At 36.2% G+C, this 133,477-nt stretch overlaps 8 protein-coding genes across 13 annotated transcripts; 2 read left to right on the forward strand and 6 right to left on the reverse strand.

The window, feature by feature from the left end:
* Positions 1-13,232: 13,232 nt before the first annotated feature.
* LOC116029028 (ELMO domain-containing protein A-like) lies at positions 13,233-20,951 on the reverse strand. 5 transcript variants are annotated; one of them, XM_031270902.1, is made up of 10 exons: positions 20,584-20,951; positions 18,746-18,959; positions 16,968-17,074; positions 16,051-16,119; positions 15,855-15,970; positions 15,689-15,743; positions 14,734-14,854; positions 14,242-14,289; positions 13,901-13,995; positions 13,233-13,572 (listed from the first exon to the last, which is right to left on the reverse strand). In XM_031270902.1, exons 2-10 carry the CDS (start codon positions 18,828-18,830, stop codon positions 13,471-13,473), a joined length of 798 nt encoding a protein of 265 aa, XP_031126762.1. In that variant the 5' UTR covers positions 18,831-18,959; positions 20,584-20,951; the 3' UTR covers positions 13,233-13,470. The 5 variants fall into 5 exon arrangements, with proteins under 5 accessions (XP_031126762.1, XP_031126760.1, XP_031126759.1 ...); XM_031270900.1 differs by lacking the exon at positions 20,584-20,951 and adding an exon at positions 17,896-18,056 and having other exon boundaries at positions 18,746-18,820; XM_031270899.1 differs by lacking the exons at positions 18,746-18,959; positions 20,584-20,951 and adding exons at positions 17,896-18,056; positions 18,530-18,739.
* Positions 20,952-21,157: 206 nt separating this feature from the next.
* LOC116029801 lies at positions 21,158-22,078 on the reverse strand. The gene has a single exon (XM_031271844.1). The coding sequence runs from the start codon at positions 22,076-22,078 to the stop codon at positions 21,158-21,160; it is 921 nt and encodes a 306-aa protein (XP_031127704.1).
* Positions 22,079-22,105: 27 nt separating this feature from the next.
* Positions 22,106-23,516, reverse strand: LOC116029803 (ATP-dependent DNA helicase PIF3-like). The gene is made up of 2 exons (XM_031271845.1): positions 23,030-23,516; positions 22,106-22,944 (listed from the first exon to the last, which is right to left on the reverse strand). The coding sequence occupies exons 1-2, from the start codon at positions 23,514-23,516 to the stop codon at positions 22,106-22,108; spliced, it is 1,326 nt and encodes a 441-aa protein (XP_031127705.1).
* Positions 23,517-34,587: 11,071 nt separating this feature from the next.
* Positions 34,588-35,902, reverse strand: LOC116029804. The gene is made up of 6 exons (XM_031271846.1): positions 35,756-35,902; positions 35,368-35,605; positions 35,117-35,213; positions 34,917-35,044; positions 34,772-34,829; positions 34,588-34,636 (listed from the first exon to the last, which is right to left on the reverse strand). The coding sequence occupies exons 1-6, from the start codon at positions 35,900-35,902 to the stop codon at positions 34,588-34,590; spliced, it is 717 nt and encodes a 238-aa protein (XP_031127706.1).
* Positions 35,903-42,629: 6,727 nt separating this feature from the next.
* On the reverse strand, positions 42,630-44,521 carry LOC116030320 (mavicyanin-like). Its single transcript, XM_031272540.1, has 2 exons — positions 44,279-44,521; positions 42,630-43,258 (listed from the first exon to the last, which is right to left on the reverse strand). The coding sequence occupies exons 1-2, from the start codon at positions 44,436-44,438 to the stop codon at positions 42,834-42,836; spliced, it is 585 nt and encodes a 194-aa protein (XP_031128400.1). The 5' UTR covers positions 44,439-44,521; the 3' UTR covers positions 42,630-42,833.
* Positions 44,522-60,565: 16,044 nt separating this feature from the next.
* Positions 60,566-63,630, reverse strand: LOC116030064 (RGG repeats nuclear RNA binding protein A-like). The gene is made up of 7 exons (XM_031272172.1): positions 63,212-63,630; positions 62,232-62,547; positions 62,048-62,113; positions 61,820-61,946; positions 61,394-61,558; positions 61,193-61,249; positions 60,566-61,001 (listed from the first exon to the last, which is right to left on the reverse strand). Exons 1-7 carry the CDS (start codon positions 63,387-63,389, stop codon positions 60,831-60,833), a joined length of 1,080 nt encoding a protein of 359 aa, XP_031128032.1. The 5' UTR covers positions 63,390-63,630; the 3' UTR covers positions 60,566-60,830.
* A 2,678-nt stretch (positions 63,631-66,308) lies between these two features.
* LOC116029805 (uncharacterized protein At2g29880-like) lies at positions 66,309-67,344 on the forward strand. The gene is made up of 3 exons (XM_031271847.1): positions 66,309-66,656; positions 66,748-66,767; positions 66,912-67,344. Exons 1-3 carry the CDS (start codon positions 66,309-66,311, stop codon positions 67,342-67,344), a joined length of 801 nt encoding a protein of 266 aa, XP_031127707.1.
* An 18,781-nt stretch (positions 67,345-86,125) lies between these two features.
* LOC116029390 (glycine--tRNA ligase, chloroplastic/mitochondrial 2) lies at positions 86,126-112,777 on the forward strand. Of its 2 annotated transcripts, XM_031271371.1 has the most exons (36): positions 86,126-86,423; positions 87,069-87,119; positions 87,664-87,731; positions 88,119-88,200; positions 88,331-88,394; positions 88,573-88,628; positions 88,904-88,981; positions 89,181-89,255; positions 89,336-89,406; positions 90,179-90,295; positions 90,649-90,750; positions 91,002-91,128; positions 101,667-101,750; positions 101,999-102,085; positions 102,500-102,601; positions 103,049-103,112; positions 103,669-103,724; positions 104,360-104,431; positions 104,774-104,856; positions 105,258-105,306; positions 105,675-105,737; positions 105,841-105,930; positions 106,014-106,100; positions 106,448-106,519; positions 106,619-106,677; positions 106,877-106,970; positions 107,706-107,924; positions 108,605-108,699; positions 109,445-109,535; positions 109,605-109,709; positions 110,473-110,511; positions 110,670-110,759; positions 110,882-110,983; positions 111,631-111,712; positions 111,900-111,985; positions 112,377-112,777. In XM_031271371.1, the coding sequence occupies exons 1-36, from the start codon at positions 86,181-86,183 to the stop codon at positions 112,473-112,475; spliced, it is 3,204 nt and encodes a 1,067-aa protein (XP_031127231.1). In that variant the 5' UTR covers positions 86,126-86,180; the 3' UTR covers positions 112,476-112,777. The 2 variants fall into 2 exon arrangements, with proteins under 2 accessions (XP_031127231.1, XP_031127232.1); XM_031271372.1 differs by lacking the exons at positions 86,126-86,423; positions 87,069-87,119; positions 87,664-87,731; positions 88,119-88,200; positions 88,331-88,394 and having other exon boundaries at positions 88,575-88,628; positions 88,901-88,981.
* The last annotated feature ends 20,700 nt before the right edge of the window (positions 112,778-133,477 follow it).

The following is a 133,477-nucleotide window of genomic DNA, read 5'->3' on the forward strand; positions in this document are numbered from 1 at the left end:
CAAGGATACTCCCCCCTTGACTTGTTGATCTTGAGAGCGAATGTGTAGCAACTCCCTCTGATATGCGTCGGAAGATGAGGTTGATGTAGAGGATTCGGACGCCATTGATGAAGGTTAGATGTTTTGGAGGGAATGAGTACTGCGTTTAGGATTTGGGATTTTGGGTATACGGTTTTAGTTTGAATCCGGGTAAAGAAGAAGGATTTGCTTTTATATTGGCGGATTCGGTTGGATATATGGGTAGGGTTGAGAGTTTGACCCGTGGAAGGATCCCGGTTTTTTAAAAGATGTAAAAGTCAGAAATACCCCTGATAACGGTCAGCTTATAAGGTATTTTGTAAGGGTTTTCGGTAAGTATGAACGGTTTAAGCTTTCACATGGATATTGTTTATCATGCTCCCACTTAATCAAGATAATGCCCTTAAGTGCGAAAAACCGTCAGTAACCGATGACCACGTGGCATTATGTCCAAAGTAGCCGTTCCACTATATATCCGTTGAACTTATCAAATTCACCTTTCGAAGGTGAATGATCTTCCTCATGAGTTTAAGATCTTCCCCTGAGTGATTGATCCCTAAACCTCCTTATTCTTCCGTCTTGATCTGGTTAAGGATCCCCCTGAGTGATTGATCCCTACCTATCCACTTGATCTGGTTAGGATCTCTGATCCCTAACCCCCTTATTCCTCCTTTCAGAGATATCAGTTTGTTATCTTTCGAAGTGACCTCTCGAACTACCCTTCTTCGAGACATAATGTATGTAGACAAACTGATCGGGTGACCTCTCGAACTACCTTTCGAACACAGATTGCGAGAGAAACAAGTTTGATTCATTTAAGATATCACTTGGAACATATCCTTAAGTTCATTTAGTGATTTCCAGATACATTACATATGAATCAATATCCTATTAAATTCCCTAGAAACTTTTGTTTGGCCTTGGTCAGCCTAATAGGAATCTATCGTTAAGGCGGGAAAGCCATCTAAAGTCCTATTTGTCTAATAACAGAACTGGGGGTGGCTATTCCCTTTTCTTGTTCTTCTCTCCGGAGCTGCTTATATAGTTGGGAGTGACCATCTTCATCGCTAATCCTCTTAAGTGTCTTTGGATTAGTATGATCACCCCTTTGTACTGCTGCTGACCTCAGAAAGTCCCATACTGGTCTTCCTCTCCATTTCCCTTGGTTCTCCATTTGGTTGAGGAAGGCCCTTTTCCAGAATGTGCAGCAGTAGGAGTCCCTTTGTGCAAGACTCTCTCCCGATTCCAGTATCCCATCGTTGTGGATCTCCTCGTATTTGGGGATCCATTCACCTTGGATGGGAATAGGATACTTGCTTGGATTATCAGGAAGCTCCGTAATCTGTTCACCCTTCGTTGATTCTGGATAGTTTTCTCCTTGAAAATTTGGACTTGACTGCCGGTTTCTTTCCTCTATAAAAGAATGGAACATCATCTTTTCCTTTCTTTTTCTCCATGGGAAGTTGATGGTATGAACTTCTGAAAGAAACCCTCTTATTTATAGCCCAATAGGTTACCACTGTTGAGTCACGGGATGCAATAGAATGACCATTCAATGCTTGTGTAACTCCAAAGCTGCCATAAAGTTGATGAAACCGCCCTCACATGCGAAACAGTTCATGGCACTAAATACAAGAAGATAAGATTTGACCATTCAACCCAACTCTATCATTCCCAATTCTAACCTTAGTTGAGAGAATCTATTTTCACATAACGCTTTTGTGAAAATATCTGCTAGTTGCTCCTCCGTTGCAACATATTCCAAAGTGATGTCCTTTTTCTCAACGTGGTCTCGGATGAAGTGATACTTAATATCAATATGCTTTGTTCTGGAGTGTAACACTGGATTGTGGGTGATGGCAATAGCACTTGTATTGTCACACATAATTTTAACCTCCTTACACTCAACACCATAATCCATTAATGTTGCTTCATCCATAAATCTGAGCACAGCAACTTCCAGCTGCTACATATTCTGCCTCAGCGGTGCTTGTAGCTATCGAATGTTGTTTCTTGCTAAACCATGAGACAAGTCTTCCACCTAGAAACTGACATGTCCCTGATGTGCTCTTTCGATCTATCTTACAACCGGCAAAGTCCGCATCTGAATAACCCATAAGTTCGAAAGATCCACCTTTCGAATACCAAGCCCAACACTCTGCGTACCCTTAGATATCTAAGAATCTTTTTGGATGCATTTAGGTGACTTTCCTTAGGACTTGCCTGAAATCTAGCACATACACCTACTGCAAAGGATATGTTGGTCTACTTGCAGTTAAATAAAGAAGAGATCCGATGATACTCGATAAGTGTTTGATCGACCTCTCGACCTTCGCTGTCGACATCGATACGTAGAGAGGTTCCCATAGGTACTTTGACTGAGGATTCCCTTCTATGTTGTATTTACAGAAATGGCTTCATCACCAACTCCCCTAATCCAAAAATGGAGGAAAAAGTCCTGAAGAAGTTTGAGAAAACAGGACTGATGAAATACATGACGCACGACTACGGGACCGTTCACCCCCTCGACTTTACAGAATGGTTCGCAAATGCCAAGGTCACGAAGGGTAAAATCGAAAGCCGCTTTAATGATTTTCCCATCACAACATCTGTAGGTGACCTCAGAGCGGCATTTGATTTCGCGTCATCGGAGGAAGCAGTCAAGCACCTATCGGATTACGACTTGGACAAGCAAGCTTTCTGGGAGAAAATCCGACTAGCGACTGCACCACCCAGAGCATCCTCTGCCCTCCGCAAGTACCATCTAAAGGAGAGGTTTGCTCTCGCTGCCGACCTAATCATGAAGTTTGTGCTCGGCAAGGTGTCCGGAACTGACGAGGTTAGTCTAGACCTCCTCAAAATCCTCCATGCCATTTGGAACAACAACAAGCTGGACTGGGCACATATTATCTTCAACTTCCTTCAACAGCAAGTGATGCGCTCAGTCTCCAACGCCAACCTGTCGATCAGTAAAAAGGTTGTCCCAAGTGAGTGAATCTGCTCTAGAAGACCAGGTAGCTTCGAGAGGTGAATCCGAGACCTCTGAAGCACATGAGGTGGCACCTAACTCTGTCTTACTACTGCCACCACCTGAGTCCACACCCTCGAATGCAACAGATGAAGCTCAGACAGTTCGAGAGGGTGAAATTTTGTTGCTCCAACTCCCAGGCTTTCCCATCGATATGGTTAATAGGGAAAGGTGGAGTGCACCAGTTGCTCCTGAGATAATAGATATTCCAGATTCACCAGAGCATACTGAAGTGCAAACAAGTGAGCAACAAGAACAGAATGAGGAGAACCCTGCTGGTTCGAGAGTTGAGGTTCAAGGAGGTGGAAACCGGGAAGCACCTGCCGATGAATCAACTCCTCCAGTAGATGATCACTTTCCCAGCACTGGTTCGAGAGGTAGTGTTGAGGGGGAACCTCAATCAGATGGAAACCGGGAAGCATCTGATGCAGAGACTCCCACCTTGGCCAATCCTAACTTACCAGCAGCTGAAGCTGAGGCTCCAGGTTCGAAAGGTGAAGAGCAAGAAGTGATCCATCCCTCAGGTGGAAACCGGGAAGCACCTGATATGGAGCTACCTTCGAGCTCTGATCCCAGTGTCCCTGCTGAACCTCAGGAAGTCAGTCGAGAGGTGGACTCGCAATTGCAAGTCATGGGTGGAAATCTGGAAGCACCCAAGTCCCCTCCAACGAAAGGTACATCTCGATCCTCAACTCCTACTTCTGACTATGATCAACAGGCCGAAGAAGTCTTCATTGGCGAAGTGCGTCAATTCATGGCTGATCAATCTCAGAAGATGGCTCAGCTCGAAAGAATACTCGCTGTGGTCCGCAATGCTGCAATGCCTGCTGATGGCACAAGTGAATCCCAAGGCCGTCATGCCGAACTTCTCGAACAGGCGATATGGGCTGAGGATGCAGCACGGAAAGCCACTGATGAAGCCGCTGTAGCTCGAGCAGAGGCTGCAAGTGCGAGGGCTGAATTAGCCGAGATGCGAGCAGAGCTGCGAGCCTTCCAATATTCCAGTGAACTTCGACAGGATGTGATGAAGGCCATACTCGATGACCTGTCGAACCAAGTCCCTGCCCAACTTCAAGCTATTTTCGAAGGTATGTCCACCCTCCTCTCCCGTACTGATGGATGCCAACAAGGGGGAAAATAAAGAGAAAAAGAAGGGGGATCCACGGGCAAGAAAAGGGCAGCAAGTGAACCAGCTGGACCACCTCCAAAAATACCAAGAATCATGAGCAAAGCAATGGAGGATGCTAAACAGGCAGAAAAACCTAAGGGTCCAGCGTACACTGGAAATGGAGAGAAGGAGAGAAGAGGACAGAGAAAGAAGAAGAAAAAGACAAGAACGACAGTCAGAAGAAGAAAGGAAGATAGATCTTCTCATGACAAACTTTAAGTTTGGGAACAGAGAAGACACTGAACAAATTCTGACTCTGGAGATATTCAAGCTTCTGAAAATCACTGGAATATCAACACACAGCAACATGTCTCCAGAAGAATGTATTGCTTGGTGGAAAGATGGAGTAATTGATGGTGAGTTCGTGGGGGAAGCCTACAGGAACTACAGGCATCTAGATGTCACAGATGAATACTTAAGCCTGGTAAATCCGAAAGACCCCATCAAGACACGAGAAGCCATTAACAAGAAAAGGAAAGGCAACAAGAAGTAAGCTCTCGTGGTCCAAACTCCATCTTATTTCAATGTATTGATACTTATGTTGTTCTTGGTCTTACTTCTTTGAATCTTTTCCACTAAACTCTGTTATGTAAACATTCCCTTAATCTTAATACATATATCTTCTGCTGGGGGTGTTGCGTGAGTTTACTTATTCATGTTTAGTAGAATTGTTGTCAAACTTACCATATGCGCTGAAAATAAAATCAATGCTTTTTCTTTTTCAAATCAGCCATATAAGTAAGTATAAGTGTTGGCATCATCAAAAAGGGGGAAATTGTTAGGAACATCATGTAATAGGTTTTGATGATACCAACTGTTAAGTAAGAATCCCCAAGTCTCGATACATAGGCAAAACAATGTAAGTTCGATAAGTAAACTAAGAGCGAAAATACAACCGGGTAATTTGAGCTCAACTCGGGAAATATTTAAGCTTAAGGTAAACTTGTTTGAACAACTTAGAAGTTTTCGTGTTGTAAGCAAACAGATAGATCAGAAGCAGGCACGAGACAACTCTGGAGGAATAAGGGTCTACGAGACATCAACTAAGTCTCGAGACACAAGCCAAGTTCGAGAGGTAAGGACCTCTCGATATACCTATCGAGTTCGAGACGTAAAGAATATTCGAGAGATAGACCTCTCGATACATGGGATTGAAACATCAAGTGGTCGAGACATCTTTTATGGTCTCGATAAACCGGCACTTCTCCAAGAGGCTGAATGTTAGTCAACATGTGCAGATAAAATACTCTAAGTTTGGAGAAGAAGAATATCATGGAGATAAAATATTGAAGAGGTGCTGAGCGGGAGGTTTCAAAATGGACGGAAGTGGATGACACGTCAGACCTCCACCACAAACGGTCAAGAAGTGCACCAATCCTGAAGTGGTCAGATTCCCCAAACAAGGAATGATGGGAACATAAAAAGAGTAACTTTATCCAAAAGAAGCAAGTGAAGCATGAACTCAAGAAAGTGGAATATGGAATATTCACTACAAAACAAAAGGCTCAAGTTACAAGACCACTACTCCATGAAAAATGCTGAAATTGTGCAAAGACCCATGTTCGGCGTGGGAGACCAATTTCAAACGGAATAGTTTTCCCTCCAACGGAACTATTCTTCTACTCTCATATATAAGGACGTAAAGACACAGAAGAAACAGGGGTTGTGAAAGAGGTCAAGAGGTTAACAAGAGGTGTCTGATAAAAACGTTCCAGTGCAAAGTGCTTAACTTGGAATATCATCCTGATATTCAATACAGCGAGAGAACACATCTTAGTGTTCGAAGAGAGTTACAAAGCTAAACTGTTATACATCCAGAAGGTGACCAAAGCTGCTCTACATCGAAGTTGATTCAACGATAGCTTGTGGTCAGATTGGAGTCTGTTACATTCAACTGTGACAACCAAAAACACCTTGCTTTGGATTAAGCAAGAGAGGTGGAGTAACCTGGCAGCTGTCCGAGTGAAAGAAACCTGAGGCTTGACGCGGGCTTGGTGATCAAAGGTCAAGTGCTCGAGAGGTGGAGTAGCTGGAAGCGGGGAGAAAGACCTTGGAGAGGTGGAGTAACCTGGGAGCTGTCTTGTGAAGATCCTGAGGCTTGACGCGGGCTTGGTGATCAAAGGTCAAGTGCTCGAGAGGTGGAGTAACAAGAAGCGGGGCGAAAAACCTGAGGCTTGAGGCGGGCTTCGTGATCAAAGCTCAAGCGCTCGATATTGTACTAAAAAGGGAAGTTTTTAGTGCAATCCTTCCAGGGAGTTTCTGGAAGAAGAGTGGACGTAGGCGGGTTGGCCGAACCACTTAAAAATCTCTCTTGCATTTACTTACTGTTTTTATCTCTCGCTAACCTCTCGATTGCACTGCATATAAACGCACCTCTCGAACTAACTCAAACTCGTGCTAACTAAAAGGGGATAACATTTCCGCTGCGCATAAAAATTTGTCTTCACCTCGTGAGGTATCGAACCTAAACATCCTAAGTTCAATACACACGAGAGGTCGAAAAAGATTTGCAAAATCTTATACAAGTCTATTCACCCCCCCCCTCTAGACTTGTACCCCATCCCCTTGGGACCAACAGTTTTGATGAGATCTTGTTTGGATTTGGCCAATCTAGATGAGAGATTGAGCTCTTGACTCTTTCATGTCTTCGATTAGAGTTAGGATTTGAAGCTTGACACAATCATAGTTCCTATGGACTTCTTAAGAATAGTAGGATAGTGTGTAGCTTAAGTGTTTGATAAAATTCCTCTTAGAGCTTTGGATGCTTGAAGGCACTCATAAGTCAAAGAAGCCTTAGTACACGAAGGTGGAAAAGAACTAAGACAACACACTCTTGAATAGCCAACATCCTTGCATTATCTATCAATTACCTTAGTCACACCACAATGCAACATACATGAACACTATCCAATCCCTACCTCTTTTTACATATTTACAAACTCTCTTACTTTATTACTTTCTTGCACTCAAACCAAACCTCATGAACTCCTTTCACTCACGATCCACCATTCACCACACTCGAATCCCTTGCATGACTCAATCAAGTAAACACCCGAACACTTGACACACCTCCACGTCCCTCCTTCGAGATCGACACTCGGGGAGTCACTGACTTTCCGTTTTAACATACAAATATCTTTTGACATTTCACCCTATGCACGCAAGTGTTGTCAAAGGGAAAAAAAGGTTTCTTAGATTTTACATGTGCTGGGAGGCATGTAAAGAAGGGTACAAACATTGTAGGCCAATAATTGGGGTGGAGGGGTGCCATTTGAAGGGACTGCATGGAGGCCAGATGTTGTTAGCCATTGGAGTTTATGCCAATGATAGCTTGTTTCCTTTAGCATATGCAATAGTAGAAGGAGAGACAAAGGAATCCTGGAAGTGGTTTTTAGAGCACCTGAAAAATGATCTTAAAATTACTCCAGTTGATGAGTTGCAGTTAACTTTCATTTCAGGTATGTGCTTACTTAATTGATCATCATGAACATTCAATTAAGTTACATACTCATAATTAGTAACTGTATCATAATTTTCATGTTGCAGATAAGCAAAAGGGTTTGTTCCCTGCTTTTGAGGGTGTTCTTCCAGCAGTGACTCACAGATTATGTGTGAGACATTTGCATGGCAACATGAAACAAGCTGGATTTATAGGAAAGGCTATAAAAGATGGCTTATGGGAAGCTGCTAGGGCCAGCACTGTGAATTCCTTCACAGCTGCTATGAAGAAATTGAAGAGCATTGATGGGAAGGCATATGACTGGCTATGTGACAAGCATCCATCTGAATAGTCCAGGTCACATTTTAGTACAACACCACACTGTGATATGTTAGTTAATAATATCTGTGAGTGTTATAATGCTGTGATTTTAGATGCTAGGGAGCATCCATCATTAGTTGCCTTGAAACAATAAGAAAGAAAATTATGCATAGGTTGTTTGACTGTAGGAAGCAAGCAATGAAATGGACTGGACCTTTATGCCCTAGGATTGTTCAAAAAATAGCTGTCAATGAGAAGTTAGCTAGGGTTTATACAGTCATACAAGCTGATGACAATCTGTTTGAGACACGCGGGGTTGTTAATACTTTGTTTGAACATCATGATGTGGATTTGGGTAGAATGACTTGCACTTGTAGGAGTTGGGATTTGACTGGTTTACCATGTAGATATGCCATAAGTGCAATATGGATGAAACATGGTAAGGGGTCAATAAATGACTATGTACACCCTGCATACTTTGTTGAGACCTACTTGAAGTCATATAGAGGTAACATAAAGCCCATGGCAGGCCCTAATGAGTGGCCTTTAACTGACAAAGAGCCCCCCCCTCTACCACCTTTATACACTGCCAAGCCAGGAAGACCCAAAAAATCAAGAAGAAAAGGAATTGATGAGGTATCCAAAGTTGGAACAAAGAAAGGAGTATCCAAGGATGGGATACATTTGAGTAGAAGCCTTGTTAAGATGCATTGCACCAAATGCAAGAAAGAAGGTCACAATAAGAGAAAATGCCCTGATGATCCGGCTGTTAAACACAGATTGGTAATACTCTTCATTTTGTCTATATTCATGTCACTATATTTCTTTATTGATTATATGTCAATTAGTAATGGTATGTTTTGTTGTTTGATATAGGCCAATCCTGTGAAGAGAGTGAGGGTAAAGAAGGCTAAAACTGTTCCAGTCCATCAAGTTCCAGTCCTTGAAGTTCCAACACCAAACCCACTGCCAGCAAGAGCTAATACACTGCCACATGAAGAAGAAGATGATGACAGTTGGTTGGTAAGTATTGATTTTGATGCAATGGTGTCTCAATTCATGCAAAACCCAACAGCATCATCACAAGTTACTGCTGCTGAGGAGATTCCAATTACAAGTCAGCCACCTCCACTTGGAGAAGATGAAGATAGCCAAGAACCAGTCAGCACCAAGGAGAGAAAGAAAGAAGGCAAGACAGTTGTTGGTAGAACGTATAGGACCGTAGCAAATCAAAACCAAGGTTCCAAAATACAAGTGATGATCCAATAGACATTAACTAAGTATTAGCAAGTGATCAAGATTTGTAATGTTCTGACATAGCCTTCTGTATATTTTGTAAACAATGTTGTGCTTAGTCTCTTTTGTTGGTGATACTATGGTAGTCCCATTTTGGTACACAGTAATGTATTTTGATGCAGTGGCTATATTTTAATGGAAGCCTATTTTTGGTACATTGTATTGTCAAAATCAGTTTAGTTTCTTACATTATGTTTCAATGCAGTGGCTATGTTTAAATAGAACTCAAAGTAAATGGCCAAAATTTGGTAACCATAAACTGCAACTTCAACTTCAATTTACATTACATTAAGTAGTCCACCTAATCTTAAAACATCAATTCCCTGGGATCATTCTAACAAATCCCACAGATTGAGTACTACAGTAAGTAAGCACATTAAATATGAATACAATTCCACAACACTTATTCTTAGACTTCAAATCTTTTTCCTTGCTAGCAACTTCTAACATAGCCTTTAATTTTTGGATCTCTTCTTTGTCTTTATTAATCCTCTTCAACAGCCCCGGTATTATACTTGTAGACCTTTCACACATTGGAGGATCTGCCCACTCAAAGAACCCACATCCGTTCCTTCCCTAAAACAAAAATCATTAATTAAATTGTGTACTCCCGCGCAAGAAAAATTTTTTAGAACATTGAAGTAGAAAATTCACTAACTGATTCATAACATGCCAAAACCTCCTACCGGGATTGCGATCCGTCCAAGAAGTTCGAATAACCAGTTGATTCCCACATTGACACTCTCGAATATCTAAGGAGTGTACAAAAGTATATCTCTTCCTTGTAGTACTTGAAGAAGATGACATTAAAATGAGATTTCTTGAACAAGAACAGGAATTTTGTTTATGAAGAAGGATTTAGGGTTTCGAATCACACAAGCTTTCATCGACTAGAGGAGAAGAATTGCTGAAAAAATGTATTTTCTAGCTTTATAAATTAATAAAGTCAGCGAAAGTACCATTTTGCCCATGGAATTCACGGTGCAAACGTCTGATAGTAATGGGGGGACCGCAGAAGGTAAAAAAATGTAATTCGAAGGACTTTAAAATTCGAAATCAAAGTTTAGGACTATAGCTGGCGAAACCACCAAACTCAAGGGACCATGGCTGGTATTAACTCTTTAAAATATTATTGGTCATAATTTATAACACCCACAACTATACAAAGAAATAACTTTCTTTGCATTCGAAGCCTTTGCCAAAATAAATTGTCAGTGTATGATGGACTATTATAGAAATAGTCATTATATAAACGTTGATATACTTCTTCACGATTTCTTTCAATGACCCGACTTCCCTTTTTTTCTATGTTGAGAGGATGAGAGTTCATTTCTATAACTTCTTATTGAGGTTCATAAGTTTGGATAGAGTATCATCTATGAACCATTTAATAATATTTTCCTTGGAAAAAAGATTAGCTAGGTCCGAGTCAGAGAATGAGACATTTTCAAAGTTTTGGATGGAAAAACAATGACTAATGGTATGTGAAAGAAAGAGTAATGGGATGTACATAAGCAACATGATGATATATACTAACATTTATAGGGAATATAATCTTTTTTACTAAGAAATTCACAAGAATTTGTGAATGAATATAATTATTTTGCATAAGAAATTATTGTACCAATTGTTATGGGGCAATTTTGTTTTCTAAAAATTCTAACATCGTACAACCTATCTCAACCCGATATAGTCAAGCTCAGCCACACAACCAAGCACCTGGTATTGTTTGCACCCTCGCACTTCACTGGGTAGTGTTTAGGGAAAATGTTGAGACACTCTTAGAAAAATAACGTGAGCTACACACAGTCTTACCGTTTGAAGACCAACCTTGTATTATTTCCAATACGAAAGACTCACTCAATAACCAGGCTACTAGGGAATATAATCATTTTATCTAAGAACCCCTTTGCTTATAAATAATGGATCTTTCATGCATATCACTTCATTCATTCTTCCCGCTTCATTCATCTCAATAGTTATAGCTTAAATCCCTCAGCTCGCGCCAACCACTCAATCCATTTTTTTAACTTCTCACAACTTTCGCATAATGATACTAATGAAGCCAATCAAAACCCACAACCCATGATCAATCTATCCAGCCTCCTTTCTTGCTTGGATGAGCAATGTCAATTATCAGTATTTACCTTGTATGTATCAAGGTGTTCCCTCAACCTATCATTCATCGTCATTATCCAATTTATACTCTCATTGGGATTACTACTCCTACTCCTGCAAGTGATATATCGTTGCCAGAATTTCCTAATAATTCTACTCAACAAATGCAACATAACCTCCAAGCATATTGAAAAGTTGATGGACAAACAAGGATGACTCGTCGTTATGTGGTGCATGGCTCAATATTAAATTATTAATTAGTAAAGATGTTGTAGTTGGAAATGATCAAAGATGGAACAACTTCTTCTGGAGTCGCATTGTTGAATAGTATAACTAGTATCATCAACAACTTGAGCAAACAAAAAGAAATAAACAATATGCATTGCAAAATCGTTGGGGAGGCTAACTCATACAGTTTCAAAATGTTCAGACTATTATGAACATATTTTATTATTTTATATTATAGGGAAAGTTGCTTAAAAACTTAGCTTGCAAGCCAAATAAATACATAGGCCATAGGGGTCAAGTACTTATCAATTAGGGCTTGGCATTAGTTATGACTTAAGGATTCAAACCCTCAACCTCTCATAAGGCAACATACGCTCCAGCCCACCAAGCCACTACCTATATTGTGTATGAAGGTGCGGTAGGTTTTATTTGTCCCAATTATAACACTGGCAGCATAGTAACAAGACCACGGCCGACTGGCGACGAAGCTCGCCGGTTTCCTCCGACCATGGCGTAGCTGGTGCACCCCCTGTTGTGGTAACATTGCCCCTCCAAAGGGCATGCATGCATGTACATGGCTAGGATGGTGGAAGCGTGCGGATGCAGACGAGGGGGCATGGCACGGGCATGTAGATGCATGGCATGGACATGTGGGTGTGGGTAGTAAGCATGAATAGCAAATGTAGTTCTGGCACTTTTCAAGGCATGAATGGTTCTTCTACAATATAAAAAGGAAGTGTCATACTACCTTTAGGACATCCCTTGGTTCACTAAATTCCGCTCGTCCAATAGCTTGTGATCCTAACCTTTAACCCAAACACAGGACTTCCTGTTATGTACTTTTATACCCAGTTAACGGTTTCCTAATCTCGACAAAACCATCATATTGCTATTTTGTATGCAATAATTATTCCTCTATTAATCATGGATTTTATGCAATCCGTCGTTGGCTTGTTTTTTGCTTTTTCCCTCTATGACGAATACGTGGGAAGTTTTTGTTTCCCTGGCCTAAATTCGAGAAGGAAGTTGATCTGGTAGTTCGATGTAGACTGGATTTCCTGATAAAATATTAAGACAGAAGACAATATTCTTTTTTTTTTTAAAAAAAATAACTAATTGATTTGTTTTTATTCGGGTTGGAGAAATTATTGTCAGGTTTGAGAAGAAATTAAAGGTATTATTACCTTCTCCAGTTTTAGTATGATCAATTAATTAATGGTGTGTGGTTCTTCCATGTAATGCACTAGCTAGGGAAATAGAATGGAATGCTTATCAACAATTTAAGTTCAAGCTTAGTATGTGAGATTCATAAAAGTTCTCGTTAGTGTTAGGTGGTTTATCAACGGATTATGCTTTGGTTGCTTCCCTAGGATAATGTTGTCTGGAATTCAATTGTTGAGTGGAAGTTCAATGCATATCCCTTGGGCAGATCGAATTGTATTTATCTTTAATTTTATGGTGCGGCATACCCTTGTAATCTCCTTATTGTTAGCTATCTTTGTGCATGAGTAGTGTATAGGCTTGAAGCTTAATTATGACAGTGGAGCTGAGTTTGCATGAGAAGGAGCCAGGGAGATCTTGTCTGCAAATTAAAGCCCTACTTTGAGTACATTGTGTTGCAATGGAGTTAAAATGGATTTGGTAATTGGTATAGATGTAGTGAACTTTCTCTCTGGTATACAAATTTCTTACTCCGTATTTGATTTAGTCCACAAGTCATTCTCGCTCGCATGCATGCATGCCATATGTCATATGTGGGAGATTTCACACTACTCTCCAAATTGCAATTGCATGAATTTAATCCAGTGCAGAGCGCAGAGAAGGAAACATTTCAACTTTCAGAACAGTACAAACCTATCGACTAAGAAGGTTATATGAGGGCAAATCTTCCAGCCGTGATACATCTTCTAGGAGAATCTCCCTTTCCAATTGCCGCCGTGTAGCCTTCATAACTGTCTGCATAACCCATAACGTACAAACACAACAAGGTCACAACAATAAACTTCACCTACCAGATGCAGACATCAACACTGCAAATTTAGGCAGGCATTATTAAGTACCAGGTTGGCTGTCCAGATTATGTATTTTATCTCAACTCATTGCATACTTGAACTAGAATAGAAATAAGCACCACAGAGGTTGGTGCGTATTCAATTTAATCAAAGCACTACACTATATTTCATCCAATTAACTCATTAAAATTAAACACACGCAAATGTTAGTTTCATGATGGTGAGTGACATGACAAAGCCATAAAAGAAAGGTTAAGAGGAAACACACATACATTGAAGTCCATATATGATGCACCCATGGCAAGCCACTGTTGATCCATCAGCTTGAACGCAATGCAATAAAGAAGATCAAATGCTGATTCATTTTCTGTACAACAAAGTGCAAAATAATTCACTTTGAAGTTGAGGAATTCTCTAATTACTAATCAATTCAATTTGCCTACACATTACATGTTCCAATCAATTCAAAATAAAAGTAAAAAATGAGAGATACATGGACATTAATTATAATAATCATTAAAATAATAATAATAATAATAATAATAATAATAATAATAATAATAATAATAATAATAAATACTGGCAGGGACCTTAACCAAATAAAAGTATTTACCTGCAAGAAACTTCAAGAAGGTAGCTCCTACCAAGTTTCGCGGTTTTACTGCAGAATTGAACCAGACTTAGCTAATTGAATATAGTGTATTTCCTAAGGAGCCATATATTGAAAATGCAGACAATAAAAATACATCTAGTCATTATCTGTCACCATGGATCAATATTTAATTTGTTTAGATGTATAGACATTAGACAGACATCATTTGACAATGGTCAAAGTGAGAATACCATGTAATCCTTTTCTTTTAAGTAAAATGAATTCCCTTTAAATTAATATTTATTTTGTTTAGATGTATAGACAGACATCATTTGACAATGGTCAAAGCGAGAAAACATTTAATCCTTTTCTTTTAAGTAAAATGAATTCTAAAACTCAAGAAACACAAGAGTTATACATATAAATATAAATTTCAAGGGGAGTACTAACAAGGTGCAACACAGTTGCTGTTTATCAAATTGCTCAAACAAGAAATGTGCAGAAAAAACCTACTTGCTTCAAGGTCAAGCATCTGGATAAGCATAAATGTTATGTTGACACCAGCAACAGCAAATGGGTATTCCCATATGGACCGATTACCTTCTAGCTTATGTAGAAGATCCTGGAAGGATTTCTGCAAATAGAATCAGGATGCAAAAAGTGGAAAGGTTATCTACAGTGTGGAGAAGGTCCATTAAAATAAAATGCCAAAATTAATTATAAGAAAAATAAAAATAAATTATGTATAGATATACATATGCTCCTTCCATCACATTCGGTTCATCACACTTTATTTTGGAATGTCTCATTAAGCTCATTACCTAGAAAAGTTACAAATAAAAGTGACGAGAAAAAAGTGGCCCAAGTTTAACAACCTAAAGGACATTTTAGGTATATTACTCCATATATGCTACAGGTGGAGAATGAATTTTACTGAAACTTTGTGCATAAAAGCAAGGTAACAAACTCCATCAGACTGAGGGAGTATGTATTATTATGCACATATATTATTCACATTGATATTTTCGTATAAATTGGAAACAAAAGTATGCGATTGATCTCATTAACAAGGAGTGCCTCAGTTGACAACTCTTGAGGTGGAGTAAGAAAAGAACAGTGCAATGTGCAAATGCTTAAACACTTTACTATTAAGATGATGAAATTGTTTGGTTCTAGAAGCAAATTGGATTCAAATAAAATACAATTTCAAATTTAGATTCTATTTAGCCACAGATAAGATACAATTATCATAATAATCCATTGACATATGAGCATTAATATCAAGGATGCATAACCAATAAAGTTGGGGAAAAAAAGATGCACCCCTAGGTCATGATTAAAAAAGTCAAGTTTAGTTGTGAATATGATAATCCATATAATAGAAAAACATTAGCTTTTCCCAGTAATCAAAATTGTTTAGATATCATCTACCCAGTGAAAACAACCATGGTTGGAGAGCAAAACTTACAGGAAAGATCCTAGCAAAATATAATAAGTTTTCCAGCGATAGTAATCCACCACCCCTGCAAAACAAAAAAAATTAAAATTAAAAAGAATTTAATCAATAATTAAAGAAAAGTAGGTAGATTATAAGAGACAAGGTAAAATCAGTCTTCAAGAAAGTAGTGATATACCTGAAGTCAGTGGATGGATCTTTGCCTTGCCAACCCATTTCCTTCCACTGTTCAGATATCAGGCCACACAGTTCCTCACCAGGAAAGGCAGCATTCCACAAATCCATTAAAGCTTCCTGTTGGAACCAGGAAAAGTTACCAATAACCATAAGAAAAACCTGCATAAAATTTTTTAATATTCTGTTGCATAGTGTACCTGATGTTCATGAATTGAACTATCATAAGCAATATCTATACGGTTATGAAGCCTCTGCAAGCATTCCTTCTGTAATGACCAGAGTAGAATGAAAAATCATCTCTTTGTAGTCATACCCTTCTAGAGAATCAAATAAAAAGAATTTGAAGAGGAAAAACAAACCATGGACAAGCTATTCAGTTCCCCTTGGAGACACATGCAAGAATGTGCTGTGATCATAGTATGCACTAATTGTCTTGCAGCATGCATTTTCTATTTAGTATTTACTATTACAAGGTATGATTTCTAACACATATTTACTAATGTACATTAATCAGTAATGTTAATTGATTTGCCTAAATACTTATTATGGAGTTCAAGTAACTAGTTTCATTGATAAATGTCGGTTTACTAGAAATGTCTCGAGAGGCTGCAAATGAACCATTTATGACTGATGCTGCTTATTAATATCATCCAACAATACAGCCATCCAACAAGACCAATAAAGATTATACAGTTTTCTTTCTTTAAAATCACAAAGTTTTTGTGAGAACATGTACTCCTGAGATGATATATAAGTAATAAAACAGGTGAAACTGGCAAATGAAATGCTATCCAAATATTAAAATTCAGATAGAGATGAATATGGCAGATTGGGGACAATGTAAATATTAACAAAATCACCATATAAACCTTAGCAGAGAGTGCGCAAAAGCACAACATTTCTGGAACCTCCAAATCAACACATTTGACAAATAAGAGACTAGCACATTCTGCTACCACACAATAAGGATGCCATTCTACACCTTGCAAACAAAATGCCTAACATGCAGGGGCAAACAAATACAGAGAGCAGAATTTTATAATGTATTCTATGACCATCCTTAATACCATTTACATAACAGAAAATTTAAGCGTCATTGACTTTATCAAAATACCTGGGTAGGTGTCAAATCAAATATAAGCCGAGCATCACCCACTCTTCTTTGAGCACAAACACATGAAAGCCCTCTGCCAAGCCATGCTGCTGATCCTGCTACAACCTCTGCCATAACAAAAGAAAATGCTTTTATCATCATTTACTTGATTTGTCGCCAGTCAATAAGCATTAGCTTTTTGAATAAAATGAAATGAAAAAGCCAAGGAATTGTAGGTAGAGTAGAAGAAAATGTATGCTGTCATTGCCTCATTGGACCAAGAACTATTATCATGAAAAATCTAAGCAATGGTTACTTTTGCAACTGTGACAATGATCAAGAGAAAACACAGGGAACCATCATAGTATGCAGTTATGCACAATATTCATGAAACATACATGAGTAAAACTATTTAACAGATAGTAGAATATCATTTAAGTTGTGCTAACTAGTGGATGTACCTGAAAATACATTATGTGGCAGAAGCACTTTAACCAGGCATATAGTTAATAGGGCATACCTCCACAGTATTATTTATTGCAAAACATCAAATAATAACTTTTGATAAGCATATTGTGGAAAGGCTAATAACTTTTGATAAGCATATTGTGGAAAGGCTAATAACTTTTGATAAGCATATTGTGGAAAGGCATATAAAAATAAACAAATACAAAAATAGAATCCATGTGAAAATGAAGTTCACAGAAAAAGAAAAACAAAAAACAAAAAACAAAAAACAAAAAAACAAAAACAAAAAAAAAACAAAAACAAAAAAAAAAAAACAAAAAACTATTAGTACCTCAATAACTCAACTATTCACTAAGCTACCACAAATACTTCAACACATTAATTCACATATATTAGTACTGCTTGTTTAAATGATCTAAAGTCTAAAGCTTATACTCATAACTCATCTACAATTTAGGATGGAGCTCCTCAAGACCAGTACCTGAAAATTGATATTTAGGGATCCTCCCTCTTATAGGAAAAGTAACACCAGTAAGTTCAAGAACAGCTGACAATTTACAATTCCTCCATCTTGAAGGCAAATGAACACCAATAACATCAAAAACAGAGTGGCGAATGCTAAGCGCCATGGCCAATAGAGTACTACGAAAGAAAGAGAAAAGAAAACCCTCTGTCAAACCACTAGTTTATCATTTCATACTTTCAAAACATGTAACATGATATGAAACCACTACTACTTTTCAAGACAAAAAAAAAAAAAAAAAAAAAAAAAGAACAGTTAACAAAATTCAGAATTCCAGTAAATCTTCAAAAGTCAGGATCAATTGCTTGCATACTTCTACCAACAGCTAGAGACTTAACAAAAGAGCTTCTCCCATTGCCAGAAAGAATGGCATAGACATGAATTTATATAAATAGGGTTAATGAAAGGCATGTGACTGGATATTATGCGCGCAGAATCGGGAGCATCTCTCCAACCAACTTGTCATTAATTAAAATCCTAAGAAAATCACGACAACAATGTACAGAAATCGAAAAGGGGAAGCAGAGGCATGGGAAATCATCATACTCTCCACAAATGTAAATGCAAACAGGCATGATAAACATAAATCAACCTTATCTTAAAATTTCAGTATTTCACTTATGAAATCATATAGCGAAATATCAATACGGCAATACGTAATAGTATAGTAGTGTCTACATCGGTACAATGATACGGATAGATTCAACACCAAATATGCAGATAGGTGCAGAGCGCAAAACGAGAGAGACGTAAGAGAATCAGTTTTTTATTATGTGAACAAAGGAGATGAGGAGGAGAGAAAGAGTACCAGAGGTTGAATGGAAGGTATTGCTTCGGTCTAGGCCTTGCGATATTCTTCTCACAGCCACAAACGATCCTCCTCTTTCGTCCATTAATCTCACTCAGAGTTGTGTCGAATTCCTCAGCACCATGAAAACCGAATCAAAATCCAACCAGTGCGAAAAAAACTGAAATGCGGCAAACGCGGATTCACGAACGGTTTCTGGACGATAAAATCCTCCCTCTACTCCTTGCTTCGCTTCCAAATATTCTCGAGATCTGCTAAGCGAACACAAAAGCCATATATGTTGCGTACCTGTGCGCATAAATGTATGTTTGTTTGAATGTATAGGAGCTGATGGATATATATATATATATACAGAGCTTTGTGTATGTATAGTTCGGCAAATTTCTCTCTCTAGATTTTCATTTTCCAGTGTTGCTTTAAACTTTTAGGACGAAATGACGATAGCGGAGAGTTATGGTATAGTGATAATGATTGCTAATGTTATGCTCTCTGATAAACTTTGTTGAGAAGCCGAGAAGGGTAGCCGTCTTCGCCGTTGTTGGAGAGACAGAGAAGGGTATATTCACTACTTTTTTTAAAAACATATATCCTATTTTTCGTTTATATACCTTCTAAGTATATATATATACTAGTATTATACCCGTGCGCTGCACGGCTGAGATTAAAGCGAATATTTAAGCAAAGTTAACTACTTTATTTAAAACAATAGAATATTTGAAATTACAAATTATTAAAAACTTCATGGTACACAACATTTGTAGTATAGTTAATACTCTTAGTACCTTCATTTGCTATCAACAATCGTAGACCTTTAGGGTTGCTAATCCTTGAAGCAGCCACGTATAGTTGACCATGAACAAAGACCGGTTTCCTTAATAGTAAGCCAACATGTGTCAATGTTTGCCCTTGACTTTTGTTGATAGTCATTGCGTATGATAGCATCAAAGGAAATTGTCTTCTTTGAAATTTAAAAGGTAATCTTGTATCAGTTGGGGTCATTGACATTCTTGGTATCAAGACAATTTGGCCTGCATTATTCCCTGAAACAATCTTTGCCTCCACAACATGATCAGATAATCTGGTGATGATAAGTCTTGTACCATTACATAGACCCATCGAGTGATCTATGTTTCTTAACAACATAACCAGAGATCTCACCTTTAAAATTAAAGCATGGTTAAGTATGTCAGATGCTTTCAAGCCATTTAGGAACTCAGGAGTGTGCATATCAGCGAGGATACCATTGCCAGAATCAGCTTTGCACACAGTATCGCAACTTAGATATGTCTTGCTTTCCGCAACNATATTATGCGCGCAGAATCGGGAGCATCTCTCCAACCAACTTGTCATTAATTAAAATCCTAAGAAAATCACGACAACAATGTACAGAAATCGAAAAGGGGAAGCAGAGGCATGGGAAATCATCATACTCTCCACAAATGTAAATGCAAACAGGCATGATAAACATAAATCAACCTTATCTTAAAATTTCAGTATTTCACTTATGAAATCATATAGCGAAATATCAATACGGCAATACGTAATAGTATAGTAGTGTCTACATCGGTACAATGATACGGATAGATTCAACACCAAATATGCAGATAGGTGCAGAGCGCAAAACGAGAGAGACGTAAGAGAATCAGTTTTTTATTATGTGAACAAAGGAGATGAGGAGGAGAGAAAGAGTACCAGAGGTTGAATGGAAGGTATTGCTTCGGTCTAGGCCTTGCGATATTCTTCTCACAGCCACAAACGATCCTCCTCTTTCGTCCATTAATCTCACTCAGAGTTGTGTCGAATTCCTCAGCACCATGAAAACCGAATCAAAATCCAACCAGTGCGAAAAAAACTGAAATGCGGCAAACGCGGATTCACGAACGGTTTCTGGACGATAAAATCCTCCCTCTACTCCTTGCTTCGCTTCCAAATATTCTCGAGATCTGCTAAGCGAACACAAAAGCCATATATGTTGCGTACCTGTGCGCATAAATGTATGTTTGTTTGAATGTATAGGAGCTGATGGATATATATATATATATACAGAGCTTTGTGTATGTATAGTTCGGCAAATTTCTCTCTCTAGATTTTCATTTTCCAGTGTTGCTTTAAACTTTTAGGACGAAATGACGATAGCGGAGAGTTATGGTATAGTGATAATGATTGCTAATGTTATGCTCTCTGATAAACTTTGTTGAGAAGCCGAGAAGGGTAGCCGTCTTCGCCGTTGTTGGAGAGACAGAGAAGGGTATATTCACTACTTTTTTTAAAAACATATATCCTATTTTTCGTTTATATACCTTCTAAGTATATATATATACTAGTATTATACCCGTGCGCTGCACGGCTGAGATTAAAGCGAATATTTAAGCAAAGTTAACTACTTTATTTAAAACAATAGAATATTTGAAATTACAAATTATTAAAAACTTCATGGTACACAACATTTGTAGTATAGTTAATACTCTTAGTACCTTCATTTGCTATCAACAATCGTAGACCTTTAGGGTTGCTAATCCTTGAAGCAGCCACGTATAGTTGACCATGAACAAAGACCGGTTTCCTTAATAGTAAGCCAACATGTGTCAATGTTTGCCCTTGACTTTTGTTGATAGTCATTGCGTATGATAGCATCAAAGGAAATTGTCTTCTTTGAAATTTAAAAGGTAATCTTGTATCAGTTGGGGTCATTGACATTCTTGGTATCAAGACAATTTGGCCTGCATTATTCCCTGAAACAATCTTTGCCTCCACAACATGATCAGATAATCTGGTGATGATAAGTCTTGTACCATTACATAGACCCATCGAGTGATCTATGTTTCTTAACAACATAACCAGAGATCTCACCTTTAAAATTAAAGCATGGTTAAGTATGTCAGATGCTTTCAAGCCATTTAGGAACTCAGGAGTGTGCATATCAGCGAGGATACCATTGCCAGAATCAGCTTTGCACACAGTATCGCAACTTAGATAATTGCCAGAATCAGCTTTGCACACAGTATCGCAACTTAGATATGTCTTGCTTTCCGCAACATGCAAATCAGTCATGTACTCATTGATCTTGCTTTCCGCAACATGCAAATCAGTCATGTACTCATTGATTGCATTGACAACGTCTAGTGTATCAGTCATGTACTCATTGATTGCATTGACAACGTCTAGTGTAGGTGCCAAAATTGCCCTATTTGATATGTATTGTTGCTGACAACCGCCTTCCTTGAACAATGGAAATATACTATCAACAATTGTGGCTATGTCATTACCATTAGCTGGTAACAACATTTCATTAGGGATGCGAACGTTCGAATAACCATCATTAGGTCCTCCCATTGTGCCATCTCCTATAGCAGCTAGCCACTATGCAAATTCTTGAACTGTTTTGAGATCAACTGTTGATTCTTTGTTTGAAAGTCTTAGATTCTTTGTTAACCTTAGCACTTGACATGAATCCCAAAGGTACGAAGAGTTGATTGAAGCTGAAACAATGTCTTGCCTTGAACCTTTAGGGATCACTGGCAGTATTTGTCTGAAATCACCACCGAGTACTACGGTCTTGCCTCCAAAAGTTCGGTTTCCAGCATTCTGATCAGTGAACCGAAGTAGATCCCGCAATGTCCTATCCAGTGCCTTGAAGCAATGCTTGTACATCATCGGTGCTTCATCCCATATTATTAGTTTGCACTGTATAATGAGTTCGGCCAAGTTACTACATTGGGTGATGTTGCAGGTTGAATCCTCCGTGACTGTAATAGGTATGGCAAACCTCGAGTGTGCTGTTCGGCCGCCAGGGAGCAGTAAAGATGCGATTCCACTCGATGCTACGTTTATGACAATATCCCCTCTCGAGCGAATTTTTGCAGACAACGCTCTCCAAACAAATGTTTTCCCAGTTCCACCATACCCGTAGACAAAGTACAACCCCCCCTTTTGGTGGTCTACATCATTTACTACAGTTTTGTACACAACTTTTTGCTCATCCGTCAATTGCCTCTCCATTGTTTGACTCTCCTTTAATAATGCGTCATGATCGTAATCAAGTTCATCCCACAACAGACGGTTATCACAACGGACAGCATCATCGAAGTTTGGAAGTGGCATATTCGGGTAATTTTTCAATGACTTGTTGTAGGACTGTAACAAACGCTCTATTTCAATCAAGGACAAATTCTTCTTCTCGTCATCGGACAAACACAAATCTATAAATTGTAAAGGACAATGTTAAACATATTATGATTAGATATTATAAGTCTGGAATATTATATAAAACGAATTATAATTTACCTTCTTGTTGCAACACTTTGCGCTTGTTAAATTGTACATCTTCTGCTAGATGTTGCCACACTACATTCCACACATTTTCCGGGCGATTCACCAAGTTCGAAGTAAGTAATATGACAAACAATTTCCTCATTGACTGAGTAGTAGACCACTGGCTTGCTTCGACAATGGCGTCAATGTATTCTTTATCATCATCTAACAAACCTCTAGCGTAACATGCATCTCGAAAAGTGGGGTATATGACACCCTTATATGACTTGATGTCCTCAAAATTAGTCGGCCCTCGAACTACATTTAGAAGACATCTCAAGTAGTATATTTCACCACTTCCTGGAGGTACATAAAAAATTCTTCCAATTGAGAACCCCCTCTGCCTGGGATGCCACTCTCTGATATCCTTCTTCCAAACAAACTTTGTTGGCATGTCAATGTATGGCAACTGCTTCGCTGAATCAAAATTCTTGTTAGCCTCAAACCAAGCAGTGAACATACTTTGATTGACCGTTGGTCGATTCAAGACATTATCTATACGATCATCATCCTCAAAAACAACAGATTGGCATTCAGGTAGATGGAAGCTTAATCTTTCAACTGGGGGGGTACCTAAATTGGACATCGTAGCTTAAAAGACGCCAAGTTGCTTCACAAGCAGAGACATACCTGCAATCGTAATACATTGCTATTTCATCAACCGTGTCATTCTGTTGGTCATCATTTGTGCTTTTATAGAATTGTGCAGTGACCCTGTCGTTGCCTTTGTTCACGTACTTAAAAAGATATTTGATCGCCCTAGATTGATTGCACCACTCCACATTGATGTGTGCCTTATACTTGAGAAGCAAGTATCTATTATGTGGTACCACATATCTGCTATCCAACTGCACACCATTCTTCTCCACAATTCTAGAACTTTCCCTTCGTTTGTACAATGGATACCCATCATCATCCCAAGTTGATACATTAACAAATTTCTTTGGGAAGTGCTTTGAACACTTATTGTTTACCATGCATGGAGATTTTGGTCTATGTAATCCACATGGTCCATGAATCATAAATTCTTCAACAGCTTTGTAGTATTCCATGTCAACATGTTTGTCAGGAATTTCAGCTGAAATGAATTTGTCCATTGATTCTGTCGTAAATGGTGTTGACAATCTTTCCAGAAAGACTATAATGTGAGCATGTGGTAAACCCCTCTTCTGGAATTCAATGGTATATACAACTGCAACGGGAAAATTGTAATAAATGTTAGGTTGCAAAATTTTCAAATATGATAAGTTACTCACCTTGATTTACAAAAACCCAAATTTAAAACACACATACCTGCAGTAACTGTACCGAACAGTTTACCCAACCGTATCTCTTTGACTAAGCAGTCCAACTTCATCTTAAACACCCTACATACAATGTCTGGCCTATCTTCAGCGTTGAGGTTGCATTTTTTCATGTATCTTTGAATCTCCGGCCACTTCGGGTTGCATGTAAATGTGATGAATAAATTTGGATAACCCTTATGTCGACAAATGGCCATAGCATCCTGATAGTTTTGGATCATATATCTAGCACCACAAGTGAAACTGGATGCAATATTATTCGTTTACCTTGTTTGCTAGTATCAACTTCTCCTCTGGTCAACGCATCTGACAGGCCTTTGTATGCTTCACATCTCAAGGACTTTTGATTATTTCTAATATACAGAAGCCTGGTGGGCTCAACCATAGTGTAAGCATCTACCAGGAATTGTTGGAAAAGTCTCCGTGCATATAAGATTGTGGACAAATCGTTAAACCTCTCATGTATCCTGTAAGCGAAGAACTCACGCTGCGACACACGACATCGACCACCACTTTGCTTGATTCGAACTTCATTGAATTGGATATCCTCTCTGTAGCCGTCTTCCCCATATGGGAAAAGAATGGGATATTGCAAAGGAAGGTAAGCAGGGTTAAGCTCGTTTATCCTCTTTAGACCACCTGAGTTAGTCTCAACCAAAATATCCCTGGAACCCATATTTGGATCAATGTCACCGACGATAAGAGCAACAACCTCTGACACCGTTGGTAGGTTGTATGTCCTTGCATCACAATTTCGCTTACCAATTAACCTCATCTTGAAATCTACCCCTGGATTTGAGTCAATATGTCCCTTGGCACAGCGAAATGATTTCACCAACACATTGTGTTCATCCAAGTCATGCTTTATATCTTTCACAATTTCCAAATGCACTGCTGGATTCTTTTCACCCATGCTAATACAAAATATTAAACAGGAGTTAGTGTTAGGTTAATTTGTTATGATTTTTAATTAAATACACTGATTAAGTACAAAGTAAATTGATAGAAATACAAAGTATTACCTGAATGAACTGATCCGATTGTCTACCTCATTATCCGTGTCGTGGATGTATAATTGAGCAAATTTGGGTCTATTACCTTCTTGAGGAATTAAACCTCCAATTAGGTGAAAATTCTGTCCATGAATCCTAAAAATAGGAGGGGCATTACCAATGTTTATGGATTTGTCCACCTTTGCTCCTAATGAGGTAAACGCAAACATGTTATTGTACCTCCTAATGTATCTTAAAAATTCTTTTTGTTTTTCTCCATGACTAAAAAATAAGTCAAACAACCTCTTAGGTGGTCGCATCATCTTAGGGAGCACAATTTTCCCATGGCCACAACAACCAGAATACTTTGGTGTCCCGTAACGTGCACCTTTATTCATTTTCTCTTCAAACCAAAAGATTGCATTGCAATTTTGACAAATGTTGCTCGGATCCCCAATATCGTGGTAAATCACTAATAAGAAGGAAACCATATATGATTATGAATTACATCAATTTAAAAGACATATAATTTTATGAATTGAATATACATTTGAATTAAAGATTAGTACTAATTTTCTTACCGGCGTCTTGCGGAACATTATCAATGTTGACCGTATCAACATTAGCAACCAATTCTTGTAAATGGCGAACAACAGGAGCTTCACATGTCGTTTTTTTTAGAACTTTGAATGGTGTAATTCGTCTCCAAGACAGTATTGTTCAAAAAAATACCTACACCCCAAAATTAGAATTTACAAAACTAACTGTCATGTTTTGTTTTCAAAATGACATACGTACAATATGTGTGTAATGCGTATTGTTTCAGAAGTGTAAAACATATTTTCATAAGAGAAAACATGGGTTAGTTGGGACTTTCCATACCGTTATTGTAGAAGGATGTATTTCTCTCCCCTGATCCCTGTACAGTTGCGTGTTCAGCTTCCAAATTGCGACTAAAATCAACCGCAATATTGGACCTTGTGCATTGACTACGTTGGTGGATTGTTGTGCCCAAAACTTATTACAACAATAAAATAAAAGTAAACAAAATCAGAACTTAGCTAAATTTAAATATTTTAGTTTAAAAAAACAACATTGTATTTAATTGTACTTATTGGTTCAAGGAATTGTTAATAAGAATAATTACATGAATTTTTTGGGTATAATTGCAAATATTGCTTTCAAAGTTTAGAGAACAGTTAATACGGGTATTACGTAATATAAACATTAATACCCCAAAAAATACAATACTAAATCTTGAAAAAGTATATNTTCTCCTCTGGTCAACGCATCTGACAGGCCTTTGTATGCTTCACATCTCAAGGACTTTTGATTATTTCTAATATACAGAAGCCTGGTGGGCTCAACCATAGTGTAAGCATCTACCAGGAATTGTTGGAAAAGTCTCCGTGCATATAAGATTGTGGACAAATCGTTAAACCTCTCATGTATCCTGTAAGCGAAGAACTCACGCTGCGACACACGACATCGACCACCACTTTGCTTGATTCGAACTTCATTGAATTGGATATCCTCTCTGTAGCCGTCTTCCCCATATGGGAAAAGAATGGGATATTGCAAAGGAAGGTAAGCAGGGTTAAGCTCGTTTATCCTCTTTAGACCACCTGAGTTAGTCTCAACCAAAATATCCCTGGAACCCATATTTGGATCAATGTCACCGACGATAAGAGCAACAACCTCTGACACCGTTGGTAGGTTGTATGTCCTTGCATCACAATTTCGCTTACCAATTAACCTCATCTTGAAATCTACCCCTGGATTTGAGTCAATATGTCCCTTGGCACAGCGAAATGATTTCACCAACACATTGTGTTCATCCAAGTCATGCTTTATATCTTTCACAATTTCCAAATGCACTGCTGGATTCTTTTCACCCATGCTAATACAAAATATTAAACAGGAGTTAGTGTTAGGTTAATTTGTTATGATTTTTAATTAAATACACTGATTAAGTACAAAGTAAATTGATAGAAATACAAAGTATTACCTGAATGAACTGATCCGATTGTCTACCTCATTATCCGTGTCGTGGATGTATAATTGAGCAAATTTGGGTCTATTACCTTCTTGAGGAATTAAACCTCCAATTAGGTGAAAATTCTGTCCATGAATCCTAAAAATAGGAGGGGCATTACCAATGTTTATGGATTTGTCCACCTTTGCTCCTAATGAGGTAAACGCAAACATGTTATTGTACCTCCTAATGTATCTTAAAAATTCTTTTTGTTTTTCTCCATGACTAAAAAATAAGTCAAACAACCTCTTAGGTGGTCGCATCATCTTAGGGAGCACAATTTTCCCATGGCCACAACAACCAGAATACTTTGGTGTCCCGTAACGTGCACCTTTATTCATTTTCTCTTCAAACCAAAAGATTGCATTGCAATTTTGACAAATGTTGCTCGGATCCCCAATATCGTGGTAAATCACTAATAAGAAGGAAACCATATATGATTATGAATTACATCAATTTAAAAGACATATAATTTTATGAATTGAATATACATTTGAATTAAAGATTAGTACTAATTTTCTTACCGGCGTCTTGCGGAACATTATCAATGTTGACCGTATCAACATTAGCAACCAATTCTTGTAAATGGCGAACAACAGGAGCTTCACATGTCGTTTTTTTTAGAACTTTGAATGGTGTAATTCGTCTCCAAGACAGTATTGTTCAAAAAAATACCTACACCCCAAAATTAGAATTTACAAAACTAACTGTCATGTTTTGTTTTCAAAATGACATACGTACAATATGTGTGTAATGCGTATTGTTTCAGAAGTGTAAAACATATTTTCATAAGAGAAAACATGGGTTAGTTGGGACTTTCCATACCGTTATTGTAGAAGGATGTATTTCTCTCCCCTGATCCCTGTACAGTTGCGTGTTCAGCTTCCAAATTGCGACTAAAATCAACCGCAATATTGGACCTTGTGCATTGACTACGTTGGTGGATTGTTGTGCCCAAAACTTATTACAACAATAAAATAAAAGTAAACAAAATCAGAACTTAGCTAAATTTAAATATTTTAGTTTAAAAAAACAACATTGTATTTAATTGTACTTATTGGTTCAAGGAATTGTTAATAAGAATAATTACATGAATTTTTTGGGTATAATTGCAAATATTGCTTTCAAAGTTTAGAGAACAGTTAATACGGGTATTACGTAATATAAACATTAATACCCCAAAAAATACAATACTAAATCTTGATATAAACATTAATACCCCAAAAAATACAATACTAAATCTTGAAAAAGTATATGAACACTGATCTAACGCATTTTAACTTACTATTAAAATAATCGTCCAAAAAATTGAATTCACAAAACTAACAGTTAAAATAATCGTCCAAAAAATTGAATTCACAAAACTAACAGTTAGTGTTTGTTGTACAAATGGCAAACGTAATACATGGGTTTAATGCGTTTTGTTTAAAAGATCGAACAGCTTACCATTAAATTTTCATAAGAGACAACATGGATTATTTAAAAATAGGCTTACCGTTATTGAAGAAGGATGTATTTGTCTCGGCTGATCCCTGTAGATTCGCGAATTCAGCTTCCAAATTGCGACTAAAATCAACGGATATACTGGACCTCGTGCATTGACTAACTTGATGGTTTGTCGTGCCCATAACTTATTAAAACCATAAAATAAATGTAAACAAAATTAGAACTTAGCTTTAGATCATATTATAGATTGATTTAAAAAAAAAACATTCTAGGGTGCCTTCGTAAGTGTTGGTTGTCCAAATGGCAAACGTAATATATGGGTTTAATGCATATTGTTTAAAAGACCTAACAACTTTTAAATTCCTTTCATAAGAGACAACATGGATTATTGAAGAATAGAAATACCGTTATTTAAGTTGGAAACACTTGTCTCCCATGATCCCTGTACAGTCGCGAATTCAGCTTCCAAATTCCGACTAAAATCAACGGCTATATTGGACCTCGTGCTTTGAGTAACTTGATGGTTTGTCGTGCCCATAACTTATTACAATAATAAAATCAATGTAAACAAAATTAGAACATATCTTTAGATCATATATTTGATTTTAAAAAAAATTATAGTGAATTTAACCAATCATTTCCAAAGTAAATGTTAATCAGAATTTTTTACGTGAATTGCATTATACAATTGCAAATTTTGCTTGCAAAATGCACTAAACATTAATACACAAAAAAAAAAAAAGCACGGGTAATTGGTATGAAGACCAAATTAAAGCATTTGAACTTAATATTAAAATAATCATATAATCTTTAATTTAAAAGCACTAACTTGTACTCAAATTAGTTAATGATTGGTTATTCGGCGTAGATGACGTTGCTCCAAAAGGTATTGCCTTTTGTAAATCATTGTAGCACATTACAGATTTCTTGTTCAATTTTTTTGTACATTGTGCTTTAGAGGGCCGAACTAATTAGAAAATTTCAAAAACCATTACATTTCTAATATAAAATACAGCAAATGTTAATTGAAAAAAAATATGGTTTATGTGACTTACCGTTAGTCACATCATTTAACGGTCCTCTAACTTTTGTACGTTGTACTGAAGTTGTAGCCGTTGAGGAAAAACAAATTCCAAGCATAAGATATACTCAAATCAGTATAATTTGTGTTAAGTTACCACATCTCAAATTGACATTATTCAAACAAAAAGCATTATACTATTTAATAGAAATTAGGTAAATGAATTATTTTAATTTAATGCAATTGGAAAATATTAAATTCGTTGTATACCTTCATTTGATATGAAACTTTGAGACTGGTTCTTGTTGCAACTAATACTATGAAACATTTAAAAATATGAAACATTTAAAAATAAGACGGGTATAATATGTTTATGCATCGACGTTTAAGAATACTTACTATGAGTTATAATGCTCAATGGTGAATTTATTGAATTCTCAAATACACCAAAAACGTAGGGATCAATCAATTGCGACCCATTTCCATGTTTGGGAGTATGTTTATTACTGAACTCTATGCATGACGCGTTTTCTTTATCTGTAAAGCACAAAAAAAAAGATTACAATTAAAAAAGAAAGTAGTAATAGTGAATTGCCGGCCTTATAATGAAGTTTTACTTGAATTAAAGTCTAAAATTTCTAGAAGCGCTATCTAACGGAATACAAATATCAATTGCCGCAACAGACAATTCAACATCGCAAATATATTTTTTCTGCATAAATATAAATATAGATATAAATAGCCACAAACTAAAACCAAAAAAAAAAAAAAAAACAGGGAATTCACCTGCTAAGTACACGTATTCTCTTTGCAAGAGAGATACGTGTACTAAGCAAATGAAAGTGAGATAGCGAAAAGGAAAGCCTGGTGTAGCCTTCATCCAGATTACCTCAGTTCTGTGCTCTNATAATCTTTAATTTAAATTGCATTATACAATTGCAAATATTGCTTGCAAAATGCACTAAACATTAATACACAAAAAAAAAAAAGCACGGGTAATTTGTATGAAGACCAAATTAAAGCATTTGAACTTAATATTAAAATAATCATATAATCTTTAATTTAAAAGCACTAACTTGTACTCAAATTAGTTAATGATTGGTTATTCGGCGTAGATGACGTTGCTCCAAAAGGTATTGCCTTTTGTAAATCATTGTAGCACATTACAGATTTCTTGTTCAATTTTTTTGTACATTGTGCTTTAGAGGGCCGAACTAATTAGAAAATTTCAAAAACCATTACATTTCTAATATAAAATACAGCAAATGTTAATTGAAAAAAAATATGGTTTATGTGACTTACCGTTAGTCACATCATTTAACGGTCCTCTAACTTTTGTACGTTGTACTGAAGTTGTAGCCGTTGAGGAAAAACAAATTCCAAGCATAAGATATACTCAAATCAGTATAATTTGTGTTAAGTTACCACATCTCAAATTGACATTATTCAAACAAAAAGCATTATACTATTTAATAGAAATTAGGTAAATGAATTATTTTAATTTAATGCAATTGGAAAATATTAAATTCGTTGTATACCTTCATTTGATATGAAACTTTGAGACTGGTTCTTGTTGCAACTAATACTATGAAACATTTAAAAATATGAAACATTTAAAAATAAGACGGGTATAATATGTTTATGCATCGACGTTTAAGAATACTTACTATGAGTTATAATGCTCAATGGTGAATTTATTGAATTCTCAAATACACCAAAAACGTAGGGATCAATCAATTGCGACCCATTTCCATGTTTGGGAGTATGTTTATTACTGAACTCTATGCATGACGCGTTTTCTTTATCTGTAAAGCACAAAAAAAAAGATTACAATTAAAAAAGAAAGTAGTAATAGTGAATTGCCGGCCTTATAATGAAGTTTTACTTGAATTAAAGTCTAAAATTTCTAGAAGCGCTATCTAACGGAATACAAATATCAATTGCCGCAACAGACAATTCAACATCGCAAATATATTTTTTCTGCATAAATATAAATATAGATATAAATAGCCACAAACTAAAACCAAAAAAAAAAAAAAAAACAGGGAATTCACCTGCTAAGTACACGTATTCTCTTTGCAAGAGAGATACGTGTACTAAGCAAATGAAAGTGAGATAGCGAAAAGGAAAGCCTGGTGTAGCCTTCATCCAGATTACCTCAGTTCTGTGCTCTAATCTGCAACTTTATTCTCATTCATTCTAACGGCAGATATATACACGGTATCTCACTCTCGCTATCTCACTCTCGATCTCCATCCTATGCTATTTCCTAATGCTCAGAGAATTACAACCCATCGTTTTTTTATCTACTTGGGTTTAACTGAATGATTTGGTAAGTGTTTGTTAAATACTATAGCCGCTTTAATCTGGATTAAGGTATTCTATTTGAGCGTCGATTTAGGTAAAAATTCGAAATCAATAGGGTTGTTATCTTAATTAATTTTAAGAAGTGTTAACCAACATCGCAAAAGGTTGGGTCTAGGGTTTTTGGTTTCAAGACTGTGCTGCATGTGTTGGTTTTGTAGATTAACTGAATCGACAGCAAGGATTTTGTTTATGTGCAGAGGGGGTTTAATTTTTAAATACATTCTCTATTTATTAGTCATACCTAGCAGATTGGATACGAATCTTCGTGAATCTACTATATTCGAATGTTTTTGGACACAGTAAAGATGAATATAAAGCTACTGTGTTATAACTAATGTGCTCACGCAAAGCACTGAGCAGAAAATGTTAATACTGAAGAATACTCAGTGCGTACCTGGTATTATAGGCTGAGGGTGTTTCCTTTTACTGCCAATGAGAGCTGACTTGGTAAGTTGCTTCATTATTTGCATTCATCAATTGTAGCTGTGTGTGTAAAATTTGCTTTCAAGGTTGAGGGTTTTTATATTGCTGGTTGATAATCCTGTGAAAATAATAATGAATGTTTTGGTAGCCTTTATGTAAGCACTGGTATCTATTAGACTGTTGGAATACTAAGAGTCTTTAAAGTAATTAATGTTGCTAGATCAATAGTAAAAATCATTTGCCAAAACTTCCTATATATGGTAAATCTGCCAATGTATATCATCTGTTTATTTTGAGTCAGTACTATCAGTTTGGCTTTATTTTTTTCTTTTTTGGATTTTTTTTTTAATTTTGGTGTATGATTATTATATCATTTTTCTTGTTGTGACTAATATGTATAATGTAGGTTTGGCAGATGATGAAATTATATTCTGATGCGTAATGATTAGCTTTTGCATGCTATGTTTTTTGTTTTAATGGTTGAGTACTAACTCAAGTGTTATCCAATGACAACACTAAGCAATTCTTGAGTATAAACTGCTGAGTTTGCTACTTGACCACTCTGTATTAGTGCTGGCAGTTTCCATTGGTCATCTATCACAAGCTAAGTGAGGTGTCCCTAGGTGTAGTTGTGCTTATACACTATTTGAACTATAAAATAACTGCTAAGCTATTATACTTCACTTAAGAAGAAACCACTTTTTACAGCATGTCAAGAATGGTTGTGAAAGATGCAAAAATGAGAAAAAGTCTACACTGGAGTTAATTAGCTAAGATAAGTGTCTGATTTTACCAAAATCTTTGTACATTTGGCAAATAGATGTTTGGTACTAATTTTTTGGGGTGCTTTGTTTGGTTGGTTCTGCCACTACCCCTCTTTGAGCGTCTAATTAGAGTTTTGGCAACACTATACTTAGAGTTTTGTCAATTGAGAGTTAAAGTGAACTTAGAGTTTAATGTTCTTTGGAGTCATATCTACTTTGTATTCTCCCTGTCTTCTTCAATATGATAACAGGGTGAGTTGCAACACTACAATTAGATATATGGAGGGCAAGATACGGAACTAATTCCACCAAGATAGGAGGATATCATTGGATACTTTTGGGCACATCCAATATGTGAAGCTAAACAGGTGCTGAAAAAGCTTGCTATGATAGTTGTTTTAATTTGCAAACTTATGTACGAAGGCACCAAGTAACATTAGTAAATATTTTTCAATTCATTAAGGAACTTGCAAGTCAGTATCATGGTCTAGGTATATCTGTAAAATATTGACTACTTAATGAACTGTTAGTGTAACCGTTAGTCAGTAAAATATTGTTTTAATCAACTTCAAGGTTCTCTTTAAAAGTATTTCTAAAAGAGAACAAAGTACTTCATTACTTAATCCTTTGTGCTCCCTAAGTGTAACAGGCAATTTAGTATCATGGGCCATTTCCTTAATCCCGCATTTTGAGTCTAAGTTGTTATTGCCTTTGATGTAGAAACTTCTTCCATAAGCTGGTTTAGCACATAAGCAGCGAAGTTCATATGAGCTCAAAGATAAGTCCATGATATCAATTTGTATGGGATTCCAGCAAAGTATTTTAAGGGATTATGAGTTTTGTTTTGACTGAGTCTAATTAGTATAAAATTATGACTGCATGACTAAATTTATAGGTCAGTTGTGGAAAAAAGAACACATGCTTGCTTACTGTTTATTGCATGACTGGACCAAAATGAACGCATAATTTCCTTCATTAGCATTGTGAAAATATCAATGGAAAAAAACAATGTCTACAGAGAATGAGCTTTTTATTACAGTTGTACAACCATCCTTGGGAGTTCACCCATAATTTGCTTGATTAGCATACTGATACAAACAGTAATAAAAACTCTCTAATGTATAATATCCTTGATAAAACTCTCTAATCTATAAAAACCTAATTCCTTGGATGCAATCTTTAAGATATCCATAGTGTTTTTCCTCCAGTCCTCTTGCTTGCTAGATACCTGCACACAGAACAACATAATACTATGCATAATATCTCTAATGTCAGAGTAAATGAAAATTACAATGTCACCAAGAGTTAAGAAGTGAATCTGAGACATGTTTTCCAAAGTGCAATACTATTAGGAATACAGTACCCATCAGCCAAAAGGACTTGAGTTACATCATAAGATGAGCAGATCTTGACCTCACCATCTAAAAGAAAATGCCAAAAAAATTAATCGAGGAATTAATTCCTTCAGAATGCTTATGTGCATAATTGTAAATGCAGATTTGACTAACCTCTGAGCCCTCTTTTTATCCTACAGAATTGTATAAGAACTATCACAGGATCTTTGGATGGAGCTTCATATAAATGCTGAATCTTGGAAACGTGGTCGTCCCAAAATGTGCAGGTTAACTTTTGACCACTGTTTGTTTAAACACACAAATAAGTTTGTTTGTAAATAATATAGCATTAGCATCAATAGTTTTATATTTACTGGGCATCCTCAAGCACAAAGTCTATGAGCCTAGCATTATTTCCACCAATCGTTTTTTCTTGAGGTCCATAGACTTCAACAACCCGACCAATGATATCTATTCAATAATTCAGAAAATTTGAAATAACTTAACTGAAAAAAAAAATATATAGACCTAACAGCCTGCCATGAGGAATGCGAATGAATTAAAAAGAGTATTGATAGGCTAGAAATCTTACCAATGAGCTCTTTCTCATTTAATTCTGAATTACCTTTCAAACTATCAAAAGGTCTCAATCTGTACATTAACCAAGGGAAATTCTCTGACCTCAACTCTTTGTAAATAGTTTCATGATTCAATTGCATCATATATTCGTTCATGCTAGTCTTGTAGGTATGCCAGTTTGAAACAACGTAAAAGTTCTTGATAGCATACACTTTGCCTTCTACAAAACCGTTGCTAAACTTTGGAACAATCTTTGCTGGTATAGTTGTATGAATGACATTTCCCTATCAATTATATGGTTATTAGCATTTGCAACAGAGAATGTATGTGATATTATTTCTGCAGTACATACGTATGACTAATATGCCTAATTCTATTTTATGCAGATTAAGACGCAAAAAAAAAAATACAGATTAAAAGGCAAAAACACATACCTCTGGGTCGTGTAAGACCAATTCTTGACTCTTTAGGTCAGCAGAACCTTTCTTTTCCCGTACCAGGTAGCTACGAATAACTCTAACCTTTATTGCACTCCTATTGTTGAAGGTAGACAATCCGGTAGCCAGAGAGTACATCCCCATATTGGACTGAACTTAAATGCGAATGGATCTCAGTTTTGGATGTTGAGATTGATTTAGCGCTTCTAATATATATTGTGATCCCAAATCCCAACTCTAAGTTTGAAACTGGCAGACTTCTACACGCTGAATAATTGTTTTTTTATTCCCGGTGCTATATAAATGAAGAATCCTCGTTTGCCGAATCGTTGTAAACGATTCGATTTCCCCATGAACTCTAATCATGGCGTCGTTACCTTTTTTAAAACACTTTTAAAACAAACGATTAATTAACGTTGTTACCTTTCATAGTTTGACAGCCAGCGCATTAACTGCCCTAAGTATGCTAATTCGAGCGGCATTTTTTGACCAGCAAAACGTCACCGTTTTTGATTGGGCGGGAATTGTGGCCTAAGTGCATTTACTGCTCTTCTTATGGCTATTTTATATTAGAGATATATAGTCAAAGAGAGTTAGACCTAAATTGAGTAGAAAAAATGGCAGTCAAATTATTTAATCAAATGGATGGTTCAGATGAATTATTTAATCAAATAGATGGTTAAGATAATTCAGATTAATATTATTAATAGAGATTACCTAATTTAACCTTACTTTTATGATTATCCGTTAAGTTTTCCGTTAAATATTCTCTTCTCCGTTAACTTTTAACTTACCCATTAATTTCTATAAGAAAGGTATTAGGTTCGAACCTCATCTCAATCAAATTTGACATAATTAAGTTTCTCACACTATTTTACTCTTATTAAATTAATAAAAATAAATAAATTAGTAGCTACAACAAAAAATGATATATATGTATTTCTTTAATTTAGAATTATGATTCATTATCAAAAAATTAAATTAAATAAGAGAAACAATTTCATTAGTTATATTGTCTTTATTTTCTCTCATTCAAAGATTCTTTACATTCAAATTTATCAACTGATATTCATTACATTGTCCATTATCTTATTTTTACAATATCTTGTAATTAAATATCAAAGTTATTATTATCAAAAAAAAATATCAAAGTTATAGTACAAAATAATGTTATATATTTATTTACCAAGTATTTTATTAATACTATAAAAAAATTAAAATAATTTGAAGCTGATTATATTAACTACTTGGGGATTGGTTGACAAAGAGAGTACTCAAATAATAACCCAACAAATTAAAGCGGAATCACTCTATTTTACTGTTATTGAATTAAATAAATTAGTAGTTACACCAAAAAATGATACATATGTATTTCTTTAATACCATGAAAAAAGTAAAAAAAGAATAGTTTGAAACCAATCATATTAACTATTTGGGGGATTGGTAGACAATGAAAGTACTCAAATAACCCATTACCCAGCAAATTGAAGCGAGAAACTATCTTTTAATATCTTTAGAATACATAATATTTTAAATTTTCAAATTTTTATTAATTTATTTAATCTTTTTTCTTAAATTAGGGATTTCTTTATCCACAATAACTCATTCAACAATAATGGTTGAACCAAATGAACCCCAAGCAGAACACCTAAAGGAAAGTCCATAGCTCATATAGGTAATTATGGTATGGGAAAGGGTTGTTTAGTCTTTTGCTATTTAATGTATTTATTACCATTTTAATTTAGGTGTTAATTTTATTTGTTTCCTTTATTTGTTTGGTTTTCCCTCTTCCCAGCCGTAATCTTATTTTTATTGTCTCTGTGTTAGTACAATGCACACTCTGATTACCTTAAAAGCACACACTACACTCTACATCCAGTGGAACGCACGTAGCTCAACTAGCGCCTGCACACGCTTAACATAGTTGGCAAGTAACTATGCAAACAAGTAAAATCGTGCAAAAAAACTTCCATCAAAATCTGTAACGGTTCATCCAAGATGATAACAATATTAAGACAAATGTTTAATTGAAAGAGACGAAGGTCACTATCTATGCATTATTAAAATTACACGTTCTTGGTCTGTGCACGGGTAACTCCCAATTCTCGTTTCTTTCTCTTTAGGCAGTTCTGACTATCATGTCCGTTTGCCAATCCACATGTCGCACACGTGCGGCCTTTTTTTTTTCAACCCTTAACCCATTAACGCACACTCCTAACCCATTAACACACAGACTAACCTACCAAATATCACAATCACCCATGATGAACTCCATGAGCCTACGCAAAATTACATTCAAAAATTCGCATATTTATACCATCCACAAACACACATTGCCCAGCGTTACGCACACGCTCGCGGCCAAGAAAGCACACACCGACTTAAACGAAAGCACACTTCTACAAAGCACCCCCATGCCCCACCCCCCTAACCCATCAACGCACACTCCTAACCCATTAACGCACAGACCAACCTACCAAATCTCACAATCACCCATGATGAACTCCATGAACCTATGCAAAATTGCATTCAGAAATTCGCATATTTATACCATCCACAAACACACATTGCCCAGCGTTACGCACACAATCGTGGCCAAGAACGCACACACCGATAGACCAAATACAAACCTTGAAAAGTGCATTTGAAATCATACGTATCGGTGTTGTCGTTTGCCATGGGGGACTCTTGGACATTTGAGACTAATTCTTCTCATTTTCTTACAGGTTGTGTGTTAAAATCAGACAAAAGATCCCAACATAACTTGAACTGGGTTACCTTGAATAGGATTCCTTAATATATAGAAATTATTATGTTCCATTAATTTCCTTTATTATGCATTCTAATCAAATTACAACTCTATCATTTTCTTTTAATTCTATCCTAATATTATTCATATTTTAGGATTAATCCTAACCATTAATTCCTATTTTATAGATGACTCAGATGGGATCTCATGATCTCATCTTATAAGGTGATCTCATTGGATCCAGCCCCTATATATATATATATATATATATATATATATATATATTATGTTTAATTTGACTTATGTTGTAGTACAGTTATGTATAATGCATGCTGTGAAATTGATCAAAACAAATGCATAAATTGATCTACGTACGTATTGGCATTTAACTTTCCTTATGATTATTGAATTATTATCTCCTACATACAAAGAGTAATCTTAAATTGGGGACTTTAAAATTAAACCTCTACAACTTCAATCTTCATCGGTCTCCCATCCCAGGCTAGATTCTGAAACTTTCTTAGAACTTTTATAGCATGTGAGGACTAAAAAAAAATCATTTCTGCAATTCCCTGCCACAATTACACATACACGTACGTATTCATCACATACCTATGACTCTATGAGCTTATATATATACATACATTAAGTTATATGATTCCTAGCATGCATGAAAACTCACCTAAATCTGAGAATCTCTATAAGAATACCTAGACATTTCTCTCCAGCATTGATAACTTGAAACAACAATCAATAAAGGCTAAAGCTTTTGACAGGTAAACCTTAGTTTCAGAATATAAAAGGCTCAACATACTCCATGTTCATTGTATTATAGTCCAAAGATAAGTCAGATCAATCTTTGAGATCAGTTGTCAGTTTAGAATAGTAAAAACAATAACTTGAATGCTAAGTCATTTCTCCACCATTTCATCAGAGTCCAAGTAACTGATTCAATGCTAGATCATTCACGTATATACAAAAATAAATCACATAAAAGGGACTTAAAAACAAAAAAAAACACCCATCTTTAAACATATGCATACATGTTCCTACACACGGAAGACGTGCTAATAAACAAGAAATACGAAGATGCACGCTCTCTCACTTATGCAGAGTTCTCCATAGGACGATTGTTCTATGTTCCGCCAGGATGTGGAGAATTATACTATCTAAGATGCCTTTTAAATCTAATACGTGGACCTTCTAACCACAAGGATATACGCACTGTTGTGGGTGTCATTCACAAATCATATAGGGATGCGTGTTATGAATATGGATTATTAGATGATGACAAGAAGTACATCGACTGCCTAACTGATTCGAGTTACTGGGCATCTGCGTCTGCTTTAAGACGATTATTTGCTACGCTGCTGACTTCAAGTACAATCAGTAGGCCAGAGGTCGTATGGGATGCTGTTTGGGAATTTCTTGCAGAGGATGCACATTTTCATCATCGACGTCTCATTCACAATCCAAGTATTTCGACATGCAAAAAAAATTATTCGACTTACTTATTTGCTTATCATTATTTATAAATAAAATTATTTGTTTATTTTTTTTGTTTTGTTTTTGGACTATGAACATCTGTTGTTATCATATTCCGATAAGAAACAATTTGCTCTTGTGGAGTTGGAGAAATTGTTATCTTTGTGGGGGAAGAGTTTGAGAGACTTTCCAGAAATGCCACTTCCAGACGAAACCAGCATGGGGTTGATGGAAAACATGTTGATAGCTGAAGAGTTGGCATATGGCATGGAATCGTTGAAGACAGAGCATGAAACGTTGGTAACACAGTTGACGGATGAGCAAAAGAATGTTTACGACTCTATGATAAATGATATTGATTGTAATGGAGGTGGACTCTTCTTTGAATATGGTTACGGAGAAACAGGCAAGACATTCGTGTGGATGACGTTATCCTTAAAGATAAGGAGCCGCCTGAGATATTGTTCTAAGCGTTGCTTCAAGTGGAATAGCATCTTTGCTCTTACCGGGAGGCAGAACGGCGTATTCCAGATTTGCTATACCACTCTCATTGAATGAATATTCCACATGCAATATATCGCAAGGCAGTGACCTTGCTGAGCTTATAATAAGGAGCAAATTGATAATATGGGATGAAGCACCGATAACGCACAAATACTGTTTTGAGGCTTTGAACAAAACCATGAGGGATCTATTGAGGTTTGTCATACTGGGTAGTGCTGAAAAGACATTTGGTAGAAAGACAGTAGTTTTGGGTTGTGATTTTAGACAGATTCTTCCAGTTATTCCCAAAGCAACGAGACCAATAATTGTCGAAGCAACTATTAATTCTTCATACCTTTGGACAAATTGCAAGGTAGTGAGGCTCACGAAGAACTTAAGACTACGGAACTTAACTTCAGAGGAAGATAGACAGACGGTTGATTGGTTTTCAAAATGGATTGCAGACATCGGATATGGGATAACAGGGGTTGTAAACAATAGGTTGTCTAAGATCGATATTCCGCCAAGGTTTCTCTTGAAGTGTGGACATGATCCCATAGCAACTATAGTAAAAAACATCTTCCCAAGCGCGAGATATGGCATGATTGATGAGTTGCACCTAGAAGGCCGAGCGATCCTGTCACCAACTTTAGATGTGGTTGATCAAATTAATCAGTACATGTGCGACATGAACACTACAGAAGGTCAAACTTATTTAAGTTGTGACTCTTTGTGAAAGGCAGAATCAGACGGTGAAAATCTATTACAAGTATGCACTCCTGAATTCTTAAATAGTCTGAGATTGTCTAGGCTTCCCAATCATTCATTGACATTAAAGGTTATTGGTCTTTGCAATGGTACGCGCCTCATTGTCACAAGATTGATAGATCATATTGTGGAAGCAAAAATAGTTAATGGGACACATCAAGGAACCAAAGTTCTTATTGCCGGAATGTCTCTCACCCCATCTGATACGAGATTGCCCTTTAAGTTCCAACGTAATCAATTTACGTTGATGCTTGCATATGCAATGACTATCAACAAAAGTCAAGGCCAAACACTAACTCACGTTGGATTATTGCTAAAAAACTGATCTTTAATCACGACCAGTTGTACGTGGCTTTTTCACATGTCACTCATCTTGATGGCCTGTTAGCTCTAGACGAGTAGGGACAAAATTCTTTTACTACTACCAATGTCGTCTACAAAGAAGTTTTCAATAATGTGTAATTCAAAAAAGTTATATTATGTTTTCTTTTTATAGAAAGATGACAAAATTGTTATATATCTATATAGAAAATATATCTTCCGTAGATATAATTTATATAATTGAGTTGCTACACAACGAGATAATTAGACCAATTAATACAAATCCTAAACATTGATGTATATTGTTTAAAGTATCAACACCGAATGTGTATATCTACATGTTTGTTATTAATTGGTAATTATTTGTTCATATTCAAGCAATAATAATATCACAAAACACAATCGATTCAACTTAATTCTCCAATTCCACTATATAATATTTGATGTTACGGTTTACACAATTGTATTTCGATATAAATATTATTAACATATTATAACAAATCCATTCCGTGCAACGCACGAGTGGAAATGCTAGTTTGAAATAAAATCAATAGTCAAGATACCAATTTTGATCAAATTAAAGGCCGATAATAAAAATTGATAAAAGTCAGTCAAAAAACCATTCATGGAATTAACTCTTATCCAAAATGTTCCATTAATATACATGTCCGTTCTTGTATAATACTCCATATAATTTATCAAAAGATATTTAAGTATATAACATAATAATACATGAAAATTATCAAATAGAAATTGTGGCCTAATTACTAATTAGTTGGTTACACCTATAATTGAATTTGAATCATTCTTAATATTTTTTAAAAGACAGTGTTATTGGTTCCTAATTGTACCACCCACAAATCAATCATTCCATGATATGATAAACTCATAAACATTAGTAAAATTAAAATTAAAATTAAAATTAAAAACTAATGCTAATGATTTTGCTACGTTATGAAATAGTTGGTTTGTGACTTGTAAAATTAAGCGTAATTAGCATTTTTCTTTTTCAAATTTAATTCATCTTACAGATTTTGATCTATGTGACCTAGTAATTTCACAAAATGCAGCACCAATGGTTTTTTTTTTCTTTTAATTTTTGGGAAATCAAAGTACGTCTTGGGGTAACATAAATTTACTGCTCATGAAAGTAAAAAAGAAATGAAAGTAAATAAGATAATAAAAACATACTAACAAAAACAAACGAACACACAAAATATTTGAAGCCAACAAAAATCAGGAAATTACAAATATAGCACTGCCTCCAGCCTAGCTCAGGAAAGCAAACAATGCCCCTACAACAATTGAAACCCCAACCACCACTTTGCTCATGCAACCAGACCCACCCATGGCGGCATTAGGCGGCGATGACGTGGCCGTCGGCGTTGTTCTGCCAGATGGCGTTGAAGTTGACGGCGGAGAGTCAGAGCCGGATGACGGCGGAGACGGGGTGGCGGTGGCCGGCGGCGAGCCGGCAGGGGCGGCGGAGCTTCCGGAATCAACATTGATTGCCAATTTCATCCCTGTTTGGCAGTGGCCAATGGTTGGGCAGATGAAGTACATTGGGCCAGATTTGGATAGCTTGATGGTGGTTGCGCCGTCGGTGTAGGACTGGATGGCGTTTCCGGCGTTGCAGTTGTCGTAATCGTCTTTGCTCACCACGTCCACGCCGTGGCTTCCTCCGTAGTTGAAAACTGATCGCCGTCATCCATGATTAGTTTTCATAATTAGTTTTAAAAAAATATATGTAATTCGAGGAAATTAAATTTTGAATATGCCAATTTTATTTTTCAATTCATTTTAATATAGTCTATTTTTTTTTGGTGTAACCCAGGGTGTCGGATACAATGGTTAACCCCTCGCTGGATTGTAGGCACCTCTATTGGGTGGGATAGCTGGCCTGGAGATTTAAGACTGCTCCAAACCCAAAGTCAAGAATTGAACCCTTGACCTTTGGTTAAGAATGAATGAGTCTATTGGTTATTGAGTTACGTTGTTCTAAAGTAGTCCTAAGAAAATAAGGAATGCTACCTGTACGGATTTAATTCATTGGTTCAATAAGGAGTATTTAGAGAAAGAAAATAAGGAATGTAATGGGTAAAAATATTTTGATGACGGGTAGCTAAATGTCCAAACATACATTTATTATTTTATATTTATTACTTTTTTCGTTTTGAAAAACTACTCTATTGATTAAGTAATATATTTTCAGTTAGGGATTGGTTTGGAAACTTGAAAAATATTTTTCATAAAATGATTTTTAGAAAATAACACATGTTTTTAGAAAAATATTTTAAATTTTTAGTGCTTGGCTGAATGTTAAAAAACTATATTTTTTATTTGGCTGAAAGTAAAGAAATTATATTTTTTTCTATTTAGTTTATTCTTGAAAATGATCATATTATTTGTTATAATAATAATAATAATAATAATAATAATAATAATAATAATCCAGAAAATTAAATGGTTTGAAGAGATATGAGAGACAGGAAAATAAAAAATCCCTTTAGGAAGACATTTTCTTGGGTCTTTTTTCTGTTAACCATAATGAATATTTTGCTTTTGATTTTATTTTCTTGGAGTTCTTGGAATGCTCAAACACGGAAAAAAACTAAATCCAAGAAATATCGAAAGTCATTCTGAATTTTCAAACGGTACCAAAATGTACTACATCAGTTCCTAAAAAGGTTATTATTTTTAAAAACGTAACTCACCAAGATTGTCACCCATGGCGAATGTCTTGCTTGATGCCCAAGTGGTATAATCTCCGGACTGAGTCCACCCGCTGCTATCTCCGACGGTATGATCGGCGGCGAAAGCTACCGGAACTGCCAATAAAACAAAAAGAAGAGCAAAATTAACTGCCACAGCCATCTATCTCAAGCAGGGTTTTAACTGGCCGACCTATATGTTAATTTTGGGAAGTGAAGTGAAGGGGAGAAGAAGGTGTAGTTTGAATTGGCATTATGGTGCAGAGAAACTTTATATATATAGACATCACAATGCTGTTGGTAGTTACGTGTAATGTGTAATGATTTAAGTGAGGGTAAACTATTGAATTGCAAACTTTGAATCGGACTTATTCTAGATTTAATCACCTACCATCATAACTAATCACTAGCCAATATATTTGACATTACACAAGTTTAAATTATAAAATTATTTTATTTCTTGCTTGACTAGCTATACATAAATTGACTGAACCTAACACACATATATATAATAAACTAATATCATAGGAAGTATAATAAGATTGATCTCATATCTACTGGACTCCATAATATATGGACAAAAGATTGTGGTGTGATACTTAAATTGAGATTAAACATATATACATTTTTGAGCTAATTTTTGTGGTAGAATTAAGGTTATTTGATGCTCTCATTGAAAAGTACGTGCATGATCGAAAATAGCGTGTTTAAATGCTTAATAAGGTTCAATGTGAGCTGTCTAAGGTAAGCTTCTACAAATATCAACTTCTCAACGGGTGGACAATGATATTATCCTACAATATAATATCAAAGTAACTTTAATTTAGAAAGGAAATGTATCAAGACTACTTCCAAATTGCGCACCTAGCACCAAAAGGTCTATTCATAATCGCTAGCTATGTCTTATTTTACTTGTTTTATTTATCATCTATTAATAAAATTAATTATTCTTTCTTCACTTATTTTCTTTAAGGGAAAATCACACTTTTGGTCTCTCAATTAGTAGCACATTTGCAATGTTCTCCCTATCTTCCAAATTGGACACTTTCTATCCCTCAGTTATTGAGACATTAGTCAATTTAGTCCTTTTGTTAGTTAATCACAATAAACTCTGTTTAGACCATGGGTATAATTGGAATTTCACATAAGAAAATGCACTTTTGGTCACTCATCATCAATTTCTTCCCCGTGTTGAACACAATCGACACCAATCTGGATGCCAAGAACATTGCCACCATTCTCCGGCACTGTGAGGCCGGCGAAGGTGTTCTTCGTGGACTACGAGTATGTGAAGAAGGCCAGGAAAGCGGTGGAGTTGTTGATGGCGGAGAATACTACGCAAATGTCCATGGTGGTTATGATCGACGATGTGGATTCTCCCAACGGAATCCGCCTGGGCGAGCTGGAGTACAAGCAGCTAGTTGTGGCGGTGAGAGCCCCTGCGCATTTGTAGTCGAAAAGTCGGCCGGGAAATTGAATGAAGCCAAAATCGTGGCGCATTGCCAGAAAATACTGTTGGGATTTGTGGTGCCCAAGAAAATCCAATTCCAGAAATTGAATCCAGCCATTCCACGCGTTCATGCTCGTCGATTACCAATTTCTTCTTTCTTTGAGCTTTATCTTCTACGTCTCTGTTGTAAAGGGAAAGTAGCCCAACTGACCATGTTCTTCTACCCAGAACATTCTTGTAATGCTCTGCATAATCTGGTTCCAACTCATAGAAGCTGTTGAATATTACACCATAGCTTGTATCCTCTGATTCACTAACGCGTTTAAAGATTTTTGTGAAGGGAGTTTCAAGTTCGCTGCGTTCAAAAGGAGAAACTTGCAATCTGGTGAGTTTGAGTTGGTGAGGAAGATTGGGAATCGTAAAAAGTTCAAAATCAGATGAACCTGGGGAGTGCATCGCCGGAGGGGATTTTTTCGGCACTCTAGCAATCTTCCGACAAGTCAACCTATCTTCAAGTAGCAATAAATTGCTGATGAGGGACCAAAAGTGCATTTTCCTATGTGAAATTCCAATTATACATATGGTCTAAACGGAGTTTATTGTGATTAACTAACAGAAGGACTAAATTGACTAACGTCTCAATAGTTGAGGGATCGAAAGTGTCCAAATTGAAAAATAGGGAGAACATTGCAAATATGTTACTAATTAATTGAGGGACCAAAAGTGCGATTTCCCCTTTCTTTAAATTACTTATAATTTATAATTCATTTTTGTTTTTAATAAGATTTTTTATTATAATTTTTAAATATATAAATTTGTAAACTAATATCAAATTAAATATTACAAAAATTACTTTATAAATTAGGAATTATTTGAATCAAGTCTTATTATTAATGGGATTATAGTGAAATTGAATTTAAATCATTTAAAGTAAAGTGAGTCATGTACTAACGAAATCAACATTATTACGTGGACCATGGTTCACACAGCTATATGAAAAATATTATCAAATAATATATATTCAGTATACAAATAATGTACTTTAAGTATATTAAAAATGTTCATTATATTCCGGTAAAGTACATTATTTGAGTACTAAAAATACATTATTTTGTATAATGTACATTTCATAATATACTTTTAATATATTAAAATGTATTTTTTGTTATGGTCCACACAATACTCTAATTTGCCAACTTAATCAAATAATCAATCCCTTCTTATATTATTATTATAGTACTAACTAAAACGCGCTTAATTTACAAAAAGAAAAGTCTGGTGTAACCCAATTTCAAAGAGCAATTTTTTAAGGGGCAGTTTGTTTTCCATTTTCCTGGTACACCAAATACTATAAGACTTTGTTTGAACATTCTAACGCAAGTGCCACCTAATGGATGTTTGGGTGAAGATTAAGATAATTTGGGTAGGTTGACATGATGATGATATTTTGGCATTATATTATGTGAATGAGTGAATCAATACCAATGCTGATAGTACACGATTATATATATAAGGGTTAGTTCAGCTGAGAACATACTCTTATATAAAAAGTGATTATTAATATGATCTTCTCCCAAAAAGGTTGAATTCCTAACCCGAAGGGCCCCACGCCCCGCCCTTACAAAACATTTAGGAGGATGTAAATCATGGTAACTCAACCGAACTACAGAGACTAGACATTTGCTCACTGCGCACAATAAGCTCCCCAATCATTTTGAGAGGTTGCTCACTGGTATTACTAATATGATCTATCCATATGGGTAGATCACCACTTGAGATTTGCTTTAAAATAAAGGGAACAACGTAGGGTTCTACTCATTATAAATATTGAAAATTTAAAAGTTTTCAATAATTAAAAAACTGGCTCCGTGTTTTTATTATTAAAACCTTCAACCATTAATGAACCCTGATGGACGACTGAGATCAATCCTTACTTTGTACAGGACGACCATTTTCTCTTTGTACATTTATCTAGGGAGATCTAACAGTAAAAAAATAAAGATACAAATGTTTTGATATTTTTGTAATTATTTCAAATGTTGACCATGTACTTAAAAAAACTTGATAGTGTATCTATGGATAATTTATTGATTTTGAGTGCATTATTAATTGTCCGTATATGCACTATTAAAATTTTTCAAGTATACCATTAAAGTTTGTAATAATTACAAAATCGTCATGTTTTTTTTTTCCTTTTCACAAAAAGTCATGTTCTCATGGCTAACATTTGTCCACACTTCTCACAGGAATCCTTCTCATAAGAGTCAGAGCCTATACAGAATCAGGTTCAAATAAGAAGACTAGTCAATAAGCTGGTCAAGTTGGTTAAGTTGTTGGTTCGGTAACCACAAGCTAGATTCCAATTTTTAAGTTCGACTTCCAATGGGAGTAGCCTATTATCTTTCTTGGTTTGAGTCGATTAACGGTTTACCTAATGCATATCGTCAAGTAGTGGTTGCGATATCCCTTGTCATATATATATATATATATATATATATATATATATATATATATATATATATATATATATATATATATATATTGATATTAATGGTAATGGTTGATAATTCCATTGAAAATGATTGTCACATTTTGACTTGGTATTGATTTCTGCTGGGGTTTGGTTGAGTTGTTAGAGCATGCATATCTTATTTCATAACAGGTAATACAATCAATTGACAAATTCCGAATTTTGAATTAAAAACTGATTCCATTATTGAATATATGACAACGAAGCATTTGTTTATAACTTTATATCTGCACGAATAATAAGTAGGCCTAGTCAAAGTTATTGAACGCGGACGTACTGGAGCAGCTAGATAATTGACTCAACGCTTTTCTGTTTTTGTTTTTATTTTTGAAGAGAAAAATTTAATTCATTAATCACCAACAAGACAGTCAACAAGAAAAGGAGGAGGGGCATCAAACCACTCTCCGCAACCTGACTCAGAAATGACCTCTTGAACAACAATATGGGTGGCACAATTCGCAAATCGCCTAACAAACCCGAATTTGACATCACTTATCAACAATGCCAATTCTTTGCCAGATGGTTTGCAGTTTGCTTAATGGTTCATTACCTGATTTTACATTGGCTGGGTGTATTATTCGTGATTGCCGATCTCTTCGTAGACACTTTGAAGTGGTGTCCTTTAAGTTCATCTCTAGAATAGCGAATTAGGCTGCACATGCTTTGGCTAGAGCAGCTCGTTCTCAATCTGTTCCCGCCTTTTGGCTTAATATCTTACCTTCTTGTATTGAACGATTTATTTAATGAAATTTCGATTTGGTTTAAAAAAAAAAAAACAACAAACCAAAAGCAAAATGAAAAGAAAAACAACATAAAGCATTAAATAAAAGATGTGAGTCAGTTTCCACATCCGCATCTCCCATGCCGGTGTCCTTCAACCAGCTTAGCGCCTCACGCATGCTCATTGCTTCAGCTTGCTTAACATCAAACGCGCCCGTAAAATGAATACCCTTTGCCGCAAGGAAATTACCACCATCATCTCATAGCACCCAACCAAGGCCCATAACGTTACGCCCCTGATTAATTGCGACATCCGTATTAAGTTTGAGTCTACCTTGCGCCGGACGACACCATCTTTCCTCTCGCAATTCTCTGCTGGCAGGATGTGTTTTCTCTCTTTCGTTCGCTGCTCTCCAATTTTGTAGGTACATGGTCGAACGCTGCACAACTATATTAGCATCAAAAGAAGAATTATTCCATAGGCAGTCATTCCTATTTGTCCACAAACCCTAGCACGTCAACACAGATGAGTCCAACTTATCACCATTCAATCCACAAACACAATTAAAAAATCATGCAGTAACATCACGTACCATAGCATCACTAAAGCTCAGCCCCAAAGCCCTCCAAAATTTCTTCACTTCACTGCAGTTAGCGAATAGATAACTAGAACTCTCCTCCATCACCCTACACATGTGACACATCACAGAACATTGAACATGCCTACTCAATAAAGCATCACGAGAGGGAAGAAAACTAGATGCTAACTGCCAACAAAAAATTTTAACCTTGGGTGGTACATGCAGAGCCCATAACTTGTTCCATGGCCTATCATCCCGACCCTGTTCCTTGAGAAACTGGTAGCAGGATTTAACTGTGTAAGCACCTTTACTATCCCATTGCCAAGTCCACTTGTCAGGGAGTCTACGTCTGCTAATTGGAATTTTCAATATTAGACTAGCATCACGGTCGTCAAAAATATCACGAATACAATCCACGTCCCACATACCTTGTTCATTCACCAAGGAAGCAACTGGAGCATAAAAGATTGACTCATGCAGTATCGTTTGGACATACGGGATATCACCAACAGGTAACCAAGCATCGCTACCAATAATGGTATCCAGCCCGTCCCCAACATAGCGACGACACCCTTTCTGAATTGTTTCCTGCACCGCCAACATCCATTTCCAAATGTATGAGGGGTTACCCCCCTCCTTTGCATCTAAGTAAGAGGAATTTGGATAGTACCGAGCCTTATACACCTGAGACACCAAAGAAGTAGGATTTGTTATCAACCTCCATGCTTGTTTACCCAACAACACCAAGTTCATCTCATGAAGCATTCTGAAACCCAAACCACCGTTAGCCTTTGGTGCACACAACCCATTCCACGCTCTCCAACGAACCCCTTTTCCAGTCCCCACCGATCCCGTCCACCAATACTCATTCATCAAGGTTGTAATCTCTGTGCACAACCCCATAGGTAGGAGAAAGATCATCATAGTATATGCAGGCATGGCCTGAATAACATTCTTTAGTAAAACCTCTCGGCCTGCACGTGAAAGAAACCATGCACTCCAACTCCGAATCTGGGCAAGGATTCGGTTTTTAAGAAAACCCAAAATTTCCTTCTTCCTTCTACTAATGCCCCAAATATTTCCCAGAAGTGTTCCCTTCAACAACTCCTAGTGTCTGAATCACAATTGCTCTTACAGTGTGAGGAACATTTGTACTAAAACAGGTAATTGACTTCTCATAATTTATCCTCTGTCCTGATGCTGCAGAATATGTATCAAGCAAAGCCTTCATAACAATACTTTCTTGACAACTAGCACGAAAGAAAAGGAAGCAGCCATCCGCAAAAAGCAAATGAGATATAGGAGGTGCACCTCGAGAGACAGATACACCATGCAAGCTTCCTGCAGCCATCTGTTTGTTTATAAAAGCACTCAACCCCTCAGCCACAATTAAGAACAAATAGGGAGATAAGGGATCTCCCTGTCGAATACCCCTGCTTGGAACAATAGGACCTAGCTGACTCTGTTCATGCAAGACATAGTAATTAAGTAGTGATGGTTTCCAACAAGATATCAACCCATTTACGTGCAAAACCCAATTTGATCAACATTGCCTCTACAAATCTCCATTCCACACGATCATAGGCCTTGCTCATATCGACTTTCAACACCACCAACCCCTCTTTGCCTTGAGTCTTACGCTTCAAGTAGTGATGAGCTTCGTATGCAAGCATAATGTTGTCACTAATTAACCGTCCCAACACAAATGCACTTTGAGCATCCGAGATAATCCCATCTAGTAAGGTTTTTAATCTATTAGCACACACCTTCGCTGCAATTTTGTATAGGACATTACAAAGCGTATCGGGCGGAACTCCATCATATTTTATGGTTTAGGCTTCTTCGGGATCAACACAATGTACGTATCGTTCGCCTTTAGAGGTAGCTTGGTTGATTCCATGAATAACTTGCAAAATTCAACAACCTCCCCTCCAACGACATTCAGAAGTGCTGATAAAAGCCCGGATTCATCCCATCCGGCCGTGGAGACTTATCAAGATGCATTTGGAACAAAGCTTTAAGTACCTCTTCAGAGCTTATAGGACTTAAAAGGGTTGCATTATCCTGAGCAGAGACCTTAGGCGAGATACAATCCAGAACTTCACTCATATCTCCTTGTTCAGACGTAAACAGGCTCTCAAAATAATTGACCATAACTTCTCCCATCCCTGCCTCATCATCGACCCACCTTCCATCCGCACTCTTTAACCGGTGCATTCTATTTATGCGTTTCCTGGCTTTCAATGAGTTGTGGAAATATTTACTATTCACATCCCCACCCTTGTACCAGTGTTCTTTAGCGAGTTGTTTCCAGAAGAGATGTTGATGTTCCAACAGAAAAAAAAAACTTCTTTTCAGCCGCACCATAATCCCGAACCCCCACATCATCACGTCTGGCCCGTAAGGTATACATACGACGTTTACAGTCTTCAATCTTCCCAAGGTAATCCTTATTATAAGAGTGCCCCCATTTCCACAGATCATGCCCATAGTAGTCCACCCTCGCAAAAATGTCGAGCCCACGAGAATGCTCCCAACTCTGAGTTACAATCTCACGGCACCTCTCCTCTCTGAGCCACATATTGTCGAAACAAAAACGACGTCTACTATTCCTCCGTACAATGGTTTCTGGTGTCAATAACAACGGGAGATGATCACTGTATGGACATAGCACAAAAGTTGCATGTGCGCCTTCGAACAATGCTAACCATGAATCACTAGTAAAGATTCGATCCAACTTCTCCTCAACCATGTTCGACATGCCTCTCGATCATTCCCAAGTGAACTGATGACCACCGAAATGGAACTCAATGAGACCACAATCCAATACTGTTTCCTTGAACCCCTGTATTAAATAGTCTGGGTGAGGTAATCTACCTCGCTTATCCGTCTGATGCAACAGGTCATTATAATTGCCCGTGATTACCCAAGGCACAATACTCTGTCCAGCAAGTGTGCGAAGCAACTGCTGAGCCTCCCGCCTTCTACGTCGTTCAGGAAACCCGTAATAACCTGTAAATCGCCACCGTGGTTTCCCAGAATCTAAAGACAACATGGAATTAATATGATTTGCAGAAAATCCCGTTATCTCCAGGTCAATAGAATTCATCCAAAGGAGTGCTAATCCTCCCCGATGACCTACAGCATCCACAACAAACACATTATCAAAACCAATTTGCACCCGCACTCCCTGCATCCTCCTAGCATCAACAAACGTTTCCATAAGAAATATCACGCTCGGCCTCTTATCACGGACTAGGTCCGCTAATACTCGAACTGCCGTCGGGTTGTCAAGCCCCCGGTAATTCCATGATAAAAGACTGATAAACCTAGGCGGGATTGCATAGCAATACCCGCCTCCACCCCATTTTTTGACATGTCAACATCGTACTCCAATCACTAGCTTCACCACTCAAATCTGAAGCCCCTTCTGTACGTTTACGTTTCTGATCTCCAACCAAAACTGCAGGTATGCTCACTGAGAGCCGACTCAAGAAGTCAATTAGACACTTAAACTTTTAAAAGTTGCAATTAAACACACAGACATGTTATTTTGGAGCAATGAAATCCATAAATATGTTAATTGGTGACCTATAATTGCAAGTCAACTAGGGTTCCGACCAAATCCGACGAACATCCGACCAAATTCCGGCAAGCCATGTCAAATACCAATAACCGGCGACCATTTGACAGTCACCGGTCGCTGGTATTTGACATAGGAACGGTCGCCGGTTGCTGATACTTGACATGGCTTGTCAAAATTTGGTCGGGCATTTGCCGAGGTCCATCGGAGGTCTCTAGAATCCTAGTTGAGCTGCAATTATAGGTCACCAACAGGTTTGTGGATTTCGTTGCTCCAAAATAACATGTTTATGAGTTTAATTGTAACTTTTAAAAGTTTAAGGGTCTAACTGACTTCTTAGGTAAAATTTAGATACTTATTTGACCATTTTCCCAAAAACTAAAAGAGTCTATGCAATCACTTAATTATTTTTTAGGTAAAAGTGGAGTGGGTGAGACCAACTTCCTAGGAGCTGAGTCATGAATTACTTCCAAATCTATAATTAAATCTTTGATGGGGTATTCATTTTTCTAAGGCGAAGCTCGAGAAGTTGCAAAAGAGTTAAGAGTGTAAAAAGCCTTGCAATTTGTGTGAAATGAGAGGCTTGTGTCACAATCTTGTTCAAAATAAATAAAAAATAAAAAATAAAAAAGGACTTTCGGAATTGAGAAAGTATGACTGGATGGACTTCCCATTATTTGTGTCTCTTCCTTGTTGGGCATTTGCCTAATTGCAATATCTTAACTCACTTTATGCTTAATTTTCCTTGAAAAAGAATACATATATGAGGTTTATTTGTACTATTTGTGTTATTAGGCTCGTTCAACGTCTTTGACAAGGGAATGGAAGAAAAAGAAGCAATTCTAGCTAATTTTAAGGTTCAAAGAGACCATTTGAGAGACCGAGAGTAGCATGGAATGATTGGAATAGAGAAGTACTTTGGAAGAAGCCAGAGCAAGGAGTTCTCTAAGGAAGCAGGTAGCGCACAAGCAATAGAGATTAACATGCCATTGGAGAGTTCCTCTCGCAACGAAAGTTGGGAAATGCACTCAAGCCTCCTCCTTCGCAACCCAATTTCTCTTTGCTAAAGTAAAAGAAGATTAGGGATTTTCAATGCTTTTTGTGCTTATTGAAAGATTGAGGATTCTTGTGTGCATTGTTGTGAACCCTTGGCTGAAGATTCCTCCCCAATTTCTTAGAATTGAACTAGCATTTAGAAGGTAATAGCCCTAATTGACCCCTTTGCCTTTATCATTCCTTTTAATCTTTTGTTTTGAATTAAAGTTTGTTTACATTGTGTCTTTTGGATGATTATCTATATTGATTGCGATGTTGCTTGGATTCTTAAGAATTCATATCTTAGTGCCTAGTGGAGAAATAACTACACAAGTACGCGCAAGTCCATCCCTAGTCCTCACCAAAACAACATATTTAACATGTATTTTTACAACAATCAGTAACCTCTCTCAGCATGTATGATATAAGTTCTCATTCATCTTATAGAGTATTACTCATTTTCTATCTGTTAATCAATCAAACATTTGAATACCATTTTTTTAAAAAAAAAAATATAATTCCATAATTTAAAAAGGGGAAAAGGGTCAAATAGGCCCTCAAACCTTATACAAGAAGTCAATTAGATCCCTGAACTTTTAAAAAATGCAATTAAACACTTCAACTTATTAAAATTGATCAAATAAATCCATTTTACCTGTAAGCAAGTCGTCGTTGACCAACATTGCTGATTACAAAATCACTGTCTTTCTCAATCAGAAACATGACCATATGCTTTTGGTCTTTCTTTCATGCCACCGTCGTCGACGGCGTTGTTGGTCTTGATAACTTTTGCTTCAACCCACCCCTCCTCTTCTATCGTAGCAACACATAATCATCCCGCAGTTTCATCAAATTCCGTCACAACAGAAGAACTATCACAATTTTTTGGCAACCAATAATCCTCAGTAGTCAATAGGTTTCTCTCTGAATCTCGTGCCTAAACTTGAGAAACTGATTCTTGAAATCGATCACTTTATCTGTTTATATTCATAATCCATATTCTTGATTTTTTTTCTCTGGTATTTTCGGAGTTCAAATATGATATTGGGTTTATCTGTTTGTTTCGAGGCATAATGAGAGAGATTGAGATTGGGTTTACAAGTGCATAGGAAACAACAACTGGCATTGATATTGCGAAAAATACGAATCAAAGAAGCAATTCTTATTGAAATTAAAGGAAGAAGAAATATCCAAGGCTCTGAACAAGGTGATCGAGCTGGAAAACATGTTGAGAAGGATTGAAATGGAGAAGCAGGAGTTTCATAGCGTGGCGAAGGAGAAGGAAGCCATTATCATGTCTCTGAACAACACAATCGAACAACTGAAAAAATTAATAAAAAAGAGCGTCGATCTAGATTTTTCTCCGGAGGTGGCTGGACTATTGCCTGAATCTTAAAGACATGTTATTATATGTTATTGACCTACTTTTGGGCTTGAATGCATTAAAATGACATGTTGATATGTTTAATTGTACCTTTTAAAAGTTCGAGGGTCTAATTGACTTTTCATATACAGTTCAGGGGTGTATTTGATCATTTTCTCTTAGTTCTTTTAGAATTGTCTCTTTCACATCCTTATAAACCCACAATTGCCTCTTTCATAATAGGGATAAATTAAAGTAAACTTCACAATCTCTCCTTTTGCCTTATGTCACACTTGTTCACTTTGGAGTCCCAACCATACAAACCAACAATACCAAGGGCTTGTGCATATAGATAGATATGTTATGATATGGATCTGAATTATGATAATAGATAGATATGTTATGATATGGATTTGAATTGTGTTATGTGACATCAATTCGTTACAAAATGCTCAGGGATCCTTGTCCACGATGCCAATCACAAACCCTAACTATGTCGCCAAAGACCTTATGGTCTAGTGGCACCCGGTGTCCCGGTTTACACTCCCACATGGATGATGGGAGTGGGTTTGAGCCTCAGTGGAGGCAACTGTTGACTCTTTGTGCTTCAGTAGGTTGAGAAAGTAGCTATGAACATATACTACATTGTAACAGAGTCAGTAGTACTCAAAAAAAAATAACCCTAACTATGTCCAATATTCCAATAAATAGAGCAATTAAAGCACCAAATCAAAGAATAAGAGAATAGAAGAGAAATATTTACCTTGTAAGTTCAAATTCAAGCAAAACTTGAAGAGTAAAAGCAAAAATTCTAGGCTATTACGAAGCACATGTTACGTGAGGAAAAATAGAGACTAAACGACGGGGGTGCCACCGGTAATGCGAGGGGAAAATTGACGAGGCAAAGGGGAAACTAGCGAGCAAACAGAGAGGGGAAGGTTGCGCAAGACAGGAGACGGAGATAACAGAGTGATGAGGAAAATTTTGTTGAGAAATAGGGAAAAGAACAAAGAAAGATGAAAATAAAGCATCAGAAATGTGCACGGGCGAGTCAATGTCTGTGCACAAATTATAATGGTTGGCACACAAATGAAGGGGTCCCCACGGGCAAGATAACGGGCGCAAAGCAACCGATTGGGAAAACAGAAAGGATAAGCTTATTGAGAGGGGAAGCTCACGGGCGTGAGGACATCTGTGCGCAAAACCTAAAGGTTTAGAAAAAAGGAGAGGGCATACCCACAGGCAAGCTAACGGACGTGAAGCAACCTATTGGAAAAACAGAAAGGATAAAACAAATAAGATGGAATAAGCATGGGCACAAATTATACTATGGACCATGGTCTACAATGCATTATGGACCATGGCCATGGCTGATACTGCAGTTGTGTTGAAAGGGAACTGCAGTTGCGCAGAACAGAGGCCGTTCATTCATTCAACACAACTGTATTATCCGTTCAACACAACTGCAGTCCAGGCGGATGAAACGTCCTTTGTTCCGCGCAACTGTTGTTCCCTTTCAACACAACTGCAGTATCAGTTCAACACAACTGCAGTATCAGCCATGACCATGGTCCACAATGCATTGTGGACCATGGTCCACTGTATAACGACTAAAGCATGGGCGTTATGTCACTCGTGCGTAAAATAGAAAGAATACGCCACTATACATTTTTATGAACATATAGAAAAAACATTATGGACCTACTATAAAGTGAATGGAATACATATGGTGTACATTCAGTTTAGTGTTTATAGACATTAAAGTTAAGGTTTATGGACATATAGTATAAGATGAATGCTATTAAACATGATCCATCTATAGTATAATGTTTATGTACAATAGCTTTTTTTTTATGAACATATAGAATGAACATTATGAACCTACTATAAAGTGAATGGAAATGCACATGATTTACATTTAGTTTAATGTTTATGGACATAGAACAAATATTATGAACATAGTACAAGATTGATGTTATTAAGCATTATGCATTTGTAATATAATGTTTATGTACATTAAACTTTGTTTATGAATACATAGAAGGAACATTAAGAACCTATTATAGAGAGCGAATGGAAATACATATGATGTACATTTAGGGTGTGTTTGGTTGGGACTTTTGCACCCTACTATACCCATTACCATGTTTGTTTGTCTATTTTTGTTATCCTACTATTGGAATCAAATCCTTTAGTAATTACAAAACTCATTACATTTTTACTCTTCTACTTTTAAACAATAGAATAAAAAATAAGGGAGAAAAAATGAAAAAAAAAACAAAATAAAAAGCTCATTATCCATGTATTAAATATGGAATTTATATATATATATATATGTGTGTGTGTGTGTGTGTGTGTGTGTGTGTGTGTGTGTGTTTTTAGGTGCGGGTATAGCTTTCCATGCGGTTAGATCTGAGCAGTTGATCAAATCTAGATCAACGGTTCAAATCAATGCAAATAAAAAAAACAAAAACAAAAAACAAAAAAACGCGTGTCTGGAAGAAAGAAGCATAAGCTAAAAAATGGTGCGTTAAAACAATGCACCTTTAAGTGTTAAAATGGTGCACCTTCAGTTTATAAGAATGACGCACCTTAAGTGATACAAAGACGCGCCCCAAGTGTTAGAACAACGGACCTTAAGTGTTAAAATGGCACACCTTAAGTGTTAAAATGATGCACCTAAGTTTTGTTCTTGAGGGCCTCAGTGAGGGATCTGGCAAACCCCTTAGTTCAAAAGAGAAAAGGGTGGCGGGCAAGGAGTGTCCATTACCCTCTACCGCCTTTTTCTTGAGGTATTGGGTGACGGGCCACTCTAGCCCGCTAGTTATGTGGATAGGTTTGTTCCAGTTTTGAAAAAGAAACACGAGGCACCTTAAGCACAAGACCTACTCACCAAGTACAAGACCTACGCACCTTAAGCACAAATCCTGCGCACATTAAGTTTGACCCATATGGAAATTTACTAAATTGGCACCGCATTTTTTTAAGCATTGTTAATCTTGGACGTTGATTTTGGCAAGATTAATGGCTCTCCTCTCACTGCGCAACTGCACCTAAGAAGACCTATCGCACGCGAACTGAATTATACACACACACACACACACACACACGCACGCATGCACGTGTCTGAGCACACACAACACGTATATGTGTGTGTGTGCGCGCGCACACACACATATACGTGTTGTGTGTGCTCAGACGCGTGCATGCGTGCGTGTGTGTGTGTGTGTGTGTGTGTGTGTATATATATATTTTTATATTTTTATTTATTTTGATTCTCATTCCTGTTTACTACCAAACAAAGTAACTCCTTACACTTAAACACATTACTATTACCAAGTATTTGATTCCCATTGTCATTCCAATTTCAATGTTTGAACTAAACACACCCCTAGTTTAGTGTTTATAGATATTAAGGTCTAAGTTTATAGTAGACATATAGAACAAATATTATAAACATACAGTATTTACCAAAAAAAAAATTATAAACATAATACAGAATGGTGTTATTAAATATGATGCACTAGTTGACACTTGACACTTCATATAAAATGACGTTGTGTTGGACCATGATCCACCATGCAAGGTGGACCCTGGTAAACGATATAATTTGCCATCAAACAGACATGTTTTTTCATCTCTTTGACAAAAACCCTGATTTAAAAGAAATTTTCCTTCATTCTCTCCCTCCGCATGGGCATGTTATCTTTCTTTCAAGTCAACCAAAACCCACCAAAAAAGAAAAAACAAAACAAAACAAAACAAAAACAAAAAAAAAAACAAAAAAAACAAAAAAACAAAAAAACAAAACAAAAACAAAATACAGAAACAAAAGTTTGTGTGAGACCATCTCACAAATTCTTGTCCATGAGGGTCAGGTCGAGATGAAAATGCATTACTTATATTAAAAAGTGTAATACTAATCATGAATAAAGTGTTTGTTACTTGTAAGGGAAAGTGCAATTACAGGGAAGTCACTTAAAAAACACAACCCTTCATTGGAGGTGCTCTTAGCCAACTCAATTCAGATATATTGATTGTCTCAGTTCTATATAAAATGCAATCTGTATCACTTGTCCTTTTTGCCTGCTAATGCTTGATGAGTTTTTCCATAGTTTTTTGCTCAACATCTTTCTAATACAACAAATTTAAAGCACTCCTACCAAATTGAAAGACTGAAATGAGAAATGCCAAAATTAGCAGTCTGCATGTTGGTCTCCCCAACTTGATTCATTTTTTGTCTGAAATTGCCATTTCAAATCTAAGAACAGGCAACTTGGTTTGGCAGCTATTATTTGACAGTTTTTTGCTGTTCAAATCCCTGTCTCTGCACACACCCAAAGTTCTTTGCTGAAGGTTCTCCAGCCTGTGACTCTAAGCTGGAGCTAAGCAATGATTACTCTTCGAGAAAATTTTTCAAATCTCTAAATTATTAGATAATTGTAAAAAAAGAAGTGTCAATTAAACTTAAAAACAGGAAATGACAGGAAATGAGTACAAGCGACCAATAAACATGAATAAATCCTACAATTACTTTATATGCTAAAGCTCAAAGTTTTGTTGTTCTAAACTGCAAGATGGCATGTCAACCAACTTAGGGGTCAAAAACTTCAATGGAAATAAAATTAAATTTGTTGACAAATATAAAAAGATTTTGTAACTTAAACTAGAATGAAAAAAGAGCATACATGCGTTTCATGTCACAAACGCATGTTGGCAGACATTATACATATGAGACTCACTTGAATCTCATGTAAAAAAAAAAAAAAAAAAAAAAAAAAACCTCCAGCAACCAACTTTTTTTACGCAAATCTCACTTGCATCTATGGTCAACATGAAAAAGAAAATTACAAATATACATTTTTGACATGAAAAGCATGTCCCAAAGTAAGTTTCAAAACCTTCCCTTTTCTTTTTAACAAATTTAATTTATTCCCACTTCAATCTTTTGCCCCCGACTAAGAAGGAACATAGCAGTAACAAAAGCAAATATTAGAGCATGTCCAATTCTATCTCAAAACAAAAGCAAGGAGGAACATGAGACCATCAAGTGTTATAAGTTAAAACTGTTTCATATGCCCCAATTCAGAATGGTAACAAGAGGTAGCATCACATTACACGAAAAGCTACATGGAGATCACATGAAATGGCACAAGAAATTTACATTTAAAACAAACTTCAGGGAGCTTTTGTTACTTCCACTCCATTATTCCAAGTCAACAAATATTCAGAGAAGAGCGGGAAGCCCAAACACGAACACACTATAGATCGGTCATCAACTGCAAGGGCCATCTCACTTGCCACCTAACGTTGGGAATTGTCCGGGATCTTCTATGGAAGGGGCATCCATGTTGTTCATTGCATCACCTCCTCTATATCCTCTACCACGCCCACGACCCCTACCACGACCACCATAGTACCTCTCACCCTCAGCAGGCTTCAAAAACTCATTAATGCTGACAGACTAAATCCAAAACCAAAACGAAAATTGGTAGAAAAATGATTAAATTGTTTTGCTTAAAACAGATAATACGCATAACAATCAACGTCACTGCTAGATACTGAAATAAGAGAAGGATATTACAATATAGAACTGGATAATCATACACACTATGTGTGCCTACCTATATAAATATACGGGAGAAAAATAATTACCTTTTTGGCCTTCTCTTCCTTCTCCAAAGACTCTTTTCTCTTATCCTTCTCAGAACCCTAAAGCAAAAAAGCATGTGATTAGTGCAGTTCATGGCACCAAGGTATGCTTAACAGAATTGTAAAAATGGCCGGACAATAGGGAAGAAATGACAGGGTAAGAACAGAGATGCAAAGAACAAACTGGGGTCCAACAAATCTTACCAATTTTATGAAGATATCATCAGTGTTTTTCTTCTTGGAAATCTGTTGCATAGAATCAAACTCACTAGCATCGACCTTCCTTTCGGATCTTTCCTCAGGTTTGAGTGCCTGCAGTGCCTTCCTCTTTTCCTCCAACACCTTCTGATATTCTTCTAGAGTCATCTCCTGCAGATTAAAAGGATTATAAAATAATTATTTGGCCAAAGATCTCGTGGTAAAGTGGTATAACTGTATAAGTCTGTGAACCAACAATTTCAATCCCCATCCCTATAGATGTACCAAGAAACAACAAAGAGAATTATTTGAGAAGTTACCTATAACAGGACAGCCAAATCTCGACACAAATTTCAATAAGAAAATAACCTTACAAGAACGTGGGTGCACAAAGCACATGCATGCATGATGCATCTATATAAGTATATTCACCTTATCTTCAGGTTCCTTCTCCTCAGCTTCAGTACTAGGAGGTTCCTTGTTTGCTTCCGTTTCTTCCTCTTCTCTGGAAGGCTTCTCCACATTTTGAGTTTTCTCAACTTCATTAACTTCTGTCATGCTGCATAAAAAATGTGGGAGGGGACAAATTAAGACGGGAATCACAGTTACATAACTATTCTCAGAAACCAGAAACAAAGCGTAGCATAATGTATTACTCACACAGCAAGCTCATCTGTTTCAGTCCCCCAATTTGCCCGTCCAGATCCTTCCCGTTTTAATTCAGAGCTGTGTATAGAAAGGTATTAAACAGCAGAAACATATTCTGAATTAATGTTTTATTAAATACTAAACAGTAGAAACAAATTCTGAATTAATGTATCATTAAGTACAAAACAAAAAATACCCGCGACCAGTTCCGCTTCTGCGATCAAAGACTCTGCGAGGCCGTTCACCATCAGCTGTATCACCATCACCAAACCCACCTCGGCGACCACCACGGAAAGCTCCACGAGGTCCACCATAGCCGCCACCACGTCTTTCTGAAGGTTTTCCAGAATCTGCCTCTTCAGGTGGAGCACTGCCTCCAGAAAATTCCCTGCTACCAAATGTACTCCAATTGTTGGTATTTTCCTTGTCAAACCCTGCACCACCACCCCGACCACGGCCACGTCCTCGCCCACCACGACCTCCACGACCAGGTTCAGTCTTTCCCTCTCTTACTACTCAAGGGAAAAAAAAATAATAAACATAATTTAGACTGAGGTTTATAAAATGCCATATGAAAAACATTTTGCATTGAATGCAAGTGTACTGTTTACTGAGGAAAGCATAATTTTTTTTTACTTTTTATATCCATATATTTTGCATACTTGAGATTCCCGGATGGTAAGAATCAGAGAGACTTTGTTTATATTATGTAAAAGCAGTGTTAATGTGTTAACCATAAACACAGAATATACCTCAATTACAGCTACAAAGAAATAACATTTCCCTTCCTGGTTGAATAGCCATAGCAGCAAGTATGTAATGATGCTTTAAAAATCAATAAGTCACTCTGGTTATATTATGTAAAAATAGGTCCTTTACAGCAACAAAGAAAAAGCATTTTCCTTCCTAATTCAATGGTCAAAAATCTAGTGTGTATTTTCTTTACTTTAAAGATAAAATATATAGAGATCAGAACAAAGATTTGTCCTTTTTTTTATGTCTTCTTTTTCACTTGTTACCTTGGATTAATCTGAAAACGCAAACAAACGAACTTGCATTACTTCAGATAAAGATAAATTCACATGTAAAAATGAAGAAAGTGTAAAAAAAAAAAAAAAACAAAACAAAAACAAAAACAAAAAAAGGGGAATTTATGAGACATGAAAAAGAGCTAACCAGCTTCAGCCGGGGGAAGAGGCTTGGAGGGGAGCTTAGCCGGCGGCTTAGCCTGTTGCTGCGGCTTCTGAGCGGTGGAAACTTGCGCTTTCTTCGCCGGCGCGACCTTAGCGACCAGCTGCGTCGGGTCCTCGGCATCATCATCGCCCAACAAATCAAAAGGGTTCAAATCCGCCATTTCTAAACGACAGACCGCTTTCAGGCTTTCAGATAATTAAATGAAGCCCTAACACCCCCAGTGGAAAACCTTAGAACCACAGTATACCCATAATCGGATCTATGTACTCCACACTAGGATAAAAAGTCTAGAAAGGTTTGGCGAGAGAGAATAAAGGGTCTGGTGAAACCCTAGCCGCAACGCAGGGAAGGAGATATAGAACTAGATAACTGTGTACTGCGTAGAGTGAACAGAGAAGGAACCTAATCTGAATAATCCCGAATTTATAGTTGTTATGGAACTAGTATTCACCGTGCGTCATTTTGTTAAGAGTATAATTTTTTTTGGAAACATGTTACATGGCGTTTGGTTTGATCGGAGGGAATTTAAATTTCATTCTCACTTAATTCTGTTTCTTCGCTTGGTTATAGAGAATTGTAATTTCGCATTACAATTTTCTCATTTTCATGTAATTAGAATCACATGCTCCCAAGATTTTAATTTCATGGATTTTAGGAATAAAAAAGAATACCGTGTATTATCTTCGACAATTATCAACAAAATTACACCTCTCTTTTTTAACCTAAAATAAAATTGATGTCTGACCTTCTTTTTTAACTAATACCGTGTATTATCTTCGACAACTATCAACAAGAAAGTCGTTCCTGAGCAAGATATAATCATTCCAGGTCAACCTTAATCAAGTATATTTTCTCAAAACTCTCAAATATTTAAATTTGATATGTATATATAACGTATTTGTCTAAATTTTGAAAAGAAAAACTTTTTGTTTGCGCGTCGATTTGTTCAAAATATATATCCAAAATTGTTCAAAATAGTGATCGAATGGCATGAGTTGTGTAAATCTTCATATGCAAAAATTTTGAAAGCAAAATTTGAGTTGCCTAAACTTTGAATATGCATAAATTTTTGACAGCAAATTTGGAGTTACCTAAACTTTAAATATGCAGACAATATTGAAAATAAATTTGGAGTTGCCTAAACTTTGAATATGCTGACAATATTGAAAGCAAATTTTAAGTTGCCTATTTTTTGAAAAGCAAATTATGTACATCTTTATATTCTATAAGCAAATTATGTAATTACGGCAGAAGCAAAATTTTTTGAAAAGAACATTTTGTAAGTCTTTATATTGCAGAACCTATTAAAATTAGAATTCTTTATATGCATTGTTTATATACAACATCTTTCGTAAATGTTTCTTCAATCCTTTGAATTCTTTATATGCGGAAGGTGCAAACCTTTATTTGCAGCAACTCTTCAAGATTACGCAAGTAGTTGTTATTATCTCATAATTATGTTAAAAAGCTAAAAGCATTTTTATGATATATGATATATGATATTTTATTGCAGTTATGTCTCGTTTAAGTTTGACTAGAATGGGTGAAAGAAGAAAACGAATTGCAGCTGCTTTGACTTTATTCTTAAAAATATATACTACTATTAGTAGTTTTTTACTTTTGATGGCATCAGTGACATCTTTTCATAGTTATAGACCAAAAATTAGACAATATTCTATTGACTTTTATGCCAAACGAGATTATGTGAGATAAATTGTGTATGATAATGATGAGGCATGTGTTTCACTACTTAGGATGAGTAGGGAAACATTTTTCAAACTATGTTGAATGTTAGAAAGTTTAGGTAGGAGGATTGAAACCAACAAAGAACATGCTTATTGACGAACAAGTTGCAATCTTTTGGCATATTCTTGTTCATGATGTTAAAAATCGAGTTATTCAACAAAAATTTAGAAGATCAGGCGAGAGTATTAGCCGAACTTTTCATAAAGTTTTAAATGCGCTTATGCATTTGCAAAGTCATTTGTTTTCGAAACCCGAGCCCATCCTAACTAACTCTACAGACAATCGGTGGAAGTGGTTTAACGTATATTAATCATTTTACAATTTGTAATTAAATATTATATATAGTCATGAGTGTTTTTTTTAATGAAGTCTTGTTTCTTTGAATTATAGAATTGTTTAAGTGCATTAGATGGGACCTTTATCAAGGTTCAGGTGTCAAATATTGATAAGCCTAGATATCGGACTCGTAAGGGTCGGGCGACATTGCAACAAATGTTTTAGGTGTGTGCACACCTAATATGCAATTTGTATATGTTCTTTCTGGTTGGGAAGGATCAGTATCTGATAATCGAGTTATTCATGATGCAATTAGTATGACACATGCATTGAAAGTGCCTCACGGTAAGTTGTATATATTGTATAGAATTAAGTTACGAAATTTTCTTGTAAGATATTTTCAAATGATAAAGTCACTTATTTAGTGCTTTTTATATAGGTTGTTATTATCTAGTTGATGCGGGTTATACAAATTCTGAGGGATTTTTAGCGTCGTTTAGGGACCAAAGGTATCACCTAAATGAATGGCGTCAAGGTTATCAACCAACAAGTCCAGAAGAATATTTTAATATGAAACATGCAGCTGCCCACAAAATGAGATGGGCTATTCTTAGAAGTTCATCATATTACCCAATAAGAACACATAATCGCATTATTATAGCATGTTGTTTATTACTTCATAACTTTATTAGACAAGTTATTAGTGTTGATCCATTGGAGAATGATTCTAGTGAGTTTATAGGAGTAAACGAACATAGCCAAGACAATGTAATAAATACAGTTGCGCCATCGGATGCTTGGACAAATTGGCGCATGGAATTAGCAACACAAATGTTCAATGAATGGCAAGCATCTAGGCAACCTTAGAGTTATGGTTGTTGTTTCATTGTGTTTGAACTATGTTATTATGTAATGAGTGGCATTATTAGATTTGATGTTTGTTATATGTAAAGCTCCATCTATATTCTCAATACATTAAAGTTTTTCAAATGTTAAGTTTTGAATGTATTTCAATTATTTACTTTGTGCTATTAACTTTTGAATTTACAAAGGAATTATGGCAACCACCGACGTAGGAAGTTCAAAAGGAAAGGCAAGGAGGTGGACACATGAAGAGGATACTGTTTTAGTTTCTTGTTTGGTTGATCTCCATAATTTAGAAACGAAAAATGCTGACACTAGATTTAAAGGTGGATATTTGTATGAGTTGGAGAAAATGTTACAAGCTAAATTACCTACTTTAGGTATAAAAGTTAAGCCTCATATTGAATCTAGAGTAAAGACATTGAAAAAGGAATGGACTGTAGTGCATGATCTATTCACAAATAACAATAGTGGATTTGGATGGGACGATGAAAAAAAGATGGTCACGGCTGAAGATGATGTTTGGGATTCTTATATAAGTGTAAGTATTATGTACTTTCATTCTAATTACATGAAAACTTTAATTTTTTCATAGTTCTTAATTATATGTAATATAATTTTCATTTTTTCAGAGTCATAAGGAAGCTGTTCAGTTCAAAAGGAAAAGTTCATTTTTATAATGAGTTTAGTTCTATATATGGGAAAGATCGTGCAATGGGAAAAGATGCACAAACTAGAGTAGATATTATTCAAGAAATGACTAATGAGGAACACACTACTGGGTGAATCTATGTAGTAATGGTGAAGATGCTGATGACGTTGAAATCCCGAACATGAATTTCACATTTACCGAAAATCAATCACCATCTGGTATTAGGGCACGAAATGAAACAAATTCTGAATCTAGTAGTGCAAAGAAGAAGAGGAAGAACCATGATGAAGGTGAACCAATTACTTCACAGACATTTCATACTACTGCACAGAAGTTAAGTGATACGTTGGTATTGGTTGGAGATAAAATAGGTAAGAGCATTATAATAGAATTAACTCTTCAAGAAAAAGTGCAGCAATTAGACACCGAGTTAAGTCAAGTTGATGGGTTGTCCAATGAAGAGTACTTGATAGTTTTGATCAAACTTCCAGATTGCCCAAATCAAATGCTTGTGTTTTTTAGTCTTCCACCACATCGAAGATTACAATGGGTAAAAGCATTTCTTGCCACAAATTGAAGGTTAGGGATGTGCGTGTTGAATTGTAAGGGATGAACCCTTTCTATTATAATTGTTTTTGGATGTAAGCTTTTAGAAAGCTTAACATTTTATTATGTTTAATTAGGTTGTGTACTTCTATTTTTATGTTTTTTTTTATGTGACCTTATGAAGCTTAACATTTGATGAAGTATTTGCATGAAAATTAATTACAATATGTCTAGTTCAAGAGATACGGTAGATGAGTGGTATTTGAATTTAATATGTTATATTTCGTGTGTACTTGTCATTTAATAATAATAATAATAATAATAATAATAATAATAATAATAATAATAATCTCTTATTATAATAAAGAGAGGGGATTTGGCCTCTAAAATGGCTCCATTCTCTCGCTTAACTATTTTCCTTTTAGTTTTCCATTTGTTTTTTTTTTTTTTTTGCTATACTTTTGGCTGAAAGTTCTCTTCTACAAATTGGACTCTCAAAAAGTATACTGGAGATTTAGGTTTCCAAAGATTTTGTATGGGGAGCCGTTTCTGTTTTGTTTAAAGAAATTACACTTCCATATCATCATTGTTTTTTTTTTTTTTGAAATCTGTATTTGTAATTGGACGAAAAACAATTTTAGAATTAATTCATGATTTTGAATTGTTCAGTTTTAATAGGACTCTACATTTTATTTTCTCTATGTTGAATCTAATTGGCCTATTAGTCCTGAACTTATTTAATGGTGTTCTCGAAAGCCCAAGAGTTTTCTTTAGGTTAGCTGCGCTATGTAGTGCATATATGATGATTACTTTCATCTTATCTAGGCTATTTTTTAGCTATATATATCCGTAAACAATCACATTTACACACCACATCACACCCCTGATACAACAAAGCTCCTTTATAAGCTCCAATTATCTGTCAACCATGATTGGCCAATTCATTCTTGGTTCTCAACTGAAGGCCGGTTTTACCACCAAGGCTGTTAGAGTACATCTAGTCCACTGCTATAATGTACCCGAAAATCACGAATCAAAGTCTATTAAGACTATTGAATGCCTATTTCATGATCAAGAGGTTAGTGGTTGTTAAAGTAGGGTAGTTTTGTTAATAGTTATATCTTTACTGTTTTTTCTTTGTTATTAATGTAGGAAAATTTTATCCATGCTACCATCGAAAGGAAACAAGTTGACAAGTATTCTAGTAAGTTTAAAGAGGGGAAGATTTATGGAGTAAAAAATTTCTTATGTGTTACAAACTACTTGCATTATAAAACCAACATGCTACCCTTCGTGATCAAATTTAAAAACGACACATTGGTCAAGGAATATAAGAAACTCGATTTTTCTAATCATACATTCCGGTTGAAGTCATTTCCCTCACTCCTAATGAAACATGAGGTTGATGACAAGGTGTTGATAGGTATATGATTTAATTTGTATGTTTTACATTCTAAAGTTATGTTTCTATTCTTCTAACCTAAGTTTTTATTTGCTCAGATATCATTGGGAGAGTAGTTGAAATCTACTCTCCCGTTGAGAGGAATTTCGGTGGTAGGATGTCGAGGCTAATAGATTTTGTATTGGAAGATGGAAAGTAAGTTTGATTACTTATATATGATGTCTTTGATTCCTATTAACCATGAAATGGTATGTGAATTTTTTTTTTCCGTGAAAATCAAATCTACTGTATAATATGGGATGATCATGTAGATCAATTGCTCCCTTATTTTAATTCGACTTCAATTGAACTTGTGATTTTGCTGCTGCAGTTATGCGGGGTCAGGCTCCTTAATAGTAAGTCATTATATCAAATAACGTTTATCTTCTTAGATTATCCTACTCATATGTTTATTATCTTTCAGTTACATTTTTCTATACACAATATAAATGAGACCATGAGTTTGGTAAGATTAACAGCACTGTTAGCTGTTAAGAGCCAATTTTCTGCTCATTGTTGACCCCCATAGACCCTGATCTCAACCCTCCATTCTGCTATTTCACCTTTTTGTATCTTTATCTCTGTTCTTTTACCTGCAAAAGAGATAAGGCAAAAGTTAGTGATTGTGATCAGTTTTTAGTGTTTTAAGGTGGACAAATTAGCAGCATTATTACCTGTTTAGATCAATTTCTGTGCTCATATTTGTAAATACTTTTTTTTTATCAGCATTCATGTTTTTTTTACCTGTAACAAAGATAAGCCAAAATAATATTAGATTCTTATTATTTATTACTGTCTTAAGATGGTGAGGTTTGGATATCAAGCTCTTTTAATGCAACAAAGCTTTGGTTTAATCATAAATGCGCACAATTTTCTGCATTTGTTGAGAGGTAAGCCATATGGTCCTATTTGTATTTCTTTAGCCCTTTATTTGCACATATTCTAACTTACTTTCTATGTTCTTTTATTCTCAGTTTACCATCTCTATGCACTCCTATAAGGAGGATTGACTCAAGTTCAATGTTGTTTATTGTAAAGAAGGAGGGGGGGCTCTTCAAGTAGTCAATTTGAGGTTACTACTCTTCAGTGTGTTTATGCAACAAAAGAGGTAAACATTAATTCTTGTAATTTAAATTCTAAAGTGCAAGTAGTGCAGTAACCTACTGATCAACACCTTCATATTTCAGCTGGCAGATTTTTGGATTGCTGGAAAAATACTTGGTGTTGAGTCATTGGGAGACTAGTACTATATTTCGTGTAAGCGTAGCGGTTGTAACAAGAAACTGGTACCCCAAAATGGGTTGTTGTACTGTAACAAATGTTTGAGGAGTTGGTTGGAGGGGTCAATTAGATACAAGGTTGTTCTACGTGTTAGGGATAATTCAATGGATGCTCCATTGTTATGTGGGATAGGGAGTGTTCAGATTTAGTCGGTGTTTCTGCTCTTAGTTTAGTGAAGAAGTATGGTGTGGTGAGTAGTGTTGTTCATTTATTGTTATTTTTCTCAAAATAACAATATGATATTCCTAACATATGTTGTTACAAGAATATGAAGGTATTTCGCTAGAGTTGGGAGCTCTCACTAACAGGAAGATGCTCTTTAAAATTACAATGAAGAATGATCAAGTGTGCAACATGCAATCTCCTATTGTTGTCCTAGCAATTGATAGGGATAGTGATTCTGTAGCTAAGCACTGTGTTGATTTAGATGGTGGTGACTTCTTTGTTGGTTCACCAATTTTGCATGATGAAGGCAGTTTGAATTTGGCTAATAATGTATGCTACTTAATTTTTTTTCCCTTTACCTACATGTGTAATCCTAATTCTGTGTTCTTACTTTACAATGTGTTTTTTCCCTAGGATTTTTTTGTTGGGCATGATGTTGTCAATCTGGGTGATGATTCTGATGATTTGGTGGAACTGAATGGTGATGGTAGTTTGAATATCAATGTTGAAAATGAGTTTGAAATTGTTGATTTAGGGGTAGATTCTCAGAATGGGTCGCAGCCGGTGGTGGTGCAAGTGTTGCGAAGAGGTGTTTGCTGGAGGAGTTTTTCAAAGTGAAAGTCTCTAAAAGGCGCTGAATTATGGCTATTAAGGAAGAAGAAGAAGCTTAGTTTTGTTATCTTGACGGTGGTTTGTTTACCTGTGGTATTTGTTGGGTCTTATGTTGTTTTTTCTGCTTTTTATTTCACGGTCAAATGTGCCTAATTTATGTGAACTTTGAGCTATCTACTTGGGCTATTTTGGTATTTCTTAAAAAATGTTATGTAATGCAGCTATGTTCTACCTAAGATGCGTTTGACTGGTGCATTCTATTATGAAGTGCAAAATATGATCATTCGTAGTAATATAATAGTAAAGTTGGAGTTTACCTTTGCTCTTTTTAGTTTTTACTGTCTGTTGTTTGTTCGTATTATGCAGCTCATTGAATTAGCAATCCTTATTTGTATGTAGTCTTCCCCAATTTGTGAAGTATATAAGTTTTCTGCCCACATGAAAACAACAGATGTTAGGAAAAACAGTACCATAGATATACCTCTTTACAATATAAAAAAAAATGGTATTAAAGAGGTGTTTCATGAATGAATAAAGCATATAAGGGGAAATTTACCTCTCAGTTTAGATAATTTGGTAAGCTGCTCCAAATTGGCTCCTAATTGTAGGCTTTAATCCTCTGCAACCAAGATTTCTTCAAGTGGATAAGTTGTTGAGGTTACCTACAGTCACCAAAAAATTTAGTTTACAACCTGGAAGAACATGCCATGTTAAGGTTAAGAGAAAAAAAATACAAACTACAGATGCAGAAATATTACAAATATCTACAACTTCATCCAACTACGCTTAATTCATCATCTGCTCTCTTTCAAATTTTCCACCCTTTCAGTGCAGTTTTATATTATTTCAAGAAATACTAAGTAGTACAATTAAGAGCAGAGTGTACGCATCAAAGATTCAACAAAGTAAGTGCTATCTACACAAATGTAAGGCCATGTTGTTTATTACAATATTAAATTATAGGGCAGAATTGACCTCAAACTTTAATGCATAACAAGGCATTAAGGAATAAGTCTTTTTTTCCCTAGAAGAGCAAGGGGAGAAAGCCAGTGTAGAAAGGTACAGAAACAAAAAAAAAACATAATTAGGAGATAATCGCCAAAAAAAGTTAATACTCCAGTATGAATTATTGGTTTTCTCACACACAAATAGAACATATTGTTAAGGTGCAAGACCTGGATCTTGAGAGTGAAGGGGGTGCTAGATATGACATGTTGAGAAACCCATGGTTGAATGAGAGATCTAAGCTTTTCAGCCACTTTAAGAATTGAAGATATCACAACCCATGAAGGAAGCTATTCCTCCCAAAAACACACCTTGCCACCCAGGTATGCTCTTTGGTCTTTTCATAGCGTATTTGTCCAATCATGACCAAAATTAGTCGAATTTTTATTATAATAAATATTTATATGGTAATACACATTCAAAACCATAACATATACTAAAATACATATTTGCATAATTTGTATTATTTAGATAAGCAAATATAAGTAAAAAAACTTTTAAAGTTGGTAATAATTAAAAAAAAATTAATGAGGGTACATCAAACAACCTTTTTTTGGTCCTATTTAAAATTTTAAGAATTCAAATTCACATAAACACGGTGTTATACACTTCAAACGCATTTTAAGAAGCATATATATATATAACTTGATCAAAAAAATTGTACAAGAATTCTAAGATGATACTAGCAATGTAACCAAGTCTTAGAATTTGACGAGCAGTTAGCACCCAATCCATCCTGAAACACCAAATTAGCTTGAGGACCCGGAGCCACTAAATGATGCCGAAAAAATTTGACTGCCATGTAACCAAAACCATAACAAATGTGACACTGATCTTCAAAGCATTGAAAATAATTGGCTCCCGTGTGACCGAAACCATTACAAATTTGGCGCTAATCATTAAAGTGTCGAAAATAATTAGTTGCCATGTGACCAAAACTATAACAAATGTGACACTGATCTTCAAATCGTCGAAAACAATTAGCTCCCGTGTGCCCAAACTATTACAAATTTGACACCGAACACAAAAGTCGCGTCTGCCACAACTCCAACTACCATGCTGATGATGTTGATGGTGGTGCTGGGACATTATTTTGAATTGATGTTATACTTAATGATGAATCAATGAGAGAAACTGGCTTCGTGATATGTAGTACGTACAGAATCCTATGTGTGTGTGTGTTGCGTTTATCTACAGAACAATACAAATAATGTCAATTCAATTTGTTTATCACCAATTCACCATTACGCATACCATAACAACATTTGTCAATATGATCTTATGGTGGTGGTTCCAGATTGGAAATTCTCGTGATATTCATGGAAATTATGACAATAATAATAATAATAATAATAATAATAATAATAATAATAATAATAATAATAATAATAATCGTGAACTCTAGCTAATTGATACCTATAAACACGAAAAACTTGAATTATATATATTCAAAATTCAATGTATCGGTTACAATGAAGTATATATCAAACAAGAAAGGGTACAATCTCTATGTAGAAGCCCTCTGATTCTCTACTAGAAGTATGCTAATCGAAAGTATGCCGAATTCGGAGTATGCCGAATTGAAAGTATGCCAAGTTCAAGGTATGCTGAACTAGAAGTACGTCGAGCTATGCTGAGTTCGGAGTGCGCCGAACTGGAAGTATGCCAAGTTTAGAGTATGCTGAACTGAAAGTATGTCGAGCTATACCGAGATCGAAGTATGCCAAACTGGAAGTATGCAATTATGCCGAGTTCGGAGTATGCTGAACTGGAAGTATGCTAGGTTGTGCCGAGTTCGGAGTATGTCGAACTGGAAGTATGCCGGGTTGTGCCGAGTTCGAAGTATGCCGACCTAGAAGTATGTCGAGTTGGAAGTATGTCGAGTTTAGAGTGTGCTGAACTGGAAGTATGCCGAGTTCGGAATATGCCGAACTGGACGTATGCCATGTTCGGTACTCGAATGACATATTCCTCAGTGTAGATGTACTGCGAGCAAATTCCTCGGCGTAGATATACTACGGGTGTGTTTCTCGGTGCAGATATAGTGTGGGTGTGTTCCTTAGCGCAGATATACTGCGGGCGTATTTCTCGGCGTAGATATACTACGAGCGTGTTCCTCGGCGCAGATATACTGCGAGAGCGAGATGTAGATATTTAGAGCTTCAAAGTCTTCAAGGGGTCATTCAGGATGTCAAATGGGGGCTCTATTTATAGTGGAAAATGTAACCACTATCCATCAACAAACTCCCTAATCATTTATCTAACTTAATTAATTAATTAATTAAGACAATGAACCCTGCAAAAATCAAGTCCATGTTCAAGATTAAATCATCTAATTCAAATTTGAATTAAATTATAATTATCAAATTTAAATAAATTATATTTAAATTATAATTATAATTAAATTCAAATATGAATTGAGATTGGACCAATTAATTAATTAATTCAATAACCCAAAATCAAGTTTAATTAAGCTAATTAAATCAATTTAATTATAATGGTCCAATAATGAATTCAATAATCAATCCCGAAATTTCGCCCAATGATGATTTAGCCGACCCATTTTTCGGCCTCGAATTTTCTGTGTCTACAAATTGCCCCCTCGAGGCTTGCTTGGACACGCTACTTGAATGCATATATTGCTTGAAAGTATGTAGTGCAAGGAAGTCTCGACATCATATAAAGTAGTTTATCCTCGTACTAAGGAAGTTGAAATGATATGAAGCATTTTATCCTCGTACTAAGGATATTGCAGTGATATGCAGTAATTTTGACTCATGCTGAGGAGTTTTGAAACATATGAGGCAGTTTTGACTCATGCCGGGTGATGCTGTGGGTATGTGGTGAGGTGAATGAAGGTGTTAAAACGAAGAGTCAAGACTCCCCGAGTGTCGTGTCTCTCAAGGATGACAAATTGGAGCGAATATGTGTTGGCATTTAGGAGGTTGAAAGGTAAGAGTTGCAAGAATCGTAGGGAGATGTTTTGGTCATGGATGGTTGTGTGAATGGTTTCGAAGGTAAGATTGAAATAGAAAATACAAAAGGAAAAAGAAGGGAATGCATGCCGATGCTAAGCCAAATGATTGATTATCGTAGGTAGCTTGTAAATGGGTTTCGGGATTGAACTAGGGAGTCACGGTATTGGTACCGAGTGGCGTCACACTCAGACTCTCAATCCTCATTCGGTTGAGGCATTTTATCGAACACCTAGCCTACCACTCCTCTCAGATCTCGTCCTTTTGGACTAAGAGCAGAGATATAGATGAGTTGGGCTCATAAGAGGCCGCTATCGCGCACTCTCTCACTTCCACTCGGTTCACTCACTATTCCGGCCGGAAATAGAAGCAAAGTTTGAACAACATCATCCATACAAACTTCAATACTACTACCACAATTCCCAATAGCATAGACAAGATTCAAGCATCAATCAATTGTTTAACAAGGGGCACACACACCCAAACTACTCTACTCGATCATGATGAACATTCAAACAACAAAGCAAAATACACAATGTAATAAATCTAAAGAAGCAATCTAAATGAAAAGAGTATGTTACCAAAGGAATGGTGAGTTTGACATCTTCAATCCATCTTCATTTATCTACTCTAATCTAATGGGAATAAGTGTTTTTCCTCCCCAAAGGGGAAGGAATAGAAAGAGAAATCAAATCTAGAAGTTATTGGGTGCCTCCTCTCAAGGTCTTGGAATAATGAGCTTTATATAGTGGGAACAAAATAGGGGCAAGATAGATAATTTCCCGCAGCAGAATTTTAGGGCCTTCAAGGAATTTTCATAAAAATGCTATGGCACATTCTCGACGCGTCGAGACTAGGGCTTGACGCGTCGAGACTAGGGCTTGACGCGTCGAGCCTTGAAGCTTCGATGGCTATCGCCACGCGTGGTGGAGGGCGTGGTGAGCTACTGGAATTATTCCACGTCTATCCACACGCGTGTGGGGCTGCGTGGGAGGCTCCTGCTTCGTGGCTTCTTCACTTTCTGCTCAGTTTTGGCCTTAAGTCCTCCTTTTGGCTGTAGAATAGCTTAAAAACATCTTCCATGATCATGTTAGAGGTTTTTGGTTACATCCGAGTCTTAATGCATGAAATCCTTATGAAATGGGTAATAAACTATACAATTCTAGCCCATAAATGACCCTTAAAATAGACTATTCTTGGTGCTTATCACCGGGGAGCCTTGAAGAATATGAGGTAGCAATTTAGTATAAATAGATAGTTTAAGCTCGTATATAGGAACATCATTAACTCAAAGGGAGCTTTAAAAACATCCATTGGGAGGGCTAGCTCCTAGACCATTTAATGGGTCTTCATCATATGTAGTAGTATAATACGACGAGACACATTCATTTCCACCGTATGACTTTATATGAGGAATCTTCATCCTCATCCCTTGGTTAGTTGGAGTGTAGAATTGCTTTGGCATGTAATCCGCCAATATAATTGGCATATGTGCCTTGCCATGATAGTTGCAAGCCTTCCCATCAATAAAGCTTTTTAGCGCATTTCTCTTGACCCACATTTTCATAACTTGCTTAGGTGGTCGTGTTGTATGACAAACTCTTTGTTTAGCATGCTTAACATCAATACAAGTACCGTGTTTAGATTTGGCATCATAAGACTTGATGTTAAGAGAGAATGAAGACTTATGTCGTTTCCTATGTCCTTTCCCCTTGTTCGTGAAGTAGATTTGTTACACGAGATGGAAACTTGATTGGAACTTGTTGTGGCATCTGCAAGTTCAATTCTCCCGTCCCGAGCTAACTCTATCACTTTATCCTGAAAGACAAAGCAGTTTTCAATTGGATGTCCGACAAGTCTATGGTACTTGCAGTAACTTGGATCATCCACCATTGATGCCTTGTGTGGTCGCCTAATTTCTGGCAAATCAATGAGATTGTGCTTTAACAGCTCATCAAACATATGTGAGACATTAGAATCCAAGAATGGATATTGCTTGTTTTGTCTTTCCCTTAGAGAAAGTCTTCTACTACTTCGCAATGATCTAGAAACATCGCTAAACCCACCAGCAGCTTCATTGAATATTCTGGTTGGTTGGGTATTCACATGCATAGCATCCATGTTTTCATATTTTTAAAGGCTTTGCCCCCATTTTCAACATCATGATTCTTGCCCCCATTGTAGAAGCTTTGGATGGGTATGTTCTGTCTACCATTAGCTACTATGCTTAACTCCATATCATGGGCACGACTAGATAACTCCTCGAAGGTCTTAGGCTTGAGTCCTTGGAGGATGTAAGAGAGCTCAAAGTGCATGCCTTGGATGCACATTTTAATCGCGAAGCTGATTTGTGATATCTTTTCCTTGCAATTTAAGCACAACACCCTCCATCTTTCAATGTAGGCAACCACATGCTCACCCTTCTTTTGGTGAGTGGTGGTGAGTTCTAAGAAGTTGACGGTTCTCCTTGTGCTGTAGAAGTAGGTCAAGAACTCGCGCTCCATATCATGTCAGCTATCAATGCAGTTGGGCTCCAAGTCGGTGTACCAATTGAATGTAGTGCCCTTCAAAGAGCAGACGAATTGCTTGACAAGAAGATCTCCATATGTCCAGTGTCCTTGCATGTTTCCACGAAATGGGAAATGTGTTATCTTGGATTGCTTTTCCCATCGAACTGTTTAAATGTGAGAGGTTGATAGCCAACAAGCATTTTCAAATCCTCTATCCTTTGGGTGTAAGGCTTGGCGTAAGTGTATGAGGGTTGTCCTCCCTCGAGCTTGCCTTTGATAACTCCCATGATGAACTGCTTAAGCTGATCTATTGGTATTATGCCCCCGGTGACTGGAATGCTCATGTCCGAAGCTGGTATGTGCGAAGTTGATTCCTCGTGTACCATGGTTCGCCCAATGCAAGTTGGTGAGTGTGAGGCGTCTTCTCCTCAAACCTTGGGTTGTTTCCCAAGAGCCCGGCTAGTTTCGCCATTCCTTGTGCTCTCGACCTTTTCAGCTAAGTCATTGATTTTCTTTTCTTGATTTTGAAGGAGGGTGGTCATCCCTTCAAGAGCCTTAGTAATGCTCGCAAGCTGGTCCTCTACATATGTCGCGCTTGTTTTCATAGCTGGCATGACAGTATAGACATGCGTCAATTCAGGCGCGGCCTTCCATAATGGATTTGGCGGAGATACGGGGGAATTACTCCCACTACTAGCATTCCCCTGCATAGAGGTTGGACTACCACCATCGGTAGCTCCCTGCAGAAGTTAGGCTTCCAGCATGAGTAGTTGCTTTTGAGGCAACTGGGGCATTATCAAGCTTTTGAACCACTCTTCGTGCCATGGCATGAGGTTTAGGCAGTTGGACCCCCAAGCTCTTTGCGCGGTTCCTTGTCAATGGGCCTTGCGTTTTCTTAGTAGCGTCGGAGCTAGCTAGAGGCACAGACTTAGAATTGGTAGCTTGGGCATAGGTCCTCCTGAACATGGGGTTGTTCGATGCCATTGAAAGCGCTGGTAGAAGTAGTTTAGTTGTAGAGGGATGAGAGGTAGAGTTGTCCCACTGGGCGTGCCAAAATATGTAAACGTGAAAAACTTGAATTATATATATTCAAAATTCAAAGTATCTGATAAGATCCCAAGATAACTAGGAAATAAGGTCTATATCAGGGTGAATTGATAGCAATTAGTGTCTTTTGTGATTAACCTATGACATTTTGTGCTCTAATGTGTAGACCGCGTGCAAAGCTATCTCTTGTGTGTTTTAGAATGTTTACAGGTCCCATGAGCCACTCGGCAAGGTATAAGGACATAACGTGCATTTGGAGCAAATAAGAAGTCTCGGGACAGGCCGGATGACACATCCACGTGTGGAGCCAACATGGAACAAATCCAGTGTGTGTCCACGCGGCACTCCACACATGGATGAGCATGTGGACAGGAAGTGCGGAAAGAAAATTAAAGAGGGCAATTTTGGGAAGGCTATTTAAGGAAGTTAGTCAGGAATTTTCAGGAGGTTGGATCATTTTTAGAGTTTTACATTTTTAGATTTACAATTCCAAGTAGAGAGCAATTTAGAGAGAGAAACACTTAGAGTTCCAATTTGGTGAAGGATTGAAGATCAAAGTTGAGTTGAAGCTTGTAATTCATATTTCCTAGGTGAATTCTACTTTTAATCTCATTTTAATTTCCATTCCTATTGAAATTTACATTCTTCTAGATTGAATTAGGTTTTATGCGTTTGAATCTATGAATATGAGTAGCTAATTCTTTCTAGGGATTAAATTGTGTGAAGTTATGCTTGCCTAGTGTGATTTCTCATTTCTAATTGTGGAATTTGCTTCATTTTATGTTGGAGATCTATTCTTGTCTTTGATTGTTGAATTGATTTTATCCTAAGTTGATTTGGCCATTTCCTTAGGAGTTTGAGATCTTGATTCAATCATGATTGTTGATTTGAGTTAAGAACTAGCTTTTGCAACCTTAGATCCTATGGAATTCCATGTTTGGTATAGTAGGAATGTGTGAAGCTTAGGTATTTGATAAAAGGTCTCTTAGGGCTTTTGGTTACTAACAAGTACTCCTAAGCCTAAGAAGCCTTAGTACACTAATGTGGAAGAGGATTGTGAAATCGCACTCTTGAATAGCCAACATAATTGAATCACTATTTCATTGCTTAAGACACACCGTGAGGCAACATAACTAGCACAATTCACTCCCTTGTTTATTACAATTTGTCATTTTATATTTGTTTACTTCACTTGATTACACTCTACTTGAAAATGTTACTCTACGCACCCCAACAACCTCATAGTTCTTTTATGCATTTATTTGAATAAAAACTAAGCAATCTTCCGCATTACCTCCTTCGAGATCGACATTGGGGAGTCTTTAACTCTTCGTTTTACCTTTCATCCACCTCACCGTAGACTACACTTTTAGTATCGGTTACAATGAAGTATATATCAAACTAGAAAGGGTAAAATCTCAGTGTAGAAGTCCTCTGATTCTCTACTAGAAGTATGCTTATCGGAAGTGTGCCAAGTTCAAGGTATGCTGAACTAGAAGTACGCCGAGCTATGCCGAGTTTGGAGTGTGCCGAACTGGAAGTATGCCAAGTTCAGAGTATGTTGAATTGAAAGTATGCCGAGCTATACCGAGTTCGGAGTATGCCAAACTAGAAGTAAGCAATTGTGCCGAGTTCGGAATATGCCGAGCTATGCTGAGTTTGGAGTATGCCGAACTGGAAGTATGCCGAGCTATGCCGAGTTTGGAGTATGCCGAGTTGTGCCAAGTTCGGAGTATGCCGAACTGGAAGTATGCTGGGTTGTGCCAAGTTCGGAGTATGTCGAACTGGAAATATGACGGGTTGTGCTGATTTCGGAGTATACCGAACTGGAAGCATGCTGGGTTGTGCCGAGTTTGGAGTATGCCGAACTGGAAGTATGCCGAGTTGGAAGTATGTCGAGTTCAGAGTGTGCTAAACTAGAAGTATGCCGAGTTCGGAGTATGCCAAACTGGACGTATGCCGAGTTCAGTACTCAAATGGCGTGTTCCTCAGTGCAGATGTACTACGAGCGTATTCCTCGGCGCAGATATACTGCGGGTGTGTTTCTCGGCACAGATATATTACGGGTGTATCCCTTGACACAGATATACTACGGGTGTGTTCCTTGGCACAGATATACTGCGGGCGTATTTCTCGGCGCAGATATACTGCGTGCGTATTTCTCGGCGCAGATATAATGCGAGCGTGTTCCTCAGCGTAGATATACTGCGAGAGTGAGATGCCGATCTTCAAAGCTTCAAAGTCTTCAAGGGGTCATTCAGTATTTATAGTGGAAAATGTAACCACTATCCCTCAACAAACTCCCTAATCATTTATCTAACTTAATTAATTAAGAAAATGAATCTTGCCAAAATCAAGTCCAGGTTCAAGATTAAATCATCTAATTCAAATTCGAATTAAATTATAATTATCAAATTTAAATAAATTAATTAATTGGTCCAATCTCAATTCCAATTTCAATTAATTACTTGAAATTAATTAATCAAGTTTAATTGGGCTAATTAAATCAATTTAATTATAATGGTCCAATAATGAATTCAATAATCAATCCCGAAATTAGTCCCAATGATGATTTAGGCCTCGAATTTTCGGTGTCTACAATACCGAATGAGAACTGTATGAATTGTATTGAGTGAAATTATTTCAAAGATACAGATTACATGATATATATAATGATAAAATCACCGAGAGATTATAATAGGGAAATCTCATTAAGACTAAAATATGGAGTCATAATTTGACTGAAATACATAGAGTCCTAATAAAGATGAGCATTAGGCTTCTTTTTTAAAAGCCACAGCCTCACTGATAACAAAATTATTATTATTATTATTATTATTATAGAGGGCGTTTTGGGGAAGGATAATCCTTCTCCAAAATCGCGAACCGCAAACGCTGGGATCTCAACGGTTTAGAACAAACCGCTGAGTTAACAAAACATTTGTTTTGGCGTTTTGACTCCGGTCAAAACGTCAAAATGACTGATTCGTAAAATTTTGACGGATCCACCATTAACAAAACATAGGCATTGATGTGTATGATTGGGTGTGTAAAAAGAGGGTGTAAAATGTCGTTCCGCTGAGGATTGGGACTATGACACGTAATTGTGTGAATTAAGGAAAACTAGGCACCAGAGTATGTGAATTAACTAGAATCCAAGCAACTAATAACTGAATGAAGAAATTAAAAGAAATAATATGGCTAATGAATAAATCGAATGATAAAGGAATGGATCAGATTAGGGGAATTGCAATCTTGATGTTCTGACAACTCAAAATTAGGGAAGGAAGGATTTATCTAAGGATTTATGGGCAATGCACACAAGAATTCAATTCAGCTACTTTCATAATCAATAAACAGAATTAGGCTAAGATTGCCCGACTTTCGTGATGCTTCAATCATAGTCTTAAGCACCTAAGCATTGTAAGCCCTCAAATTACCCCTATTCTCATAGTAGGAAAAATTATGTTGAAATTGGTAAGACTCGAGGTCTCCATCCAACTTTCATTGTGATGAATCCCTCTCCTAAACTAACAATTAATTGTGGCCATCAATCAATAACAAGTAGAAGACAATCCCAATTCAACATAAACCCTAGGTAAATGATTCAATCCCTTTATGCAATAATCACAACTTGAACATCAAGATTAACAATAAATCCCTAATCTAAACCCATTAGCGAACTACTCACGCATGATTGAAGTAAACAAAACAAAGCAAGAAGTAAATATTGAAATCATAACAGCGAATCTGAAGAATAAAAGAGATAACTTTACTAACAATCTTTGAGAGTAATTCCAATACAATCAATGATTCCAAGCTCGTGAACGAATTCAAGGTCTTTAGCTCCCCCTCAATTATCACTCCCCCTTTTTGTATTACTAGGATCAATCATCATGATTAATATTCATATCCAATCCACCAAATAATCTGTCTTTAGCATTATGATCAATAAAAGCTTTAATAATTCTTCCAAGCAAACCATAATCCAGACATATCCATATCTCATCCAAAAATAATACCCAGAACAACTCAAGATATCCATACGAATAAACATATTTTTGTAGATTATCCAAGAATTCCAAATATCCAAAGAGAGAAACCGATTGTCAAAAAAGTAGAGACTACTCAAATAATATGATGATTCAAATATGATAATCCGAATAAGATAACCAATTAGTAAGATAATCAGAAAACCATGCTCCCCCTCAATATGTACATCGTGACTGGTTTATCATAATATCACCATAATATCTTAGCGCTAGTTTCCTTGAAGTTGTAACAGGAACCTGCATAAGTGAGATGGAAACGAGAAACCCAGAACTAGAAGACAATTCAGCAATTAATATAAAAAGCACTTATAGCCACAGTTGCAAAAAAATGTCAAAAGGGTCAAACAAAGCGCATAAACCAGCAAGACCCACGATTGAAATCGTAATCGTGGGTCTTGAATGTACGAAAACTTAAAGTTCTACTTGATTTTAAAAGCAGATTATCTTATCCTTTAATTAATTTGATTTAAACATAAAAAGATAAAAGATAAAAAGAATAAAAACATGACACATCAAATGATTACGCAGTTCGAAGCCAAATCTCCTACGTCTGCGGGGCACCCACGACAGCCCAATCCACTAGATGTTTGCCAAGATTACAGGGAGATGAAATGCTAAACATACACAAGGTCCAAAACCTACTACATCAACATTCATCAAACAATCTTCAAATCATCTTCAAGTGATTGGATTCGTGCAACCTCCACACGCTGAATCAGCACCAGGCCATGAACAAGGAACCAAGAAGAAAGAACGCAGATTCTGCTGGAACAGTGTCAGGAAACTCTTTAGAACAATATATCTCGAAATTCTCACTTGTAAAAGTTGTCAAATGAAGCTTCATAATCCTTCCTTTATATAGTAAGCCACGTAACCAACTTTCCCAACCATTTAGCTTAAAACTCTCCCTTGAAAGATAATGTCCACTCATTTTAAAACAAACCCATAAAACATGATAAGACAAAACAAACTCTGTTAGGATCCATGAGCATAATGAGCATTGAAAACTTCAACCTAACTTATTATAAAAATAAAATAAACTATCTTAAGGTTTGTCAAATAATTAAGCCAATACTAATGTGCATTATTTTTGCACTTACACCCCTGCATTTCGTCATGTAAACTTTAATAACAAAATATTCCGTTAACTATTATTATTCTTAACTTACTCATTGATTTTCATAAGGAGGGTCAAAGGTTCGAACCTCACCGAATCAAAATTGACATAATTGTTAAACATATACTATGAATATGCTAGAGTGTATTAAAATTGCAATATAAATTTTGCATTAGGCATTTGATGAAACAGTACACCTAATTTACAGTATATATTCAACACATATGATAAACTATGCCTATTATCATTATTTTTTGGGAAGGAGGATTTGGTTCTGTTTTTTTTTTTTTGAAGGTGCACTGTGCCAAGATACTAGAATTGCAGGGAAGCACACTATGGTTCTAGATTAAATCAAGAATTCATTTATGTCAGAAGTGACAATATATAAGAGGAAGGATGGATCACGCCAATTAATAGGGGTTTGATGCGAACTTGGTTGACCCGATCTTCTCTTCACACTCTAATTTAAAAAGGATTTTTTTAGAATGATTATTAGGCTTGGTGTGATCAATTTGTAGGTTTAATTTAGGTTGGGTAAATGGTTGTTTTGGATTTTGATGTATAGTGGTTTGCCACGTCCGGTTGTAGAATGATAAAAATCGGAGATGACGCCACAAGACTGGTAATTTCCTTAATAAGTCAAGTTTGCCATGATCAACTTAAGGCCGAACTCATACTGAGTTTCAGAAAATACTCAGTTTTCTATCTCAAAAATTCTCTAATTCTATATATTTCATTTGGCTGCAATGACTTTAAATAGCCATTAACAAGCTGATTACAACCGAGATAATTATTAAATATAGGATAAACTAATCCTAACCAACAAACTAAGATATATATGAAAATTAATATAATCCTAACAAATTAAATATAAAATAATATTAAAATAATCATCATAATTAATTGACAAAACTAATTCTAAAATATCCTAAGAGGCAATTCTTGATTCTCGTGCCCACAACAAGGTTTGTGTTGCAAAAATTATGCTGGGATACTACCCAATGAGGGTGTTTCCCTAAACTGATATTGCACTAGTTAATTTTATGAAAAATTATTCCTCAGATCATAGTTATGTATCAGGGCCGGCCCTGGGCAAGTCTGCCCAGGGCCTATGCACAGGGCCCCCAATTTATGGGGGCCCCTTAATAAAAAAAAACATTATAGGTATTATGTATACTGTATATAAGGGCGAATCAATTAAACGTCATTAGCAAATAACCTTTAACTCCTTAAGCAAAACCCTTTTTTCCTTGGCTTTTCATTCGGCGGAAAATCGGCGCAATTCAGCATGTGCTTGAGTTCATACATTACAAAAATTTCACAATTCACAAAAATTAGCGACAAATAGACGCCAATCGCCTAATCTCGACAGGCAGTAGTATGCGAATACATAATTGATGCAAACAGCAGACGATAGACGCAGCTGGACAAAATTTTTCAATTCTTCTTGATCATACAAAGTCAAAAATTCTCAAGTTCTTCAATTCTCGGTAATTAAAATTACTAAATATTTCACAATTTTTTTGTTTTATTTACATGACTTAATAATTCCGATTTCAAAAAATATATATTCAAAAAAATTTGTTTCTTGATTAATTATTTATTCATAGAGTTTCTAAATAAATTCTTATTTTTTCTTTAGGATTTTATAATTATGTCTTCTAGAAACTATTCATCTGGGTTTGAGAAGCGTAAAAAGGAAACAAGAATTGAGCAACTAATTCATTCTCAAAAGAGAGCGTTTGAAAAATTCATTATAAAAGAAACTCGATCAAATAGATGTGCAAAAAGATGATGTCAAGGAAAAATTGTTAGATGCTAATCCTCATATAGAATATCAAGATTATTGTGAGATTGAAAAAAAAAAATTAAATGATAGTATGCACAACGATGATAGATATTATTATGACAATGAAAATAATAAGAATGTTGATAGTTGTTTAGATGATATTGGTCACAATAATAAACAAAATGATTCGCTTTTATTGACTCAATGATTAGCTTTAATCTCTATTGAAAATGAGATTTTGAAAGAAGTGGATATCAAAAGTTTGTTAGATAATTTTGTGTCTAAATATATGTGCACGGCGCATGTCACTATTTAAATGAAATTTAGATCTATTTTTATACAATATTTATATTTTAAATTTTTGACACAATTTGTTGAACAACTATTATTTATATATACTAATTACTTGAAAAAGGGGCCCAATTTAAGATTTGCACAGACCCCAATTTTTATTGGAACGGCCCTGTTATGTATTATTGAAATATTTACTTTTATTAAAAATTTGATAATCTTGTATTGATATACGCCATGATACCGAATGATATTTTGATAAATTTTGAAACACTAAAGATTATTCCCGTAATGTGCGTGTGGCTACTAGCATATAGTAATAAATGTAAATTAATTGTTTTCAAAAAAATGTAAATTAATTAATTAATATGTAAATAGTAAATGTAATACCCTATTGCAAATTGTTATTTCCTTACACAAAAAAAAAGTTTACTGTATTCGGTCTCGGTGACTCGGTGTATTAGTTGCAATTGAGGATTAAAATTTGAGCCTTTTCTTTCCTATCGCCGGGAACGAAAAAAGATAAAACCCCCTAACACAGTTTAAGCTAACGTTTTTCTTGGCTTGCTTCATCTCATCTCCATGGCGGGTCTTGCATTTCCCTTGGTGACTTCAATTCTCAAGTCTCATAATACTCGTTTCTCTTTCCTCCTCACGGCCAGGCCTCCCGCCCCTGTCCTCCTTCGCCGGCGTTTTTTATCCCGGACCGCCATCTCCGCCGTGAACACTCATTCAGTCTCCCACAACTGCTCCGCGGGCCACGATTCTGAGAATCAAAAGAAGTCCTCAGCTCCCACTTTCCAACAAGCCATCCAGCGCCTCCAGGTTCAAAATGCCGCTCTTATTCTCCTCTATTTATTTTTTAATTGGATTTTTAATGATGGTGTGGTTGGGGGAAGGGAAGGGGGAGGTAATTATTTGCTTTTCTAGCAAATTTATATGTCCGTTTGGAATTGAAATGGGAACGGAAATCAAGAAAGCAAAGTGTGGGAAGATTATACTGTAATAATAATATACGGAAAAACAATGTCTACCAAGATGTTATGAGCTTCATTTGTTATAATTGAAAATTGTGGTTGTAAATTTTAGTAACTGCATGCAAAGGTGAAAGATTTTTCTGGAGAGGGCTAATAAAGAAGTAATTCAAGTGGTTGTGATGTATATAATTACTGTTGGACCAGTATACTGTATTATTACGACATTAAAAGCTTCAAATGATATCTAAAATATGTAGTTCTTTAGTTGAATTGATATATTAAGGCTTCACATTATGCAAGATTGAACCTTTATTTTTCATTAGGTTCATGACTGAAATAAGTTAAGTAAAAGGACAACTGGTACTGTCATTGTGTTCTACTATTTGTAATCCTTTCAGGAAACTGCTTTTTCATTTTTGTTTCGTGATATCTTAGAGTTCAGGTATCTATTATCTTTCCTAACAGTTTTATATATATGCATTTCTATTTCTAGGAGTATTGGGCTTCTGTAGGATGCGCTGTGATGCAGTGCAGCAATACTGAGGTAATCACAGGTTTACAATAGTTGCTTCCTTTATTCCCTATGAGTTTATTCTTCTCTGTGCAACCATTGTTAAGGATAAAGCTAGAATCATTACATGCACAAGCATCATTTTCTGTCTGAAGCACTTCTTATGAGGATGGTATAATGGGATCCTTAACGTTCAGGCTTCACATTTTCACTTAGATTCTCAAATAGCACTTTTATCTTTCATTCTCTTCCACCTCTCTTGATTGAACATCATCACCCACAGAATCTTAATTAGTACTTGTAGAGTCATTAAATCATCATTCACCCTGTTTAAAAAAAAATCATCATTTACCCAATTATTCATTCATTCAGGGTTTATTTATTTATTTATATTTTTTATTTTTACATAAATCAGTAAATTAGTATCTGTACTGTAAAGTTCACTGTTATTCTGATATTTCCCCTTTCCCACTTATATCTAACTTAGAATTGTAAAAGATGTGCTTTTCAAGGTCAAAATGGTTAGCTTCTTACTGATAACTGTTCTGACTTGTGAGGATTCTAATTGGTTAAATAGGTTGGAGCAGGGACAATGAATCCACTGACATTTTTAAGAGTACTAGGTCCAGAGCCATGGAATGTTGCGTAAGTTTACAGGAATATGTCTAAACTCATTCTTAAAGTTGCTGATGATATTATTGTGCTAGTCATGACTTGCAGAAAGATGGAAGATACAATTGTGTTGTTCATGTCAAAAGACTTGACAAGCAGTGTATTTTGAACTGCCACCCAATCTTAAAATCCTCGAAATTTAAATGATAGTTTCTTTTTCTTAGGAAAGAGTCATTTTTTATACATTATTGATTATTCAACTAAGTTTATATTTCCACTACTAGGCCAATCAGACAATATGATACAAAACCTTTTGGACTGTGTTATGAGGGGTTTGAATCTATATCAAATTAACAACCATGGTTGCTTCTAGTCCTTTGGCACAATATGAGGTAGTAATCCAGTTGTTTCTGATGACAGCTATGTGGAACCTAGTATTCGACCAGATGATAGCCGTTATGGTGAAAATCCTAATAGGCTTCAACGGCATACTCAATTTCAGGTTATTACGAGAGTTTATTGAGTATATATGTTGTAACTGTCACCGGTTGGTTGCAGCATCTAAGCTCATTAAGGATTTCAGTGTATTATTTCTAACCCTTTGTTTTATACCTCGTTTGAATTCCAACTAGGTTATATTGAAGCCTGACCCTGGGAATTCACAGGATCTTTTCATCCGGAGTTTGTCAGCCCTAGGTTATGATGCCACCTATTACCATGTTGATGTTATTGGTTTTTAAAGTTTTAATTTTTTGTTTTTTTTGGAGTTTTTGTTGGAAGTCATATGTTTAACATTTGAAATTTAACCTTTGTTTTTGACATTGTATTCTACTCACCGGCATAGCTTTAATTTCTTGCAATGTTCTATTACCAGGAATTGATGTTAATGAGCATGACATTCGCTTTGTTGAGGACAACTGGGAAAGCCCAGTAAGATAATATTTTCCTTCATCCATGTGTGGTGACATATGCGTGCATGAATGGGAATGTATAAGTAAATTTCATCATTTTTTTTATGGAAGTAAAAGTGCATCCAGGTTTTGTTTTTGTATATGCTTTACAACCTGCAGCCTTGTTCTTACTTCAGATTCATCAATTTTTGTTGGTGATGTATGAATTGTTAGAATGCTATTGGTTTGTCTGTATAGCACAGCCTGTTAACTATAATGCATGGTTGTCTCCTATGTGACTTGGTCTACTAGTAGGTGCTTGGTGCTTGGGGTTTGGGTTGGGAAGTCTGGATGGACGGGATGGAAATTACTCAATTCACTTACTTCCAACAGGTACGTCTATTTGTTCTACTTTGAATAGATGGCTGGGTATTATATTCACTAGTTAGGAGTTTTTGATCAACACTTTGCTTTGCAAGATAGTTCCTACATGTTTTCAGATAACTTGTTTCCTATGTTTTCAGAAGTCTCTTGCAGCATAAGGGTTAAATATAGCTAATTAATTTTCTGATTATTTACCTATAAATTCCAGGCTGGAAGTATCCAGTTGATGCCAATATCTGTTGAGATCACTTATGGCCTTGAGCGTATCCTTATGTCACTTCAGGTTTGCTAATTGTTTCTATTCTTTCCTCAGTTTGGGTTCTCTTAATGGCATTTTACCTAAATTGTCCGGATCTATTGCAGGGAGTTGATCATTTCAAAAATATTCAATATGCCAATGGGATAACATATGGAGAACTTTTCCTGGAAAATGAGTAAATAGTCTGCTTGCTTTGCTTATTTTATGGTGTCTACTGTGCCCAAATTGAAAACTAATTTCTGTTGGTGATACAGATTGACACATTATTTTCCCTATTGTGTCTTAATTGTTTCAAAAGTGGATTGCACTTTATCACATTGCTGTCTAGACTCTGTGTTTCTTCAAGAGCACTGTATGTGCTCATTCTGAAGCCAAATAATTATCATGGAGATAAATCTACTATTGTTTTGCTTCTATGTGAAATAAAATGTTCTACTCTTGTGGCGTAGTCTAGCTCATAAAGATGGTAGATAATATCTTTAATCCCTCCATCTCCCACTGACCCTTATTGGCTAATATTAACAACACCATTGGATTCCATCAGACTAATTCATCTGTTCCATAACATGATTTTCATTTTTGTTTGATTTATAGTAGATGTATGAAGTATTCCTATTTCCTAGCTTGGTTTTGAACAGCCCCCTAAAGTGTCAGAAACATATTTTATAGCAAATTGAGGACAAATAAGTATTTGTAGTTTGCTATATAACAGAACATTGAATCATTAAATATTTCCCATTTATTATATTATAATTATAATTGAAAATAAAATGGAGGTGGTTAGTGGAAGCTTATGCTCCTCTTTCCATGCACCATGCATAAGTTTGCAACTCCCAAAGAAAAAATTGATTACTTATTTGTTCTAATAGCTTTATATCTTGAATAGCTTGTTTATGTGATACATTCTAAGATAACTGTTTCTTGCGCTTCTCTTTCTTTGAATTCAGGAAGGAAATGAGTGCATATTATCTGGAACATGCTACTGTCGATCATATTCAAAAGCATTTTGATTTGTTTGAAGCAGAAGCTCGACGTTTGCTTGATTTAGGCCTTCCGATACCTGCGTATGTGTTTACACTGTTAATGTTTTTTTTTTTTTTTTTGATAACGAGGGAAATCTCACAACCCTTTTGAGTGTGAGTAAACCCCTCCTTGTGACCCTAGCCGGCAAAGGACCACACGGAAGTAAACCAGCCTAGGTTATGGGTTACCCAAAGCTGACCGGCTCAAACCAAGGGGGCAAGGATTCAAACTCGTGACCTTGTGGTTACAAGCGTGGATCTCTTGCCATCTTGGTTGGGTTACCCCCTGTTAATGTTTTTCTTCTTTTAAGGGGTGAGGGCATACAGTACTGCGGACCACAAAATATTTATAAAATATCTATTTGGATAACATTTATCTCTACTGTCTTTGCTAGGTATGATCAGGTTTTGAAGACATCCCATGCTTTTAATGTATTAGACTCTAGAGGGTTTGTTGGGGTAACAGAACGTGCTCGCTATTTTGGTCGGATGCGCAGGTAAGAATATTGGTGGAGCTTTTCTGATACTTAAAATGAATTTGCTTGTAGAAATTTTATATTCTACTATTCTCATATTGTCCTTGTATTTCTTGATGTAAATAATAAATATTCTCATAATCTTTATGGTGAGCTACTGAGCTGGAGGGGAAGGGGGTGGGGGGGATAAAAAGGATCATAAGTTGAAAATCATCATAATAATTTATTTACAACTTTTTACCTTTATGTGCACATTGTCTTTTCCTCTCCAGTTTAGCTCGTAACTGTGCACAACTTTGGTTAAAGACAAGGGAGACTCTTGACTACCCACTTGGGGTGATATCTCAGCCAGACCGTCTTGTTATTCCAAGGGAAGACCTGAAAGCCGCAGCAGGACAGGTTTGCTTTCGACTTCTTTGTGTTGTCTTTTCTTTTTATGCTATTTTCCTGGCTAACCTGGTGTTTCCCAATAAGGATGATCTGTCATATTTCATAGATCTATATTTATTGCAGTCTTAACAAATTTAAGATACATAATCTTTTAAGTGATGGCAGCCCACCAAAAATAGTGACAGAAAATGAAAAATAAGAAAACCATTTGTCCATGAGAGTAAAGGAACAGTTGCAGTGAGATGAGAACAGTCATGTTTTCTTTAGTTAAAATAGAAGGAAGCTCATCTGCTTTGTTACCTCTCACTTGTTAGATTGTTGCCACTTATAAAAAAGGCTAGTCAAATGATGTGCATTGCGTGATTAAAAAAACATCCCAATGAAAATAAGGATAGTAAAATTACATGATCAAATAAATATTGGACTAGTATATATTAATGGCTTCATAGAGATTCATTATATTTTATTCCAACAAAATATTATAGTATATATTAAGTAGTTGAAGTCCTCATTAGGCACACCCAACATTCAATAATTTACATTATCAAGCAATTACATGTAGCCACGGAATAAATTACTCCATTTTGTTAACACCCAAAGGAATAAAAGAAAAACATGAAATTGACGTTAACCTTTGTAAGATTTGAGATAAGAAGTTTTATATATGCCAACACAATCCAAAATTATACACTTAGAAAAAATAAATTATTAAAGAATTATTTTTATCAAAGAAGCAACTACAACAAGGAAATGGGAATAATAAAATGAATAAAATGCGAATAAGCAAAGAATTTATATATGGAAAAAAGACATGAAAGAAAAGGCTTGTAACAAACCCTTAGGATTGAACTATGTGCCACACGTTTGGTTAGTTTAACAGCATGGAGGCAAAACTGAAAATAGTACAGTAAAATTGAAAAGTATTTGTAAGATTACAAGAAAGAAAACACAAGGTATAAGTCATCAATTCAACCTATTACACCAACACAATTTTTATTCCCTTTATTACAACAATTAGATTTAACAGTTTGAAGGAAAAACCATAAGGAGTAAGGTAAAATTGTAAAGTATTTATAAGACTATAATAAAGATGTTGAATTTTGAAAGATCCAAAGGCCTGGCGGGTGGAGAATAACAACCACCCTCCAGTTAGGCAGAATCAAAGATGAAGAATCAAGGAATGAGAAAATGTATATAATAATACTGAAAGGTTACAATATATTTCTATAATTATATGTTTCTAATGAAGAAACATAGTACATATATATATACAGACACATAACTGCTAATTTAAGCACCTATTCATAAACAAACAAAACCCCATAGACTGACATAACCCTTTGTTTTTTAACAAAAGAAAGCACAAGGTATAAGCCATGAATGAAACCTATTACATGAACACAATTTTTATTCTATTTATGACTTAATGATATTGACTCTTATTAGATTTTGTTAAACCCTAAAGCCCGTTTATAGATAAGCCCATTAGGGTTTCCTCTATTTTGTATAAGTAGTGGTAGTCTGTACAGTTCTACATTATTGATATACGAATACACATTATTCTCTCAAGTTATACATGGTATCAGAGCCTAAACCCTAAAACCCTATTCCCTTTTCCCGCTACTGCCACCGGAGTTCTGCCGTGCGACTGCCTTTGTTCCCACGATTGCCCTGTGGTTTTTCGTCCAAACTAACACCACAGGCCATCTTGGAACCTCGTCGCGAGCCAAGGGCTGCAGTCCGGTCGCCATCCGCCGCCGTACGCGCCGCCGGGAAGGTCAAGGGTTTTTTGGCCAGATTTCCTTCCTCCAGTGTCCGATCGAGTCGCCGTCGCCACCATCGGACTCGCCTTGAAGAGACGAACCTGCCAGTACCGGTCGTTTCCGCTGCAGTCGCCGGTCGCCGCCGTCCGCCGTCGAATTTTCCGGCAAACTGACCAGTACTTCAAAACAGTGTATTCCCTTGTTTGTTTTACCTATTATGGCATCATCTACACATTCCTTTACTTCCTACCCTATTATTACGGTTGATAAGTTAGTTGGGGGGTGAGAACTATGCATCGTGGGCTGCATCTGTTAAATTGTGGTTCAAAGGGCAAGGAGTGTCTGCACATTTAGATATGAAGGGTGTAGATGTTAAAGAAAAGAAGGATAAGTGGGAGAAGGTCGATGCCTTATTAATAAACATGTTATGGCAGTCAATTGACCCTAAGCTTCATAACATTTATAAGACTTATGAGACATGTTATGAGGTGTGGAATAAAGCGAAGAGTTTATACACCAACGATGTTCAGGGTCTCTATTCACTAGTCACGAAATTCGCAAATGTCCTTAATCATCGTGGAACTGCTGATTCGAATATGTCTGAATACTTAGGCATGATTGAAGCTATACAACAGGAGTTCCATAATCTCATGTCACATAAGACGGGTGCTGATGAGCACATTAAGCAGTATGACAAGTTCTTTATGGTGTTTGCTCTGGTTGGCTTTAGTCCTGACCTTGCACATGTTCGTGATCAGATTTTGGCTAGCCCTACTGTACCCACATTGAATGAGACTGCTGCTAGACTACTCCGAGTTGCATCTGCTCCTCCTGTTGAGCCCATTGGAGATTCTTCTGTTTTAGTCTCTCGAACAGCAGAGGAGCTGTCTGGACATACCAGTAACAATGGTGGTCGTCGTGGTGTCCGTAGATGCGAGTACTGTAACAAGGTGGGGCACACCAAGGATCGCTGCTGGAAGCTGCATGGCAAGCCCTCACGTTCTGTCAATATGGTGCAGACCACTGGTTCAGAGACTCAGGCTCACAGTAGTTCTGCCCCAAATGACTATGAAGAGTACCTCCGATTTAAAGCCTCTCGAGAAGCCACTACCACATCTTCCTCTTGAGAGAATAATGTGTATTCGTATATATCTCAATAATGTAGAACTGTACAGACTACCACTACTTATACAAAATAGAGGAAACCCTAATGGGCTTATCTATAAACGGGCTTTAGGGTTTAACACTCCCCCTCAAGCTGGAGAGTATAGATCATATGCTCCAAGCTTGTTACAAATATGCCCAACTCTAGGAGCCCTAAGAGACTTTGTTAAGATATCAGCCAACTGATCTGCAGAGTTGACAAAGCTAGTCTTGATACTCCCAGACACAATTTTCTCCCTGATAAAGTGGCAGTCAACTTCAATATGTTTGGTCCTCTCATGAAAGACAGGATTTAAGGCAATATGAAGAGCTGCTTGGTTGTCACCTATTAATGTCATTTGAGCTACTTGACCACACTGTAACTCTTGAAGTAAATGCTTCAGCCATATCAACTCACACGTGACAAGAGCCATAGCACGGTATTCAGCTTCAGCACTGGATCTAGCAACAACATCTTGTTTCTTACTCTTCCAAGATATAAGATTACCACCAATGAGTACACAGTAACCTGAGGTAGATCGTCTGTCAAAAGGACAACCAACCCAATTTGCATCAGAATATCCCACAACTTGAGCATGTCCTCTATCTTCATACAGTAAACCTTGTCCTGGGGCTCTTTTGATGTACCTCAGAACCCGAACAGCAGCATCCCAATGAGTATCACAAGGACTTTCAAGGAACTGGCTTAATACACTGACTGCAAAGGAAATATCTGGTCGAGTGATTGTGAGATAATTCAATTTCCCGATTAGTCTCCTGTATCTCTCTCGGTTAGACAATGGCTCCCCCTGTCCTGGTAGAAGTTTAACATTTGGATCCATTGGATTATCCACAGGTCTACAATCCAATAAACCAGTTTCTTCTAGAATATCCAAAGCATACTTCCTTTGAGAGATAACTATATCACTGTGAGACTGAGCTACTTCAATACCAAGAAAATATTTCAGCTTGCCCAAATCCTTAGTTTGGAATCGACTGAAGAGATACTCTTTCAGCTTGGATATGCCTTCTTGATTGTTCAAAGGTTTTTAGGAGAATACCTTGACTGGCAGCTCTATGTCTCACACAGTTTTGAGGAGAGTACACCATCCTATATATATGACTTTGGAGGACATTCTGTATGGTAACCTCAAAACCCTAGTTTCCAACTTTCCTAATATATAGGATACCATATGTGATGAACATACCTTATAACACTCCCCCTCAAGTTGGAGCAAAGATATTAATCATGCCCAACTTGTTACACAGATAACTAACTCGTGTCCCAGTTAGGGCCTTCGTGAATAAATCCCCGAGTTGTTCTCCAGTCTTTACAAATCCAGTGGAAATTAACCCTTGTTGTATCTTCTCACGAACAAAATGACAGTCAATCTCTATATGCTTCGTTCGTTCATGAAACACTGGGTTTGATGCAATATGCAGAGCAGCTTGGTTATCACACCATACTTTTGTAGGGATTGGAGCTTTAAAACCAGCCTCACTCAGAAGGTTGTTTATCCACATCACTTCACATGTTGATTGTGCCATTGCCCTATATTCAGACTCTGCACTCGAACGAGAAACCACATTTTGTTTCTTACTTTTCCACGAAACCAAATTACCTCCAAAGAAATCACAATATCCAGTTGTTGATCTACGATCCTCTTTGGATCCTGCCTAATCAGCATCAGTAAAACACTCGATCTTAGTGTGCCCATGATTTTTATACAAAATTCCATGTCCTGGAGCTCCCTTCAAATAACTCAAGATGTGTTCTACAGCTGCCCAATGCTCAACAGTTGGAGATGCCATATATTGGCTCAAAACACTCACTGGATATGCAATATCTGGACGAGTTACTGTCAAGTAGTTCAACTTCCCAACTAATCTCCTATACCTCTCAGGATCTTCAAACAACTCCCCCTCCTTTGACAATTGCATGTTTGGTATCATAGGAGTATTGCATGGTTTAGACCCTAGTTTTCCTGTTTCAGACAGTAAGTCAAGTACATATTTTCGTTGAGACAGTAATATACCTGTTTTATTCCTCATGACTTCAATACCCAGGAAGTACTTTAGTGGTCCCAAATCCTTTGTCTGAAATTGACTATGAAGGAATGACTTAAGAGATGAAATTCCTTCAGTGTCACTCCCTGTAATGACAATGTCATCCACATAGACCACTAACCAAATTATGCCTGTATTGGACCACTTGTAGAACATTGAGTGATCCGATTTACTTTTCATCATCCCAAAGCTCTCCACTGCTTGACTAAACTTTCCAAACCATGCTCGCGGGCTTTGTTTCAGTCCATACAATGATCTTCGAAGTCGGCATACTTTCCCAGACTCCCCCTGAGCAACAAACCCAGGAGGTTGCTCCATGTACACTTCTTCATGAAGATCCCCATGCAAAAAGGCATTCTTGATATCAAGCTGATGTAGTGGCCAATCTTTAATGGCTGCCATTGAAATGAGTAACCTGACAGAAGTAAAAGCTTAGCCACAGGAGAAAAAGTGTCAGAATAATCAACCCCATAGGTTTGGGCATATCCTTTAGCCACAAGACGGGCTTTCAATCTAGCAACAGACCCATCAGAATTTACCTTGACAGTAAACACCCACTTACAACCAATAGGCCTCTTACCTGCAGGCATGGCAACCAACTCTCAAGTATCATTGTGATCCAAAGCATTCATCTCTTCAATCATAGCAGTTCGCCACCCAGGATGAGACAAGGCTTCCTTAATAGTTTTAGGAATGGACACGGAATCAAGGGAAGCAACAAAAGAACAGGAGACAGAGGACAGCTGAGCATATGATGCAAAAGAGGATATAGGATAAGTGGACAGCTGAGCATATGATGCAAAAGAGGATATAGGATAAGTGCAACTGCGAGCATATGATGCAAAAGAGGATATAGGATAAGTGCAACTGCGTTTACCTTTTCGAACAGAGGATATAGGATAAGTGCAACTGCGTTTACCTTTTCGAACAGCAATAGGAAGGGTATCATTCAACACTGGATCAACTGACTTAGAGGTGGTAAGGGTATCATTCAACACTGGATCAACTGACTTAGAGGTGGTTTCAGGGATCGGAGTAGGTAGATCAACTGACTTAGAGGTGGTTTCAGGGATCGGAGTAGGTATCGAGGCAGGAAGAGGAGCTTGAGGCAAAGCAGGAACGGGAGCAGCAGGCCGAGGCCGACGAGAATAGACTTGTAAAACTGGAGGAGTAGGAACAGGCATAGGGACAGATGTCGTGACTGTATACATCAAGATGTCATCCCCCTCATCCTCCCTCGTGACTGTATACATCAAGATGTCATCCCCCTCATCCTCCCCCGTGACTGTATACATCAAGATGTCATCCCCCTCATCCTCCCCCTGACCAATGGCATCCGGAATGTCATCCCCCTCATCCTCCCCCTGACCAATGGCATCCGGAAAAGAAGGAAAGAAAGGAACATCCTCGTGAAAAGTGACATCAATAGAAACAAGGTACCTGCCAAGCTCTGGAGAGTAACACCTGTACCCCTTTTGCACACGAGAATAACCAAGAAACACACACTTCAAAGGCTTTGGATCAAGCTTGGTGAGGTTAGGACGGACATCTCGAACAAAACATACACAACCATATATACGGGGGTCAAGATGAAACAAAGGTTGTGATGGACATAGAATATTATACGGAGTTTTCCCATCCAAAACCACAGAGGGCATGCGATTGATTAAGAAACAGGCAGTGGAAACGGCATCAGCCCAAAACTGCTTAGGAACCCCCCTTTGAAACAATAAGGCCCTTGCAGTTTCAAGCAAATGCCGATTCTTGCGCTCAGCTACCCCATTTTGGGAAGGTGTGTCAACACAAGAAGATTGATGCAACATACCCATGCCATGCATATAAGAGGAAAAGGGGTACGAGAAATACTCTTTAGCATTGTCACTGCGTAATATTTTGACATGAACACCAAATTGAGTTTTAATTTCAGCACAGAATCCACGAAACACATCAAACAATTCAGAACGAGATTTCATTAAATATAACCATGTCATTCGAGAGAAATCATCAACAAAGGTAACAAAATACTTATAGCCAAGTTTAGAAGTCACAGAACACGGACCCCAAACATCTGAATGTACTAACTCAAACAAAGTAGACACACGTATGCTAACTCTAGGACTCAAATGCACACGACGGTGCTTAGAAAACTCACACGACTCACAATGTAAAAACGGTAAACTATGAAACTGTGGACACAATTTCTTCAACAACGGGAGGGAAGGATGCCCCAAACGACAATGAGCATCTACCGGAGTGACAGCACCCGAACAAGCAACCAACTTTGACTTCTTGGTGTCAAGAATGTAAAGACCCCCAGACTCACGCCCCTCACCAATAACCCTCTTCGTCATAAGATCCTGAAACAGACAATGATCAGGGAAGAACGTAACAGAACAGTTTAAAGCACGGGTAAGCTGGCTGACCGAAATCAAATTGTTCAAAGGTTTTTAGGAGAATACCTTGACTGGCAGCACTATGTCTCACACAGTTTTGAGGAGAGTACACCATCCTATATATATGACTTTGGAGGACATTCTGTATGGTAACCTCAAAACCCTAGTTTCCAACTTTCCTAATATATAGGATACCATATGTGATGAACATACCTTATAACATTGATCACTTTCTGTAATAACAATGTCATCTACATACACAACAAGATATATGCATTTCCCACTAGAATGGCGATAGAACACAGAATGATCAACTTCACTTCGAACCATACCAAACTCACACACCACTGAGCTAAATCTCCCAAACCAAGCTCGTGGAGATTACAAAGAGCGACGAAGCTTACAAACCAAGCCAGAAGACTCCCCCTGAGCAACAAACCCAGGTGGTTGCTCCATATAAACTTCCTCTTTAAGATCGCTATGGAGGAAAGCATTCTTGATATCCAACTGGTGTAGGTCCCAATGATTAATGGCAGCCAAAGACAATAACAAGCGGACTGATGCAATCTTAGCTACAGGAGAAAAAGTATCAGTATAATCCAAACCAAAGATCTGGGTGTAGCCTTTAGCCACCAGCCTTGCTTTAAGGCGATCAATCTTACCATCAGGGCCCACCTTCACAGTATAAATCCATCGACATCCAACAACAGTCTTACCATCAGGGAGAGGTACCAACTCCCAAGTGCCACTGGATTGAAGAGCCTCCATTTCTGTCAACATGGCTTGGCACCAACCTGGATCTGAGAGAGCCTCACTAGTAGTCTTGGGTATAGGCACAGAAGACAGATGAGACAGGAAGGCATAGTATGGGGAAGACACACGATGATAGCTCAAGAAGGTATATATGGTATGGGGATTACGAGTAGAATGTGTACCTCTACGAAGATCAGTAGGTGCCTCAGTGGGATCAGTGACAGATTCCAGTGGAATTGGTAGAACCGCAGCAGGAGGATCAGATTGTTTGGGTGAGTCAACAGGAGTCTCAGCAGGTGTATTGCGAGGACGGCGATGATAAACCTGAAGTGGGGGGGTTAGGAGCAGCTGGAGGATCAGGTGGAGGACATTGGGCAGCTGGAGAATCAGGTGGAGGACCAAGGTAAGGAATATGAAGGACTTCTCGACCGGTGTCTTTTGGAGAAGGCTGGAAGAAAGGGGATGACTCAATGAAGGTGACATCAGCAGACACAAAGTGCTTGTTGAGTGACGGAGAATAACACCTATAACCCTTTTGTAGCCTGGAATAGCCCAAAAACACACACTTAACGGCTTTAGGATCCATCTTTGACCGCCCTGGTGTAATGTTATGGACAAAACAAACACACCCAAAAACCCGAGGAGGAAGAGGGAAAAGATTAACAGAAGGATATACAATAGAGTATGGGGTAAGGTTGTTTAAAACAGAGGATGGCATGCGATTGATCAAATAACATGCAGTAAGGATAGCATCAGCCCAAAAATGAGAGGGAACATGATAATGCAATATCATAGTTCGAGCAATTTCTACCAGATGCCTATTTTTTCTCTCAGCAACCCCGTTTTGCTGAGGTGTGTAAGCACAGGACTTTTGGTGTAACATACCCCGAGATTGCATAAAGGTTTGGAAAGGAGCAGATAAATACTCTTTGGCATTGTCACTACGTAAAACACGGATGGGAGTACCAAATTGGGTTTGTATTTCATTGCAGAAATTCTGAAAGATTTTAAACAACTCAGAACGATTTTTCATTAGAAAAACCCAAGTACAACATGAATAATCATCAATAAAGGTTACAAAATAATGGAAACCTAAGGTAGAATTGACTCGATAAGGACCCCAAATATCTGTATGCACTAAATCAAAGATGGACACAGCCCGATTATTGACTCTTCTTGGAAAAGACTTACGGGATTGCTTTCCAAGATGACACGACTCGCAATCTAAAGACTCAACAGAGATACCCGGAACCATCCGTTGAAGTTTGGATGGGCTAGGATGACCAAGACGACTATGGATAAGCAAAGGTGGATCTGTGGATGCACTGGCAGCAACACCCCCTCTCATGTAGTAAAGACCCTGTGACTCGAGCCCTGTGCCAATCACCTTCCCCGTACTGCGATCCTGCACAATAACCGAATCAGCACAAAAGGTTATAGAGCAGTTATGGGTACGGGTGATTTTACTCACAGAAATAAGGTTGAAAGGACTATTGGGCACATATAACACAGACTCTAAAGGGAAAGAGGGAATGGGTGAAGCCTGGCCAACACCAATAGCTGGAGTTTGGTGACCATTTGCTAAAGTAATCATGGGTAAAGTTTTAGAATGAGAAAAATTAGACATAAGCGAGACATTACCAGAAATATGATCTGAGGCACCTGAATCCAGTATCCAAGTATTAGGAGTACTGGAATGAGAGAGACAAACGAGAGAGGAGGTACCAGTTTGTTAGAAAAGAAGTGAATTTCTTAAAAAAGGAAAATAATACAAGAAGGATTTCTTCATTATTTGGGACCTTGATAAGATATGTAAGAATCATGAAGTCTTATCTAAAATATAATACAATGAATTATACACTGAGGAGATCTCATCAGGTACATGGAATAGAATAAAGTTAGAGCCAAAGCTCATCATTTTTTAGGGATATTAGCATGAACTATTGCCTGTAAAAAGACTTATTCCTTTAAAACAAATTTGAATTTGAAATGCAAGTCTATCCTTTGAGTGATCTATGGCTGTATATTTTGTTGATATACCATACAATACTTTCAACTAAAAAATAACATAAGATTGCTAAAGGAGTACATCTTCAACCCTTTTATCTTCTTTTATATGACAATCTTTGACTTTTAGTGATTAAGAACTCATTTAAGTCGGGATATATACATGGTTCACCATGATAACAAAACTGGCTCCTGGGAAAAATATAATGCTCACAAAAACTGTGTAAAAAATAGTGATATGGTAGTTATTCCTTTTTATGCACATATTGGCTCACTTTATAAAATGTCTTTGTTATCCAGTCTACTTGTAGGAACTAGGTAGTTGATGTAGATCAACTTATTTTACTTGTGTGGCTTATGGATTTCATCTAAACTGGACTTTCAACTTCTGTTATGTTTTTGTTCTTTTGGTGTCATGTAGGTGCCTGAAGAGAAACGTCTCTTTGTTCTTGAGATTGGGACGGAAGAGTTGCCTCCTATTGATGTAGTGAATGCATGCAAGCAAGTATATATCATTCCTTTTGTAGTGGATTCTTTCCATATGCAAGCATAATTTCTCTAGCCTGTTCCCTTTCTATATCTTTTCTTGCTGTTTCTTCAACTTTCTTTTGTGTCAGAGGCATCAGACTATGGATTACTGTATTATATGAACTTTTGTTTTCTAACATTTCATTTCATTTCTTATTTCTCTCTTCTTTTGTCTGTATGGCTACTTTTTAAGATTATACTTATGCTATGTGGTTGTCATTGCAGCTCAAAGATCTAATTTTTCAGTTACTAGACAAACATAGATTGGCTCATGGAGAAGTCCAAACATATGGCACACCACGTAGACTTGTGGTATATCCCCCTTGGTGGTTATACAGTATTCTCACTTTCTTTATCTATACTCGGGAAAAAAAAATATTTTATTTAAAAAAAAAACAAAAAGGAATATTCTCAAATTCATGCCAAAATTGGGACAATTGGCATTCACATAAAGTTGAAATGTGTGTTTTGTTGTTATCTATCCTAAATTTCAACTTAGAGACTTGTGGGGCTAAAAAGTTGCCCCAACATCAAGAGTACAAACACTTCATGAACAATACTTTTCAGACTTGTAAGTATAAAATGAAAGATATTAAAGAATGACAATTATGTATCACTCTTAGGATTCCACACCTGTTCATCCACTCTAAAATGAGTGTTTTTCTTTTCATGTACTATGCTCATGGAGACTGTTTTAGATTGAAATTGATGTGTTGCCCTTTATAGGTTCATGTTCAAAACTTAAGTTCTAAGCAGGAGGAGGTTGAGATTGAGGTCCGAGGGCCTCCAGTTTCCAAAGCATTTGATAACCAGGGAAATCCTACAAAGGTGAAGCCGCTCTAAAGTTTGTTACCTAGTTTTTATGCTTGGTTTCTCTTGGTGAAACTGGGATGGTTTACTTGCTGTCCACTTTAATTTATTTGCCTATGGGATGTGGGAATTTGACATCCATAATATGAACGGTGGGTTTATTTTACTGAGCATGATTGTAAAGGCTGCCTCTCCTAGACTATCATATCTCTGTGTTTTGCATTTAGCCAATTCCCATTATTACACGGCTAACTGGTTTCTGTTGATGCATGTACTTACGATGAAGTGTATTTACCGATTTTAACACCAATATATATTTGTTCCCTGCTTTTTACTGTCAATGTACTGTGCTTTTCAAGTTGCAAAGGATTTAATTTTGGTCTCTAAATGGATTTGTTAAATGAATGAATTTGGCTCAGTACTTATCTTAATTGTAATGTTTGTTAACGTTAAGGTTCTTGATAGGCTGCAGAAGGTTTTTGCCGCAAGAATAATGTCCCCATACACTCTATGTACAAACGAGCTGAAGGTATATTTAGCAGATTCATACATTTTTTCCCTGTCTCCCTTCTTTTAAATTTAATTTTCTTTTCATCTTTTAGTGATAAAAAAATTACCATGTAGATGTTACATGAATACGAAATGCAAGTCATTTATGATGTCTAGGATGTGTTTCTGTGGCTGTATTGGGGATATGCAAAGTAGGGACTGAAAAAGCTAAGAACATGATTTTCTCCCTGTCAACAAATTTCTCCCTTGTTGTTTTATAGGAGGAAAGAGAGTGTTTGTGCTCCTCTATTATCTTCCTCTCAATCATGCACACCCCTAGTTTGTACTAGGAAATCAAGATGCATAGAATGTTTATTATTCATTTACATTTATCTGCTGTATCTGACATATTTGCTAATATTGGCATATCATTAAATTATCTTACTATTGGAGTTATAAATGTTACAATGGATTTTCCATTTCCATGTCCATTTCTCTAAGTTGGTAGGTCTTCTGCAGTGTTTACTCTGTCCTCAGTACTTATTTTTACTCCACCTTGATGAGGTGGCTTAATTCATTTTTTCCCATCATTGCAGGTAAAACAGAGTATGTCTATGTTCGTATAGTGGAGCCTGCACGGCTTGCTCTAGAGGTACATTCTACTATTAGTTCCTTTTGTGAATGTTATAGTGGAGAAAAGGATCCCTCTTAATGACAATCCTGGGCCCAAGGCCCCAAGCATGTGTTAAATTGTGCACATCAAAGTTTTTGCTAAGGTTCATTAATTCATTTAAAAATATGTTGTATGAATGTCTATTTTCCACTGTCTCCTAATACCTTAAATTGATCATAACACTTTAAATAGTTCTACAGACGTGTGGGATTGTACAACTGATCTTCACTTGTAATCTTTGTAGCAAAACATGTTCTTTCTACTGATCCAACTGTAGTATGCTTTTTATTTCAAGTTTCTCATTTTAATTTTGACACTACAACTGTGAAGTATACTGGAAAATTTTGCTTAAACACGTCAATATTTTTGCAACTGAAACCAATATATATCCTCTACATAATATAATGCTAATTATTTAAGGTTGAGTGGGACAGATTACTATACTAGTATAATTTGTGGGGTACAAAAATTTTTCAACAACAAAATTTAATTTTTCAATGTTGAGTGGGGACACTAAGAATCAAATAGATCTACCCTTATATATGTGTAAATATTTATTTTTATTTCTTCTTGTCTCCAATTGACACTTTAATGCTTTATGTTATTTTGAACAGGTTTTATCTGAAGAGCTACCTGGGGCAATAGCCAAGATATCATTTCCCAAATCGATGCGTTGGAACTCTGATGTACGAACCACCATGCTTGCATAGACTTCTTGTACTCAGTTTTCTGTTTCTCAGAATTGTCTTTGTACTGAAACTTTTCTTTTAAAATAGTGGTGGGGTTGGGTGAACCTCCAAACAATATCAAGAGATTTTACTTTGGCTTTCTTTTTTCTTTTTAAATAAATTTTCATGCCTGACACTAACAGTTTTTATTTTTTTATTTTATTTTATTTTTTATTTTTTTTATTTATCTATTAGTTGGTCTTTTTCACAGCCACTTTTAAATTGTTGACTTGAATCAGTTTGGCCCATTTCTTACACAAAACTTCACTTTCTGAATTTTTCCAAATTTCTGTTCTATAGGTTCTCTTCAGCAGACCTGTTCGTTGGATTTTGGCCCTTCATGGAGGTGTTCTAGTTCCCTTTACGTTTGCTGGCGTTGTGAGGCAAGTAAAACGAATACTCTTCTACATTTTTGGTGAATGCTGGCTATAGGTATTCATGCATGCTTCATCTAGGTTGAATATGATTTCATTATTGTGCCGTGCTTCGTTTGGATCTTAATAACGCCATAATTCTAATTGATTTTAAAACATAGGAAATTGATTCAGAAGAATTTTCAGTGAAAGAGACTGATGGGAATTTTGTTAATCTATCTATTTCACAAGAGCTAATTTGCTTCATATCTCTAGTTATCATACAAAGCTACACTCCTAGTTTTCTATGTTGGCAAAAGCTGTAGGAAACCTTGTTGGTGTTCTACTACATGCAAATTAAGACAGCACTGTGGTTCTGGTGCTTTTTTACTGTGTGTTAATTTCTTTACCTTTTCTTTTATTTGTCATAGTGGAAATGTGTCTCATGGTCTGCGTAATACTGCATCAGCTACTGTAGAGGTATGGTAAAAAATTACAGATATTATCATTTATACCATTAAAGTTTTTCATAGATATTATTTTTCACCATCTTATCATCTTCTAGTTAGACATAGATACAATACATGCATAAACTGCCTTAATATGAGGACTTATCGTTGTGAGAATTATTTTCTTCTCTTCTCTCTCGCACATGCACAAGTACATTTTTGGCTTCCTGAATACACTAAATGTAGTTATCTCTTCTGTTATTAAAAAAACATGTAATTTCTATGTTTATGGTGCTATCTAGAATTATTTGTTATACTAAGGTTGCAATTTGTTTTATTTTTTATTTTTAATTTCCCCAAAATAATACATAGGATTTATGTTTTTAAAACATATTACAGGTAGTAGATGCAGAATCTTATGGTGGTGTGATGCAATCTGCTGGAATATTTGTTGATGTTGAGGTAATATAAATTTGTAATGGACTTTTTACCAAGTAATTTTGCATCATGTGGACGAAAAACTGGAACAATGTGGAAATGTGGTACTCACTGTACCATTTTGCAGCATCGCAAGAAGACAATACTGGAGCAGTCTAATGCTCTTGCAAGGAGTGTAAGTGGTTGTACTATTATGCAGAATGATTTGCTTGAAGAGGTAATTTATGTGTCCTTCAATCTTCATTTCATTTGTTTCAATCTTCAGTCAGGATTATAAAAAGCATCTTCCTCTCTGATTAGGTTGTAAATCTTGTTGAGGCACCTGTGCCAGTACTTGGCAAATTTAAGGACTCCTTCTTAGAGCTACCTAAAGAACTATTGATAATGGTAAATTTTCATTCAATCCAAGAACTTATTTCTTCATTTTGTCTTGTAAGGTGACCAACTTTTACAAAAAAATGAATTTGCTTTATGATGATTTGTTTGGTGTTGTAAAAGAAACCATTCATCTTTTCTCATCACAGTGTTTGCATTTATAACTTGAAACTTTTCTTTGCATTCTGAGTGGATTTTTCAGTCTATTGGTTGCCATGGAATTGCATAGAACTTGCTAATTTGAAAGTGTACATCTCACTTCATCTCTTTCCATGGAACTAAGCAATTATTGTCTAACTCTCTTTACTGTATGACATCTTTGGTGTATAGTAATGACTGAACATCCATCACTAATACAGGTCATGCAGAAGCACCAGAAATACTTTGCAGTGACTAATGAGAATGGGGATCTGTTGCCTTACTTCATTTCTGTAAGACATTATTTCTGTCCACTCTTGATTCTGACCAATTAATCTTGAAGGATACTGGTTGTGATTTTAGGTAGCCATTATTGTTGTTATTATTTTAAGGTTGCAAATGGAGGAATTAATGAAACGGTGGTGAGGAAAGGAAATGAAGCTGTACTAAGGTTATTCCTTTTCTTTCTTACCCTTTTGCTTTGAGTTATCTTGCAAAGGCTTTGCATCTACATGCATATTTGCTATATTCGACTTGGAAAATAATTATTGGAAAATATGAACTGTATTTTGCACTATGACTGTTTAGTTTGAAATTTCGTACTCTTTATGATTCCTTTTTTTGGTCTAAATTTTTTTGCATATGTCCAGAGCTCGATTTGAAGATGCAAAGTTTTTCTATGAATTGGACAGAAGTAAAAGGTTTTCTGAATTTCGAACTCAACTGAAAGGGATTCTTTTCCATGTAAGTATTGTGTTTTTGACTTTTCATGCGTTTAAGAACTATATAAATAAAGTTTTATGGTAAAAGCATTTACCTATAGAGGTATGTAAATATGATGTTATTGCCTTTTAACTCCAGGAACTAAATTCCATTCTCTAATTTCCATTTTCCACAAATTTTCTAGTTTTCATTTTCCAATAGAAAATAAAAAAACATGTTCATCTGCATTTTTTTTTGGTTTTTTGTTTTTTTTGTTTTTGTTTTTGTTTTCTTTTTGTTTTTGTTTTTTTTTTTTTTTGTTTTTTTTTTTTTTTTTTTTTTTTTTTTTTTTTTTTTTTTTTTTTTTTTTTTTTTTTTTTGTTTTTTTTTTTTTTTGTTTTTTTTTTTTTTAAATTTTAAGCAAAACAGTAAAAAGAACTGTAGAGTTATGTTTTCCGTTTGGAAAACAAGGAAAAAGAGTTTTCCATCTTGGAGTGTAAAGGTGGAAAACTGGGAAAGGTGTTTTCCTTTTTCTAATTTTGAAATAATCACATTTGAGCACAATGTTCTGTTTTCCATTTTCCCAGGAAATTGGAAAATTCTGCAACTACTAAACATAATCATCTTGCTGGGAACTTGTCACGTAACATGTGCATTTCCAATTGAAATGTATTTAACTTGTTTTTGTCATATTGACAATGAATTATTAATATATGTTCAATTTTTCCACCCTCTAATATCATGAGCTTGGATAACATTTTGATTTTGTGAAAACAGGAGAAGCTGGGAACAATGCTGGATAAGATGACTCGGGTCCAACACATGGTTAGTGAAGTTAGCTCGTCTCTGGGTGTAATTGAAGAAACACTCAAAATTATCCAAGAGGCAGCATCACTGGCCATGTCAGATCTTGCTACAGCAGTTGTTACTGAGTTTACTTCCCTCTCTGGGATAATGGCACGCCACTATGCTCTGAAAGATGGCTATTCAGAGCAGGTAAGTGGATTTTTTTTATTTTTTTTTAAAGTTTCTAATTAGTGTTGTGATTTTGTTTGTTTGTTTGTTTGTTTGTTTGTTTGTTTGTTTGTTTTTGTTTTGTTATTTTTCTCTGTTTTGGAACCAACTTCTGTTGCTACTGTCGTGTTTATTCTCAGAGTTTTTATATTTCCTTACCTGATGAAGGGTTTACCCATTGGACACTGTTTCATAGTTGCAAATCTGCCTTGTAGGCAATTTATGGACCTCAGTGCACAATGCTTTGTAACGCCTAACAAAACTGTTCATCACAATTGTGAATGTTGAATAATGGAAACTCTAGACCTATTCAGAGTAGGAATGAGATTATCTTAATATTTGTATAAATATATAGGATCTCTTTATAGTACAATACACACAAATACAATAAACCTTTATTCTTTCACAGTGAATAATGCTTGTCACTTTAATGTTTATTGCTTTTGAAACTAATGTTTATCAAGGTTGTAAAAATCTTCATAAATGCAATTGCCTCATAGTATGCACATCTTGCACGGAAGGTGTGATGCAATTGAAAATTCTGGAGCTGGAAAGTTTATTTTTTGATAGGAACCATGGTTCTAGACTCAGAAACCTAATTCCCATGTGCTTTTCATTTTCATTTAACCAGGGCTTCCAATATTATTTTCATGTCTTTACAGGTTGCAGAGGCATTATTAGAGATCTCACTTCCACGATTTTCAGGGGATGTAGCCCCAAAAAGTGATGCTGGGACAGTATTAGCAATTGCTGACAGGTGAGGCCACATACAGCAAGCATTTCAGTAATGATTTTGACATCCATTTCCTTTTACTTCTTTCATTCAATACATAGAATTTGGCTTGTTTACTTGAGCAAAAAGATTTGTCTACTTGTGCCTTCTTCACTTAAACTGTACTATTTTTTTCCTTTTTCCTCTAATGCATATAGAATTAGCTGCTTGTTAACCCATATTACATGCCATGCAATCAAGATCTGTTTACAATGACCCAATTCATATGCTAATGATTGTTGTATCTATCAATGGGAGCCCTGTTTGGTAAAATGGCTGTTAGTTGATAGCTGTTAGGTTGTTAGCTAATTGGGTTAGAGGGTGCGATTACTTGATAACATTAGCTGATTGTAGAAAAGTGTTTGGTAAATTAGCTGTTAGCTGATAGCTGTTTGATATAATTTCTTTTCTCAAAAAACTAATTGAAAAAGTTGCTTGGAGCAACTTTTTGAATTTTATCATTTTGGAGTTACAAAAAATTGATTAACCAAACACTTATATTGATTTTTTAACTAAGTCAAACAACTAATAATGGTCAAATAAGCCAAAATTGGCTGCTTGGAGTAACTCTTGGTGAAACTAGTTATATTATCTTGCATGAATAAGCTAGGAAGTTGTTAAAAGTCATCCTCATGAAAGTGCATGTCAATGTATGGTAATTACTTTTCTGCTCTTCTGTTGTTCGTTATGTACGAGTTCAATTTTTTTCTCATATAAAGCCTAACTGCAGGTTGGATAGCCTTGTTGGCTTGTTTGCTGCTGGTTGTCAACCAAGCTCCACTAACGATCCATTTGGACTGCGGAGGATTGCTTATGGTCTTGTATGTCTTGTAATTTGAAACGCATTGGTCACTTTTGGAAATTTGTCAATAATATTTTGTCTGCTGTAGGTGCAACTTCTGGTTGAGACCAACAAAAATGTGGATTTAAGACGAGCTTTGCTACTTGCTGCTGCTGTTCAGCCCATAAAAGTAGATACCAAGACAATTGATGATGTAAGAATTTTTGCGTTATATTTATCTATGGAGTTTTCAGATTCAGAAAGAGAATACTTGAGCTCTAATTCAACTTATTGTGGCCATATGTTGAGTAAGCATGACATTTTATATACTCCGATTCCAAATCCTCGACTGCATTTTTTAAACTTAAGAAAAATACAAGTTTATTCCCTTGTGCCTCATTCTACAGCAGAACATGTTTTGTTGGGATCTTTTAAATGGTTTGAATAATCTATTTTCACCTATTTCCCAGTCTGTTGTGCCCCTGTTTTGCGCTTATGTATGTATTGTCCCTTTAACTATGCACAGTGTTGCAAAAATCCCGCCTAGGAGCCAGCCGACCGCCTAGCGTATCATCATAATTGATGGTCTAGGCGGCCCGCCAAAGCGTTGCCTAGACCGCTTAGGCGTTGACTTCCTAGGTCGACTAGGCTGCCTAGTTGGCCGATTAGCTATTGTTCTTTTTTAAATGGGTTATTTCACTCAAAACGACATTGTTTTGAGCGAAATAATCCTAAATCGTTCAAACTCTAGATGTTTTTTAGGTTAATATTTAATATTTTAGTATTAACTATTAAAGTATTAAATAGTTTATAATTATTAGTCTTTAAAAATTAAAAAAATTTAAACAAATTTTTTTTAAAATAAAAAATAAAATAAAAAAAATACACGGGTGCTGTTTAATTGCTGCTTAGAGATTTTTTCAACCATGACTATGCACAACTTAGTTATAAAGTTTATGATTTTGCTCCTTGTATAGGTACATCAATTTGTGACCCGAAGGCTAGAACAATTCCTGGTATGTGGGTCATTCACCGGATACTACTATTAATTGATTGTGCTGAATGTATTTGATTAATAGTGGGCATTGCTGCAATTGTTGCGATTTATATAATCATAGTGCAAGCATCTCGGGATGCCCTAGGTTTCAGACATATGATCTATATTTAATTGCAGATGGATAAAGGTATAGGCCCTGAAGTAGTTCGATCTGTTCTTGTGGAGCGTGCAAATTGGCCTCGTTTGGCAACCAAGTCGGCTCTTAAAGTAAGTAGCATTTGTATACATAATAGTACAGATATCATTCTGCCTTCCATGGAAATTGATTTTGTGAATTCCATATCCGTTTGTTTTTGTACTTATTTACTCTTGTTTGAAATGAACCGCAGATGGAATCCTTGTCAAAGGGTGACCTTCTGCCTAAGGTTGTGGAAGCGTATTCTCGTCCAACAAGGATCGTACGTGGAAAGGATATGAATGCTGATGTGGAGGTGCTTTTCATACCTAGACCTTGTTTATTTGCTCAACGAATATGATTTTTATTGCATTTCCACTTTTCAAAGGTGACTTCTTTAGTGTATTTCTCTCGAGATATTGGATTCTCCTGAAGAGCTCTTCAATGCTAAATAATTCCTTGGCATGTAAACATTTCATCAATGTTATTTCACGTGTCTTCCTTTTACCAGCGTGTGAACTTTTCTTCTCTTTCTTTCCACTTAGACCTGTGTTAAGAGTCCCACATTGAAAAAATAAGAGAGAGCATATAGTTTATAAGGTCATGGGTTAAACTAGCTAATCGCCTAATTGATTGGATTCAGTCTAGTGTGGTTTGGCCCATGTGCATTATAGCCCAATTGAATGACAGTTAGTTAAGGACGGTGAGTGCTCATAGAATTTAAGTGATTCTCTCCCCCCCCTCCTCCCCTTCTCCCTTTTAGTTCTTCTTTTTTTTTTTTTTATAGTTTTTTATAGTTTTTTTTTTTTTTTTCCTACAAGAGGGATGGGTACATTCTCTCTAAGTACTGACTTGATAAAAACTGCACTAGTAAATTTATTTCGCTGTGCATACTTGGATATTGTATGGTTTTTGCTGCTATGTTCCATTCTCATCGTGTTTTGGTGCTCAATCTATTTCTAGGTGGACGAAACAGCTTTTGAAGCAAACGAGGAGCGTGCTCTTTGGAGCACTTTTGTATCATTAAGAAGCAAAATTCATCCCGGTATCCTACAAGATACTAGCTAACATTTTAGTTTAATGCATCTGCTTTTCACTATTGGTGCACGAGCTTACACCATAATGATCTTTTGACGTTATCACCATATTAGTTAGTAGCATGTTCATTTTTTGCAACATGTGCTACTGTGCTAGTGGTCGAGTTTACATGTTTATATTTGTTCTTTGTGCAGAAATGGAAGTGGATGATTTTGTCAAAGCATCTCTTGAACTTGTAGATCCACTCGAGAATTTCTTCAATCACGTGTTTGTAATGGTGGTAAGTATTTATTTATTTATTGTTTACTTTTTGCTTCTTTATTTTATCTTATACGCATTATTTTATATTCTTATTTATCCTCATCCTGTTCCTTACATGTTAACCGAAGATTTTTTCATGGGTTAAACACGTGAAAATATTTTAATGATGGGTAGTACGTGTGCTTTAAACTTAAAGAACTTTTTTATGGTCTAATACCATGTTGAAGTTTGCGATAAAAAGTCTCTAAGTTCAATCCTTAATGCCTCTAAATAAGAACATAATGATCAATGTTTTTACCTTGAAGTCTCCAATATATGTGGGCCTTTTTTCCCTAGATCATGCCTTGATGCATCTTAAAAACCGATTCTATTGGTGTTAGATGTACTAGTGTTGAATATGCATATTGCAGGACGATGAAAGAATCCGAAACAACAGGCTTGCCCTGCTCAAGAAAATTGCGGACCTCCCAGTTGGAATCGCAGACCTCTCGGTCTTGCCAGGATTCTGAATGCGGGGTTATGTTAGAGTTGCGCCCGAAAAGCTACATTAAGTTAGTATGTTTGTTTTCCCTCTCTTTGTCGATAAGCATTGTTTTTACGTGATTTGTTTAAAACAATGATTTGTTCAAAACGATTTTTATGAACATTTTGTCAGTCCCTAAGAAGAGAAAATGAGCAGTTGTATACTTGTATCATCAATTTTGTTTGCAAAGACTTCAAAATTTGTTAGAGGCACAGAGGGGGACTGACATTTGAATACTCATCATATCATATACAAGTTTGCAAAGCCTTCAACTTTTGTTTCGCTTGATTTCAAGATTTTGTTAATAATAGTTATTTTATGGGGTTTAATACAGTTAGTTGTGTGTTAAATTGACGGCAATGTTGTATAACCTTATTTAGTTCAAGTTATGTGATTATATCGGTTATCTTATATTACCATCACGCATGATTTAGAGGTAATGTTTGAGATAATGTAAATATGTAATTACCTCCATCTTAGGTATTCTTACATTATTTTTCAATGGGAAAATGGTCAAATAGGCCCTCGAACATTTCATAAGAAGTCAATTAGGCCTACGAACTTTTAAAAGGTGTAATTAAACCGTCAAACATGTCAAATCGAAACAATGAAGCCCAAAAATAGGTAATTGACTTGGTATCACCGGTCATTTGCAAAATCCGGCCACCGACATCAATTTTTAGCGACCGGTGACGATTCGCCATTTCCGGCGAAAAGGTCGCTCTCTCTGGCGAAGGCGATCTCACCAGTGGCCTTCGCCGGAGAAGGCGACCAAATCCGGTCGCCTTCTTCCTAGAGAAGGCGCGCCTTTGCTGGAGAGGGCGACCTTTTCGCTGGAAATGGCGACCGGCGACGATTCGGTCGTTGTCGGAAATTGATGCCGGTGGCCGGATTTTGCAAATGACCGGTGATACCAGGTCAGTTACCTGTTTTTGGGCTTCATTGCTTCGATTTAACATGTTTGAGAGTTTAATTGCACATTTTAAAAGTTCGTGTGCCTAATTGACTTCTTATGAAATGTTCGAGGGCCTAACCCTTTTCCCTTTTTCAATATTTTAATTTTGTCAATATCAACTAACTTTTATAGTTTATATATATATATATATATATATATATATATATATATATATATGGTTGCACTCTCGTGCGTACTCTCGCTCAGGAGAGAACTGCGGACAAATTACAGCCGTCCACGTGTCCAGATCAACGAATCAGATGTAATTTTAAAAAAATGACGCGGTGGTATTTTCGTAAATAACTGAAACTTTGGTGCACTTAGTTTCACTTAAAAGTGCACCTAGTTTCACTTACATGTGCACCTATTTTCACTTACAAGTGCGAGTAATTTACATTGTTAATATTTATGCACCTATTTTCGTAAATATTTTCACTTACAAATTCAAGTAATTTACCTTGTTAATATTCATGCACCTAGTGCAACCTAGGTGCATCTAATTATAACATTAGGTGCATCTAATTATAACATTAGGTGCATCTAGTTATAACATTAGGTGCACCTAGTTATAACATTAGGTGCACTTAATATTGATGTTCAGTGTATAATTCATTTGCACCTGTAATGCATTTTACTTGCATCTGCAATACATTTTACTTGCACTTGTGTAAGTAATTTACTTTGTTAACATTCATGCACCTGCGTGCAACCTATGTGCACCTAGTTATAACATTAGGTGCACCTAGTTATAACATTAGGTGCATTTAGTATTGATGCTCATTGTACAATTTACTTGCACTTGTAATACATTTTACTTGCACGTGTGCACTTATTTTCACTTACAGGTGCAAGTAACCTTGTTAACATTTATGCACCTGGGTGCACCTATATGCACCTAGTTATAACACTACGTGCACCTAGTTATAACGTTATGTGCAACTACATTCCGGACACGTGGCGCGTTGTGATTCGTTCGCAGTTCTCTCCTGGGCGGTCAGTTCGCACCAGAACGCGATATTATATATATATATATATATATATATATATATATATATATATATATATATATATATATATAATAATAATAATAATAATAATAATAATAATAACAACAATAATTTAAAATCTAAAAACATAATAAGTCTCAATCAAAGTTATATCCCTTATTTATGTCCATGCTTTTAGTGCTAACCATTTTGTACATTGTGTTTTTTGAGTTGTACTATACAAAATTTTGGACAAAAATACCCTTACCGTTATAACTTTCGTTATCTTTTCCATTAATTTTACCATGCACATGTATCCACCTTATCATTTTCTTATATTCTTTAATGATAATAATATTTGTAAACATTATTATACAAAAAATAAACTTTTTCATTTAGATTTTAATGGAATAAGGTTCAAATTGATCACTGAACGTAACCTAAAAATACAATTAGGCTACTGAACGAAATAAAAGTGCAATTAGGGCACTGAATACTCCAAATGCATGCAATTTCACCTGATAGCAGGTTATCTTCAATTTCATCATGTTGTCTGCTTACATGGATGATGAGTTGGCATTTTAAAATATTTTTTAGTAATAAACTTTAAAAATAAAAATAAAAATTCAAAATTTTATTTAAAAAAAAAAAAAACAAACGCCAGGATTCAGTGTTTATTAGAGTTTTGTTTTCAAGGTATTATAGATAGAGTTTATACGTCCTTTCTGGTCGGAGACGAAGGGGGGGAGGGTGGTGGCCACCATTTAAAAAAAAAAAAATTTAGTTTTAAGTTTTAATGTTTATTATTAAAAAATTATTTTAAAATGTCTGCTTACCATTAATTGCATGTATTTGGAGTGTTCAGTGGCCTAATTGCACATTTTTTTTCGTTCAGTGGCCTAATTGCACTTTCAAGTTACGTTCAGTGGCTAATTTGAACCTTATTCCAATTTTAATTAATAAGAATTTGTTAGTTATTTTTTAAAATTTAAATATTGGGCATACGTTTTTGCGCATTGCGCATGGAAAAAACTAGTATATTGATACATGTGAAAGTGTGAGAGAATAAAGTATTCATATATTTCACATTCACTATTTATATAGAAATAATTTAACCTAAAGAGCCCATCGTTAAACAGGCCTAGGGTTTCAACACTCAATCATTATTGCATGAACCATGTTCCACACAACTGTGTGAACCATAAATAAAAAGTACATTTTTAATTTTATGTCCATAATATTTAGTTTTTTAATTATGTAATTTATATTATGCCTTAGAAAAGCTTTTTTTTAAGAATTAATGAAATTCCTTAGGATATTGGACTTTAGTATATTACATAGTACATATGGTTTAGTACAACTACGGTAATGCCTGAAGGTTAGTACATTAAGTTCAAAAGTTCACCTATCCTTAAAGCCTTTTCCAAATTGTGAACATCAAAGTTTTGAATAACACCTTCAGAACAATTATGCTATAATGTGAAATTGCATGACCCGAGGAAAGTTTCTTGGGAAGAAAACTTAAAATAGCCAATGTGCTGCAGGTTCCCTTGAAATCCTACTCTGTCTAAGGAGTTGGTTTTTAATGGGCCTTAGTCCAACCAACTTTCCTGGGAGTATACTTGGGAATTGCATGTCATGTTAATTGCATAATTTATTTTGCCTTTCATTAAATCTATGCCGATACGATAGTACAATTTTTAGTTAATTAAAAAGTAACCACAACATCCTTAAATTAATTAATATTATACATTAAGTTTTTTCCCAACTCGTATAAAGTTTAGGCATAAATTGTGATTAATTATACTTAATATAATGAAATTTGGCCCACATGCAACTTTGTTATATTTCTATAATTAATCAGGTTAAAATATCAAGCTATGACCGTAATTTAGCCCACATGCAATTATGTGTCGGCATATAGTTTTTGGTAGTTTTTTAACATTTAGAATAGAAATTCAACATTGTACCCATCTCATTTCTATTCTAATTTTCCAAGGTCCATTTTGCGTAAAAATTTAGCCCACAGACAATTTTTATGTCATTTAGATCTAGGACATGCATCATTTATGCAATTCAATTCTATCTATGCCTCAAAATTCTAATCTAAACCTTCTACCTTTACAACATCTCAATCCGTTACTCACACAGACTTGAACATCGAAGTTCCAGAACTTAGGGGCGACAACTATAAGATGTGGAGGAAACTATTCTTCTTAATCTAGAGTGGAAAGACTTAGGACTACGCTATTCACAATGAGAAACCACCAGTCCCCACTCAAGACAGTACTCAAGATGAGGTTGCGCTATATGAGCGATGTGATAGATCCAATCGGCTCAACACAATGTACATCAAGGCGAAAATATCTAGCGGGATTCGGGGTTTCGTTAGTGAGAAGCATAAGGATGTCCGAGCATTGCTCAAGACTATTGACGACCAGTTCGTCACTTCAGAAAAGGCTTTAGCAAGCACCCTCATTATGAGATTCTCCTCTCTTTGTCTCACTTCTGTCAAAGGTGTGCGTGAGCACATCATGGAATTGTGTGACATTGTGGCTCAACTTAAGACTCTTGGGGTAGATATGTCAGATGACTTTCTTGTGTACTATGCTTTGTACACCCTACCATCATCATACGAACCTTTTAAAATCTCTTACAACACACATAAGGAAAAATGGTCTATAAATGATTTAATTACCATGTGTGTTCAAGAAGAAGGTAGATTGGTGATGGAAATGGGTGAAAGTGCCATGCTGGCTACGACACATGACAAGTCTAAATCTGGCAAATTTCAAGGCTCCACTTCTAAGGCTAAGGGGAAAGGAAACATTCCACCTCAAGCTGATATAAAGAAGGTGCACAAGTGTTTCTTCTGTAAAAGAAGGGACACATTAAGAAAGATTACATCAAGTACAAGAAGTGAGTCGAAAAGAAAGGTAACAAATTACCAAAATGGTCCCCCGACTATGTTGATTTCACCAATTTGGTCCTACTCATATTGAATTGGCTAATCTCCTCCTTCGACTATCATTTTTTTTTTAACCATTTTGGTCCTCCGGCGAGTTTGACGGCATATTTTGAGGGATATTATGGGAACTCCACTGTTGCATCGGGTGTTGGTTAAACTGTAGGTCTATATAACCCTAATTTATAGAATACATTCACTAGTACAAAAAAGCACATAAAACACCCACATTTAGCTACCGTTCTTATAAGAACAGTAGTGTATTCTTAAAAAAAAAACGCGCGGTGGCAATTTTGTAAATAAGTGAAGAACATTTCGCTACTGTTGTTTAAAGAAACGGATGCGGATTTAAAAAAAAAAAAACGGTCCTTGTATTCCACTACCGTTCCTAAAGGGAACGGTAGCAAAATACATATACATTTCGCTACCGTTTCTACATGAAACGGTAGCGATGTAATTATTAAAAAAAAAAAAAGAAAAATTAAACCAAATTGGCGAACAAAACACGGCCACTGCATCCGCCTCCACCATTCGAACACCGCACGCAGTGCATCCGCCTCCGCACCAACACCACTGCCTCCGCATCCACGGCCACCGCCACGGACTTCGAACAAATTCGCAACCCTACCGCCGCCGCTTCACCATCCCAAATCTGATCTGCTTCACCATTCAAACACCGCCACCGTCGCAGCCTCCACGGCCACCGCCACCGTCACAGCCTCCACGGACACAGCGTACGCACCAGCCACCTCCGCCTCCCCCTCAGCGCCTCCGCCGCCTCTGCCTCCGCACCAGCCTCCAGATCTGCAGGTTAGTTTTTTTTTTTTTTTTTTTTTTTGTTAATAATATAAATATTTTGTTGTTGCTACTGTTAGGATTTCTAAATGATAATCTGGTAGTGTGAATGTAATCTTGACTGCTAGGGATAAAATGACTTGAATTTTATTGATGCTTAGAACATAAATTACTGCTGGGGATAAAATTGATGCTTACAACATAAATCTGGTAGTGTGAATGAGTCTATATTGATGCTTAGAACATAAATTTTATCGCTATTACTTACTGGAATTAGGCATAATCTTGAGTGATGCAGTAGTGAATTAATTTAAATTCTGGAGCTGATGGATTGATAAGCTGGCAGTGTGTGATTTAATTACTGGAATTGATGATTTGTTTTGAGAAGCAGTAGGATGGTTTAATTGCAAAATGTGCTATAATACAATTGAAGCTCTTGTTGCTGTTTGAGAGGTAGTATATTGCTGCTGTTTTATTCTTATAAAAGAGAACAAAGGTGGTGGAATAGTGATTGAAGTGGTGAGAGTGGTCTGTGGAGTGGTTTCTGTGATTTAATTGCAAAATAATGGAGTTTTATGGCTGAATTTGATGAGCTAGTATTGGCCTTGTCTCAATTTAGTTGAGATTGGGCTGATTTGAGGAGGATAAATGATGGGCAGTATGGTTCATATGGAGAGGAGAATCAGAATATTTTCCCCATTTTTTTCTTTTTCTTTTTTAATTCTATCCACCCCCTTCAATGAGGAATCTAAAAAAGACCACCTTTTCCAAATCAAATTAAAAAAAAATCTTGAAAGAACCGATTACAGAATCCAAATACAAGAAATTTACACTAATATTTGTTTGAAACGACCAAAATCCCAGAATTAAAAAAGGATAAACCACCCCCCAAACAAAAAAGAGAACTTTCCAGAATTTTGTAACAGAAAACAGCTGAAACAAAACTGTGAGTTTCTGAGAAGCTTGAGGCTGGGGTTTTGTAGAGAGAAAAGTGGGAAAGTTTGCTACAATTACTGCCTTTTTCCCCTTGATGTATGATAAAAAGAAAAACTAAATGCCAGAAAGAAAGAAGAAAAAGATGGTCAGATTGAGAGCATAGCTGATGATGTCTTGGTGAGATTTCTTTCTTCCATTTTTTTATTCTCTCCCCTAATATTCATCAGGTGTTTAACCATTTTCTTTTTATACATCTGCTGGAAATTTTTCATTTGTGTTGGAATCACCTTTGAAAGTGTTTCAGGGTTCAGGGTCATACACTGAATGGTTTTAGAGACTCAAAAGAACAAACTCTCAATGCTGCGTCTTCTGGTACTAGTTTCTGCAAACTGTCTAAATCATCTCTGTATGTTTATGTTTATATCCATTCAGTGGATATGCTCTCATTTTACATGATATTTATGACTTAAGACTCTTATAAAACCCATAGTCAACTTGTATCTGAAATGATTGGTTTTGATTAAATGGCTTTTCTGTAAGTTGTGTCTTTTTCTCTGGTTCCAAATAATACATATACTCCTATCTGTTTTCCTTTTCAGAGTATATATATTTTGAACATATTAGGTTAGTTTGACCTTTCCATTATTAGGAATCATAAGTTTTTCTCTTTCCAACACATGCATCTTTAGTCCTTTTTTACTCTAAATCTGTTTTGATTTTTTTAAAATAAATAAATTCAATACAGTTTTATTAATCTTCAGTTTTTTATGCAGAGATAAGTTGCGTGCAAGGATTACATTTATGGCGTAATAGTTCATCTCAAATAAATGATGAGCTCTATAAAGGATATCGGAAAGGGAATTCTGAGAAAAAGATAAATGAGATAACAGCAGGTTTGTTTGGCAGGAACTGCTTGCATGTCTCCTTGCAATAACCATGTTATTCTCTCTAAAAGGCAGCAGTTAATTTTCCCTGCTAGATTTTCCTAAGCTGCATACATTCACCCTAGTAACAAATTCTTTAAATTCAATACGTAAGATGATATTTTTTAATCCATGATTCCAGATTAATGGTAAAAGATAATTTCATTCAATATTTTTTTATGCTGAAAACCTCATAAAATTCTTCCTATCACCCTCTTTTTATTTTTTATTTTTATTTTTTTTAATGTGTATGAGCTGATAGATCAGGCTGTAAATTTATATGGTATACAGTGAATCATCAATGCCCTTTCATTTCTTTTATTAGATTTGGCTTTATTTTGGTAGTTCAGTAAACAACTTCTATTTTTGGTTCTTTGCTTAGATATGTCTCCAAATTTATCAAGAAGCAAGAGAGGGAGGTTCTACGTGAAGACCTCAAATTCACCAATCTGTATGTGAAAAACTTCGATGATGATCTGACAGACAGAGGATCACTTAAGAGAGAAATTTTCAAAATATGGGAAGGTCCACAAGGCTATCATTATGAGGGATGAAAAGGGAAAGTCTAGAGGCTTTGGCTTTGTAAATTTTTATTCACATGAAGATGCTAAGAGGGCTGTTGATGGTCTGAATGGTGCATTACTTGGTACACATTGGCTTATATCTTATATCTTATGCCATGATTTTTCATATTTGATACTGCATTAAACTGATCATTCTCCATCATACTAGGTTGATATGTAATGCTAATTTCTTGTACATCTCAGGATCCAAGCAGCTGGTTTTCGTAACTTCAGCAAAAGATCATGCCTCATGATGATGGTGTCAGTAAGGGATTTGGCTTTGTGAGTTTTTCCAAATTTCAATCCTGGAGATGCAAAGAAGGCTATGGATTCACTTAATGGTAAAGCTATTGTGCTCATTCGTCTCAATGTGTATTTGTGCCTACTGATGATTTGATTTTCTAATTTTAGTTAATTGTTTATAGGAACAAGTTGTAATGGAATGTTCTTGTATGTGGCCTTATATATTTATATATTGTGGATTGAAGTGTGATGATATAAAGTATTATGTTTTGATGATAGTATTGTGTTTAAGTGTGATGATTTAAAGTATTGTATTAGTATAAAGTTTGATAATTTTGTGATGATATAAAGTTTAATGGTAGTTTGATAGTATTAAGTAGTGTTGATGATAATATTGTGTTAAATATAGTATGTTATATGAATTTTAAGTTGTATATAACAAGTACACTAATTAAAAACAATTAGGGATTTAATTAAAATAAATAAAATATTAAAAATATATAATTATCCGCTGCCATTCCAAGAATGGTAGTGGATAATTATATATTTTTTTTAAAAATTATTGATCATTCGCTACCGTTCCTAGCTAGAAACGGTAGCGGATGACTTAATATTAAAAAATAAAATACTAATTCGCTACCGTTCTAGTGAAGAACGGTAGCGGATGATCAGACTTTTCGCTACTGTTGTACAATAGTAGCGAAAAGTCAATGACATTCAGAGACTGTGTCATCCGCTACTGTTGTACACTAGTAGCGAAAAGCCTTTTACAACAGTAGCGGATGTGCAGTTTTGTACTAGTGATTACACATTATCCTCTCCAACAACAACGTTGCTACAACTCAATGCCTGAGCTAGGTTTCTTCTTCTAAAGAGCAACGCTGCTACAACTCGGTGTGAGCTAGGTGTCTTCTTCCAGAGCAACGCTGCTTCCTCCTCACCAAAATGGGTGATAATTCTTCTTCTTCCCAACAATCAAATCGGACAGTGCATCATTATGGTGAGTTAATATCAATTCATAATTGTAGTTTTTGTGGGCAAGTGTTAAATTTGAAAACTTCGTGGACAAATGATAATCCGAGGAGAAGATATTGGGAATGCTCACGTTCAAATGTAAGTTTTTTTACGTTAGTGCGTGGAAAAAATCAATTTTCTTAAATTATGATGTTAAAATTCTCAATTTTATGTACAGGGCAGTGTGTTTGGATGTGGATTTATAAAATGGTTTGATCCTCCAATGTGCTCAAGGTCGAAAAAAATTATTCCAGGACTTTTGAGGAGAATAAATCGAAATGAAAAAGAAATTGAGTCACTGAGAATGAAGATAAGAGCAGTTGGTAGTAAAGGCATGAGTAGTGGCAAATCAAGTGTTAATTTGGTGTTTACTGTTAAAGTAGTGTTGATTTGTACAATAATATTAGTGTTGGCAATGTGTTATTATTTTTGTTCTGTATCAAGGGTTGAAGTTAGGGGAAGTAGAGTTAAAATGTTGGGTTGATATCCTATTAAATGTATGGTTTATCAAGGTTGAATGAAATGGTTTATTTTCTTGGTTTATATATTGCAAAGCAATAAAATGGTTGAATGATATTGCAAAGGAAAGCAATTTTTTTTTTTTTGAAGGCAAAGGAAAGCAATTTTATATACTGCTTAGAATGATATAACTGAATGATACTGCAAAGGAAAGTAATTTTATATACTGCTTAGAATGATATAACTGAATGATACTGCAAAGCAAAGCATGTGTTCATTGCAATAACATAGTTTCATAATCCACTTCAAATTACTACAGCTTCACAACAAACAAAAATTGCAATAGACTATATAATCAACAACTTGAGTTTCCATGGAACTTCAACAGCTAGACAAAAGCATACACACAACATGGATCATTACAGTTTCACATGTTATAACAAAATACAAAAACATATGTTCTAGGAACCATTACTCTATGTCTATTGGCTCTTTAGAGTTTCCATGTAACTTCAACTTGAACATAAATCTAGTGTAGTACTTCCTGCTGACTTTAGATCTAGATGATGTTAACCCCAATGATTTCTTCTTTCTGATTTTCTTCTCAGACACAGCCTCAGACACATGCTTTCCTACCCTTTGTTTTTTTTTTTCTTTTTTTCTTTTTTTTTGCTTTTGGAGGGGGTCCATAGATAGCATTGGTATTGGCAACTGTAATAGCAAAAAAAAAAAAAACAAACAAAAAACAGATTCATTATATAGGAAAAAAATATAAGGAAAATGATCATCTATATAACAAGATCAGTTTCATATGATCACCTTCTATGCTTTCCTTCCCTACTGCTGCCTCTATATTATCACCTTCTTCCTCTAACCATTCGAATGGGATTTGAATTGCATCACATTTGTCCAACAAAGGGTCATCTATATGATAAAAAAAAAAAGAATAGTAAGGAATAAAAATTTTAATGTTATCTTAACAATGAAAAGAATATTATTTCAATTATTACCTAACAAATCTTCAAACTCAGGTTGAGTATTGATTGGTATCTCTTCTACGTCTCCAATTTGGATTCCAGGTTCAGTGGGGATGGGTATCTCATGTAATTCTCCAGTTTGGATTCCAGGTTCAGTGGGGATGGATATGGATATCTCATGTAATTCTCCACTTTGGATTCCAGGTTCAGTGGTGATTGGTATGTCATGTAATTCTCCACTTTGGATTCCAGGTTCAGTGGTGATTGGTGCCTCATTTACTGCTCCAGTTTGGATCCCAGGTTCAGTGGTGATTGGTGCCTCATTTACTGCTCCAGTTTGTTGTGAAAAATGACTACACAATTAGTTTTGGAATATAAATCACCTAGAACTAAAAACATTTTATTGAAGGTATACCTGATTATTTGCTCTCAATGAACAAGTCCTCATATTATGCCCTACTTGCTTGCAAAGTGTACAATGAAGCCTCACAAATGTCCTAGAAACATGAACACCGTCTTTTGTTAGCTTTACAGGTACAGGTGCTTGGCCTCTATTTTTCTTTTGTGCACCTTTTTCCTTTGTCAACTCTCCACCAGATCTCTTTCTCAATTTCTTAGGTCTTCCAACTTTTGTTTTGTATAAGGGTGGCAATGGTGGCTCCCTTTCACTAACAGACCATTCATCTGGTCCTGCAATGGGATGGATACAACCTTCATATGCTTTGTTATACATCTGAACAGAATAGCATGGATGCACATAATCATACATTGATCATTTTCCATACTTCACCCAAATTGCTGAAACTGCATGCCTACAAGGGATTCATGTTAAATCCCACTTTCTACATGAGCAACTGTGTCTTCCCAAATTGACTTGATGCTGATCCACTGACCCTGTGACTTCAAATAATGTCTCACTACTTTGATAACACCAGAATGACCCTGCTTGTTTCTCAATAACACTTATCTTATCAATAATATTAGGGCAGATTGTTGCAGTCCATTTAGACCCCTTTTTCCTACACTCATGTATTCTAACCATGACTTGTTTCCTTAAAATCTCTAAGCAATTAATCAGTGGATTCTCTCTTGCTTCAAGGATCATGGAATTGAAGCTTTCACATATATTATTAACAAGCATATCAGACTGAGCCTTATTCTGAAAGTGTGACCTTGACCACTCTGATGGATGCTTATCTGCCAGCCACTCAAATGCCTTCACATCTAGTTCCTTAATCTCTCATTGTTGCTGTAAAGGTATTGACTGTTGTAGCCCTTGCAGCTTTCCACAATGCATCTCTGATTGGCTGTCCAATAAACCCTGCTACCTTCATATTGCCATGTAAATGTCTAACACAAAACCTATGACTTGCACTAGGAAACACTTCTAAAAAAGCTGGTATCAATCCCTTTTGCTTGTCTGACATAAAAGTTAGATTCTCTTGATGTAAGTCATTCTTCTGCAAGTCCCTCTTCAATAAGTCTAGGAACCAACTCCAACTGTCTTTGCTCTCAGCTTCAACAACAACATATGCAAGTGGAAATATTCCTTCATTCCCATCAATTGAAATTGCAGTAAGTATCATACCCATTCTCCCCTTGAGATGACAACCATCAACACCAATGATGGGCCTACAATACTTGAAACCTACCCTACAAGCTTCCCAACAGATGTATACTCTCATAAATCTTTTCTTACCTCCCTCATACACATCATCACTTAACTTCACAAAAAAACTTGAAGTAGGATTAGTTTTCTGGATTTCAGCACAGTAAGACCCAATTTTTTTAAAGTTATCTTCTACTTCTCATTTAATTTCTCTCTTAGCAAAAGTCATTGCTTTGTATGTTTGTCTCTTGCTTAAACTGTAATGCTCAGAAGTCAATATTTTTTTCCTCAATTCATGCATCTTTAATTTTGAATGGTCTTGAATTTCTTTCTTCCATCTGATTGCTACTTTTGAAGAAGTTACAAGTTTATTCTTCTCACTCCATGTGCACCCTTCATGGTTATCATTGAAGCTCAGCACCCTCCAACACAACTCATCCTTCACCCTCCTTAATGTGATCTTCCATTTGCAGCTTTCATGAGAACACACTGCTATACATCTAACAGTGTCATTCTTTATGTACTTCAACTCTTTCCCATTTGTAATTGCATAATCCAAAACTGCATCTTTAAACTGCTTTTTAGTTGTAAAGGTCCTGCCATGCCATAAAACTGGAGTATTACTCTGACCTCTTGGCCTACTACCTTGCCACACATCTTCTTGGACTTCATCATCATCACTATCAATAATTTCCCTATCATCAAATAAGTCCACATTTTCACCCAAAATACATTCTTGTCTTCTTTTTTGTTGTTCCTGATTGTTACCTCCAACCCCTCCATATTCAACATTTGCATCAGTAAATTTTTCATACTCTAAATCATCTACTTTATCAAGATGATCTTCTAAATCACTATCAGAATTACTTCCCTCTTCATACTCCTCACTACTGTTCTCAGTTTCCTCTTCATCATACTCCTCAATACTATTCTCAAATTCATCTTCATCCCCACAAACAGTTGCCCTAGGAATTGTCCAAATCTCTACTTCTTTAGGTCTAACCACATAATTTGCCAAGCAACAAGTCTCAAAATCATCTACTTACTCAACTAAGCCTGTGCTATTAATTGTAAAATACCTAATAGGATCATCCTTAATTATATCCCAATTGTAAGTACTTTTCTTGCAATGTCATGAAACCCCATTCATCTACCTCCATATTTTTAAATACTTCTACTTTCCCTGCCACATATTTTGGGGGCAAACTTTGTGGTATCCAACCTCCATGCCTTAGTTTTAAGGTGAAACAATATGAACCTATGTATAATATAATAACAAACAAAACAATGATAGTAAACAGTTTGTTTCAAAAAAGTAAATCAAATAAGCAATTAAAACCACTTTAAGCCTGCTCCCTGACAAAAACATGTGAAGCACAACATATATAAACCCTAAACAATATTAAAAGCACAGTGGTCCCCATATGACTACAAAAAAAGCATTGAGCAAATACAACAAAGCACAGTGGTCCCCATTTTTTTACACACTGGTTCCCTAATATGCACACACTGGTCCCTTTTTATGCATACGAAAATACAAGCAAATAGAGCTTTCAAATAATTCTTAATCAGTCTAAAATTGATAAACAACAAAGCAACTCTCCACACACTGGTCCCCATTCAAAATAGAAAACAATAAAGCAACTCTCCATACTTTTAACAAAGCAAGTATCCACACTTTTAGCACTATAGAACAGTATAAATACCTGCTGCGCTTCCATTATCATTTGCCATGACCCTTTACCAATTGAATGGATTCCTCTTCGTTCGGATTTCTCTTCCACCATAGAACGCAAATAGCAGGGTAAGGGTTTAGTTTGACCACAATTTGGGGATTTTGACTAGGGATGTTAGCGAACAGAGCTTTCGACAAATTACTCGTGTTCGAGCTTGGTAAGCGTTCGTTTATGTTCGTTTATTAAGGTAAACAAACATTAACAAACAAAATTTAGAGCTCGGTTAATAAACGAACAGAGTCTGAACAGTGGTAAGCTCGTTTGCTAAGTGTTCGCGAACAAGCTTATTTGTGTTCGTTTAGTAGTGTTCGTGAACAAGCTCGTTTGTGCTCGTTTAGTAGTGTTCGCGAACAAGCTCGTTTAGTGTTCGTTTAATAATGTTCGTGAACATGCTTATATATATATATATATATATATATATATATATATATATATATATAATTGTTCGTGAAGATGTGAATGCAGATTATTTATTGTTCGCGAACAAATGTGTTCATGAACATGTGCAGGTGTTTGGTTGTTAAGTGTTCACGAACGTGTTCATGAACGTCAATGAACATGTTTATGAACGTGTTTGTTAACGTTTGCGAACACGTTCGTAAACGTGTTCGTTAACGTTAACGAACACGTTCGTGAACATGTTCGCGAACGTTAACGAACACTAACAAACGCTTAACAAACGAACACGAACAGGATTTTCAAAAACCTTAACAAACGAACACGAACACGAACACCCCAAAATCCTTAACAAACGAACACGAACAGCCTCCGTTCGTTTATGTTCGGTTCGTTAATAGCCCTAATTTTGACAAGCTAATACGGTGTGGTGAAAATAAAAGCGGGAAATATGTTGAAATTACTAGCTTACCCTTACAGTCGCCAAACGTATACTGTCAAACTCGTCGGAGGACCAAAATGGTTAAAAAAACGATAGTCGAAGGAGAAGATTAGCCAAATCAATATGAGTAGGACCAAAATGGTGAAATTAACATAGTCGAGGGACCATTTCGGTAATTTACTCTATCCTCATTCGTTTATTATGAATCTAATATGTTTGAAGTTAATGCTAATACTTGGTGGATTGATTTTGGTTCAACAATCCACATTGCAAACTCTTTACAGGGAATGCAAGATCTGAGGAAGCCGATGGGAAATGAATGAACCATCTTATCAGGAAACAAGATGGGGTCACAATTGGAAACTATTGGAACATGCAAGCTTGTTTTTTTTTTTTTTGAAAAGAACATGCAAGCTTGTTTTAAGCAGTGGTTTTGTTTTGTTTTTGAAAAAGACATTTTATGTACCAAGTTTCTACTGAAACTTGGTTTCAATATCGAGTCTTGTACCGATGGGTTTTTCATTTACTTTTCAAAACAAAAGTTTTAATATTTTTAATAAATCATCTCGTATTGGATATGGTACATTGTCTGATGGTCTTTATCGTTTACATTTACAAAACAATGTCACTTCTACTTCATTGCATATTCATTTCGATTCCAAAAGATCAAGTGTTAGTGAGAACTCCTCCATGTTATGGCACCGAAGATTAGGTCATATCTCCCATGAATGGATAAAGAGATTAGTAAATGATGGGGTACTTGATACTCTTGATTATATTGATTTCGAGACTTATATAGACTGCATTAAGGGAAAGCAGACGAACAAGTCTAAGAAAGGTGCCAAAAGGAGTTCAAGCATATTGGAAATCATACACATTGACATTTGTTGTCCAGAAATGGATATGCCAGGTCAAAAGTATTTCATCACCTTCATTGATTATTACTCGCGATTTACTTATGTGTATTTGATTCATAACAAAAATGAAGCATTGGATGCCTTCAAGTCTTTTAAGGCTGAAGTTGAGAACCAATGTAGGAAACAAATACAGATAGTAAGATTCGACAGAGGTCGTGAATACTAAGGTAAGTACACTGAAAGTGGACAAGCACCTGGTCTATTTGCTAAGTTTCTTCAAGAACATGGGATTGTTGCCCAATACACCATGCCTGGTTCATCGGACCAAAATGGTGTTGCTGAAAGAAAAAACTGAACGCTCATTGACATGGTGCGGAGTATGCTTAGCAACTCCAAACTTCCTAAGTTCTTGTGGGCCGAAACACGTAAGACGACTACATATATATTAAACCGAGTTCCATCCAAGGCTATCCCAAAGACACCATTGAGTTATTTATAGGTTGGAAACCGGGTTTGCAACATATGCGTGTTTGGGGATGCCCGTTTGAGGTAAGGATATATAATCCACAAGAAAAGAAGTTGGACCCAAGGACTATTAGTGGTTTCTTTATTGGATACACACAATCCTCCAAAGGATATAGATTTTACTGTCCATCTCATTCAACTAGGATCATGGAATCAAGAAATGCTAAGTTTCTTGAAGATGACATGATTAGTGGGAGGGATAGGTTCAATGATTTGATTTCTAATCATGATCATATTGAATCATGTCCTTCTACGTCATCATATAGGTTGATAATAGATTCAAGCACTCCTCAAGATCAAACGGGTACTGAACAACCTATTGAAGAAATTCCACGAGATGCTGATATTATCTCAACAGATCAACCAATTCAAGATATTCCTGAAGCGGTAGTTGAACCACTAACTTCTCAAAGAGATGGTAGTTCAACTTTGAGGCGATCTATTCGAGATAAAAGATCGACAATTCCTAGTGATTACATAGTGTATCTGCTCTGATGTTGGAGTCGAAAATGATCCAGAAACGTTTTCACAAGCCATAAATTGTAAAGAGTCAAATTTATGGTATGAAGCCATAAAGGAAAAAATGAATTCCATGCAGAGCAATGGGGTTTGGGACCTTGTTGAGTTGCCTAATGGGGCCAAGTCTATTGGCGGTAAATGGGTCTATAAGACTAAAAAGGACTCATTAGGCAACATCGAGCGATATAAGGCTAGGCTTGTTGCTAAAGGATTCACTAAAAGAGAAGGAATCGATTACATAGAGACATTTTCTTCTGTATCAAAGAAAGATTCACTTCGTATAATCTTGGCTTTGGTTGCACATTTTAATCTTGAATTGCAACAAATGGATGTGAAAACAGCATTCCTTAATGGTGATCTAAAAGAGATGGTTTATATGAAACAACCTGAAGGATTCTCTTTTAGTGGAGGTGATCATTTGGTTTGCAAGCTCAAAAAGTCCATTTATGGTTTAAAACAAGATTCCTGCCAATGGTATATCAAGTTTGACGGAGTCATTTCATCGTATGGTTTTGTTGAAAGTATTCTAGATCATTGCATATACCCAATGTTGCAAAAATCGCGCAGAATCGGTGCCTAAGCGCTAGGCGGCCGTCGGCCGCCACAAGGAAGGCCGGAATCAAAGCCTCCTCCACAGCTCCCTGCCTAGCTGGTTTTTTTTTAATAGGTTCAATCGCCAAAACGACGTCGTTTTGGCGACTGAACCCTTATTTTGTTAAACACTCAGAAATCGCGAAGGGGAGATCGCACGCCGTCTCCGCCAACCCCGGCGGCTGCCACACTGCCACAGCCGCCTCAGTACCGCCAGCAGTCAACTGATATTGGTTCAGATTTTTGCAATTTTTTTATTCAGATTTCAGTCCTTTTTTTTTTTAAGTTTTAATTTGTTTAATTGTTTAATTTTGATAGTCAACTACTCAACTAGTCATAGTAATACTAATATCAAAGATCAAAATGAAGAAAAAAATATGCATTTCGGTAGAATATACTGTACAGTTCAATGTTTATAGTTGTATTACTGTTTGGTTAATGGTCACACTGTTTAATGTTTATAGTTGTTTTTAGTTGCATTGTTAATTCAATTACTTGTTTTGTAGACTTGTGCATTAATCAAATTTGTGCATTAATTAAATTTTAATTAAATGGAATAAATGATTTATGCTTAATAGTTACTTGCTTACATACTTTAGCTACTTATATTGTTACTTACTTAGTTACTTGTTAGTTTGTTACTTGTTAGTTAGTTACTTACTTATTGTTAGCTTATAAACTTGTGTATTCTTAATAAGTTGTTAGTTAGTTAGTTGCTTATTTGTTGGCTTATAAACCTGTGCATTTTTGTTAAGTTGTTAGTTAGTTAGTTACTTACTTGTTGGCTTATAAACTTGTGGATTCTTGTTAAGTTGTTAGTTACTTACTTGTTGAGTTCTTCGGGATGTGAAATGAATTGGAGTACATTTGAAGGGGTTAGTTGATTTTTGTTTACTACTTTACTTTTTATTTTTTAACAAAGTAACAACTAACAAGTTATAACATGTTTTGCATTTTTCTATTTGTCTATTTTAGGTACATACAACAAAAAAAATAGGTTGGAATCTAACCGCCTAAACAATCTTGTCTTTGTGCAATTTAATGCAAACTTGATGAACAAAAGGAAAAAAAAGAATAAAATGTTGAATTATTACTTGCTAGTGATTCAAGGTTAGCACAAGATTGGATGGTTGATAAAGAGGAAGTAGATGTTGAAGGGGGAGTTGAATTTGATGATGAACTAGAGATGGATGAAGCACTAAGACCACGGAGGAGTATTAGATTGAGGGAGCTTGAAGAAAATGACTTTGAATATGAAGCTGAAGAAGAAATTGATGTTGTTGTTGAGTTTGAAGAAGATGATGAAAATCATGTGATAGAGCAATATAGACAAGGGGATGGAGAAGAAAATATTGAAAGTTGAATTTGATAAACACTTTGAAACTTGGAGTTTTGTATTTAACTATTGATTTGATGGTTTATTTATTTTGTATTTTTGGAGTTTGTATGAACTATAACTTGAATAATTGAGTCTAATATTTTTAATTTCTATGATGAATTGATTTGGAAATTTGGAAGTTAGCTTTGATAGTTTCATTAGTTTGTGATTTGTCATTTGTGAAATGTGAAAATGTGAATTTGTGTTTTCACTTTTAAGTTTTAATTCTTTAGGTAATTACTAATTCTTTAAAGTTTTAAGTATTAACGTAATGTCGCCATGTCGTAATGTTATATTGTTATAAAATATAAATTTATAATGTAAATAAGTAACTATATAAGTAAATATGACAAATTGACAAGTGAAATGACAATATGTATTTATGTAATAATGAATTAATGAGTAATGACATAATGTAATTAAATAGTTAATGTTATAAAGTAATAAACTAATAAAGTATAATGTAATGACTCTTAAAATATATTTTTTTAAAAATTATAAAACTATAAAAAAAAATTGTAAAAAAAAAAAAAATCGGGTGCTTAGGCGCCCACCCAAGGCGCCTAGTGATTTTTTCAACATTGCATATACTAGAAGACAAGTGGGAGTAAAATTTGTTTTCTTGTTTTATATGTGGATGATATTTTGCTTGCATCAAATGATAAGGGGATGTTGCACGAGGTTAAACAATTCCTTTTTAAGAACTTTGATATGAAAGATATGGGTGACCCATCTTATGTCATTGGCATAAAGATCTATAGGGATAGATCCCGAGTCCAACAAAGTTTTTGAAAGATTTCGGATGAAGGATTGTTCACCGAGTCCAGCTCCTATCGTGAGAGGTGATAAATTCAGTTTGGACTAGTGTCTAAAGAATGATTTTGAAAGAGAATCCATGAAGAATATTTCCTATGCGTCGGTTGTCGGTTATCTCGGGTATGCTCAAGTCTGTACTAGGCCGGACATCGCCTTTGCTGTTGGAATGTTGGGACGATATCAAAGTGATAAGGGTTTAGACCACTAGAGAGCTGCAAAGAAGGTTTTGAGTTATCTCAAGGGTACCAAGGATTATAAGCTTGTGTTTAGGAAGATGAACACTTTGGACATTGTTGGGTACTCTGATTCGGACTTTGCCGGTTGTGTTGATTCTCGGAAATCAACTTCGGGAAACATTTTCATTATGGCCGGTGGAGCTATTTCATGGAGAAGTGTTAAACAAACTCTTGTCACTACTTGAACCATAGAAGCCAAGTTCGTTTATTGTTTTGAGGCTACATCTCAAGGTGTATGGCTTAAGAATTTCATTTTAGGGCTTAAAATTATGGATTCTATTTTTAAGCCGTTAAAGGTTTATTGTGACAACTCAGCTGCAATCTTCATGGCTAAGAACAATAAGAGTGGGAGGCGAAGCAAGCATATCGACACCAAGTAATTAGCCATCAGGGAGCATGTTAAGAATAAGAAAGTGGTCATTGAGCATATAAGCACTGAGTTGATGATTGCTGATCCCCTAACTGAAGGCATGCCACCCTTCAAGTTTAGGGATTTTGTTGAGAAAATGGGACTTGCGCCCACTTTGTAAATTTTGTATACATTCAGTTATTATATGAAATTCTTAAAGCATTCGAATATTTTCTCATTATTGTATTGTGCACATATTTTGTTGAGAAAATATATATCTTTTGGACCTGGAATAATCATAAGGTTTATCCATTAAGTTTTTTTGTTACCACAAGAAATACTTAGAGAACAAGTTACATTGTGATTATAGTAGATGCTACTCACTTTAAGAAGACGTATCTCTATAGTTCATGCTTTTTTGTTTTCTTTGAGTTTGTACTTGCACCAAATGGGAGAATGTAACATTTTTCCATTTAAAGACACACTAGTACAAAAAAGCACATGCGCTGTACAGGTGTAGCGTATGGAGGTGACTTTAAAAGTATAGACTTTCCGCGACACCCGCTAACAGGTGTAGCGGAAAGCATACAAATATTTTTATTTTTTTTAATACACACTTTCCGCTACACCCGCTGTGGAATGTATTTTTAAATATATATATATATATATATATATATATATATATATATATATATATATATATATATATATATATATA

The sequence above is a fragment of the Ipomoea triloba genome, chromosome 9 (genome assembly GCF_003576645.1).
Source record: "Ipomoea triloba cultivar NCNSP0323 chromosome 9, ASM357664v1".
NCBI lineage: Eukaryota > Viridiplantae > Streptophyta > Magnoliopsida > Solanales > Convolvulaceae > Ipomoea > Ipomoea triloba.

Bases quoted from the DNA above. Each gene is read 5' to 3' on its own strand.
- LOC116029028 (XM_031270900.1), bottom strand. From the start codon at position 18,043: ATGGCGCTTAGCATTCGCCACTCTGTTTTTGATGTTATTGGTGTTCAT. The intron at 15,744-15,854 runs GTATATCACTAC...TTTGTTTTGCAG, and splicing joins GATCCATCCACTGACTTCAG to GGGTGGTGGATTACTATCGC. The intron at 13,573-13,900 runs GTATGTGTGTTT...TGGGTTATGCAG, and splicing joins CATCATATATGGACTTCAAT to ACAGTTATGAAGGCTACACG.
- LOC116029801 (XM_031271844.1), bottom strand. From the start codon at position 22,078: ATGGGAGGACCTAATGATGGTTATTCGAACGTTCGCATCCCTAATGAA.
- LOC116029803 (XM_031271845.1), bottom strand. From the start codon at position 23,516: ATGTTCACTGCTTGGTTTGAGGCTAACAAGAATTTTGATTCAGCGAAG. The intron at 22,945-23,029 runs GTAAATTATAAT...TACAATTTATAG, and splicing joins CAAAGTGTTGCAACAAGAAG to ATTTGTGTTTGTCCGATGAC.
- LOC116029804 (XM_031271846.1), bottom strand. From the start codon at position 35,902: ATGGGGATGTACTCTCTGGCTACCGGATTGTCTACCTTCAACAATAGG. The intron at 34,830-34,916 runs GTTAGTCAAATC...ATTTTCTTTTAG, and splicing joins GATAAAAAGAGGGCTCAGAG to ATGGTGAGGTCAAGATCTGC. The intron at 34,637-34,771 runs GTACTGTATTCC...TTCTGTGTGCAG, and splicing joins CAAGTCCTTTTGGCTGATGG to GTATCTAGCAAGCAAGAGGA.
- LOC116030320 (XM_031272540.1), bottom strand. From the start codon at position 44,438: ATGGCTGTGGCAGTTAATTTTGCTCTTCTTTTTGTTTTATTGGCAGTT. The intron at 43,259-44,278 runs GTGAGTTACGTT...GACGGCGATCAG, and splicing joins CGCCATGGGTGACAATCTTG to TTTTCAACTACGGAGGAAGC.
- LOC116030064 (XM_031272172.1), bottom strand. From the start codon at position 63,389: ATGGCGGATTTGAACCCTTTTGATTTGTTGGGCGATGATGATGCCGAG. The intron at 61,559-61,819 runs GTGAATATACTT...TTTAATCTGCAG, and splicing joins AGAAGGAACCTGAAGATAAG to GAGATGACTCTAGAAGAATA. The intron at 61,250-61,393 runs GTAAGATTTGTT...TTTTTGCTTTAG, and splicing joins ATGATATCTTCATAAAATTG to GGTTCTGAGAAGGATAAGAG.
- LOC116029805 (XM_031271847.1), top strand. From the start codon at position 66,309: ATGGCAACCACCGACGTAGGAAGTTCAAAAGGAAAGGCAAGGAGGTGG. The intron at 66,657-66,747 runs GTAAGTATTATG...TCATTTTTTCAG, and splicing joins TTTGGGATTCTTATATAAGT to AGTCATAAGGAAGCTGTTCA. The intron at 66,768-66,911 runs GTTCAAAAGGAA...GAATCTATGTAG, and splicing joins AGTCATAAGGAAGCTGTTCA to TAATGGTGAAGATGCTGATG.
- LOC116029390 (XM_031271371.1), top strand. From the start codon at position 86,181: ATGGCGGGTCTTGCATTTCCCTTGGTGACTTCAATTCTCAAGTCTCAT. The intron at 87,732-88,118 runs GTAAGTTTACAG...TTCTGATGACAG, and splicing joins CCAGAGCCATGGAATGTTGC to CTATGTGGAACCTAGTATTC. The intron at 106,971-107,705 runs GTAAGTATTGTG...TTGTGAAAACAG, and splicing joins TGAAAGGGATTCTTTTCCAT to GAGAAGCTGGGAACAATGCT.